The sequence below is a fragment of the Girardinichthys multiradiatus genome, chromosome 9 (assembly GCF_021462225.1).
Source record: "Girardinichthys multiradiatus isolate DD_20200921_A chromosome 9, DD_fGirMul_XY1, whole genome shotgun sequence".
Lineage (NCBI taxonomy): Eukaryota > Metazoa > Chordata > Actinopteri > Cyprinodontiformes > Goodeidae > Girardinichthys > Girardinichthys multiradiatus.
The window spans coordinates 17618677-17762568 of record NC_061802.1 but is presented as its reverse complement, the minus strand read 5'-3'; the positions used below and the strand labels follow the sequence as shown (position 1 = coordinate 17762568).

At 40.4% G+C, this 143892-nt stretch overlaps 5 protein-coding genes and 1 long non-coding RNA gene across 9 annotated transcripts; 4 read left to right on the top strand and 2 right to left on the bottom strand.

The window, feature by feature from the left end:
• The first annotated feature begins 23308 nt into the window (after nucleotides 1-23308).
• On the top strand, nucleotides 23309-46862 carry il12rb1 (interleukin 12 receptor subunit beta 1). Its single transcript, XM_047374083.1, has 15 exons — nucleotides 23309-23446; nucleotides 24040-24163; nucleotides 25792-25958; nucleotides 26050-26186; nucleotides 26286-26319; nucleotides 31037-31159; nucleotides 31554-31630; nucleotides 37222-37444; nucleotides 37539-37685; nucleotides 37827-37925; nucleotides 43346-43498; nucleotides 43597-43752; nucleotides 43895-43964; nucleotides 45334-45409; nucleotides 46237-46862. Exons 1-15 carry the CDS (start codon nucleotides 23317-23319, stop codon nucleotides 46519-46521), a joined length of 2001 nt encoding a protein of 666 aa, XP_047230039.1. The 5' UTR covers nucleotides 23309-23316; the 3' UTR covers nucleotides 46522-46862.
• Nucleotides 28459-36253, bottom strand: LOC124873441. 3 transcript variants are annotated; one of them, XR_007039529.1, is made up of 5 exons: nucleotides 35847-36253; nucleotides 29636-31153; nucleotides 29259-29517; nucleotides 28860-29182; nucleotides 28459-28790 (listed from the first exon to the last, which is right to left on the bottom strand). It is a non-coding gene; the product is annotated as an uncharacterized LOC124873441 (long non-coding RNA). The 3 variants fall into 3 exon arrangements; XR_007039530.1 differs by having other exon boundaries at nucleotides 28860-29517; nucleotides 29636-29767; nucleotides 30760-31153; XR_007039528.1 differs by having other exon boundaries at nucleotides 28860-29517.
• A 6675-nt stretch (nucleotides 46863-53537) lies between the features above and the next one.
• Nucleotides 53538-59204, top strand: klhl26 (kelch-like family member 26). Of its 2 annotated transcripts, XM_047375889.1 has the most exons (3): nucleotides 53539-53798; nucleotides 55235-55417; nucleotides 56066-59204. In XM_047375889.1, exons 1-3 carry the CDS (start codon nucleotides 53749-53751, stop codon nucleotides 57645-57647), a joined length of 1815 nt encoding a protein of 604 aa, XP_047231845.1. In that variant the 5' UTR covers nucleotides 53539-53748; the 3' UTR covers nucleotides 57648-59204. The 2 variants fall into 2 exon arrangements, with proteins under 2 accessions (XP_047231846.1, XP_047231845.1); XM_047375890.1 differs by lacking the exon at nucleotides 55235-55417 and having other exon boundaries at nucleotides 53538-53798.
• Nucleotides 59205-60037: 833 nt separating this feature from the next.
• Nucleotides 60038-80706, top strand: LOC124874394 (CREB-regulated transcription coactivator 1-like). The gene is made up of 13 exons (XM_047375744.1): nucleotides 60038-60213; nucleotides 63365-63481; nucleotides 63954-64079; nucleotides 66524-66585; nucleotides 66880-66974; nucleotides 67462-67547; nucleotides 67628-67671; nucleotides 68560-68783; nucleotides 69733-69884; nucleotides 70006-70236; nucleotides 73993-74079; nucleotides 74170-74344; nucleotides 76556-80706. The coding sequence occupies exons 1-13, from the start codon at nucleotides 60088-60090 to the stop codon at nucleotides 76765-76767; spliced, it is 1737 nt and encodes a 578-aa protein (XP_047231700.1). The 5' UTR covers nucleotides 60038-60087; the 3' UTR covers nucleotides 76768-80706.
• A 6618-nt stretch (nucleotides 80707-87324) lies between these two features.
• Nucleotides 87325-117743, top strand: rhpn1 (rhophilin, Rho GTPase binding protein 1). The gene is made up of 16 exons (XM_047375386.1): nucleotides 87325-87539; nucleotides 87693-87792; nucleotides 90269-90384; nucleotides 99929-100057; nucleotides 100745-100820; nucleotides 102117-102194; nucleotides 102386-102510; nucleotides 111362-111528; nucleotides 111949-112136; nucleotides 113170-113326; nucleotides 114118-114243; nucleotides 114349-114543; nucleotides 114624-114700; nucleotides 115705-115851; nucleotides 116968-117120; nucleotides 117204-117743. Exons 1-16 carry the CDS (start codon nucleotides 87520-87522, stop codon nucleotides 117411-117413), a joined length of 2064 nt encoding a protein of 687 aa, XP_047231342.1. The 5' UTR covers nucleotides 87325-87519; the 3' UTR covers nucleotides 117414-117743.
• A 5821-nt stretch (nucleotides 117744-123564) lies between these two features.
• atpaf1 (ATP synthase mitochondrial F1 complex assembly factor 1) lies at nucleotides 123565-136155 on the bottom strand. The gene is made up of 9 exons (XM_047375469.1): nucleotides 135916-136155; nucleotides 129604-129712; nucleotides 129452-129514; nucleotides 129244-129306; nucleotides 127603-127653; nucleotides 127371-127418; nucleotides 127111-127206; nucleotides 124140-124247; nucleotides 123565-124030 (listed from the first exon to the last, which is right to left on the bottom strand). The coding sequence occupies exons 1-9, from the start codon at nucleotides 136128-136130 to the stop codon at nucleotides 123827-123829; spliced, it is 957 nt and encodes a 318-aa protein (XP_047231425.1). The 5' UTR covers nucleotides 136131-136155; the 3' UTR covers nucleotides 123565-123826.
• Nucleotides 136156-143892: the final 7737 nt, after the last annotated feature.

The window sequence follows — 143892 nt, the reverse complement described above, 5'->3', positions numbered from 1 at the left end:
CCATTGGTAAAGATGTGTAAAAACTGGTTGTGCACATCTGCAGCAGCCCCGTTTTGGAAAGGTCGCTTTACTTTTGTCTTTTTGATAGATAGCCATGTGCTTTGATCAGATGGCATCTAGACTGGGCCTTGATGACAAACACTCCATGTGGATTGTGAAATAAAGAATAAACATGTAGAAAAGCACCTCATACCCACTGTTAATAATGATGGAGGATGTGTGGTGCTGTTGGCCTGTTTCTCTTCCAAATTCCCTGGGAAGCTTGTATGAGTATACAATATCATGAAATACGAAGACTTTCAGAATAAAAATTTGATGGGCTCTGCCAGAAAACTGAAAATGTGTCATCATTTGATATTTCAGTAAGATGATCCAAAACATGTGAAAAAAATCAACGTCAAAATGGTTCACTACACAAACTCAAATTCTTCTGTTGTCTTCTCAATATACAGACCTAAATCTATATGACCACCATATGCTAAGACGCTAATTATTACTAAATATTTCCTTGGTTTCAAAATTTAGCCCAGCAACCCACAAGTACAGTCATATACTTGAATGATAGATGAGACAAGATGTTCCCCAAAAATTTTAAAAAGTAAATACATAAAATGATAATAATAAAGAATGTGTGGAAACAACCACAATAAATTTAAAATCTAATCAACAAAATATGTTGCATAACAAACATGTCGTTTAAAACTTATAGCATTTAAAATAATAAAACCTGCTTGATCAAAATGCTAAAATTAAAACTGGACAAAGCAAAAACAGCAGTAGTTTTATGACAATAATCTGTTTCAGCCTGCAGGCAGCACCTCCCCCAATGCAGGTAGTCACAATTGTAATGGAAAAAACCCTCTAGCTAAAGCCAGGAAATGGGCGGGGTCAATGCCAGACTTGCATTACCAGCAGACTAAGGCTATTTTCAGAGGAAATGTGGCCCGAATCTGACTTTTTTAAATTCAGTTAAATTTAATTCAAAAATACTTTATCATTACCAAAGGGAAATCAAATGTTGTTGTAGCTCATATTATGCAGGTTTCTTCAAAGAGCCGTTGTAGATGCTGATAGCTGTGGGCATGAAGGATCTCCTGTAGCGGTCTGTCTTACAGCAGATCTGAAGAAGCCTCTGACTGAAGACAACAGTCTCATGAAGAGGATGCTCAGGGTTCTCCATAATGTTCTTCATTTTATGAATCCTTCTTTGCACAATGATCTCCAGAGGTTCCAGATGAGTCCCCAGAACAGAGCCAGCCTTCTTTATTAGATTGTTGCGCTTTTTTATGTCCCTGGAGCTGATGCTGCTTCCCCAGTAGATGATTACAGAAGAGATCACGCTCTCCACAACAGACTTATAGAAGATATGCAGCATCTTGCTGGAGACACTGAAGGTCCTAAGCTTCCTGAAGAAGTACAGTCTGCTCTGTCCATTCTTGTAGATGGCTTCGCAGTGGCATCTCCACTCCAGTCAGTTGTCCAGGTGAACACTGAGGTATTTATACTCCTCCACCACCTCCACTTCTTCTCCGTGATGGAAATCATATTTGACCTATTTCTGATTCCCTGCCCATATGTGACCAATATTTGACATTTCATGGCAGTCTGAATGACCCAGTTCCAATCTATTCAACTCCAAGAAAATTAATAATTGTGCCACTTTCAAATGTGGCAATAAATCAGATATGTATCCGATAGTTATCAAAGCATCAACAACTGACTTTTACGTCTTTGTCCTGGCTCCAACTGCGCATCCATACAGACTTCTCTACAGAAGCAGCAGTCACTGCTCTAGAAGGGCAATGTTAATAGTTGTGCTCTCTTTTTTCTTACCTTTCTCCACCTCGTTATGATGTGGTCATAATATTGTTGGCTACCGCTGCTCAACAACTTGGCAACATAGAGAGGCCGACATTATTACTTCCGCAAACAGTATGCTGCTGTGTGACGTTTACATCCTCCTTGTGTGCACGTTGGCTGCTTTGGGGTCGTGAACCAGTTAGACTGAAGTCTGATGGCGGTCACATTTAATTAGTAGCTTGAACAATCATGAAAACATGTCTTTTTGTGAAAAAAACATGTTTTCGCTTGGAACCTTTCCCCCTTCTGAATAAATGTATTGCAATTTAAATTCTATAAATTATTTAGATTTCTTTTTTTTGGAGTGAGATTATGCTACAACCACACATCTGGACCAGTGGTACCAAGTATGGAGAGTGCTGTATTTTACATGAAGAAGATTAATTTCCTTGCTACTTCACTTTGATGAAACAGCGGTAGTTTTGTTGTTTTCCTTTCAGAGCGAGGCTTAGACAAAAGTGTATTTGTGCCATGTTTAAATAAATCCAATCTCAGAAATGTCTCAGTGGTTTGCATTAGATTTGCATTAGATTGTTAATGTACCTAGGAACTCCCTTTTGCAGTCTGTCGCAAGACGTTTTACGGGACACAACCAATATGTGGAAGCAGTTGTTCTGGTCAGATGCAGCAAGGATTGACCAGCATGAACAACACTATGAGTGGTGGAAAAGTCAGACTACACGTAAACCTGAACCCACCATCACCACAGTAAAACATGCCTGTGGCAGTATCATGCTACGCTGAAGCATTTCTTCAGCAGGAAGGAGAAAGGTGGTCAAGGTTTATGCCCATGAACACTCTGTCCAATCTGACTGAGCTGGAAGTATTGTAAAAAGAAGAATGAGCAACAATGTCACTAGAGGTGCAAAGCTGATATAGACATTTCCCCCAAAGCCTGTCCTACATGGGGGCTGAGAACACATTTTACATTTTTATTTGATAAAATTGTTTTTGAAAACCATTTATTATTTGCATTTCACTCTGCATTTCACTATGCTGAAGTTTGTGGCTGTTATGTGACAGAAGGTGAAAATGTTCAAGTGGCTTGGACTGTTCTGCAAGACACTGTATATGAAGCCACAAATACAACGATTTCGGTGTAGAGAAGGACTATGCAACAATTTCTGTTTCTCAGAAACAAAACAGAGGTTTTTGTGTCTGTTCAGCTTTTTAGGAGGAAAACGTTAAGACATAGTAAACGTATTGGCAGTACTGCTTCTCAACCTACACGTGGAAATGAAGGCGCTTTGTTCTCTGATTGTGGTAATGCTGGATGCTGCTCTATGTACAGCAATACAAGCATACGATATGCCTGCACTTAGCACAAACAATAAAACGCCCACCTATGTTGTGTATCAAGGTTTTTTATAAAAAAACTGACTTTCACCATAACTGAGCTGCTGCATCTGCTCAACCAAGCAACATTAAAATCATAAATATGGGACACTTCCTCAGACAAGTAGTTTACTCATTGTGTAGGTCATAAATAGGAGGATAGGATGTCAAAGTTTTCATTTATATAGAGCATATTTCATTCTAGGTAATAAATTTAAATACATTCCCGTCGTAGTTGGGGCTGTTATTGGTTGCATGGAGAGATAATGTTTACATTTCTTTAGAATGATGTTGCGTATTGGGATTTATGACCACCTGGCGGTGTGCGAATGTCTCAGGGAGGGTTCTGTTCTGAAATGGATGTAGGGGATTATATTTCAACCAGGTCCATATAAAAAAAAAAGTACAGATCTGTGCATCGATCTGGAGAAATCCTAAAATGAATATCGGATTTCTCTCAAACTACAACCACAACCCCTTTTTACAAAGATTTAAGACTGTTCACTACCAGAACCCCTTTCTCATTTAATGGTTTTCTTTATGTTTCTGACTATTTACATTGTACGTAGATTCTCAATGAAGGCATCAAAACTGTGAATGAACACATATGCAATCATGTAGCAAACAAAAAAATTAAATATGTTATATTTTAAATCCTTAAAGTAGCCACCCTTTGCTGTAATGACAGAAATATTAACCTTTAGCCGTCTCTCAATGAACGTTTGGGAAACGTCTTTGGAAAGTCCTTTTAGGTGACCACCTCATAAATGCCAAGAGAGTGAAGAAGTCATCAAAGCTAAGGGTGTCTATTTTGTAATAATCTAAAATATAAAAATGTTTAGTTGTTTTACAGTTTTTGTTTACTACATAATTCCTTGTGTGTTTATTCACAGGTTTGTCATCTGTGGTGAAAATCTACAATTTAAATAGTCATGTAAATAAAGAGACCCATTAAGTGAGAAAGGCCTTCTAAAACTTAGTGTACATACATCTTATACATTTAATTTCTGACATCCCTAAGCATGGGATTTTAATTACCTTCAGACACTTTCAGATACCTAGACAGTATATCTCTTGTCACATTTGGTAACCCTCAACATATGATTCTGACTTGAAAATGTGTTGTGACATAGACGTATGTCTCCTAACAGTTTTGCATCTTTTTTCCATTTGGACAAACAATCCCTGTCCGAACGTTGGAGTCCAAATTGAAGTTTTGCATGCATTTCATTAATATTTGGTGGCATTGCCTTTAAACTGTGGGCATCCTTCTAGAAGTTTCTCACTATTGTTTGGTGGAGTTTTAGCCCATTCTTTCTGACAGAGAATACCTGAGTCAAGTTTTCCCACACGTCTAACACACCTTTTCAGCTTTGCCCACATATTTTTATTGAGTCTGAGATCATGGCTTTGTGATGGTTACTACAAAACACTGATTTTGTTTCCTTAAGACTTTGTCACTGTGATGGCCCTGTGGGTAACTAAGTGGTTTGAGATGTTGCAGGAATACTAAGTGGAAACACCTGAGTTGGTCCTTTGCCCCTTTATAAAAGCCAGGGTGCTGTACACCAGGGGAAAACGGGCTTATCCCTCCCCCCCCCCCAGCCATGGTTTCAGTTGGTTTAGCTTTGCGTTGGCTTGGTTTAGCTTGCTGAAGTTTGGTTTGCTTAATTTAACAATAAACATTTACATTCAACATTGTCTCTCATACACTTTGACATGACTGATTTTACTGACCCCATGCACTGAACTGTTGTTGGTTTTTGTTAATATATTTTAAATAAATATTTGTAAGTCATTCTCTGGTATCCTTTCACTTTTTTGTTATAACTCATGAGCCAGGGTGTGACATTACTAATGTGGCGGCACAATTAGGGTCATTATCCGTTTGGACAACCCTTTTGTACCCAACTTTAACTTCAACTTCCTGGCTGATGTCTTGTGAACAATTTTTCAATTTTCTTTCATTGTGATGCCAAATATTTTGTGAATGTGCACCAGTGCATGCTGCAGCAGAACAATCGTACAACTTGATACTATCACCCCTGTACTGGGGATGGTGCTGTAAAGCTAGCAAGCTATGCCCTTTTTCCTCTGAATGTAATGATGGTCATCATACCGAACACATCCATTTTCTTACATCAGACAAAAGGACTCGCCTCCAGTGAATAAGATCTTTGTTCCTGAGTGCATTTGCACACCTTAGTCAATCTTGTTATGTTGCTTTTAGAGTAATGGCTTGTTCTTTGAGTGGTCTTTCAGGCCATATTGGTAAAACACATCCTCAGAGTTGCCTCAAATGATCAGAAATGTTGTGAATTAATCAATCAGAGGCTTAAAAAGCCATGACATCATACAGGCTTTCCCAAATTGTTTAAAACTATAGTAATCTCAGTGTCCATCCATCCATCTATTGTCTTCCGCTTATCTGGGGTCGGGTCGCGGACACCTCCTCCAGCTCCTCCAGGGGGAGCACAAGGCGTTCCCAGGCTAGCCAAGAAACATAGTCCCTCCAGCGTGTCCTGGGTCTTCCTCTGGGCCTCCTCCCGGTGGGACGTGCCCAGGACACCTCACCAGGGAGGCTTGTATCTGGGATCTCGTTCTTTTGGTCATGACCCAAAGCTCATGACCATAGTTGAGGGTAGGAACATAGATCGACCGGTAAATCAAGAACTTCACTTTCTGACTCAGCTCTTTCTTCACCACGACAGACCGGTACATCGCCAATCCGTTTATCGATCTCCCGCTCCATTTTTCCCTTATTTGTGAACAACACCCCAAGATACTTTAACTCCTCCACTTGAGGCAGGACCTCTCCCCTGACCCGGAGGAGGCACTCTACCCTTTTCCGGTTCAAGACCATGGCCTCGGACTTGGAGGCACAGATTCTCATCCTGGTCGCTTCACACTCGGCTTCAAACTGCTCCAGTGAGAGCGGTGAACCGCTTCCTCTTGCTGAGACGCTGGATGGTGGACCAGAATCGCCTCAAAGCCGTACGGAAGTCTTTTTCCATGGCCTCTCCGAACTCCTCCCACACACGAGTTTTTGCCTCAGCAACCACCCGAGCCGCATGCCACTTGGACTGCCGGTACCCATTGGCTGCTTCTGGAGTCCCATAGGCCAAAAAGGCCTGATAGAACTCCTTCTTCAGCCTGACAGCATCCTATACCGCCGGAGTCCACCAGCGGGTTTAAGGACCCCACCGCGACAGGCACCAAGAACCTTGCGACCACAGCTCCGGTGAGGCGCCTCAGCAATGGAGGCGCAGAACATGGCCCATTCAGACTCAATGTCCGAGGTGGCAGTTGAAGCTCTGCCTCACGGGAGACTCTGCCAGGCGTTCCCCGCAGACCCTCATGATTCATTTGGGTCTGCCAGGTCTGACCGGCATCCGCCCCCACCATTGGAGCCAGCTCACCACCAGGTAGTGGTCAGTGAAAAGCTCCGCTCCCCTCTTCACCCGTGTGTCCAAGACATGCGGCCAGAGATCAGATGACACAACAACAAAGTCGATCATCGAACTGCGGCCTTGGGTGTCCTGGTGCCAAGAGCACATATGGACACCCTTATGCTTGAACATGGTGTTAGTTATGGACAATCCATGACGAGCACAGAAGTCTAATAACAAAACACCACTCAGGTTCAGAACGGGAGGGCCATTGCTCCAAACCACTCCCCTCCAGGTCTTACTGACATTGCTAACGTGAGCGTTCAAGTCCTCCAACAGAACAAGGGAGTCCCTCGGAGGGGTGCTCCTCAACACCCCCTCCAAGGACTCCAAAAAGGGTGGGTAGTCTGAACTGCTGCCTGGTGCATGAGCACAAACAACAGTCAGAACCCATCCCCCCACTCGTAGACGGAGAGAGGCTACCCTCTCATTCACCGGGGTGAACCCCAACGTACAGGCGTCGAGAAGGGGGGCAAAACGTGTGCCCACCCCAGTTCAGCGCCTCTCACCAGGGGCAACTCCAGAGTGGAAGAGTGTCCAACCTCTCTCAAGGAGACTGGTTCCAGAGCCAGAGCCATGCATCAAGGTGAGCTTGACTATTTCTAGCCGGAACCTCTCTACCTCACACACCAACTAAGGCTCCTTCCCCACCAGAGAGGTGACATTCCACGTCCCAAGAACCATCTTCTGCAGCCAAGGATCAGAGCGCCAAGATCTCCACCTTTGGCCGCCACCCATAACACATTGCACCCAACCCCTTTGACCCCTCCCACGGGTGGTGAGCCCATCAGAAGGGGGACCCATGTTTCCTCTTCGGGTTGTGCCCGGCTGGGCACAATGGCTGAAAACCACCAGGTGCTCGCCAGCGTGCCCCACCTCCAGGCCTGGCTCCAGATTGGGGCCCCAGTGATCCACGTCTGGGCGAGGGAACACTGTTTCCATTTGTGGCCATCATCATATGGGGTCTGTGGGCTGCGCTTTGTCTGATCCCTCACCTAGGACCTGTTTGCCTTGGGTAACCCTACCAGGAGCATAAAGCCCCTGACAACATAGCTCCTAGGATCATTGGGACACTCAAACCCCTCCACCACAGTAAGGTGGAAGCCCAGGGAGGGGTCATCTCTGTGTATGTAAACTAAACCAATTTGAAGACAATAATACAAATCTCTCTCTCTTGTTACTCAATTAGAAGGTGGAAATAATTTTAACTGACCCATAACAGTAAAAGCTTGATTTGATTTTAGACAGTGAAATAAAAAGGTTATGTGTCTTTTTTGTCTAAGTATCTGGTTTTAACTGTATTTATCATACGTAAAATACAGCAGGTTGATGAAGACAGTTTGTTACACGTAGCTTGTATGAGGTTAAACCTTCTGATACCAGAACCATCCAGTTCCTGTGCAGCGGATTCAGAAAGGGGCCGGACACATTTACTTTGCAATTTTAGACCTTAAAGATATTATAATCAAGCAATTGCAGAAGATTCGATAGCAGGATTTTACACCCTTTGTAGATCCTCATTAAATGAAACCTGAGCCTGACGCTCCAATTACCTCCCGCATGTCTCTCATCCCGACAAAAAATACAAAATAAATTCTCAGAGATATCTTGCGTTCAAAATGTTTACTTAATGAACCGAACATGTACAACAAAAATGAAAAATAAGGAAAAGCGACTTATCCACATGTTGTTAGTTAAACAAAAAGGAGAGAGGGAGGTCAAAAAACCGTTAGGCTTCACTCCCCATCTTTTCCGTTTGCCACCTCGACCTTCCTTCTTTCCCCTAGGCTCCACCCACATCATCTGACCAAATTAAGCATCTTACCAGCCTCATAACTAACAAACACCCTGCATAACACATAGTTTAGGCTCCTACACCCTTATTTAACTGAAGTGAGATCAGGATGACGGAGTCAAGGGCCAAAGGGGGTCTAGTTTGGGGCCCAGTGGATTTCGTCTCTTTTTTTTGCAGATGACCTGGTCCTGCTGGCCCCCTCTAGCCAAGACCTACACCATGTGCTGGGGCGGTTTGCAGTCAAGTCTGAAGCAGCTGGGATGAGGATCAGCTCCTCCAAGTCCGAGGCCTTGGTTCTCGACCGGAATAGGGTGACTGGCACTCTTCAGGTTAGAGGGAAGTTCCTGCCTCAAGTGGAGGAGTTGAAGTATCTTGGAGTTTTGTTCACGAGTGAGGGAGGAATGGATTAGTAGACTGCCAGACAGATCTGTCCGGCTGCCGCAGTAGCACTGTGCACTGTGCCGGTCCGTTGCGGAGAAGAGAGAGCTGAGCCGAAAAGCGAAGCTCTTGATTTACTGGTCGGTCTACGTTCCTACCCTCACCTATGGCCATGAACTTTGGGTCATGATTGAAAGAAGGAGATCCCGGATACAAGCGGCTGAAATGAGCTTCCTCTATAGGGTGGCCAGGCACTCCCTTAGAGATAGGGTGAGGAGCTCAGCCATCTGGGAGGAGCTTGGAATAGAGCCGCTGCTCTTCCACATCGAGAAGAGCCAGTTGAGGTGGCTCGGGCATCTATACTGGATGCCTTCTGGATGCGTCCCTCGGGAGGTGTTCCATGCACGTCCCACCAGGAGGAGGCCCAGAGAACGGCCCAGGACACGCTGGAAGGATTATGTTTCTCGGCCAGCCTGGGAACGCCTTGGGCTCCTCCTGGAGGAGCTGGAGGATGTGTCTGGGGAGAGGGAAGTCTGGGTGTCTCTACTGAGTCTGCTGCCCCCGCAATCCGGTCCTGGATAAAGCATAAGATGATGAGTGCGGGTATGAGATCAGGGTGGCATGGAGAACATTTTGGATTCCAGCCATCTATCCATTGTCTATACTTGCTTCTTCCATACAGGGAAGAACACATGTATACCGCTTATGTGATGTGAAAACAGATCTGCACATATTAATTGAATGGTTAGTGCCCTGAACAGGCAGTGACTGTTCTTCCATAACAGACACCATCAACCTGATGTCCCTGAATGGGCTGTTGAACCCAACCATATTTTTGTGTTGAAACCAGTAAATAACAATCGTGTTAAAATATGATAATCACTTCCTCCTCCTCTGCCCTGCAAGTGTGAAATTGATACGGATCCTGTTCTCACCTTCACATCAGCAGAAAGCTCAACAAGCTACGAGTCTAAAAATGGAAAGGTTTCAAAACTCAATAAAGGAAATCGCTCATTTTCTCCACATTTTATTCACCTATATGTTTCCTCCCCAGAGCACGTTCTCGTGAACTGAAACTATGACTGACTGATGACTCTTGCCGCACAAACCCTGCTTCTGGAGCATTTCTTTGTTTCCAGCCAAACCTGAGCATTGTTCTGTTTGAATGTTCTTGCTGTGCATAGATTAGTTAAACCCCAATAAGTTTACATTTCTTCAAGAAACTAAGGGATAAAAAAAAGTCCCAGGGTTAACAAAAACACCTCCTGTACAGGTGTTTTCTGGACAACTTTTTGCATTCTTTATTTGCAAACCTGTTTCACAGACACTGTCTGGCAAAATGAATATACCATTATACAAACATTTTTGTTTCTTATTCTAACCAATTTTTAGTTGTTTCACTTGGTTACAATTTGTTATTTATCTGTTGAGAGGTCCACTTCATGATCTTGCTTTAGGACAGCAACCTTAAATTGTTTTTTAATGATGGGAAATTATCAGCTGGGAAGACTGCAAACTGTCCAGCCAAGAAAAAAACCAAAACCATAACACTTCTGCAAACAGCTGCTCTGCAACTTTACCTTTGGTTTTTACCAATAAAAGGACTGGGGTATCATACAAAGGGTGCATATTTACGAAACAGTGTGTTTGCCCTTTTCCAAAAATAATGTCAGATTTATTAATAATGAAATAGGTGTGAAAATGTGTGCAAATCCTATGTGAATCTAATTGCTGATGCATGCTGTAGTTCTTGCCTTATTGACGACACTTAGAGACTACATGCTGGGAGACTAATGGTGTCGTTACATTCACTGACCTCTAGGGACTCTCTTACAAGACCAGAGTTTCTGCCTTTTCTTCTATTGTTTGTTTGCAGGTTTGCTGTCACACACTGATGCACAGCTGAAGTCACTTCCTTCTCATCAGTGGACTGCATAAAAGCTTCAGTCATCCAGTACCACAGCCTTTCCCACTGGGCATCTGTGATTTGTTTGACTGTGAAACTCAATTATGTGGTTAGATGTTCTTTAGGTGAACTGTTTTAATAAACTTATCTTGTTTTAGATGGGAAGTTGGTTTGGGGTTCTCTGCCATTTTCTTGCTTAATGCTGTTTTGTGATCAGACAGGGAGCTTAGGCATTGTACTTTTGTTTTGTTAGATGAGAATTGCTTTTATTTTTAGTCAGAAGGGGGTATTTCTGTTTTTTTCTTTTGGCCTTGGAGACCCTGAAGTGTATTGTTTCCTTGCTTCCTATTATTTAAGTTGTGTGAAACCCTAAACTTGTGAAAATAAATCACTTTTATGCTGAGCTGGGGTTTGTTCAGTAGTTTTAAGTCTATAGTTGCTAGATTTATTTCATGCATGTTGTGTCACATCCTGTGCCTCTGAGACATGCATTCTAGGGATTGTATTAAAACAATCATACACACTAGAGACACAAAAAATATATCTGTTAATGCAATTATTACTAATTATTATTGCAATTATTGACTATTAAATCAAGCACCAACGTATTTCAGAAAATACTGATAGCAACCATGGCTTTAGCCTAAGAGAATATTGTAAATAGCGCGGTACTGAGGATTTTCTGGCCCAAGATGTAGAATTGCTGATCTTTAGATTTCCAAGGGCAATCCAGAAGAAACTGTTCTAAGAGCTGTATTGAAGCATGACATGACGAGAAGCAGTGCACCACCCATACTTGACTCATCAGGATTTTTCAGCAACAGAGGCATTTCAGAGGGCACTTGGGGGGCCCAAAGACTACTAGGAGTGAGGTGACCTGGTTTAACACACAGGTCATTCTATTGAGCAGTATGTTTTGGAACAAAATATAGATTTGCACTGTTCATGTTGATTGGCTTCTTGGTGAGTGAATTACCATAAATTAATATTAATAACATTTAGAAATAATTTCTCTCAATATTAATTCCCATGAGCCTGTACCCTTTACTCCACAAACATCAACCTGTCTTCACGGCATTATAAGAAAGTGAATGAAATACGTGACGGCCTGTTTTTTGCTGGTTGAACTACAGTTTCAGAGTATTACACTGAGTGCCTCTACATTTACATTAGGCAGGTCAATAGACGTGTAAAGACGTGTAAAATTTGAAATTGCTCACTGTTTCCCAGGTTCCTTTCAGCATCCAATTCCCATAATAATGTATATAGGCCATTTAAAAAGTGTCTAATATTATCTTATTGATAATATAATAAATATCCCTCCCTTCTGATCAGGTCAAGCCATCTAGGATGAATCCTTTAATATGCATGATCCCAGTCGTCCTACGGAAGAAGCTCATTATATCCACAATCTTTTTTTGGTAATGATAGATATCTCTTGACCATAGATAATGGTCTGAACATGAATGGACCAAAACAGTGAAAGCACATGCCATACATGTGGGCTGCATACTGTGCCATTTAATGTATGTCAGACCACCTGTAGTTGAAAGCTCTGTTGAACTGTCAAATTAAATGGTAACATATTGCATCAAGCTATTAAATGTGTCATTGTATTGGGTTTCAACAAGATTTTCTGTTTTATCGCAACATTCAGCTACTTTTTACTACTTTCTTTATTACCACCTTGATGTTAATTGTACACTTCTCATCCATCAGTCATAATTTGAATCATAAATGTTCTTTCTTTACATGAGCTGCTTAGTTTTCACCATGCAGCACTGTAGTCTTGGGCTTATCTTTATGTTTGTTTTGCTTGGTTTTTTTTTTTTTGTATTATACATTTGACACCATTGTCTTTACTGTTTGCATTGCCTTTCATTTTCAGAATCTTGAGCCATTAAAGTAATTTTTCATCCTCCTCCCTCCCTCCAGGTTTTAATGACTTATTAAAATCAGTTAACTGGGTTTTTATTATGAGGCATTAACAACATCCGCCACTGTTGAAAGTTTTTTTTTCCTTTCTTTCCTTTTCAACCCAGTTCTTGATTCTTATCTCTCAACACATATTGTTTTTTTTTCACATTTTCCCTAGTTTTTGTGGAGCTAAGCAGTTGGTTTCATTTCACACGTCTGAAATGCGGCCCATGACCTGATTACGGAAAAATTAAGAAATGCAAATAAAAAAAAAAAGAGTACACTTAGGTTCATGTAAAAAGTGTGTTCTTTTAGATCAGAGATGTCCAGTCTTGCAGGTGTCCTGCAAATGTTACACATGTTTTGGCTTCAATACACCTGAATCAAATTATAACGTCATTAGCAGGACTCTTTAGAACCCAAGTGAATAAGGAGGTAATTAAGTCCTTTCATTCAGATGTGCTGGATTTAGGATACATTAACATTTTGTGGGACATTGGGCCTCCAGGACTGCTGTTTGACAACCCTGCTGTAAAAATTGACTCTATGCTGAGGAGGACACCAGTCCCCAATGGATGGTGGATGGTGGAGGAGCATAAAGTAAGGAAGATGAAAGCAGAGGTGAATTAAAAAATTAAGATCACATAACACCCCAAACAGAAATCTAGAAAAACAAAGTCCAAGACCCAAAGACGTGAGGTGAGAAACAAGAAGCTAAACAATTCTTTTTTTTTTTTATGGAACATGGAGGGAAGACGATGAAGAACAGATGAACCATTAGTGGCCGAAGAACCCAAAGGGGAACTTATATACTGGGAAGAACTAATCATTGGAACAAGAAACATATCAGACTAATTAGCAAAGTGGAAACAGTTGAGTGAGAAAACTGAGAACAGAGGGAATCAATGGCGTAACAATTGAACTGAATTGATATACCACTTTTCCAGACATAACAGCCATTAAAGCACTTTACACTGGAGCAATATTCACCCATCCATATATGGATCGGTGGGCAACCCGGAATTAGTTGCCTTATCTAGAGGCACATCAACATGTGATAGGAGGAAGCTGGAACTGAACTCAAAACTTTTGGGTTGACTCATTGTTGCCCCGATCAGTAACTAAACACAGAGGTGACAAACTAATAAACAGTGCACAAACAAAACAGACAGGATACTGAAAAGCTCAGAAAGAGAAAGAAAACAGGAAATAAAGATAACACAGATCAGAAAGGGCCAGACTAACCAAAATAAAAAAGATAAACTACTAACCTCAACCCTACCAAACTCAAAAACTAAAGACAACTCTAATAGCAAGAAACTTAACAGCACAAAATAATTAAAAAGTACAACACATGACACTCAGGGACTGGATTTTGACATCCCTGTGTCAGAGTTTGATAAATTCTTTGAAAACAAACCTTTCCACTTCTGTGCATCATTTTTAACACATCCCACCTAACCTTAAGATGTTACCCTGTGCATCGTATTTCTAGCTCAGACACCAAACACCAAATTGTGATGTTTGCTGGTCCTGATTCCCATAATGGTGCATGATGCCAAAAAAAGCACAGTGACTCTTAAAATGTACACACTCCCTGTTAAGATTCCAGCAGTTTGAGACAAAAAAATAAAAATAAATATATATATATATATATATATATGTTATGATTAAGTTTCCGACTTTTCCCAGATTATATGGGAGATATATCCTAAATTCTTATCCTGAGAAAATCTGTTTGGGAATTAAAAAAAATAGCTGCCATAACATGAGTTTGTATCCTTGAACTAGAAGTTATTTACGAAACATCTTTTGATTTTTGGAGCTCACACCTGCCATCTATCATGTTGGATCTTGTGAATTGGAAATAAAGTTAAGACAACCTAGAAGGATTTTTCTGACACTTATTTGCATGACGTTACAAAGGATCAAAGGGATCGTTAAGGACAAGAGCTTAACAAAATTTGGGCCCTTAGTGAGATAATTTTCCAAAATGGATGAAAACACAAAAACTGCTCATGGACTCTTCTAACAGGTTGACAGCAACATTAAAGGAACGGCAGGAAATTCCAACAACTGGTTCGGTTCTACTTATATCAGCAGTCTCTTGTCTTTTTTGTATGTCTGAACTAAGAAGAAGGATTGCATGAAGAAAGCATTTTCTTCCAAAAACATGAGCCCAGAGGTGATTCCTGACTATCTAAATCCTGGGGTGGAAAATAATATAGTGCAGTCCTATATGGAGCTAAATTGGGGCCGTAACGTTTGTTCAAAACAAAAACATTTGAACCTGAAAAATAAAAGTTTATTCAAAAGAAACAAAATTGAACCTGAAAAATTATTTCAAAGCTCCCAACCAAAAATGTGAAAACTTTTATGAACAAACTTTTATTTTTCAGGTGCCTTTTTTTTTTTCTTCTTTTGAACAAATTTTATGGCCCCAATTTATCTCCATAATTCCACACTAAGCACGTAAAATCTGTCTCCATTTGAACTGCAATTCCCAAACAATGCAGAGAAACAGCACTGTGTACGACCTAAGAGGCCATAACATAATCTGAATAATACATGCAAACCCTCATATGGACATTTGGACAGTTATGGTTGCCTCTCACAGGTCTATCTGTTAGAAAATCTGTATTTTCTTCTACCGTTACAAAATAAATAAATAAGTTTGTCTTGCAAGATTGACGAATTTGTAATTTTATTCACTTTGGTAGCTCATTTTGTTTTGGTTAACCTGAGATTTCTGCCTACTTGTTGCTCACATAAAAATAAAATATAAAAATTGAGGGAAAAATAGCTAAATGGAAGGTAATTCCATTTAGCTATTTTTCCCTCAATTTTTATGTTTTCTATTGTGGACACATCTGTATCTGCTGACCACTGCTGTTGCTTTTGCAACATAGAGTAATTCCTGTTTAATAAAACAAAAAACATGTATTTATTGTAGTAGGTGATCTAGCCCTTAAATTTTGATGTATTTGCTTGTGGTACATAAAACCATAAAACAGCTCTACTGTGTTCTGAGGTAAAGCTGAGACTCCCCTCTGTTGGCAGCAAAGGGCACAATTTATGAAGAAAAAAAAGCTCCAGAATTGAACTCACCACAAGGTGGCAGCATCTTGTCATTATTGAAAACGACTTTCCGGGATGAAGTTTTTGTGATAAAGTGACAACTGAGCAAATAGGTAGGTAACACATATATCACCAGAGCTTAGCCCTTGTTCCCAGACTATGTCTGTGCTAATCAATCAATCAATCAATCAATCAATCAATCAATCAATCAATCAAGTTTATTGGTATAACTTTTTATACAATGTGTTATACTAAATGAAATGCTTGACACCATTCCAAACATAGTAGTTAATTAATGCTAATCTCTTAGTGTTAATAAACACTGATCTCTCTTGACTTGTCCTTTTCATTAATTAAAAGGACAAGTTAATTAACAAGTTAAGAAAGATCAGGATATCCTTGGATTTTTTTATGCTTGGACAATGTTTAATTGATGAGGACACAATAAAGAATAAAAGTTAAATGTTATAACAAATATTTAAACTCTGTCTAGCAGGAAAAAACAAAATCAACTTGGGGAAAATACACATTTATAAACTAAGTAACACATTTGACAGGTCAGAGATAAACTTGTGAAGAAGTATAAAGCAGGATTACATTATGGACAAATATACAAGGTTGGGACATGTCTGTTCAAGCGTGAATCCAACTGCAGTTAGCCTTGTGAAATAACTAATGTGGAATACACATAGCTAGCAACAGCTTTTATCATTGCTCCTCTGTGTGTCTCCACCTTGGGACACTGTTCTGATCTGCTAGCGAGACTCCAACTAAAATCTTCTCCCAGATTCTCCAACATATTATCTCTTTGATAACAATCAAGCTGTAAGACACTAACTACTAATAACTACTCCAAAAATCTCCATTTAAACCATACAGTCCATTTGGGTTACTTTTATTTTAATGTTTTGTTATAGAAGTGAAATGCTTTCTACAAAAATAGAAAGATTTCATGCAAAACCTTCCAAACCCTTTTTTTACTTAAAAACTACAACAAAACAGCAGTAGAGGTTGCAAGCTGCTTTACTTTTCACTTTTCACGAAGTAGAAAATGCAGCTTGAAAACTGCTTGCTTGAAACTTTTTACCACCATCAGAATTTTGTCCAACTCAGTGATCCAGACATGTCCCTGCCACTTTAATCGCAATATTTTCAGTTTCACAGAAGCAGCACTAAAACTGTGGATTATTCGGTCAGTTAAATGGTTTTTATTTTTGTAAGCACCTTCATAAAACAAACTTGTTGAGTCACTGGGTGTGAAACTTCACAGCTGGGAAATGTGGAACAAAATGAGGATGCAATTTGGGGAAGAGTAACAGCGAGATGCCACTTTACACATGATAATTTGTGCTCATGTTAAGTCCCAGAAGCTTCTCAAACAGCTTCTGTCCGACCGGAAGCAAAAAGCTGGTAATATAGAATCAAGTTGTGGTCTACAAACCTCACAAAGAACAATAGACCTTTGCACTTTGTTATTAATCTATACAAAACATTCAGTTGCTTGAAGGGAATGTTTTTCTAAGTGGGGTTGTTCAGAGAGGCTTTGAGCAGTCAGTAGATAACTCTTTGAATGACACCACGTTTGACAACCAGGTAAATTTTAATGTTTAACAGATAGGCAGGGCAAGGTCAAGTCCTTGTTCTACGATCCATTAAAGGGATTGTTTCATGTGAAACACATCCAGTGATAAGCATCCTTAGCCAAAATATAAAATAAAAATTATTTTAAGTTTCAAGTTTTGCATTTGAACTCACATTTCTTCGGCATCAGGTCAAACTTAATGTGTCTTAGTTTGCAGCTGTAGCATCGTCTTCACACATAAAAGAAAAACTTTCAGTGAATCTGAAGGATGAATTCTTTCCACTGTCATAAATCAAAGAAACAATAGAAAAAAATGTGTAGTTTTCTCTCAGTTTATTTATTTAAGATTGACACATTCTCACAATCCTATGGTTATTTTCTCCACCATCAACTCTGTTCTGAGTACTCCTCCATCTACATGCCCTGAGAACTCTTTTAGAAAAGTTTTTTTATTAAGCTGCAGTCCTTTTTAAATACCAGAACATTCTTGAAATGTTTAAATCTGTTTTTAAAGCCATTCACAGCACTGAAACTACACCTTTAAAAGCTTTTGGGATCTTTTATCAGCTACAGATTCTGGAGATCCAGCTGTTCTCCTGCTTTTAGATCTGACAGCTGCCTTTGAAACAGTTGACCACAATATTTTGATCTGCCAGCTGGACTTAGAGTATGTGGTATCAAAGGCTCTGCAATGGACTGGTTCAAGTCTCATTTGTCTGACAGAAGTCTCCATGTAATCTGTTTTCCCCTCAGCTCCTCTCACATGTGGAGTTCCCCAGGGATCCATTCTTGGACCCGTTTTATTTTCTATTTACATGCTCCCTTATAGGCTCCACCTTTAGAAAGCATAGCATTTATTTCATTCATATGCAGATGATGATAGGTGACATATGATCTATTTTCAGTTGAAGTGTAATCACCCTTTTTTACTACAACCACAATTTGATTGTCTCACCGAGGAAAACGTTTGGATAACCTCAAATTTTCTAAACGTCAATGAAAATAAAACTGAAGTTATTATTTTTAGTCTCAGAGATTCTTCTCCCTCAGATCTAGGTAGTCTGGAGCAGTTTGTAAAATGTCATAAAAAATTTTGATTTTGATTTTATTTTTGAGAAACAGATTAGTTCTGTAGTACAAAGATCTTATTTTAAATGGAGACTTTATCTAAAGTGAAACTATTTTTAGAGGTGATTCACGTTTTCATTAGCCCTCAAATGGATTATTGTAACTCTGTGTGTTTGTGTTAACCAGGCTGGCCTCTCATGACTGCGGTTAGTTCAGAAGGCTGCAACTTGTCTTTTAACACAACTAAAAAAGCATGAACATATTTTTCCAGTGCTTGCTTCCCTTTATTGGCTCCCTGTTCGTTTTAGGATTGATTTTAAAGTTTTGTTGATTACCTATGAGGCCCATACAGGTCAATCAGACAATACAGTTATTTTTCTCTTTAAATCTAAAGGACTAGGAGTGTTCAAACTAATAATAAAACTGCTCAAACATTTATGAGCACTTTACAGGTCTCTTAAGAACCTAAGGAAAGTGGTTTTTGGATCTAAAATTCTAGGTTTTGATGCCTAGTGGGAAGGGGGGTGGGGGGGGGTATTTGAAAAAAACAACAGATCAGAACCAACTTTGCCATGTCAGCTTCCAGTTTTCTATCATTCTTATTATTAAACCTTCAGCCATGCACATTCTAAGCCCCTTTTCCTTTGCATGGACTTTTAGCCATTTCCAGGGATTTTAAAAGCCCTCCGCAAGTTTTGACACAGTTTAACCCAAGTGATTTCAATTTCACACTTTCCCAAATAAAATACCCCGGTATTGTTGAGGGGCATGGTTATGTGCTGAGCAACTATGATTGGTGGACCTCTCTTAAAGTTTTCTGACCTTTGCTCACCCACCAAATTTAAGGCTTGCACGTTATTATTTTCTACTTTATATGAGATTCATGTTTAACTACTTAAATGCACTAAAGGAAGAGGACGTACGATAGATGGACGGACAATGAGGTCCATGTCAATGTGGTACAATGCCACAAACAAGAAAGGCAATTGTGTGTTCTCCACCTTGTTTTGTGAATAAATGGCAGGATACGGGCTTCTCGGTCAGGCTTTGCTTGTTTGGCCTCTCGTTTTTTATTACCACCACCCACTGGACTGCAGGTGTGATGCAGTTTTCCTCACAATTTCCCCATACGTGATTAGGTTAATTAAAATAAATTTTCCACTGCCTTTCAGAGCTGTTGAAACAGAAAGCACTGTAATTACCTGGGATTCCTTTTATCTGGCTAAGAAAAATCTCAAGTATTCAAATCGCTGGGACTTTCTGTGGAAAAGGGGCTGTTGCCTTCCTTTTGATTAAAATCTTAACCCACAAAACATGACACTTTGTTCAGATGGGCTGTTTATTTTTCTCTGAACTAACTTTCTGTGTCTAAGCTTCCATCATTTCCATCTCTCTCTTGAATTAATGGAAAGTGGACTTTTCTGCTCCAACTGTAGTTCAGTCTGCCACAGCTTGCTCTACAACAGCAACTGGATTTCCTCCATACCTTTGCTGAACACGTCCAAGGTGAGGAGGAAAATAAAGAAAAACGATAAAAAATTCTTGCAGGAACCTTACACAAAATTAGACAAACAGCAAAAAGAATTTGTTTCAAATGAATCTCATGAGGGCAATCGGTCCTCTGACTTGGCCAGGCAGGACTTCTTGCTGTGTTCTCTTATTCTGTGATCATCTGAATCTCCCTGGATTCACCACAGCTCCTTGGTGGCAGGAGCTTCCAGGGGAGAAGACATCATGAGGGACCATTCAACCACATTCAACATTGATGTTCACCACAAATGTCAAAAAACTATAATTTTAGATGTTTCAATAATTATCTCATGACTAGAGCTCATATTCAAGGTTTCAAACGCAAAGATTATGCATAAATTCTAGATTATTTCAAAGCTTGCTAAATTTCTAGAAGAGCAAAAGGAAATCATCCATATGAGAAGTATTTTGACATGTATTGACCGGCATTCATGCATCTTTTTCAGTAACACTTGTTGAGAAACATAGATATCCTGGATCTGGGTCAGCAATTGCGTCATATAGGTTATGGCTGAACATGTGGTCTGTGAAAGATATCTTTTAAGAAATTTGGAGAACAATTGTTTTGGGGGATGTAACATGTTAGAAATCAATTTATTAACTGAAGAGAAAATCAGCATTTATTTCTCCAGACTGAGGTTGTTTGGTCAACTGTCTACTGCAGGCAAAGTACTGACTGCTCTCTCCACAAAACCGTATTTCTACTTCTAAAATTAAAACCATCTCTCAAAAGTTGTTTCTAAAGAACCAGAAACCTAATTAATATTTTATATTACATAACAATGCTTTTATGTGAAGAACTTTTGTAAGGGATTGCTTATTTTTGTAGAAATCGTCTATTGCCACACAGTCTAAAGTTTTGAGTTGCGGTCTGACACTTATTCATACATCCATTGTTTTACATTCGCTTTATCCTTACAAGAGTAAAGGGGCCAGTGCCTATCTCCAGAGGGCAAGAGGCAGGGGTTGCCAGACCATCCTAGGACATAGACACACAAAAGATAGTGTCCATGTATGCAGAGGAAGGACACGCAAAAACTGTAAGGAATTTAGAAAGAGGGTCTTTTTGCTTCAGTGCAGTAGTTCTACCGTGGAGCTCTACGTTACACAGAAAAATGCAAATAAAGAAATTAGAAGATAGTTTAGTGTGCGTCTTTAACATATGCTGAATGTTGCCTTAGTATGACAAGTTGAAAGCAGAAACCAAATCAAGAATGGTTGATGTTCGCTCCCTCTGAGTGACAAACGTTATGAGTAAACAGACTCTAGGTGCCGACTAGTCATATCAGAGTTGCTCAGGTGGTTTTGGCTTCTTAATATTCTCCACATTCATAAAACTGTTGCTCACTGGATTAATAAAAATCTGGGATGTACACAGCATCAAAAGCATAGAAACACCAGCAACATACATTGCTGAAGCATCAACATTGCAGTTTGATTCATTTCAAATTATGCCAATAAAATTATACACCATGTATCTATTACTTACTGCATGACACAAAGGACAATCATTAAGGAGTTCAGGTTTTCCTGAACAAATCATAGGTCTATTTGACAGTTCACTTGTATTATGGGTTCAAAATCAGTATCCTCTGTAGCATTATTAACAATAATAAGATCATCAAGGACAAAGATATCATGAAAATAGATGAAAAAAAACCAACCAAATCAAACATGGGAATAATCTTTGGATCCCTCTAATGATGATCGATTCTCTGTTTTATTTTTGATGGTTTTGATGGTTTTATAAACTCATCACTGTGACATGACAAGATGGCAGACAGTCAAACTGACATTTCGTATTAATAACTAAGAAGCAACAATAAGATGTTAACTTTATTAACTCTGCTCTCAACATTAAGCTAGCTGTTTTAACAAAAATATTGTTTTCAAAAGTATTGTACAGCTTCATGTTTACAGCTCAGTTTCTGCAAAAGTTTGCATTTCTGTCTCATATTCTAAGAAATGTAAGATGCTTTCTTTTTGCCTTTCATTGGTGCTTGTTGCACTGCAACACAATCCCTGCAAGAGAGTCTCCCTCTCACTCAGCAGTAAGACAGGATGCAGAGAAAAGGTGGTGGTCTGCACAATGCATCAGTATCAACAAAAGGAAGTGTCAATGGCAAACTGGGCTTCAGGCCACTGAAAGCCACTGCCTTGCATAAAATGATGATTAATATGATTTTTCTTAGTTTTCTCTTCAACCAAATCTCTACTTACTTTACATTTAATTTTTATCTCCAGACGGAGACATTTAGCACATTGATAACAGTGCTCTTTTATTTTCCAATAAACAAAAGTATTGTTTTTTTGGTTTATTTATTTGTTGTATTTTGTTACTGGTGTATTTGAACTCTTTTTCAAGGATTCTTGTATACTATTGTTGTACTATTACTGTATAATTGGAATTACAAAAAATTAACAGGAAGGTAACAGGAATTACAAAAAACCCATCATAGACCATTTGTCCTTTGTTTTGTTTTTTCAAATTTATACTTCAGACTGAGTAGAAGTGAGCATTTAAAGTTTCACAGCCAAGTATGTCAATAGTTTTATTGTTTAAAATTGCAGGCTTCTTTTTCTTTTTACAAAATGAACAACGTTACAAAATTATTAAAAATGTGTACACTAAAGATAATAATTTTTATGTAAACTATTTACTAAACACTAGGTAGCAATGACAAATTTCAATCACACTGTTAAAATGAAATCAAATGTATATATTGCAGGCTTTTAAAAGTACTGCTACGTGAACAAAAGTGCAATAACAGTTGGTTAAAGGAAAAGGCAGGTGCGTTCGCTGACACATGGACAACTTAGCTCCAGTCGTTAAACCACCAAGTTACCACATCATTGGCTACTTCAGTGGCCCCCACTGAAGTAGCCAATGGTATTCCAAGGGGGGGTTGAACCCCCTACCAAACAACCCTACCCCACCCCTGGTTGCCACTAATTCATGTATGTAAGAAGAAAAAATGACAAACTTGCCCCTGAAAGCATTACCTGATAAAGAGAATCAATTAATCAACTAGATGATTAACACAGCTGCTCAGGTTCTTACCCAAATTGAGAAAACCAAATATTTTTCCCCTCCTCATATAAACTCATTTAGGTGTGCAAGCAGCTCTCTGTTGACACATTACACTACATGTAGGTGTCAGTAATCTTTGCTGTAGTTTCCACAGTTACTGCACCTCCACTGGTTCTTTGATGGGAAGCATAACGAGAAAAAATATTGTAGGATGAGCAGAGAAAAAAATTTCAAAAAACTTCAAACAGTCGCTGCTGTGGCTGTCTGCAAGGAAGACAAACACAAGCTCCCCCCACCACTGACTCGTTGTGGTTTTGCTCTAACTCATATAGGCTGAGATGTGAAAATGTGACGTTTCTGGGAAACAAGACCCAGTTACTTGAACACATGTTGAGTTCATGGACTCTCCTACACTCAGTTATGATTGTCTTTCTACTTTACCTCATGGAAATTTTTCATCACTTGAGATCTCTACATGGATGTGTGACATTTCTGCTCATCACAACAATCAGCAAGGGTAAAGTCATCATTTTTATTGTCTTAAAAAGTCTTTTTCAAACTATTATCAACAACAAAATGATTGCTGGATTATAATCACTCGAAGGAAAGTGAAAATCATGTAAAATAAAACATCAGCCGCAGAACATTGGTTAGCTTATCGGCATAATGTGGTTTCCACTAGCAGGTGATATCCGCTCTGTGCTGTATGAGAGGCCTCGGTGAAGCAACAGTAATATAAGAAGATATTTAGCTTGTTGTCTGGCTGCTTAATGTTTAACTTTGCTGTCAGATATCTATTCAGATTAACTTCAAAACTAGTCTGGACAAGAAAAAAGATACGTTTTATCAGATATGTTATAATGCAAAACACTTCAAGTGGATCTGAAACAAAAAAGAAATGCAAGTTAGCAATTGAAACATAAATCTACAAAAAACTAAAACTCTACAGCTCTCAGGAGGAGTGTAAACAAGCACTTTTGCAATTTACCAAATACTTGAACTTAAAAGCTGTAAAAAACGATTAAAATTGAATAAAACTGATCTATTTTCTGTCCGTTTAATTATCCATCTGTCGACCTAATCAGATTTCTAAATCTGTTTTCTCCTAAGGGTCAGCATGTGAGGCTCCGTCCAGTCCTCAGTGCTTCCGACAAAATGAGGGCATGACTGTTTACATCTGTGAATGGGACTTCAGCACAAATGAAACTGATGTGGCATTCGACCTTTACTTTAAGTGAGTACCGCTCGGTGCTGAAGAGGCATATCTATACTCAGTCGGGCACTTTATGAAGATTTATGTCCGTATTTTGCCTGAATGCCTGAAAGAAATGTTGAACGTTGTGTAAATAAACTGCTCTCAGTTCCCTCTAAGAACTATAGGGTGGGGGAACAGGTCACCATTTCCTGTAGCATGAAAGTGAAGCTGAAACAAGGGAGTTTAAATGTCATCATGGGGATTTAACAAATAGAGACAAGCACTTGATTCACAAGCACTTCATATTCAACAAATCAATAATTGTTCATAGAACCAGTGGTTCCCTATAGAGTGAACTGGGGGGTCATAAAATCCCAGATGATAAAAGCAGCAGTAAAGAATGGATAAAAATCAACAGTAATGGGAACAACTTACTACATGCTTCTGTAAAATTTAAGATGAACTTAGGAAGGCTCTTTATGGTTAGATCAGCAGCACCTGTATAAAAGAAGGATTTTTCTCACTTTGATGGTCTATAGTATACTGCACTGTGTTAACACAATGCCATGTTGTGAAGGAGCAATTGTTGCTGCCTATCTATATAGGTAGTGATATAAAGCAATTTCTAAACAACCTGAAGTTCATTGTTCTACAGAGAAAACAATGATTCACAAGTAAAAAACATTTAAGACACCTAGAAATCCTTCCAGGAATGAATGTCCCTGCAAATGTACCACAAACTCAGATTCTGCAATGCAGCAGACTTAAGAGCTCCATCTCAGACTCTGCAGGCCTCAGTAAGAATGTTCTCGACAGGAAAAAGATACAAACAAGTATGTCTTACTTGCAGAGTTGCATCTGAATGCAAGACTTCAGGAACAATGTCTTCAGGGCAGATGACACAGAAGCAGAGATTTCATAAGATAATGCAAAACACCATGTTAGAAGAAAACCAAACACAGATATCAGCACAGAAACCTCTTACGAACTGTAGAGCACATTGTCAGAGCGTTGATGGTCTGCGCTCATTTATTCAACCATGAATCTTTCCAAATATTAAATTATTTAAAAGTAAGGTTGTCTGTCTAATAGCTTCAACTTGTGCCAGGTCATTGATTCTAAACACAGCATCAAGTCTGCCACAGAACAAATGATAAAGAAAACCATCAAATTATTGCAATAGCTCAGTCATTTTTTCTGTTTCCCATGACTGTAATGGTTTTTAAGTCTGGTCTTTGCAACTATAGTCCTTAATTGGTACAAATGTACTAATATTTTACGCAATTGCATAACTAACAATTTTAGGTTTTGACTTTTGGATGCTTCAGCCAGCAACAATCATGGCTATGACTCTTTGTACTTTCCTTCTTGGTCATAAACTAATTAGTCCGGGAACCACTAAGAGAACCAAACAAAGAACTGGAGATATGTTTGCTCACAGTGAGCATAGTTTGCACATATAGGACTGCATCATCAATTTATCACACAGCACCGTTTCTAAAGTACGGTGCTGATGAAAATTACAGTAAAATTATAAGGTTTGTAGAAATAAAACGTCAAAATGTTGCTTCAGTATGATAAGTTTTATTCAGTCTTTGCAATTACAAACATGGTTTCTTGTTTAGCTGATTTGATCATGTTTATGATATCTGCGTTTTTCTTGACAGCGACACTTTTGGCATTAAAACAAAATTTGGGAAAATTAAGGAGAACCGCACAGAGCTGAATGAGGAAGAACTGATAGTCGGTTTTAAAGTTGACATCTGGGTGGAGGCCCATGCTGGAAGCTCCATCTGCACCTCAAATATAACGTCTGGGATACTGAGTGACACAGGTACCGGATGCTGTTGCTTGTCTTTTTTAAGCTCTGAATGACACTCAGCCATATGTTTTCACAAAATGTTTGACTTTTTTTTTCTCTGCAGTTAAATATGAAGCACCACAAAATATAAATGTGTCCTGGTTGGGAAAAAACCTCAGCTTAAGTTGGCAGTCTGACTTTCCATCTTTAGCTGAGGTCTCTTTAAGGAAAGATGGGGACCAGACAGAATTATGGGAAAAAGTGAGATTTATTACTGTTTCTTTACAAAATCTTATATCTTTGCATTCCTATAAGCTGACCTGTTGATTAATGCTAATTTGTATTCACTTTGTCTTACAGAGAATAATGAATACCACCAATGAGGCTTCGATACGTGAGTGCACAAATATTCCTTCAGTTAGGCTTTCAAATTCTGTTTATGAATGGATATCTGCTTGTATTCTGGTTTCCCTTTCCTGCTCCAAAATCATGCAAAATGGGCAGCTCCACATTAAATTTTAAAATTGTCCACAGGTGTTTGGAGTTACAGGGCTGCACAGTGGTGCAGTTTGTGGCATTGTTCCCTGACTTCAATTATCAGCCTGGGGTCTCTCTGCATGTTTGTCTAGGTGTAGGTTCTCTCAGAGTTCTCCAGCTTCCTAGCACAGTCCAAAAACTTGACTGTTTTTGATTAGGGTTAATTTTCCTTGGGTATCAGTACATGAATGGTTATTTGCCTTGCGATGGAGTACCGACCTTTCCAGGGTGTACCCAGTCTGTCGGAAAATGGACAACCAGCATTCTGGTATTTTTCCTTTTTCTTCAATGTGGACAAGGTGTGCATCAGCACAATTATAGACGGGAAACTACTCGTACTCGTACTTGTAGTCTTCTGTTTATCCAGGAACGGGTCACGGGGACAGTTTAAGCAGAGACACCCAGACTTCTCTCATCACAGACACCTCCTCCAGCTCCACTAGGGGGAAGCCTGAGGCGTTCTCAGGCCAGTCAAGAGACATAGTCCCTCCAGTGAGTCCTGGGCCTTCCCCTGGGCCTCCTCCCGGTGGGACGCGTCTGGACACCTCCCTGTGGAGGCGTCCAGGAGGCTTTTTTAAAACAGACACCAGAGCCAGCTCAACTGACTCCACTCGATGTGAAAGAGCAGCGGCTCTACTCCAAGCTCCTCCCAGATGGCTGAGCTCCTCACCCTATCTCAAAGGGAGAGCCACCCAGCGGAGGAAACTCATTTCAGTTGTTTGTATGTGGGATGTTGTTCTTCTGGTCATGACCCAAAGTTCATATTCATAGGTGAGTGTAGGAACATAGACCGACTGGTAAATCGAGAGCTTTGCCTTTTGGCTCAGCTCTTTCTTTACCACAAAGGACTGGAAGCAGATCAAGCAACCAAGCCAAAAAGGAAAATTTGTGTGAAGCCCTACCAGTCAAAATCCTATTTAGCAACACTCAAAAAATCTCTAGAAACACAAAGCTATGCAAAAAATAACGTTACAAAATTAAAGAAAGCATACAATTCAGAGAAAACAGTTCAATACGAGTTCCTTATTAAAACCCTGCCTCTCTGCCAATGACCACTGGAGATAGGCACCGACCCCCCCGCACAGACAGGCAGGTATATATATATAAGGAACATGTTGGTTTTTCTGGGTGCTGGCCCAATATTAAATCCACTAAGTCACTCCTACCATCTTTTATAGGTGTGTCCTTTGTAATTCAATTTCACACAGCAGCATATTTTATCTAAACACCTACAACAGATCCCTTTGATATCATTCAAGAATGAAAATTGTTGTAATTTCTGCATTGTGATCCATGTCATTATTAGTTTCAATACTGGGCCTTTGTTGTTTTCAGTTGGTGTTGTTGATGTTCTGACCATATTCAGGGCATGGTTTTCGGTTCACATCTATGTTTCATGTTTTGTTTGCAGTGCTTGTGGGTAGGTTTCTTCTTTTGAACTTGTTTATGTTTGTGGCTGCAGGTATGAGGGTGTGGTAAGCTCTACATTTCAGTTGGCTTCAGTACCCTCATTTTGTTTTTTCAGTTCAGGTAGAGCAAACATTATCATTTCACCATGTAATGTGCATCTCTGAAACAGCTGATTGACCAATTAAATAGTAATTATGCAAATAAGCCTGCAATTGACAACCTTTGTTTACAAAAGTAGTATGTATTAGTGCTATGGGAAATTACTCTGTTGTACAATATATAAGTAAAACAGTCTCATTTGTTAAGCCATCTATTTATCAATCTGCTGTGAATTTCCCCCTCAAAGATCAATTATTGCCCTCACAAAAAAAACCAACGTTTTTCAGCACTATGATTTATTTTCAACCACAGATAAAATCATAATCTAAATACTAGGGAAAGTATAACAATGACCTGCAAATTGAATCAAAGTACAAATTTATCAGTCTAAACTAATACACATTTAAACAGATTAAAGTTATAAACTGAACAAATATAGGGACAAGAAAGAGCAAACAGACTACTTCTACTAACAAGAATGAGCAAATATTCAGGAATTTTATTAGAACTATTGATTGAGCCATTCATTTACAAGATTTTGTCTGATTTTCAACAAAACCTTGTATGAAGAAACCATGTATGAAAAGATTGCTTAAAAGTCTCTCTTTCACATTTTTTTTTTTCATATTAAATAACACTTCATGCCCATGGGAATGTCAGCTCTGGTTTTCCTGGTCTCGGGCTCACACCCAATAGTGTCATAATGTTTCGAACAGATTTGACCCACATGCAGAAAGCAATTCAGGAGACTGAGTTTAACGGTAATGAGTTTATTTACAATGTAATGAAATGTGCAGGGAACTGGAACCGGGATACCAACTGTAAAATAAACAGAACGGTAAGCAAGGAGTAACTCTGGATCTAAATTCTTAAATAATTCTGCCTTACGGGATTGATGGAGATCCGCCAGAGGGGGGGTGGAGAGACCAAGGGGTTGTTTACCCGTGAGACAGGAGATGGTGAATACTGGTGTGCCAGGATGTTTAGTAGATCCAAGAGTTTCTGACGTTGGTGCAGTGGATGGAGGAGGGTGGACAGGGTTCGTAGAAGGAGATCCAAGGAACGAAGGAATCAGGAGGCTGCCAGCCGGTGTGATCCAACGAAGTAATAAGAGGCTTGAGTCTTTGTTCATGGAGCTGGATAGCTTCTTTCCAGAAGATGGTAATCCAGGCAGGGTTCAATGCAGAAGGCAAAGTCAGGTTCAGGTAAACCTGCAAGGTAACAAATACAAAATTACCAAAAGTACAAGGCAAGTTCAAGACAAAGGTAATGTGGCTTGAGCTGTACCACTAAGGGCTACACTGTGGCAGTGAGTTGCTGGCAGCCTCCTCCTTAAATACTCCTCAGCAGGTAATTAGGGGGATAAAGAACACATGTCACCTCTCCTCCAGGTTCCACGCTATCTAGAGGCTAAGCACAGTAAACAGCACCAAACAAACAGACAAGGCACAGATCCTGACAAGTAGGCAGGATAGGTCTCCAACCCTTTTCCTCTACTTGTCGACGGAGTCTAGGCTCATTGTTTCCATGACTGGCCTGGGGGTCTCTAATGAAAGAGAACAGGGAACATGTATTTGTCCAACAGACTTGGATGTTTGGATGAAATGAGTCCCAGCTGGGACCCAGCCACATTATAAACAGCTGATAAATGAAAAGATAATTACCTGATGGTGGTCCATTTCCCAGCTGATAAGTCTCTTTGGAAGTTACACATGAGTTATTCTTATGATGGCTTTCAGAAACAAAAAAGGTTTCAGGGTCGCATCAGGAAAACTGTTTCAGGATTGATGCAGGCTCTGTTGATGACAACAAAGCAAAGGAATTTCACCTCATTTTTGAACAATTGATCACACAGGCAAACATGATGGCCTATCATCAAGAGCAGAACTCTTGCTCATCACAGCTGTTGTTGTGGTTCTTTGTTCCTTCTTGTCCTGACATGTCAGTGTGATGACAGCCAGATTTCAGTGATCATTGATGATATGTTCCTGCATGTGAGGTCCAGAAAGCAATACCTCTCTAGTGAATGCACAGGTGGATGTTAAAATGTTAGACACTTTTTAGATTATATATAATCAGTGGAAAGTAGGTTTGATAATGATGCAATCATTTGTTAGCACTATAATCCATCTTGCCACCGAACAAAGATAAAACATTTTTTTCAGGAAAGGCAGAACAGCCATGATATTATATCATATTATATCATATCATATAACAGACATGATATTCAAACCTTCAGGGTCTCTCTTGAAGTAAAACTGTAAAAATATGATCCATTTGAATCTGACTGATTAACAATATTGTTTTTGATGAGCAAAGTCAATTCAAGCAGTCATCAAAACCAGAGGATTTGAAAAAATACTAATGCCATGTTCTTTTATCTTTAACTTGATATGAAAAAGAGGCACCTGTAAATTACAGCATTAATTAAGTACAGAGCCATGCTTTTATGCCATTTCTATGATTTCTTTTAAAACAAGGAAACAAGCATCCTCCAAGAGTTTCCATGCTTTGTTCTTTTTCAAGACTTGCATGTCTGCACAATAAAAAGCAATGAAACTAATAGGTGTCCTCCAGCCCTCCGTTATATCTTTGGTGTGTAATTCGTCTTTCATCTGAAATGTAATGGTTATGCTGAGCACTCCTGTCACTAACAATCTGCAAGTAAATTTCAGATATCTGAAAGGCAAATGAGGAAACTGTAATGTAGGTCAGCACTGTTGTTTTGCAGCTTAAGGTCTCGGGTTCAAATTCTAGCATCTTTCAACATGGAGTTTGCATGTCCTACCTGTGCATGCGTGGGTTCTCCCAGGGTGCTCCGGGTTCCTCTTAGGTTAATTGGTCTCTCTAAATTGCCTGTAGGCATGAGTGTGTACAACGTTGTTTGTCCTGTGTGTCTCTTTGTTACCCTGTGGTGGACTGGCAACCTGTTCAGGGAGTACCCCGCCTCTTGTCTAATGACCAATGGAGATGGGTGCGAGCTTGCACGGATGATATAGATATAGACAATGGATGGATAGACCAAAAAGTTACAAATAATAATTTCTTTCATTTTATCTAAACAGAAAAGCTGGTCATTGTGAATCTTCAGAAGAAAACAGCTTATCAGGTTCAAATCCGACACCGGTCCAACCAAGCTAAAACCTCACTGTGGAGCAACTGGTCACCAGCTGTGATAGTTCCTGCAGGTAAACTTATGTAATTCCCTTTTTTCTTCTAAAACAACTGAAAACTTTAAAGATGCATCTAAACTTTCAAATGTTATGAAGTAAACGTGCTACAAAAATCATATATCTATTCTCATTAAAACAGCAGTGATTACATGTAGTTGCAACCAGTGTGAACTTTACTGTATAGTTATATAATGTATAAAATTACAATTAATCATTACTCCAACCTCAAAATGTCAGTGTTTACATTTTCTTCGTGAATGAAGGAAAGACAATGCATCTGTATTCGTCAAAGTAAATAAAACTGAGATAAAAGCAAAGTGTGCTTAAAAAATAAGATGTCTTTAATACCTCTTATTTGGTCTGAGTAAAGCAATAAATGTAAAAGTGTTTTGTATTTTTGAACCAACAGAACTTGAAGATCGTCCTAAAGTCAACAGCACAACAACAGTTTTAAATGACACTCGACAGGTGACGCTGACGTGGGAGGTAACTATGTTTAAGTGTCATTTACTGAAAATTTTATCACATAATAAAACATATTGAAACAACACTAAATTGCTTCAGGTCAGAATAACTGCAGAAAAATAAATCTGTGAATAAAAACAGAACATAAATATTATTAGAATAAATATTTTATAACTAAAGCTCGGGCCTGAAATACAGGTCACATGTGGAGTTGTTTTTTTTCTGGCACGAGCCAAGTAACTGAAACAGTTGATGTAATCAAACTGTGAGAAACACAACACACATTCCTCTGCAGGGCTTTCTTGCATTAGATGAGATATGCACACACTTAAACAGGAAACATCTGTTGGTAAAGACTAACAGATAAAGACTACACTCTGGTGGTGTGATTATTGGGCTCAGAGCACTTAATAATTACCATTACCGTATTTTTCGCACTATAAGGCGCTCTTAAAAACCATTAATTTTCTCAAAAAATGACAGTGCGCCTTGTAATCCGGAGCGCCTTATATATGGATCAATTGGTTAATTGGTTAATTCATACTGGTTGTACACGGCGCTCTGTCAAAATGTTTCAGTACGACTGGTAAACTACAAAGCCGCACCGCTTGCAGCATTACGGCTACCGTAGTCAGGGGCGTCGCCGAAGTAATAGCGGTAAACACCTGTACTGTGCTTACTCCTAGTCCAACACCACTTGTGTGTGTATAACGACCCCAAAATTGCACCTTTCAAGAGACACGCTTACGATGCTGAGTTCAAACTCGAGGCTGTCAGCTACGCAGTCGAACATGGGAATAGAGCAGCAGCGAGAGAATTCAACAGTTAACGCTACTATATTGAGAATGTACTAACGTTTGATTTAGTGCATCAAACTGTTTCTTTTACGTGTTTACTGAATCAGGGAAAAGTTCCCTTTCACGTTTTAACTAACGTTTGATTTCAACTTCAACTTCATAGACTCCAATGCATTCCTAACGTGCGGTTGGCTCTATTCAATAGAATTCTATGTAGAGGAGACCTTACCATGAGAGTGAATGGAGTTATCAGAACGCTGGTTTGTAGTGTATTAATAAAGTTTGACTGACTGACTTATCTGACTGTTTTGTTGACATTCTCTTTAGCACAGCTCCATCTAGTGGATGCATAACGCAACCCCAGTCAAACGTTTGACTGCAGTAGCTTCTATTCTATGCGCCTTATAATCCGGTGCGCCCTATATATGAAAAAAGTTCTAAAATAGGCCATTCATTGAAGGTGCGCCTTATAATCCGGTGCGCCTTATAGTGCGGAAAATACGGTAGTTCATTATCATTAATAATTTATAATTATTAACCAAAACCACACCAAATGCTGTCTCTTTATCTATATTAAAATTTAATAAACCTATTGTCCCTCTTACAACCAACAAATCATGCTCAACAACTTTCACCCAATTAAGCATGCACTACTCAACAAAAGGGATACATTAATGACCAAAAATAAGGAATACGTGCTGAGGGTAGATGGAGATCAAACCAGCAGTTTATGGACTGAATGGGAATGGATCAAAGCTTCGGATTGACTTGGAAAATGGAAAACACACTCAGTGGGAAAAAGCGAGTTCCCACATAGGCAGCGCCTTCAGGAGCGGCTTAGCTCTTTATCAGCATACAGTTATGAAACAGCCCTCAAGGCGGGAGCTCCGTGAATCACAAAGGGCCATAAACTGTGAAACAATGGAGATGAACATGAGACTCAGTTCGCAGCCTCAGTGTGTTCTAAAGTCCAATTTAAACTTCAAACTGGGTCAGCGCTCAGTTGATCAGAACACAGTACACACGCACCGACTTTCAACTTTGCTCAGCGCAGCAGTCCAAACAATATTCAAAAACAATCACCATTCAACTTAAACATTTCAAAATTTGCATGCAACGAATTAATACCTTGGAATAAGTAACTGTGATCCTGGATCACGTTAACTATGTGCCTTTCCCTGCCCAGACTAGTGACCAAAGAGGTCAAAATAGCAAACAAGTGGGCCTCCAAGGAAGGGTGAAGATATGACCAGCAAGTGTCACACGTCACTAAACACTCTTGGGTCACCTTCTCCTCTTTCGTCCAAAACGGGGAAAATATGATGCTCCGTTGGCAGTCAACTGAAACACATGGAGGTAACTTGTCTCCTTGGGGAAACCCCTTGGGTTTTCATCCTCGCTGCCGAATTGCCAAACGGTCTTCGATCGGGATATGGATCTTCTGATCTTCTTATATCAGACACATTTTCTAGCTTTTCAAGCTCTTCCGGGAATGGTCAATGTGGAGGAAAAGTTTATCTGTCTGCGAGCTTCTATTACTCCTGAGATTGCCTCCGAGCGTAGTATTGGCACACCACGGGTGGAAATGGCAGCTCAGCTTTCACTTTAGTGGGTTTTTATAGACTCTGGTGATGCGTTTTCAGTTAATGGCGGACTGGGTAGTCACATTTTCCTAAGCAGAGAGAGCTTAGGAAATCACATGCTTCAGAACCAATAATTAGCTTGGAGAATGAAGAAATGCAACAAATAAATTCACCCCAGCAATTAAAACGATCCCAACTACATGGTGTCTAGGGAACCAGCTACAGCTACAGGGGTTGGACAATGAAACTGAAACACCTGGTTTTAGACCACAATAATTTATTAGTATGGTGTAGGGCCTCCTTTTGCGGCCAATACAGCGTCAATTAGTCTTGGGAATGACATATACAAGTCCTGCACAGTGGTCAGAGGGATTTTAAGCCATTCTTCTTGCAGGATAGTGGCCAGGTCACTACGTGATACTGGTGGAGGAAAACGTTTCCTGACTTGCTCCTCCAAAACACCCCAAAGTGGCTCAATAATATTTAGATCTGGTGACTGTGCAGGGCATGGGAGATGTTCAACTTCACTTTCATGTTCATCAAACCAATCTTTCACCAGTCTTGCTGTGTGTATTGGTGCATTGTCATCCTGATACACGGCACTGCCTTCAGGATACAATGTTTGAACCATTGGATGCACATGGTCCTCAAGAATGGTTCGGTAGTCCTTGGCAGTGACGCGTCCATCTAGCACAAGTATTGGGCCAAGGGAATGCCATGATATGGCAGCCCAAACCATCACTGATCCACCCCCATGCTTCACTCTGGGCATGCAACAGTCTGGGTGGTACGCTTCTTTGGGGCTTCTCCACACCGTAACTCTCCCGGATGTGAGGAAAACAGTAAAGGTGGACTCATCAGAGTCACACATCACATTGTCCACAGCCCAATATTTGCACTCCTTGCACCATTGAAACTGACGTTTGGCATTGGCATAAGTGACCAAAGGTTTGGCTATAGCAGCCCAGCCGTGTATATTGACCCTGTGGAGCTCCTGACGGACAGTTCTGGTGGAAACAGGAGAGTTGAGGTGCACATTTAATTCTGCCGTGATTTGGGCAGCCATGGTTTAACGTTTTTTGGATACAATCCGGGTTAGCACCCGAACATCCCTTTCAGACAGCTTCCTCTTGCGTCCACAGTTAATCTTGTTGGATGTGGTTCGTCCTTCTTGGTGGTATGCTGACATTACCCTGGATACCGTGGCTCTTGATACATCACAAAGACTTGCTGTCTTGGTCACAGATGCGCCAGCAAGACTTGCACCAACAATTTGTCCTCTTTTGAACTCTGGTATGTCACCCATAATGTTGTGTGCATTTCAATATTTTGAACAAAACTGTGCTCTTACCCTGTTAATTGAACCTTCACACTCTGCTCTTACTGGTGCAATGTGCAATCAATGAAGACTGGCTACCAGGCTGGTCCAATTTAGCCATGAAACCTCCCACACTAAAATGACAGGTGTTTCAGTTTCATTGTCCAACCCCTGTAGCAAACGGGAGATAGTAGCCACTACCCCAATCAGCACTCCGGAGAAAAACATAAACATGGATAAAAGAATGAAACTGAAGCTATACTGAAAGCTATTAGCTCGTTAGGACAGAAAGTGGACGACCGCGTGGAAGAAGTTAGCATGTAGATGCAACAACACAGTGCTATGCTAGCGACTATTGCTAAGTCGGTCCAGCTCAACTCTGAGGAGCTCAAAGAGGGTAAGGAAAAAAGAAAAGTCATGGAAAAACAAGTGGAGTCTTTTGCTAAAGAGAACAAGCGCTTAAAGGAAGGAGTTATGAACAATGAAAGATATGAAAGACGGTGGTGCCTGCACATAAAAGGAAGAAAGGAAAAGCCTACCGAAAACATCCGAGCAGAAACTGTGGAGCTTCTGTGTAAAATTGCACCTGACCTGGCGACAAACATGAATGAAGAGGTCGACATCGTCCGCAGAGTGGGTCGAAGGTGGACCCGGCAAATCATCATTCTGTTTGTGAGACGAGCAGTGAGTTGACATCTGGAGAAGAACAAATACTTCTCCAGTTTGCAAAGAAGAAGGGATTTGCTTCTCTGAAGATTTGCCTCAAGAAGACTGGAAGGCGTGACAAGCAATGTTGCCAAAAATTTAAAAAGCAAGAGAAGAAGGCAAAGTTTCGGGCTTTAGGGGACGTTTTTGGTTTTATTGAAGGCAGACGCATTATGGGGTACATTTCCCCTGTGGCTTAAGATTCTGGAAGGTAGTGGACCGTTCTGTAGGGGACCTCATCCTCAAGGTTATTCCACCCTCCTAACTTTTTCTAAACTTGTTCATGTGTTCTATTTTTCATTTAAAGACTGAACTTTCCTTTATTTCTTTTAACACAAGGGGACTTAAAGACTCACTAAATGGAAGCACCAAAAAAATATTAATATTGGAGAATATTCGGGAGGGTCATCAGTCCTCCACCTTCTGTGGTCCGTTTCTGACCTGTGCAAGAAAAACACTGTGTACTTTTAGTATACCTTATCTACTAATACCTAAATTTTACCTGTTAGAACAAAATCTCTTTTTCTTAATTACTTATCAAAGTTACACATTTACTTTTTGAACCCAAATGATTTGCATGTCAAAGTTACATAACTTGACAAACAAAAGAAAAAGGACAGGTTGTGGACTGAAAATGAACAAAAGAAAAGCAGCCAGATACCAAGTACAATTTTAAAAAGACCAACAGAAAGACAAAAATAATAACTGAAGCTTGCACGTCCCTTCAGCTCCTTTTAAAAGCAAAAGTTTAAGAAATTAGCGATAACTCAATACTGTTGGACAGTAGTACATGCACCGAGGTCCCAACCTTTCACTCAGCACAAACTCAGATCTGTTTCCACTATGTATCCGCTTGTATTCTGAGTCATACAGCCTCACTTTGTTGTAGCAGACAGTTAGTGAATGGAGCAGTCATTAACACTGCATATTCTTCTCTAGTCTGGAAGCCTTGTTGCACCACTGTGTCATGTCAGTCTGTCTCTTTCATGCTGTGACTTATTTTTATTATGCAAGAAAATGCATGTGTGATTGAAGATTTTTAGTGAATTGTCTAATTCAAGTACTGTCAAGTAAAATATCAAAAATAATACTTAGTTGACCTTTTACACCGTTGCATGCACCTTTATTCTCTGTGTTTTTATGCAGCACTACTGTGCACTGGAAGATCCATTAGTTGCTGTATGTAACTTAAGCTGTTATCCTCCTCAGACTCATTCAGCAGCAGTCAGAGGTCTGACTTACACTGTGAACGTCACACAGTGTTCCCTAAAATGCCCCTGTAAGAGGAAGAGTCACAGCACCAGAGCAAACAGCTACACCGTTTATGTGTCACACTCAGCTGTCAACATCACTGTTATTGCCAGGAACGAAGCAGGGCACTCTCCTCCGGCAGTTGTGCACGTACCAGTTGCCTCTGCTGCAGATTTAAAAAGTAGGTCCATCAGTCTGTGCGCATGTTTTACGTCAGACCATGTTTATTTCCTCATGTCAACCACAAATGATTTTGTATCCTTCCTTGCTGGCAGCTTGTGACAAAACATTGCTGGATGAGAAATTAAAGACGAAAACGTGCCTCGAGTTTTACGAGCTCCAAGATGCTGATTTAATACCAGAAAGAGTGTGGTATATAACTGGAAAGAAAAGGAAAAAGGAAATAAAGAAAATAAAAGGAGGTAAGTTAGATATTAAGGTTTCTGCACTCTTTTACATCACAACTATCTGTGCGATTTTTCTGCCATTTTGCACCTCCTTGATGAAAATGATCAAATATGTCACCCCAGAAAGCTAAAGCACCTGCTTTGTTTCCATTAAAGACATGAAGAACTACACACGCTACCTTTACTTTGAACACAGATGTCATGATGGCAAACCACAGACGGTTAAAATGTGCCTCTACTATAAGAGACAGGGTGGTAAGTGTTTTCCATCAGCACTATAAACCTCAAAATCATGCAAGCAGAACATTTCACTGTCACGTTTGTTGCTCATATATGCTGTTATTTACCTCTAGAAATGATCACCTCTTTACCAGTGCATACTCCCATTTGTTACCCATGTAATTAAACTTCAAGTAGCAGTATATGTTCACTTGGTAGTTACGTTTTTATGCTTAAATAAGACAGTGGGGGGCAGATTGGGGCAGGCTGACTCTTATAAAATACAACAGATTGAACAAAACTTACTTTTAGCAACCTCTAGCTTGCAGATGTTTGTTGGAGACACATACCCACATTTCCTTACAGAAGAATTTAAGAAGATTATAGCAAAAAAGTATAGTAATTCACTGAACAAGCTGGTTAGGAGGGCCTGTCTTGGGCTGCCCATTGGACTCTGTGGAAGTGGTGAGTGAGAGTAGGATGTTAGCCAAGCACACATCTATCAGAGACATAACCACTCTCCCACTGCACCGGACTGTAGAGGAGCTGAGCAGCTCCTTCAGTGGCCGTCTGAGACACTCAGTTCAGGAAGGAGCGCTACAGCAGCTCCTTCATCCTCACTGCTGTCCAACTATTTAATTCTACCATATAAAACTGGTGCAACAACCTCTATATTTGTAGATACCTATCTTATTTTATCTTATCTTAAATTCTAAAATTAGGCACTAAACATCTCCAAGGTGGGTATAAACTGATGCATAGTCCACACAAAAAGTCTGCTACAAAGACCAAAACTGAAAAGGATGCACTGGTGAATCCCCAGCTAAAGGCAGAACTCAGATACTGGGGAATGACATCACATCCAACCTATAGATGGGATGAGAAATACTCAAAATAAAATACAGGTCCTTCTAAAACAATTAGCATATTGTGATAAAGTTCATTATTTTCCATAATGTCATGATGACAAATTTTACATTCATATATTTTAGATTCATTGCACACTAACTGAAATATTTCAGGTCTTTTATTGTCTTAATACGGATGATTTTGGCATACAGCTCATGAAAACCCAAAATTCCTATCTCACAAAATTAGCATATTATTAAAAGGGTCTCTAAACGAGCTATGAACCTAATCATCTGAATCAACGAGTTAACTCTAAACACCTGCAAAAGATTCCTGAGGCCTTTAAAACTCCCAGCCTGGTTTATCACTCAAAACCCCAATCATGGGTAAGACTGCCGACCTGACTGCTGTCCAGAAGGCCACTATTGACACCCTCAAGCAAGAGGGTAAGACACAGAAACAAATTTCTGAACGAACAGGCTGTTCCCAAAGTGCTGTATCAAGGCACCTCAGTGGGAAGTCTGTGGGAAGGAAAAAGTGTGGCAGAAAACGCTGCACAACGAGAAGAGGTGACCGGACCCTGAGGAAGATTGTGGAGAAGGGCCGATTCCAGACCTTGGGGGACCTGAGGAAGCAGTGGACTGAGTCTGGAGTAGAAACATCCAGAGCCACCGTGAACAGGCGTGTGCAGGAAATGGGCTACAGGTGCCGCATTCCCCAGGTCAAGCCACTTTTGAACCAGAAACAGCGGCAGAAGCGCCTGACCTGGGCTACAGAGAAGCAGCACTGGACTGTTGCTCAGTGGTCCAAAGTACTTTTTTCGGATGAAAGCAAATTCTGCATGTCATTCGGAAATCAAGGTGCCAGAGTCTGGAGGAAGACTGGGGAGAAGGAAATGCCAAAATGCCAGAAGTCCAGTGTCAAGTACCCACAGTCAGTGATGGTCTGGGGTGCCGTGTCAGCTGCTGGTGTTGGTCCACTGTGTTTTATCAAGGGCAGGGTCAATGCAGCTAGCTATCAGGAGAGTTTGGAGCACTTCATGCTTCCATCTGCTGAAAAGCTTTATGGAGATGAAGATTTCGTTTTTCAGCACGACCTGGCACTTGCTCACAGTGCCAAAACCACTGGTAAATGGTTTACTGACCATGGTATCACTGTGCTCAATTGGCCTGCCAACTCTCCTGACCTGAACCCCATAGAGAATCTGTGGGATATTGTGAAGAGAACGTTGAGAGACTCAAGACCCAACACTCTGGATGAGCTAAAGGCCGCTATCGAAGCATCCTGGGCCTCCATAAGACCTCAGCAGTGCCACAGGCTGATTGCCTCCATGCCACGCCGCATTGAAGCAGTCATTTCTGCAAAAGGATTCCCGACCAAGTATTGAGTGCATAACTGTACATGATTATTTGAAGGTTGACGTTTATTGTATTAAAAACACTTTTCTTTTATTGGTCGGATGAAATATGCTAATTTTGTGAGATAGGAATTTTGGGTTTTCATGAGCTGTATGCCAAAATCATCCGTATTAAGACAATAAAAGACCTGAAATATTTCAGTTAGTGTGCAATGAATCTAAAATATATGAATGTTCAATTTTCATCATGACATTATAGAAAATAATGAACTTTATCACAATATGCTAATTTTTTGAGAAGGACCTGTACAGAAAGCTTTATGAGAGATTTCCAGAACATGAAAGAAACTGTGCACACAATCATTATTTTAAATGGGAGATCCTGCAGCAGCCTGTCCTGACTTGTGTAATTGAAAACCAACAGCAAAAACTGACAGAAAAAACAGAAAAAAACAAATTAGTATTGAAGTGGTTATTGGTTGTGAGGCACAGACACACTCAATGAGCCAGACAATGCAATTGAGCTCTTCTCAAAGTCTTATAGCATCCAAAATGAGCATTTACAAAACATTAGACAGCACTGGCAACAGGGAAAAACAATTCAATGTAATTACATTTCACCTGATAGACAAAATTAATTAACTGAACCTTGTGCTCAATGTGTCCTAAACACTAGTCTAAGGGAAAAGCGGGTAATAACATTTTATTCCAATAGTTGATAAAACCACAGATGTGCCGTACCTGGAGCAAAATATACTGTTGCTGAGATACGTCAGTCAAACATCCCCTTAGGGTGGGTAGGAATAGATTAACTTTAATTTAAAGAACTTTCTAAGAAAAAAATCAAAATCAGAAGACAAAAATTACAACAATGGTCCAACAATTATTAAGTGAACATGGGCCAGTGCTCTGATAATGGAGCTATGAGAACATGGCAGGGGAAGGGCAACCTCGCATTGTGTCACCCATAGAGACACAAATGAACAGTTTGTTGCTGCAGCTGGCACTACCTTCTGATTTTGAGCCTTTGGTTCGAGCAGGGGTCTGCAACCCATGGCTCCAGAGCTGACGGTGGCTCTTTGGACCTTCCCAGTGGCTTTTAATAACTTTGGTGAAAAATGACAAAGATCCAACTAATGTTTTCAAATATAGAAAGAAAATGGAGGTATAAGTAGTTTTTCAGTTGTTTTCTATGGAATAACTGACTTGAATTTCTACAACAGAATGACACTAAATGTACCAGCAACATAGTTTTAGATCAAATTTTTTTGTCATTACGTTGGAAAGTATGTCCCACAAGTGGGTCATGGTGTAGAGGTAGAGCGCATTACCCATATATGGAGGCTTCAGTCCTCGATGCAGCTGTCCTGGGTTTGAGTCCTGATCCTGGAGACCTGGGCAGCATGTCTCCCCCTCTCTCCTGTCTGGTTACTTTCAAATAAAAATAAAGGCCATTAGTGCTGCAAAAAAACATAAAAATAGAAATAAAATGGTAGTTCTTTAAATCTCACAAATTTCCTATAGTAAATATTTATCAAAAACTATAAGATGTCTATTTTCAAATGGTCATGTAAAATTTGGGACTCTAAACGGGGTTTATTTAGCTGGACTGAGGGCAAAAATGGCTGCAGACCTTTGGGTTAGAAAAATTCAGAACAAGCAAACTGTGGTACTTGGGCTTTCTTTAGAGGAACTGTTCACCAGGTAAATATAAAGCTAGTTAATGAACTCATTATTATACATCTACATCAACATTAAACAAGAAGATGGTTGTATAGCACCATGTGTGTGAAAGATTAATGAGATATCATCTAATACTATGTTTTAAGCATGCGCCAGCCATATTGGATTTTAAGGTCTAGGTTGGTTAGGAACTTAGAACTCGGACTTCAGGAGATCCATCCATGTACCTGCTTTTCCTTGCGGGGTCGCAAGGGGGTTGGTGCCTATCTTCAGAGTATATTGGATAAGAGGCAGGGTACACCAGGGAAGGTTTCCAGACCACCAAAGGGCAACACAGACATTCAGAACAGAGAACCATGCATGCAATTTACAGTGATTAATAACATAATGACAGTCATATTTTAGGACTGTAAGAGGACGTTTGGAGCAGCCGCAGAAAAACCATGCAAGTGGAGCAGAAAGAACCCAGCACCTTCTCGCTGTGAGGAAACAGTGCTAACCTCTTCTCCACCGTGCAGGATGTTTCTGTTTGTCTTCCTAACTTGGAGTTTGGAGATTTCAACTTTTGGGTATAAACAGTAAAACAGATCATTTGGAGAACAATTTATTTTTCCCCATTATGCCTGCGATGGACTGGCGACCTGTCCAGTGTGTACCCCGCCTCTCGCCCATAGACCACTGGAGTTAGGCACCAGCTACCCCACAACCCTGTATGCAAGAAGCTGGTATAGAAAATGGATGGATGGATGGATGGATGAAAAAATGCAATAAACTGACAAAGTACAAGCCAAGTTGCATCAGTGTTTTTAAAATGCCTGCCAATATGATCGTATTTGGAAATCTTATTTACTTATGTGCTACCTATTATTAAAAAGTAGAGTACAATAGAGGGCACACCACATGTTTGCTTTTTGGTCTTTTTTTATCTGAACATCTAAAAAAAAATCACTGAATCAAGAAACCATTGACATCTTTTGTCAGAGGTTTTCATGATGCTCTCAACTCTGCATCTTTTATGTTTGCTAACATTGTTTCTGTGGTGGGAGATCATGTCACTGCTTTTCAGCAGAATTTCAGTCAGGACTCATTGCTTGCCTGCCAGTTTCAAATATCAGCTGTGCGTTGTTTTTTAAACCAATCTATGTTGTGTGTGAAAGGGTTTTGTGCTGAAAAATCTTACCTTATAGCTAAACACAGTGGGTTAAGAAAGTCTGCTGATTCCATCTTTACTTAGAGACAGTTGGAGCCCACAGTACAGGAGGCTAAAAGTTGACTGATATTTTATCATGTTTTACTGAAGTAGGAGTGTCCCTCTCATTGGCTTTTTTAATCCCAGATTTGGTTTTGTATTTCTGTAACACCTTAATTATTAGTTATGCTTAAAAATGTTTATGCAAATTTCATCTTAGGATTTTTACTATAAATGCTGCCCTCTATGACTTTTGTATAGTTAATATAAATCTGTTATGTAGCAATATGCTCATTTCTATCTTTTTGTTGCACTTCAACTGAATACCAGAGTTAGACTTATACTAAAGTCGACTGCGCGAATTTGTTTCAATTTCAGTGCCAAGCAGAGAGCCACAGAACCTCATAATTGTTTCTGACACGCACAACTCTGCTAATCTGTCCTGGAAAGAGATTCCGTATGCAGACCTCAATGGCGTCCTCACACACTACAAATTATGTACTGTAAAAAGTTTGCAGTCCGAACCACAAGGTTTGAAAGACCGTGTTTTCTCAAATTCTTTTTCGTTTATCTGCACTGTGGAAGAAAATCTAAAATATCTTTAGATGTATCTTGTCTCATTTGAACAGAGTGCGTCAACATATCAGCATCAGCGACGAAACACTGTCTGAAAGCTTTAATGCCGGGAACCACATACAACGTCAGCCTAGTCGGCGTGACACAAGCAGGAGAAGGGCCTGTAGCTATACAGGGTTTTACCACATTGCCAGAAAAGCCTTTCAATGGTATTAGGCCTGCACATTCATCTTATCTGTTTTTATATTCATACCTTAAAATTAAAAATAGTGATTTTCTGAACTATAACTTTATACATTTTGTCTTTGTAGCTTCATTCCTAACCCGCTTTTTTCTCCATGTCCTTATCAGTGTGGATAAGTTTTGGATTGCTGCTTGGGTTTTTCCCCTTCTCAATAGTTTGCACCATTATCTTAAAGAGGTTGGTGACTATTTATTTTGCAAACATATTTAGTCCAAAAAACAGCATCATTGTGCCTTACAAAGATTTTCCTGTTAACTTTTTGATGTTTTGTCACATTGAAATCACAAACTTGAGGTATTTCTACCTGTGGTATGTCTACCTGTTTGGTTAAACTAGTGACTAACTTTCTTTTTTACAAAACTAAAAGTGAATCCTGCTGGAAGGATTCAGTTCTTGACTTTGACTGGACCATAACACATTAATATACCAAACCATTTATTTGTAACTTGTTGTCCTGCTTGAAGGTGAACATCCCATCCCAGTTTCAAGTCTTCGGTAGTTTCTATCAGATTTTCTTACAGGATTGGCCTATATTTGGCATCATCATTAAGCTCCATCTGTTTAGCTCCATCTATTTACCCATGCTGCAGAAAAGCACTGCATTATACTGCCACTACCATGCTTTACCATGGGAATGGAGTGTTCCTGATGATGGGCAGTGTTAGTTTTAGGAGGACAGCCATGTATTTGTAGGTGTCATACATTTTCCATTTTCAGATAGTAGATTGAACAGACTTCTGTGAGATGTTGAAAGCTTGAGATATTGTCTTATGAACTAAACCTGCTTTAAGCGTCTCTAAAGCGTTCTCCCTGACCTGTCTGTTGTGCTCCTTAGTCTTCATAATGCTGTTTGTTCCCAAATGTTTCTTTAACAAACATCTGAGGCCTTCACAGAACTATTGGATTTATACTGAGAATAAATTACACTTAAGCAAATGCTGTTTAGGTTTCTTGTAAAGGCAGTTATTAAGGCATAAATAACCGTTGTGGGCCACACTTTTTCAGATTTTCTTTTTAACAGAAACGTTTGAAAATCATGTATGATTTTCCTTTCACTTCACAATTATGCACAACTTTGTTTTGGCCTATCACATAAAATGCCAATAAAATACATGTAAGCTTCTGGTTGTTTTGTGACAAAATGTGAAAAGTTCATGATGACTAAGTACTTTTGCAAGGCACTGTATATGGGCTGTTTTCTTACTTTCGTTTTACACTGCAACAATTTCTCTAACTTTGCGGCTTTTTAAAGCTATTATATATTGCTTGTTCTGTAATGAAACTCATTGATTAGTTAAAGTAGTTTGTCCTATGCTGTCATATTGTTAAATTAATATGAATCATTTCCAAGTCATTGTGTTATTTTGTCATTTTTAGCAGTATTTTCCCTAAAAACCACACAAATCGTGTTCATACATTAGCAGGAGGCATGAGTTGCATCTTGTTTCTGTTGGAATCTAATCATATATCTGTGTGCCATTTGCCAGTTGAGGTTGCAAAAGCTGCTTTTATGTAAACGTTTTTTGTTTTGTCTTCTGATTTTTAGAATCAAAAGTAAGGTCTTTCCACCTGTGCCAAAACCTGTTATACCAGACTTCAGTTGTCGTCAACCAGAGAGCGAGGTAAGAGGCTGTTTTTAACTGAATCTATTTATCATAATTTCATATGATATCTAAGACTTTGCATCTGATGAAAAGTCATCTTTGGCACAGATTTAGAATGAGAAACTGCAGGTGAGGTAAATTTACACCTGGGACATTCATAACTTTTTCTGCTTTTCGTCCAGTAAAGCATTTGTTTTATATTTGTAGCATAACTGGTTCTAATAGGGCATGAATTCAAGTTAAACCAAAGGAAAGTCCCTGACGAGCATGTAGAAAGGTGATGTGAAAGACCCTCAAACTTTTAATTTTCCCACAAAGCAGAACTGTGATTATAGTGGTGGACCAAATCAATTACAGTTGAAGTAAATACATGAGAGCAGTTGGTCAGTGAATGGATTTTATGTTTATGACAAGCAGGGATTTACTGTTTGTCTCAAAAACAACATTTGTTGAACCTTTTTTTTTTATCAGTACAGTATAAATACATTAGTCTTCTAAATGTATAGAAATGTGATTCACGTCAGTGAAAGCTATATAGTGGAGATATGCAATTTATATTAAAATCTTTTTTATAGATTTAAGTTAGAATGAGTGCTATTCATTTGTTGTCGAATATAAAAGAGCAGTCATCTCTGTTGCCTCCCAGGATCAGGATTTATAACTTGTTCAAACCATCCAAAACAAAAAATAAATGTGTGACTGTATGAAAGTTACTGAATGTGATTTACTGCCACTTCTCTCACCTTTGAAACCCATGATCGGAACTTGACAGCAACCTCAGAAGTTGCAGTTGTTCTGTGCCCCAGAACACTGACCCTGTTCTCTGCTGATGTGACCCAAAACAGGAGATGTATGAGAGAAAAGAGGAAGTACACAAGCTCACGCTGCACCAGCCCATTTCAGAGATGGCCACTGTCTTTAAAGGGGAATGGGATGATGGGATCGAGCGGAAGGTGGAGACAAACGGGAGCTGCTTAGAACGATCTGACGACGAGAGCTCGAGTCTCGCTTCAGCAGATGTTACTCGGAGAAAAGCAGATCTGAAGGACCTGGAACAGGTGGAAACTGAGCTGGCCATGCTGATATACAGGAACGGTTTGGTGTTTGATGTCAAGTCAGAATCATTATGAATCACTGACTGTTTAACTGCCTCAACAGCACAAAGCTGTACAAGCACTGGGACTTAGTTCCTGTTAAGTGCTTACCTCTGTAAATAAAACGATGTATGCAAATGTGCACTTTTTATTTAAATCACTTGTGTTTTTCTTTTTTGTCTGCTTTGTGTGTATTTGCTGGAAGTCATTCATGTTCAACTAATTATATAAATTCAATAAGGGGTCATTACTGTACAGGAAAGCAGAAGAATTAACTACTGTTTCATATTTGCACAATGTCAGTTAATACAGTGCCACTTTGGCATTTATCATGTTTTGTTGCCTCACAACATGGAATTAAAATGGATTGTTTGAAAGTTTGCACCATTTCATTTATAGAACATGTCTACAACTTTGAGGATGTATTTATTTTTGTGAAGCCAATAAATAAATATGACAAGGTTACAAAACTTCAAAGGCCATAACTGTTTACATCCCCAAAGTCAATACTTTGTAGAGCCACATTTTGCAGCAATTACAGCTGCCAGCGGCTTTGGATAAGTCTCTATGAGCTTACCACTGCGATTTTTGCCCATATCTCAAGGCAAAACTGCTCCAGCTACTTCATGTTAGATGGTTTTTGCTTATAAACAGCAATCTTCAAGTCTAGCCACAGATTCTCAATTGGATTGAGGTCTGGACGTTGACATTTTAGTCACAGGATGGAACGTAACAAAAAAGGTAAAAAAAAAAAAAAAAAAAGTGAAAACTTTTGCAAGGTAACTTATTTTAAAATTTTGCACAAGGAGGAAGGAAAATCCTGGGCTCAAATGCAGTCTTAGTAACTATTTCATAACATTCTTTAATTTACTGCTTATTCTAAGGATGCTGACAAATATGAATATTCAGTATCTGATTGTTTCCTTTTATGATTTAATTTTAAAGATCATACAGTAATTATTACAACTATCATAGCCTCGAGATGCATCTCTGCAACTATAATGTCTTTAGACCTTACATACCAAAATCAGTCCCACAATGTAAATTTGATATTCAGCAGTAATATGCAACGGACGTTTACTCTGACTGTTAACACACTGGCTTGTTGTTGGTCATTATTGTAAAATTACACACGACAGATCAAAACTAAAAATGCATCTGATGAATCAGGAATTCAAAATTTAAACACCAGCATGTTTCGAAGAAGCTACACGACAGGAAGTGGTCACAACAAAAGAAAACATCTTGACCTTAAAACAGAGGTGAAAAAAATACAGATTACTCATCACAAGAGGCACATCTGTCGGCTTTTGATCTGTCTAGTTCAGACTAGAATATGTCCTGTTTATTTGCACACACACATAAAAAGCGCTGACATCCTACATAAAACATTTTCCATCGCAATGCATATGAATAAAAACATTTTTTCGAATTGGTTTCTCTTATTTCTTGGCCTAAAAGACTGAAACCAGCAGGGGCCATTTTCTGCTGTAACCCAAAAATTTACAGGGTTTATCTTTCACCACATCGAGATAAAGGCTTCCCAGTTTTGACCACAGGCAGGACGCCAGTATCGGATAAAGAATGTGTGGTTAATATTGTATGCATGGTGTTTTGTCTGCATGTGTTTAATAGTAAAAATTAAAGCTTCAGTAATTTTTAAAAGACATTTTAAAATTTCTGTCCAAAATTTTATTACTCCCAGGTAAATTTGTTTAAAAACGACAAAAGTAGTGAAATTACTCAGCTGTTATTATCTTTGCATTATTTTTAAACAATGAATTATGTTCCGATTACAATTTTCTTTTCTTTTATATCCCCCATTCCCATTGTGTTTATGCCAACTGTTTTGTTCCAGGTAAAGGTTTTAATATCTAAAAGACATGTGTTGTCCAGTGTTACTGTTTTTTTCAAGTGGTTATTTTGATAACCTGTACCATAAATATACTAATAACAGCCCCTAAAGGCTAGAGAATGGATGGCAACAGAGCCTACACCACCGAAAACCTACAAGAAGTTTGAGAAAGATGACAAAGGAGAATCACATTTTTTTTGTTTAAATTTGAATGAGAAGATTAAGCTAAATGTATCAAAGCAGGCTGGAAACATGGAGGGTCTGCCCTTAGAACTACTCAACACAAAGCACCTTCAGCAACTGGACCTGTGGTAGACATTACAGCAGACGCCAACAAGTCATATTTATCCCCAAAGAGACCAGAGCTGGGTGGTTGATGGCACAATAAGTTGTATCATTTTAAAAAATACTAAAAATGATATGTGGTTTTCAACGTTTTTAACAAAAAAATACATATTTGTATCCAACACCTTTACTCTGATTCCCTAAATAAAATCCTGCTATGAAGCACGTCCCTTTTCCCTGTTTGTTTGCATGCCATAAAATTATTGAACATTCATTTAGGATCTGTCATTTTTTGCACTGGCTGTAGTTCACATAAATTAATAATAAGTATAAGCAGTTTCTATCCCTAACTGCATGTATTATACCTTGTGTAAATGTGGGCAAACTGTAAGTTTTTGAAATGTGATCAGGTTGTTTTTTACCAGGCCACAGCAGATTTATCCTGGGGCCCAGTAACATGGGTCTGATGACATATGGTCAGGAACGCTCTTGACTTGGTAGATGCAAGCATTATTATTCTGAAAAATAATTTCATCAACCTACTTTGGAAAGATGGAACAAGGAAAGCCTCTAGAATTGTCCACCTTCAGATGACGGGTCATCTCTGGGGAGTCTGCCAATGGATCTTTAGGAGGTGAAGTGATGGCGGCGGCGTCAGCTGGAAGAAGTAGCAATCGCAAGAATGCGGGAAATTCAAATGTCAATATTATCTTCATATTCCGGTGGTTGACCCCTGTTCCGTCAGTGGGTCAGGGGTAGGTAGTTGGGGGGGATATGATTGATATTGATGTGGATGAGGAAGTTCATTCGGGTCAACAGAATGGGCAAAGGAATGTTGACAGGCAGGCTAAGTGCAACAAGCGGGTAAGAAATGAAAGTGAATCTGATAGTGAAGCTGACTGACCTTCTCAAAAGGAAAAATTGAAAGCAGATAAACTGATTGTTATTTTGAGATTCAAGGAAAAGATACAGGCCAATGTTAAAAAGATGAATCCCTTTACTTTGACAACAGAACTGGCAAATAAGTTAGCAGATGTAATGTCTGCTAAAGTTCTTAGTGATGGAAACCTACTTGTTCATTGTGCAAATGAAGATCAGCTCAAAAAAGCATTTAACATGAGAGAGTTGGGAAAATTTAAAGTTGATAGCTCAGGGCAGGTGGGGGTTCAGAAAGGTGGTAGAAGTAAGGGAGTTATCACAGGGGTGCCTGTCAGTGTGGGAATGGAGGAACTTAAGAAACACCTTAAAGGAGGAAAAGTGACCAATCTAGTTAGAATGACTTCCACCAAGGATGGTGTAAAAAGGGATAGAATTTCAGAAAAAAATGTTGCCTAAGAAAGTATTTCTGGTGTTCATGAGTTATCCAGTCAGAGCTTATGTACCTAAGCCACTGAGATGTTACAACTGCCAGCGCTTTGGTCATATAGCAAAAAACTGTACTCATAAGAGAAGATGTGCCAGATGTGGTGGGGACCATAATTATGGAGAGTGTGGGTCAGGAGTACAACCTAAGTGTTGTAGCTGTGGAGTAGTGTGGGATTTGCCGGTTGTGAGATTATGGAAAAGGAAAGGCAGGTGAAAAAAATTAGGGTTGAGAGGAAAATCTCTTATGCAGAGGCAGTGAGAGTGACAAGAGAGGACAATGTGATGAATAGGCAGGGTGCATTAAATATGCCAATACCTCAACCTCAAAGAAGGAATGATATTCTCGTTGATAAAGTTTCATTAGTGACATTTATTGCTAAGGTAATAAATAGTACTGCAGAAATCAAATCAAAAAATGAGAAAATACAAAGGCAGCAGTTAAACATCTTGGTGTAACAGGACTGACATAGGAAGAGGTGAGGGAGAATCTCACTAATCAGTCTAGTCAAGATTCATTATGATTTTTCTCATTATGGTGCTTATTCTTCAGTGGAATTCTAGGAGTTTACTGGCCTATAGCCAGGAGTTTAAGCATTTCATTAAAGAATTCTCAGTTTTGCCTGATGTTATTTGTGTCACGGAAACTTGGTTTAAACCGTCTCTTGATTTTCAGATTTATGGATATTCGGTTATTAGAAATGATAGGGAAAGTGGCGTTGGAGGCGGATGAGCTACGTTTGTCAAACAAGATATTCCTTACAGGATTTTAGGTAAGGGAGATAATCAGGAATATATAGTAATAGAAATCTGGAACAACAAAGTGTCAATTGTAATCATAAACTACTATAATCCATGTAACTAGTTAGAGCTACAGAACCTTCTTTGTATCCAAGGACAAAACAACAGCAGATTGGTTTGGTGTGGAGATTTTAATGCCCATAGTACAGCTTGGGGGATTTTGCATACTAATTGTAATGGCAATTGTTCAAGATAGGGAGGGATACTCCGGTGGGAGAAGTCTGGGGAATGATAAACAGGATGGGAGGAGACAGGCGGAAATGGGACTATCCTGTTTTAAGATCGGAACAGGGGGTAGCAATCTCTGATTGTGAGAAAGCAAAGATCATGGCCAAAAACTTTGCTAAGGTTCATAGCTTTGATAACCTGTCAGAAGAAGCAAAAATGAGAAAGGAACAAACATTAGCTCGATATCAAGAAGTCCTAATTAATAAGGTAATAACAGACCATCAATTAGATTCATTGTTTACAATGGAGGAAATGAACAGGGCACTTAGAAGATTAAAACCAACATCTCCTGGAAAGGATCGGATCAGCTATTTAAGGTTAAAGAACATGAGTAATGAAGCACTCACAAAGATGCTGGCTTTGTATAATAGAATTTTGATTGAGAGTAAGCTTCCAGCTACATGTAAAGAGGCAGTAATTGTGCCAATAAGGAAACCAGGAAAAGATCCATCTAAACTAAATAACTATCGTCCAATAGCATTTACCTCAAATTTGTGCAAAATAATGGAACGGATGATCATAGAAAGGCTATCAAATGAGCTTGAAAGATGAGGAGTGTTAGCCAGTTTCCAGAATGGGTTCAGGAAGGCACGGAATACTACAGATTCCATTATTAGACTAGAGAATAAAATCAGGAAAGCCCAGGTAAACAAGGAAACTGTAAGGCATATGATATGATGTGGAGGGAAGTCCTTTTAATTAAATTGCACAGGTTGATGGTTGGTGCCACGGTTTTTAATTGGGTCAAAACTTTCTTTTTCGTAGACAGACTCAGGTTCAAATCAATTCAGCTTTGTCTAGCAAATACACAGTTGATATTGGTGCTCCACAGGGAAGCTGCATTAGTCCTTTGCTCTTCATTGTCATAATCAATGATATTTTTTCTGCTGTTCCAGGGGATATTGGTCGGTTTCTTTTTGCAGATGACGGTGTACTATGGAAGAGAGGGAGAAACATTGAACATATATTAAATAAGGTCCAAGAAGCTATAAATGATGTGGTTGAATGGGGGAATGACTGGGGGTTAGGTTTTCAGTTGACAAAACTAAAGTAGTCTTTATTGAATGAAAACTTGAATGAAAACTTCAAACTACAGTTATATGGAGAGGAAGTGGAGAATGTTGGATCATTCAAGTATTTGGGTGTGATATTTGATGCATGCTTGACATGGAGAGATCATATTGGCAGGATTGAGGGAAAATGCAAAAAAGTAATAAATGTCATGAGGTCATTGGCAGGAAGGGGGTGGGAAGCAAGTTGCCTTGCCCTAAAAAGAATATACCAAGTTATGATTAAGTTAGTATTAGATTATGGGTGTGTAGCATACACAGCAGCTTCTTATCTCTTAAAACAATTAGATGTGATCCAAGGACAGGCGTTGAGAGTGTGTTGTGGTGCTTTTAAAACTTCCCCAGTGAATGCTTTGCAGGTGGAGATTGGAGTAATGCCATTAAAGTCGAGGAGAAAACAGATCATGGCAAACTATTGGGTTTATCTCAGCAGTCATGGCAAAACTCACCCCACTAAACAAGTGCTTGAAAACTGCCGGGAGTATGGAAAGTGTCAGATGGATCACTTTGGGAAGGTGGGGAACCGATTGGCTAAGGAATGTGAAATAGATGGTCTACAGATTTGTCCTGCGGTGGCGTAACCAGATGTGCCCCCCTGGTTAATGATATGCCCTTTGGTTGATTGGTACCTCTTAGACAAAAAGAGAGAAAGGGAAAGAAAAGAAAATCTTGTTATCTCCTTTAACCATTATGTGGAAAGCAAATATTCTGATTATGTTCACATTTTCGCAGATGGAACCAAGAATCCAGAGACAGGATTGACATGTTTTGGGTTGTCAGTTCCAGCAAGGAGAATTGAGATTAATAGATGCACTCAAGATGGGTTGGGGGTTTATACTGTGGAGATGGTGGCAATCTTGGTGGCATTACAATGGGTAGAGCTTGCAAAGTTAAACAAGGTGTTAATATGCTCAGACTCAACCTCTGTCCTCTTAAGTATTAGATCATTCCATTCAAACAGTAGACAGGATATTCTCTATGATATACTTGTTGTTATTCTCTAACAACAAGTTAGAGGGGGTTAGTTCAGTTTCTGTGGGTGCCATTCACAGCAGGATAGCAGAATCCAGAGGGCAGGGAGGGTATAGGAAAGAAGTATCTGTTATGACAAGAATGAAGATAGGACATTGTTCACTAAATAGTACACTATACATAATAGGGAAACATGGGATAGGGAGATGTGAAGGTTGCCAGGAAGAAGAGACAGTTGAACATGTGGTTTTAAGGTTACAGTGTATATATGGAGATTTTGAGGGAAAAACGGAAGGAACTAGGAGTAAAAAAAAATCACTTTGAAAAGTATTTTGGGTTTGGGAAGTAGAGCACAATTTCGGGTATCGGTGTCCTTTTTAAAAGATACAGGGATCTATTGGAGGGTTTAGGTAGTGGCTGACCCATACTCTGGAACAGTAGGTGGCGGTAATGGCCCATTAAGTTGGTCGCCAACCGCCGTAAAACTTTAAGAAGAAGAAGAAGGGTCATCATCTTTGCGTTTTCAGCGCAGGACCTCAGACAGGCAACACTCCAACGACTGCCAGAAGTCGCCGAAGACTATTTTTACGCACTGAAAAAAACAAAACAATAATGAATAATCCAGTAGTGCCGATGACTTCCCCATAACATTCCTGAAAATGCTCTATGCGTGTTGGTATGTGCTAGAAGATGGCGGAGTCAGACGGTGGCGATTTTACTCCGAAACATTCAGAGAACAGGTGAGTGAACTTCGGTTGATGGTGTTTTACGTCAGCGGGGATATTCTGGTGTCATGGTGTCTCCCCGCGGCTGCTGAACCGACTGTGCACCGAAGCGACTCGCGGTGCGGCATCTTCAGGTTAGGAAACACCGAGGCGTTGCTGAGGCCTCCAGGCACTGCGTTGGTTTTATAAGAGGATCTAATTCCTTGTTTAAGCAGGTGAAATTAAACACGTTTATATTGATAAAGCCGTATAAAAGAGAGTTTACAGTTTGTTGACGGCTACTATTAATAGTCAGTTTAAGAATGCAGGCATCAAAGTATAAAAAAGCAAACCATGAATGAAGTCGGTTATCTTTTTAGAGAATTTTATCTATCACAGGCTAATGGTGGTCCATGCCAAAAAAACTAACTCTAATTGGAAGTAAGTTTTTAAAATCATTTTGCAGTCGATTTTACCTTAAATAGGCTTGAAATATTTTTATATTCTACACACGCTACCGCAGCATCAAAAAGGGTGTTCAAATATGCAAATAAAGCAGTATATAAGTGTAAATTTTGCACAAATGATAAATTTGTAATAAATCTATTTCCTTTATAATAGGAAAGTATGGATGGACAAAAATAAATTAAGTTGCTGTTATTAGTCCAACGTAAATGAAGTTCTTTTGAATATTATTACCTTAATTTTATAATGTAATTATTATTTTGTTATTATATCACTTATTCTTTTCTACATTTTTATTTGCAGTACAAGACATGGATCATTTTTAATCGGTTTAGGTGGCCTGGAGTCAAAAAAGTAAATCCTAAAGGTGAAAACTCAGGTGTAGTGATAAAGAAAGCAGTCTATCTAAACAATGATTGATGTTTTTAATCCAAAAAGAACAAATTAAGACTTTTGCTTATGGATCTTTTTAAAGTTAGGAAAACGCTGTGTAGATGTTTTCCTTAGGTCTTGTGTGTGATAGATGCATTTCATATGTTTTTAAAAAGTTCTTTCAAACAACATGGAGCAGTTCTGTTTTTGTACTATTAGATGTTGTTTTTCCAAGCAACTGCTGGAGCAACCTTTCCAAATTCCAAAAGATGTACAATTGTTACGCTTCCTTGCTGATAAATTGTAGTATGTGCAGGTCTAAAGTGGCGAAAAAGATAAATAGCTTTCTCTTCACAGTGTCTTTGTCTTCGCACGTACAAATGCATTCTCACTAATGCAAAAGCACTACGCTAAATGCTTTCCCCTCTGGTTGGCTGATAAATTACATTAAATTTCCATTGGACTGTCACTAGATACTACATATCCACACACTGACTTGTTTTCATCAGGAGATAACAGCTTCTAGATGTAACAATTCAGCTGAAATTCATGTTAGGAAAGTATTAGATTTGCATTTGAAAAAGGGGGGTGCATCCTAGATCATTGATTATTACAAAGCATATTTCTCTTTGCAGTATGGCTAACAAGAATAGCACCCTGTGCTGTACTTTCTCCGCCCCGAGCCACAGTGCCATTCTCCTCCAGGGCTTGTCGGTTTTGCGGGCTCAGGGTCAGCTCCTGGATGTCGTGCTGGCAGTCAATGAGGAGCACTTCCAGGTCCATAAAGCAGTGCTGGCCGCCTGTAGTGATTACTTCAGGTTAGTCTGGAGCTCATACTTTCACCAAGTCCATTTGGATTTTCAGTCTGAAGCACTTAGCAAAACATAGGCTGGAAATAATAATGACCTGTGAAGTAGTGTTTGTTTTCAATATATTGTAAGTTAAAAGGTTAAGTGAGTGTTGATGGTGGGTGAAAACTTCCCATAGGGACATGTTAAGAGCTCTACAAAAATATTCCTACCTTTTGAACGTTTTTATCTGTCACAACCAGAAAATGTTTGGTATTTTACCCAGATTTCATGTGAAAATTTGGGCTGATTCCGATATCTGGTATTGATATTGCTGTTATGGCCGATCACCGATATTTACTCTCACAAATGCAACATGGCTAACCCCCTCCCCTTCCACAAATGGCAACAAGATGATAACTTGGTCTGTCACATAAAATCTCAATAAAATAGAGTTAGTGGTTGTAACATGAGAGTAGGGGAAAAAGTCCAACAGGTATGAATACTTTGTAAGGCTCGTTTGGCAATTAAGCCAGAAGATATCCCAGTATTCTTACTTTTCACTCATTAGCTATTTACACTACACCTTAAATTCAGAAAGATCTAGAAAAAAAAACTTTTTCAAACAGAAGTACACCTGTAAATAACGTGATTTGTTGTACTCTTCTTAAATTTCAGAGCGATGTTTACAGGAGGCATGAGGGAGTCAAACCAAGACACCATTGAGCTGAAGGGTTTATCAGCCCGAGGGCTGAAACATATCATTGACTTTGCCTACAGTTCAGATGTAACATTAGACCTGGACTGTATTCAGGACGTCCTGGGAGCTGCCGTGTTTCTCCAGATGGTTCCCGTAGTGGAGCTCTGCGAGGAGTTCCTCAAGTCCGCGATGAGCGTCGAGACGTGCCTGCACATCGGGCAGATGGCCACCACGTTCAGTTTGTCTTCCCTTAAAGAGTCCGTGGATGCCTTCACCTTTCGTCATTTCCTCCAGATTGCAGAGGAGGAGGACTTTCTGCACATTCCCATGGAGCGCCTCATCTTCTTCCTGCAGAGCAACAAGCTGAAGAATTGCAAAGAGATCGACCTCTTCCACACCGCCATCAGGTGGCTCCAGCATGACGAGTCCCGCCAGGCTCAGGCCAGCAGCGTCCTCTGCCACGTCCGCTTTCCGCTCATGCGCTCCTTGGAGTTAGTAGACAGTGTTCAGACGGTGGGCATCATGGTTGATGATGTGCTGTGCCGCCAATATCTCCTTGAGGCCTTCAATTACCAGATCCTTCCCTTCCGACAGCATGAAATGCAGTCCTCGCGGACACTCATTCGCTCTGACGTTTTGTCCCTCATCACCTTTGGCGGGACTCCCTACACTGACAACGACCGCACAGTGAGCACCAAGGCTTACTACCTTCCTGACGCTGCCTCTCGCCAGTTCAAAGAGTTGACAGAGATGGAGACGGGTTGCAGCCACTCTTGCGTCGCAGTGCTTGACAACTTTGTGTATGTCGTCGGTGGGCAGCACTTACAGTTTCGCAGCGGGGAGGGGGCCGTGGACAACTGTTTCCGCTACAACCCACATCTGAACCAGTGGCTGCGCATCCAGTCCCTGCAGGAGGCCCGCATCCAGTTTCAGCTCAGTGTTCTGCAGGGACAACTGTACGCCACTGGAGGACGCAATCGATCTGGGAGTCTGTCTTCTGTCGAGTGTTACTGCCCAAAAAACAACCAGTGGTCTTACGTGGAACCATTAAAACGCAGAATTTGGGGCCATGCTGGGACATCTTGCCGAGAAAAGCTGTACATCTCAGGTGGTTACGGCGTCTCATTGGACGACAAGAAAACGCTTCACTGCTACGACCCCGCAGCAGACCAGTGGGACTTCAGAGCCCCCATGAATGAACCCAGAGTGCTGCATGCCATGATCAGCACCCAGCACCGTGTTTATGCTCTGGGTGGTCGAATGGACCATGTGGACCGCTGTTTCGATGTTCTTGCAGTTGAGTATTACAGTCCGCAAAGTGACCAGTGGACCACCGTCAGTCCGATGAGAGCAGGGCAGTCTGAGGCGGGCTGCTGCCTGCTGGACACAAAGGTTTACATCATAGGTGGTTATAACTGGCATCTGAACAATGTCACAAGCATTGTTCAAGTGTACAACACAGAGACAGATGAGTGGGAACGGGATTTGCACTTTCCAGAATCGTTCGCTGGCATTGCCTGTACTCCGATTATACTTCCACAGAACACCACACAACACTAAACACCTCATCTACAACTGTGAAGACCTTGTTCTTTATGCTCATTCTACTGCCTGATGAATTGAGTGTTTGTATTCCTAGCTGACAGAAACCCATTACCTTTTTTGTATGAACATCTTTAAGGATTGTTATTTTTGACTTTTATAGTTATGTTTGCTTATCTAGTTTTTAGATAAGGTATTCCAAAGGTAAGTCATAATTATGGCAGAGTTCCAACACAGTCTGTGAAAGTCTGGAATTTGATTTCTGTATTATCCGGCTCTATTTGGAAGTATGAAGATGATAATGGTAAAATCTTTGGATTTTTCCTCCCTTTCTCACTTGTGTCCGTTATTGCTTCCTTTATATCCAGCTTCCTTTCTTCCATGCTTCTTTCCTTTTTGTTCTGCATCCATTCATTCCCTGTGTTCTTCCTTTCGTTTTTTCCCTCTAAGTCCTTCATTCTTCCCTCTTTTCTGTGTGACCTACCTCCATTTTGTTCTTTCTTCCTTCCTTCCTTCCTGTGTTTTTCTGATACAACATGTAAACCCTGCTTACAGTAAGTCATTGCTATGAATTGATGATGAATGTTTGCATTTTATATTTTTAATGGCGATAAGACTAAAAACGTTTGGAATTTTTTATGTGAAATAATGTGTAGGAACCCTGTTCTTGAATGCTTGACCATTTATTAAATGTATCATCACAGGCCAGTTAACTGGTAAGGCATTCCCTAAGTTATAGCAGTTTCTCATATGAAAATATTATTTTAGTTTGTAATAGTGATCCAGTTACCAATGAAGGGCTCAAGTTACAAGAGGCACAAATAGATGGTTAGATGTTCTTTACAAAATCAGCATTTAAATTTGTTGGACATTTTGATTGTACTGACGTATTTTTTTTGTTTATTTTGCGGCCCAGGTAACAATTTATCCTTAGGTCTGTTGCTATAGAGAAATCCTAATCAACATGCTACATATCAGCACTAAATACCTGCATAAAAATGAAGATTTGGATGTGTTAAAGTTTTAGGATTTTACTTTTTATAGGAATGTCTTTCTGATTTCTAATGTGTTTCCTGAGCTGAAACTATAATGTTTAATTTCTTTTTCTCAGCTATAATCAAACAACTGCAGACCTCTTACGGCAGCTACATTAATAATGTATTTGTGTCTAATACAATGTTTTGCATGGATCTTTTGTTTACTTTCTTAACACTGTTTGTTTCAAGCCCACAAATTCAAAAGTTTACATCAATTTTTGTAGTTACAATTTGTCTGCATCCTTTGCACTTTTTAAAGCTGTATTCACCAGATGTGTTGAGACTTGATAAGTTTATTTAACTTTTAGAAGCAAGCCTCTTGTTTTTCCTTCTGAACTTGGCCAACTCCATGATAGCGAGGTTGTTTTCTCCTATCTGCCTGCCTTTGTGTGTCTTGTTCTACCTGTAACAATCAAAGCACATTATATTGTCATAGTGCAATACAGTGGAAACTGATGTACTCCAAGGGGAATGTATGCATTTCTGTACCTTTTATGTGAATCCTGTATTAAAGGTGTATAGTGTTTTAAAAATGTAAGCTTTTTGTGTCTGTTTTGGTTTTATGAATAAGTTCCAGCAGATCACCTGGCTTAAAATTTTTAAAACCATCGGGAAACCCAAAGGGAAATTAAATTAAATACAAGTCAGAAAGATGTGTGTAATGGTGTTTTAGTATTTGAAGCTATACTTTTCTACTACACTTAGCATCTTGCATGTTGGACACAATATTCTGGTCTCAAACGCCAGTGACCCTTTCTCCACATTTTTTCGTGTCTCCTACATGGTTTGTGGTGAATGGGGCTTGTTATGACTTTCATCATGCCGCTCTTCCATACAGGCCAGACTTATAGAGTGTGTCACAAATAGTTTTCCTGTCAATAAATTCTCCCAGCTTAGTTGTTCACCTTGACCTCTGCAGTGTTTCTAGGTCTTCATGCCAGATTATTTGGATTTGAATTTGTAGTACGTTTGAAGACCACGCATAATTTTCCGTCCTCCTCATGATGATGTGCTACTTTACATTACTCTATCACAAAATTCCAATATGCTACAATCAAACTTTGTGATTGTAACATGACAAAATGTATATAACAAGATTTTGCACAAATGTATTTTTTATATTTCAGTCGGCTTGCACTTGGTCACGTTTCTGGGTTTTAATTTTATTTTCTTTGTGTGCATATCCATGTTTATTTTTTTTCTTCCTTTATGTTACTATTTATAACAAACATCTAGGGCACACAATTCCCCCTGTGGCGAGTCTTATTTTATCTCAACCTCGGCCTGCATCTCAGACACTGCAGGCAGCTGAAGCAGAGAGCGGTAACATCAATAGATGCGTCGACCGTGCGTCGTGACGACGGGACAAGGCCCTTGCGTCGTGCGTAGCGTAACATTCCATTGAGAAGAAGAGGGGAAAGATGGCGTCCTCTAACAATCCGCGCAAATTTAGCGAAAAAATTGCTTTGCATAATCAGAAGCAGGCGGAGGAGACCGCCGCGTTTGAAGAAGTGATGAAGGACCTGAACATCACCAGAGCCGCTCGGGTAAGACCCCCCCTCCCACACACACAAACACACACATCGGCTGGTCCCAGTTTGTTGCATCGCTGTTTTTGGCAGTTAACGAACACTGCGGTGATATGTTTGAGCGACTGTTGTCTATTTGGGTATGGTCCATATTTTCGTTCAGCTGTATCAGTCTGCTATAATTAAACGACACTTTCATGTCTGTTGACACACGCTACACATTTTCTTTTATCGATAAAACGTGTGTTTAGTGCCCCGTTAATTAGCTCGGCTAGCACTTTGAGTGTAACGTGCACCTGTTCCCTCTGTATGGTTGGAGCTGTGAGTGCACGCGCCTCGTTTGCTTTCAGATGTACACATCCCCGCGTGATAACATGCTAAGGTTGTTGGCAGGTAAATTAAACTGGAGCAAATGCGAGTGGGATCTCTGACAGGGCTAAAGGCTGCCTTAGCTAGCCAATCATACTCACTGGACGTGGGTTCCCTCCCGCCCCCACGTCCACGGTTTCCACCGTGGCACGTTTGATTCAAACAGAAATACAATTTAAGCCAAAGTAAACATTCTTAATGTAATGTTCCATGTTTTTTTTTTGGCCTATACCTGTATGTACTAGTTATTCCAGATTGGTTGAAATTCAGCAACGGACTAAAAAAACTACCTGATGATAATATAATAATAATGTTGTAGAAGGGTTTCTCAATCCTGGTCCTCAGGGCCAACTGTCCTGCATGTTTTAGGTGTTTCTCTTCTGCTGCACACCTGACTCCAGCTCTTGGTGGGATGTTGAGGAGGAAATTTAATCATTGCAATCAGGTACGCTGGAGCGAAGAAATACCTAAAACATGAAGCACAGTGGGTCCTGAGGAGCAGGATTGAGAAACATTGGTTTACATCTCAGAATGATGTTGGGCCCATTGAGTGTGTGAGTGGTATAAAGACTCCACACAATGATAAAAATAACAAGAACATTTTATTTTGATCCAACTCATTAAGACATTTTACATTTGAAATTAAAGGATGTGCATGTCAGTGTCCATTCTTTGCTGTTTTTTGGCCTCAAAATCTACTAGTACTGACAAAAATGAATAAAATCTTATTGAGTATGTCAAAACTTTGCACTTTTGCAGTCTGTTTTCCAAGCCCTGATGTATATTCTCAGATTTGTTCGTTTTTGTCCCCGATGGCTTGATTTGAATTGTTTTTAATTGTATTAAATATCTGCTATTGTAACAGCATTTAAGTGTGCACACATATTTTTTATTTATAGTGTTTTTTCTTCTTGTTTTCATGACATTGTGAGTATACATGTCTTGTGAAATACTAGCAGTCTGTAAAAATAAAGAAGTAGATAAAGGTCAGGAAATATAATTCATTTTCTGTTGGATTTAAAACTATTACCACCATCAAAAACCTGCTGGTGTTTTTCTTTTTGTACAATAGCTTTTGCTTGTTGTGGTTAATTGTTGATCTAAAGCAAATTTTATCCAATTGAGTTTGTATTTGTTAAAGTGTGTGAGAGCTGTTGTGTAATCAACAAATAGGTTCAGCAAAAACTATGGCCCATTTTTTACGGGCTTCTAACAATAAAAAAAAAAACAGCTTGTTGAAAACCGACAATCATAAATCTGGATGTACGATGAATTCAAGATGTTAGATTTTTGTGTAAGAAATGTTGCGTCTATTCACTGCTCTTGGTCCGCACTGTGGGTAAAAGTATGATGCTTGCTTTTCAGTCCTGGGATAAAGAATTATGCAACTACAAATGAGACCTCTGTAGAAAGTGACTTCAGTTTTCTCCAAAGAGTAGTGTGCTCGGAAATCATTTTGAATTCAAAGCTGTGCTTACAAAGGCTATCGTGCTATACTATATTATATTATTTATATTTAAGCAGTTTACAAGCAGGGTATTCACTCACGTTTCCATTAAGTTAACTTCTGATATGTCTTGTTTTTGAGTCCAGCTAGGCATCCGCTATTTTAAATACAAAGAACTGAAATTTTGGCCTGAATTTAATGTTTGCAGTATTCTTTAGTAGATCACACAGATGTGTTGAGATCAACAGTTAATAAACTAGCAAGGGGAGCCATGCCAGTGTTTGCCACACTTAGGGCCATGTCAGAACTGTGATGCACAAAACAATGATATAGGTGTATAACCTTTTTAAGCCATGATATTTTGTTGCAAACCTTAACATTTAGTACATCCGAAATGTGAGCATTCTTTTGTTTCAGATTTTCCATTTGGTTGTTGAAGTTTAGGATTATTAAAGATGCATGAATACATTAAGATTAGATTCAATTTGAACAGAGAGGCAGCATTAAGACCTTAATTTAAACCAGTTGGATTTCCATTATCACTACTCCCATCCTCTGGAGTGGGTTTCAGCAACAGAATGCCTTCAAAATAAGGATTATCTAAGGAGATAAAAAGGCTTACTGTCCCTTTTATCAAAAGAGGGAGGCAGGGACCATGGTAAAAAGTGCTGAAGACATCCAGCATGAGCAGCCAGTTTGTTTCTCTCTGCTGCAAGCCACCGAATGATGAGGGTTAATCATCCAAGAAGCTCCACCACCATATATTAAATGAATAAACTGACTCATTTCTTCAAGCCACAGTAATGTCAGGAAGTGTTTGGGATAAATTTCCTGTTTGCTGGAAATGAAGCACACTTATTATAATGCGTGTGTCTAGCCCTAAGACGTATTGATAATTACTAGGAGGGAAACACCTCAGTTTGATGCTCTCTGCCTGACTTCCTTGTGTTGTTCAGATTTTCTTTCACTGCATTACATCTGATCATCTGAATTTTTCTGGGTGTACAAGATGTCAGTGTTTTGTTGTTGCTTTAATAGCATACATACATATGACTGTTATATTCAAATAGTAAATACACCACTGCGATAACAAGCTATTAGTCCAGTGTCACTCAAATCAGCTAGTTTTGTTTTCAGTTCATGTGGTCTGCTCGCCGGTTGTTCATGACAAAGCCACGTTTGCCTGTTTCATCTTGTTCCATTTTTTTTTTTTTTAGTTTAAAAAAACCAAACCTCATTAATCTTGCATATAATCACTCTAGACTTCACGCATCACCCATTTTTAGCATCTCTTTTGTTTGTGAATCAGATCAGTCATTCACTCATGCTTTCATGCAATTTTACTTTGCACAGTTGCAGTTACAGAAGACCCAGTATTTGCAACTAGGGCAGAATCGTGGACAGTACTATGGAGGCTCACTACCCAATGTCAATCAGATTGGGAATGGCAACATTGACCTGCCTTTTCAGGTGAGCCCTTAGCCTCTCTCAGCAATGGTTTTGTTCTAGATCAGTGTACCCTTGTCAGCTGTTGGTGAATGTTGGACACATACAGGTTTCAGCTGTTTTTCAGATTTGTTGAAAAGTTATTTTTCTACAGACAATCCACTTCACAGAGTCTGCTGGCTTTTTTCTGGCTGCGACAGCTGTAAGATTATTTTCTGGTTAGAGCTGCATTGTCCACCAGGTTTGATCATACCTCAAAAGTTAAAGGAGAAGAGCTTGTCTATAAGTTTTTTTTTTTCTTTCCCAGTATTGAGAGTTGGTTCCTAAATTTTAAAATATACCATTGCTTGTCATGGCTTTCCATCTTTAATTACATTTGCCAACTTGACTTAACCCATCTTGAAGTGAACATATTTAGCCCCATTTATTCCAATGCAAAGATTTGTTCTGTTTATATGTATTCTTTTCATCTCATTTACCTGGTTGTCCACCTTAGAACTCTGTGCTGGACACCAGTCGGACAAGCAGGCACCATGGACTTGTGGACCGCGTTTACCGCGATCGAAACCGCATCACATCACCTCATCGTCGCCCACTGTCGGTTGACAAACACGGTCGCCAAATATCCTTTTTCTTGAATCGTCACATGTGCCGACCAGCTTTAGAGCTTACGTTGGTGATAAATCTGTCTCTGCTTTTAGGCCTGTCTCATTTATCCATGATGTGAAATATGAGTCAAGATCAATATTTATTTTTAAATCTCTTCTCAATTTTAATTTCTCAAGTCAAGTAAAGGAAAATTGGTTGATAGAACATGTTTGGGTAGGTTTTCATAACCCTTTACAGGTACATCTGAAATCATTTCAATTTAAAATGTCAATTAAACTTATTAATTCAAGAAGTGTAAATCATATTATGTATATTACACACAGCAATATATTTCAACCCTTTATTTTATCTTTTTTTGTATTATCATGGCTTGGAGCTAATGAAAACCCAAAGTTCAGGTTCTCAGAAAATTTAAATATTACATGAGACCAGAAAAAAAAACATTATTTGAATACAGAAAGATCGTCATGACAAAATTCTGAGCTAACAGCCATTGACACTTTCCACAAGGAGGACAAGCCACAAAACTTTGTGCCTAAAAAAAGCTGGCTGTTTAGTGCTTTATCCAAGCATATTATTGGAAAGTTCAGTGGAAGGAAAAAAATGGGGTAAAAAAAAGTGTGGCCGGAGTCATATTTTGTCCCTAATCCACCTCTGGAGGTAACGATACACCCGTAATCACTATGAATTGTAAGGGATAAAATGGAATTTTATTGGAACAGGTGTGGCATAGTACAAAGCAAAGACAGCAGCAGCACCTGTACAGGATGAAGACATTGTATCATCCTCCTTTCCAGCACAAGATAATAAAATGCTTTGATATAAAGCACTGAATGTGTCTGGACAGCTTGAACGAGGATTGCAAGAAAGTACACCGATTGTATGGCAGCCTGGTTCTGTCAGTCTGCCCAGGGGCAGTTATAGCTACAATCTAGCTTACCACTGTCAGTGTGTGAATGTGTGAAAGCGCTATACCAGTGCAGGCCATTTACCATTCATTAGGGTACTATGATCGGAAAAAGGCTACAGTCCCTAATTATTTGAGGAGCCATGTCATCTGCCTATCACATATTCTGATTTTATTTACCGTATTTTCTGCACTATAAGGCGCACTTAAAAACAATTGATTTTCTCAAATAATGACAGTGCGCCTTGTAATCCGGAGCGCCTTATATATGGATCAATTGGTTAATTGGTTGATCCATACTGGTTGTACACGGCGCTCTGTCAAAATGTTTCAGTACGACTGGTAAACTACAAAGCCGCACCGCTTGCAGCATTACGGCTACCGTAGTCAGGGGCGTCGCCGAAGTAATAGCGGTAAACACCTGTACTGTGCTTACTCCTAGTCCAACACCACTTGTGTGTGTATAACGACCCCAAAATTGCACCTTTCAAGAGACACTCTTACGATGCTGAGTTCAAACTCAAGGCTGTCAGCTACGCAGTCGAACATGGGAATAGAGCAGCAGCGAGAGAATTCAACAGTTAACGCTACTATATTGTGAATGTACTAACGTTTGATTTAGTGCATCAAACTGTTTCTTTTACGTGTTTACTGAATCAGGGAAAAGTTCCCTTTCACGTTTTAACTAACGTTTGATTTCAACTTCAACTTCATAGACTCCAATGCATTCCTAACGTGTGGTTGGCTCTATTCAATAGAATTCTATGTAGAGGAGACCTTACCATGAGAGTGAATGGAGTTATCAGAACGCTGGTTTGTAGTGTATTAATAAAGTTTGACTGACTGACTTATCTGACTGTTTTGTTGACATTCTCTTTAGCACAGCTCCATCTAGTGGATGCATAACGCAACCCCAGTCAAACGTTTGACTGCAGTAGCTTCTATTCTATGCGCCTTATAATCCGGTGCGCCCTATATATGAAAAAAGTTCTAAAATAGGCCATTCATTGAAGGTGCGCCTTATAATCCGGTGCGCCTTATAGTGCGGAAAATACGGTACTTTATTTATGAGACGCCAAGCCCAACAATGCAGATGACCTGAAGCCTACTATTAAAGTAACCTGGGCTTCCTTAACAGCAGTATCGCAGGCTTATCGCCTCCATGCTACACTACATTAATGCAGTAATTCATGCAAATGAAGCCCTGTTCAACTATTGAGTGTATACAATGTTTAGTATATTGACAGTGCATTGACAGAATCCTCTTATATGAAGTCTGGGGTAAATGAATATTTTTTTTAAAACATGCACTCAACAACCATCTGTTGAATTATGCATACCAGTGCAGCATGTTGGTATGGTGCACTTAACAGAATTATCCTTACAAATATTTTCCACTGTTAGTTTAGAAATATTTACATAGGTCTTGTCCAGGGTTATTTATTCTGCATCTGGTTTTAGATGCGTTGGCACAAAAGGATGGACTAAAGCTTATGTGTGATTAATTCTTTTTTTCCACTTCTCATAATTATTAACCTTGACTAGATTACATTGACAGCTGCCCTTACAGCTCGGTTTACCTCTCCCCACCGCCGGACACCAGCTGGAGAAGGTAAGCCTCTTCGCTTGATCATTTCAAGAAAAGAAAAAAAAAAACATAGTTAAGTACCCAGTCAGAAAATGTTCTCTTCCAAAAATTAAATTTGATATATTTATGCTTTTTAGTTAGTTCATAAATTCAAGCTAATCACAAGGGTGGTCCATAGATTGAGCAACATGATGCCAAATAAAGTTTAGTTACTTGGTCTGTGACCCCTGATGAAAATCCTGTTTAACAGCTGGCCCTCTGCCAGTGTTGTAATTTGGCTGGGATTCTGCTGACGTCTCATCTTTCTAACACACACAGGACAAATTCAGATTCTGCCTTACACCAGAGCGCCATGAATCCGAAGCCCCAGGAGGTGTTTTCAGGGGGATCGCAGGAGCTCCAGCCTAAACGAGGTGAGGAGGGATCCAGCTACAAAGACAGAAGCTTTCATTTATTCATGTGCAAAGTGTAATCCAAGGTGCAAACCTCGGAAGACACAGAGAGTTTGGGTCAGAGAGGCAGATCTATACTCAAAGCGAAATATTTATAATGCAAATGGAAGTGTTTCAGTTTGATGGTCCTTTTACTCAGCTGGCTGTAGAAATTTCTGAATGAAGCTGATTCAGGACAACCTATAGAGCAAAATCAATTATTAACCGACTCTTCATTGATCCTGTCTTTTTATGTGTAAAGCTCTAATACAGTGAAGCTAAGCTTAGCTGGCCTCCCTGCAGCATACGGTGGTCACCTCTACTATTTTTAGTCATGTGGGGATCTAGTGCACGGCACTACTACTTTCTTTATGTCAGCTTCGGATATCAATGACTAATTTCCTTCAGAAAGGCTTTGCATGTTTTTGATATTGTCAAAACAAAAAAAATGATCTTGTGTCTTGTTTAGTGCTGCTGCTTACGGTGCCTGGGACAGAAAATTCAGAGTCAAATGCAGACAACGATGCACAGAAACAGCTGTGGAATGACAAGAAGGTACCAGTGGGACAGTGAGTGGCTGCAAAGGGTACTCCTGCAGTGCATTAGTCATGGCTCATGTTTTGTTTTTGCCTTAGGATGATGCATCCCAGCCTAATACATGTGATGTCCCAGGAATCAAGTGAGTATTATTATTATTTTAGGTGAAAGGCCAATAAAAGGAGCCTATTCAGTGTGGCTGAACTTCAGCTATTTTGCAAAGAAAAACTGACAAAAAGTCAGTTTTGTCAAACTTTATCTTACATTTCACAATTGTGCACTACTTTGTGTTGGTTTATTAAATAAAATCCTGGTAAAATTTGTAGTTGTAATGTGTCACAATGTGAAAAAGTTCAGTGGGTGTGATTATATAAAAAGCCAAATATTGACATCAAAACTGTATGTGATGTTTTCTGGTCATGTGACTAGAGAATACTTCTCCTTGTTTGGAAAACAGTCAGGACCTGCTGTGCTGCATTTGCTTTTTATTTTCTTTCTTGTATTTAATTGCATACATTTCCATTCTTGCTCTTTTTCAGACTCACCTCTACGTCTTTTGTAACTTTAATTGAAAAAAATGTCAAATTCAGTCTTTCAATGATCATTATTGACTTTATAAATGGAAGTAGATTTCTAATTGGATACCATTTTGGTGAATATAATGAAGCTATAGAATAACTGTATAATTGTAACTTCTGAAATGTTTTTCCACATCAGACGTTTTTCTCGCATTATTAAAATTTTAGGTTGGATTGAATATAAGACAAACCTTTCTAGGGTTGTAATGTTTTAGAAATTACCAAGAGGTTAAGATTTGTTGTAATCTGAGGATTTTGTTTTCATGTTTGTGATCTTTAATACTTGTACATAATTTCTAAATGTCAGAGCAGCAACAAAGTTGATGCACACATCAGCAGGTAAAATTATTAAAGCAAGTTATCCAAAGAAATGTAAAATTTTGAATTGTCCTTTTTTTCTGTTTCATATAACTAATGGGTTAATCTTTTATTTTATTTTTTTGTATTTAAAGTATATTCCCATCACCAGACCAGGAGTTAAGCCCTTCTGTGGTCCCAGCTGCACACAACACTGGGGGTTCCCTGCCGGATCTCACTAACATCCAGTTCCCTCCTCCGCTCTCCACCCCTCTTGACCCTGAGGACACCATGTCCTTCCCCTCGGTCAGCTCAGGCAACAGCACGGGCAGCCTGACCACCAACCTCACCCATCTGGGCATCAGTGCTGCAAGTCATGGTAAGGGCTCCAAAGGTGTGGGGATGGAGAATGACCACCAAAACAAAAGAAAAACATAACAAAAAACATCCAAATTGAGAAAGCAATATCTAGTATCTCAAGCTACATTTTAAAAGGACCTCTTTGTCGACCCTCTTTATCAAAATAATTTTACTGTAAGCGCAAAATGTTTTAAAGGGCAAGTTTTATTTACAATAAAAGGTAATTGACCTTTATTCTGAGAAAGAGTCAAAATAGAATCCAGCTGATTTTAGAACAGGTTTTGTTGTGTGTCAATTATGACACGTAATTGTGTTAACAGAAAATGTTAAACTTAGCCTACTGTTAGATGCTGCTGGTATTACTCTTCTTTGGTAAAATAAAACTTGTTGCGTTGGAATAAGTCCACTGTGGGGGGCTGCTGGCTGCCTCTCATTTCATTCTAAAGTCTCATCCTCTCAGAGGTAATGAGTATTTTGACCAGACAACAGTAATTACTCACTACATCTTGTAACTTAATCTGAGTCATGGTATATCCTCTGCTGCTGCAAGGTCACCAGCAGGCTGTGTATTTGCAGTCAAATTCTGCTTTGTAATTTGTTTCCTACATGTTTGTACATTTACTATCCTCTTTGCTTTGCAAAGCAACAAAATAAACCTGGCATCCTGGCTCATTACCAGTGGAACATGCGTAATGGCAGGGAACTGCACCATAAATGTTCCGTTGGAAGCTAATTTCTCAAATAGCTGCAATGAATCAGATGAGAGCTTCCCTACACGAATATTCTGGCAATGTTAGTTTCAGCATTCCTAGATTTAATTAAATTGTCTGGAGGCATATGTTTACATGGAGTTGAGGTTGTAGACTATTAGAATAAGAATATATATTTTTAAATACTTATAAAGAAGTGAAGTAACAATGCCAGTTATGATTTCTTATATCTGTTATCTATGACTCTTTTGTTGCCAGGCATCACCACACCCTCTCAGCCTTCCATGACGGTGACGGCCCAGCGCAGGCAGCTACCTGTGGTGCCACTCACTCTCACCTCTGACCTCCACCTCCAACAGTCTCCACAGCAGCTCTCACCCACGGTCTCTTCACCTGTTAATATTGCACAGGTAAATATCTGTTGCAAAGACCCAAACTGATGTCAGGCTTCATTGTGTTTTTTGGGGCTTTTTTTCTTCATACTGCTTGAGGTGAAACACTGTAGTGTGTGTGTGCATGCTTTTTTTTTAGGCTTTGCAAACGGAGACATTAACTCTGGAACAACAGCTTTCCCAATACCCCCTGTTCAACCAGCTGACACCTGAGGCCCAGGTTCAGCTACTCAGTGACCTCCAGAAACAGACGGTCCTTCCACAGGGCATCCAGCTCATCGCTTTGCCAACTCCAGCCTCGTCTGGGACAGCCACTGCAAACAGCCCCTCCCCAGACAGCCAGACCACCGCCAGCATGAGCATCGGCTCGGTAAGAAAAGCAGAATTCAGTTAGGAAAGTGAAAGCAGTGTCACGAATTTAAAGAACCGTTTCCTGTCAATTCCGTTATTACTGTTTTGTTTGTTTTCCTTGTACTTTCTATTACTTTCAAGTCAATATTTAAAGTATTTTAAACATGTGACACAAGTCATTTTTATCTAGACTTGCTGCTATTGTGTATGTAGACAAAATGACCTCCCCCAAAAAAAAAATCTCACTTCGTATCTGGAGGTTGATGATAAAATTCTTTGTTCTGTTTATTTTACAGTCAGAGCCAAAGGTTTGGACAGTGACACAAATGTTGTTTTGTGGCTTTGATGTTTTTACATTTCTTTTTTAGATGTTTTATGGTTGGCTGAAAAACAATAATGAACATGTAATTTTTAAAGACTTTTAATTAGTAGATACATAGCATTTTCTTCATAACTTCTCAAATTTATTCTGGCATCTTGGACATCCACTTCACTGCTAAATGAAGATTTTCTGCTTCAGTAGGATTTTTAAGCCCTTTCATCATCTCCTTTGCTTTGTGAAACTGTTGTCCATCATGCTTGAAAATACTATATAGGATTGTCGGAAGAACTTGCTCTTGGAGGCTGTTTTTAACCTATTTATGTATGGCAGTACTCACTTCCTAGGATGAGTCCATTTAATTGGAGAAGGTCCTCTTTCAACAGTCTTCTACTAACTGCAGAACTTCACTCTCTCTCCTTGATACCTTTTCTTAGACACAAGTATCTTTTCTGCCCTTCTTATCATAAGATTCTGCCCGATAGATCTCTTTCTGCATGCAAATACTCTCTCACCCACCAGCTGCCGATGTTAAACCAAGCTATGCACTGGTGGCAACTGGATCCTGTGGAAGGCTTGATCAGAAGAAACAGTCCCAACACTCAGTGAAACCTCAGAAAGCCTTCTTCGCTATTGGACCTCTTGCCTTGAAGTTTTTGACGATCCAGATAACTTTGTGTTGTGAAGTTTCTTTGCCAGAGTTTTCCTGTGTACATGTGAGGCCAGTTTGATTCAAAATGATCATGGCTGTTGTTGGACCATTTGTACGCCACTATGCCTTCCGGCATCATCGGCCAATTTGTACCCCAAGATAGTCTGCCACTACAACTCCCACCATCCATCACGGCTGATAGGAAGGGAGCGTCGCAGCTCTGATGTCACAGTGGACTATATAGTGATCTGAGGTCTCTTTAATCCTCGCTTTCATGCTGGAAACCAGACCAGCATCTGAGGCGCATCATTCTGGAGAACAAAATCCCACGTGGACTTTCATTCATTCTCCCATTGGCCAGAAACTAAGCAAATTAAAGCTCACAAGAGTAAGAAGGCTTGTAAGCTTCACTTTACCGATCGAAGACGTGAATTCAACACGTGACAAAAACCCCTCGGAGGTTTCAAGGAGATGGAATTGCCATCCTTTTTTTTTGTTCCAGTCGACTGGTCCGTCATATTGTTTCTTTTTGCCAAAGGAGGCCAAGGACGATGCCGACCGCTTCTTGGAGATAATTGCGTACGCGCAGCAACTCCCCTTTTCTCTCTCTCCCTTCAGAAGACTACAACCAAGTAATCCCGTTTTGTTTTTATTTTTAATGGAAAGAGCTTGGGCAGGATAGAGTAGGATTTTCGGGCGATTTAGAATCGCCACTTATAGTCCAATGAAGGATATGTGCATGCCATGCGTTATTGAATTTTGATTATTTCTGGACTCTGAAGATGCCGAGCTTCGCAAGTTGTGTTTTACTGTGTGAAAACCTGAGCACAGATGCACTGTAAAATTGAACTGCTATAGTAACCTCATGGTGAAACTCAACCATTTTTCTTTGTCTTCACCTTCGTGTTTTTACTGGTTGCCGCCAAACGTTTTATAACCCTTTGTGTGCGCTGAGCTTAAAACTTTGGGGGTTTTATGACTGCTTGTGTTCCACTGAGCTACAGTTCGTTCAGCACCATATTTCTCTTGTATTTTGCCATAACTGCTGGTTTGATTTCATATACACTCAATGCTGTTTTATTTTGTTTAGTTAGATATTTTACCCCTTTTATATAGAACTTTGCATGTTTGATTAGGTGACGATTATTGAATCGGAATAGTTATCAATTATTACTGTAAATTTAACAATTGTAATTATTAAGGGCTTTGAGCCACAATTACAACACCAGAGGACATCTCTGAGTTTGATTAATAAATGAGGATTTTTGGTTAAGAAATGAATTTTTCTCAAATTATGATTTAAAATTATAATTCTTGATAAATATTAATTAATCAATCATCATAATTCTTAAACTGTGGGCTTTTCTTTTGAAGTAACCATGAAGTTGATAATACAGTAAATATTAGATTTTGCTATAAAGTAAGCATTCATCATATCACTTCTCACTATAATAATAATAATAATAATAAATAATAATGCCAAAATGAACTGAAGCTGCAACATTTGAAAAAACATGGCATATGTGTCACTGCCAAACTTTGGGCCTTGCCTGTAATCGTTTTGATCTCATTGCTAAAGATGTGTGTTTGTGACGGACATGAAGCTTAGTGCTAGCTAACCCTCTTCCCTCCAACAGTACCGCAATCAGACTGGGTCACCAGCCACTCAGTCTCCAACCTCCCCAGTCTCCAATCAAGGCTTCTCCCCCGGAGGTTCGCCTCAAGTAAGGGCCCACCCACTGAGCTAGCTGCTGTCTGGGGAACGGCTTTGCTTCTGGGGGAAAGCTAACTCTTCATAGCCAGGCTGCTTTTCATTCTGTGTTCTATGCACCACTCATGGTGTCAGCAGCTGCGTAACTCATTTCCTCATCACCACTGTCACAGTTCATTGTGTGCATGACAACATGTTGGTTCTCTCAGTCTGCGCCACACATGACTGAGATGGGATGCTCCCTGGATAGTAAATGGTTTTCTGTAGAAGGTGCCATTGATGTTACAAAGTGTTTTTTACAATTAAGAGGAAGAATTTTAAAATCGAGTATTGCTAAATGTTTGTATTCTTTTCTGTGCAAAACGACACATTCTGTAATTTCTTTATTTTACAATTGTGAGTAGATCAGTACAATAACAAAATGGGATTTGTCTTTAAACCATGCTGTTGATCTAGGCACAGGAATGATAATATTTACAACTTGCATCAGAGCAGCATTTATAGTGCCACTGCAACAGAATTATGTTACAAGTAGCTGTCCCATATATTTATATTGCAGTTTATGTATGTCAGTTCAGATCTAAAATACTCCCATTCTGGACATTCATGGGCTGTGTCCTCTTTAATACACTATTGGCTAAGATAATACAGTCTCAAATTGTTAAACAGGGACTCTACCACCTCAGAAAGCCACTCCTACACTGCTGACAAATGAGCTCTTTGCACTTTTCTGCCTATCTCAGTCCATTTTGACCTCTCCGTCATGCTGCCTCTTACCTCCTCACCTTCTGTTTCTGAGCATTTCTGCTGCTGTTATGTTTTCTTTTTAAAATGGGGGGGTTTATTTTCATCATGTTTATTTCACCAAATATTCTATTTAGTGAGCAGAACTGTGATTCTTCACCAACGGGCCTGCTACATCTATATTTACTGCTCTGGTGGACAGCTGTGTGACTTCGTCTTGCTTGGTTTTCTTTGTTACTCCATCACTGAACTATTTTCTTATTTATCTGGGTGGTTTTGTTTGTTTAATAACCACCTGTATTCCATTTTGTTATGATGTTTCATCCATATTTCCTTTTTCCCTCCACAGCACATTCCTGTGGTGGGCAGTATATTTGGCGACTCCTTCTATGATCAGCAGCTGGCATTGAGGCAGACCAATGCACTCTCTCACCAGGTAACCCAAACTACCAACAACCGAAGACAGAGGTTTTTGTCCTCACCTTGTGTCTGTCTCTGCTCTGCCTCAAAAATCTTTGCTTTTCAGCTCGAGCAGTTCAACATGATTGAAAGTCCCATCAGCTCATCCAGCCTTTTCAGCCAATGCTCCACCCTCAACTACACACAAGCAGCCATGATGGGCCTCACTGGGAGCAGCCTACAGGACTCCCAGCAGCTCAACTATAGTAGCCATGGCAACATCCCCAACATCATCCTAACAGGTAGCAGCCCTACTATCCATCCATCCATTGTCGTTAGCTCATCCAAAGCAGAGGTAACGGGTCCAGATGGAAAACCCAGACATCCCTCTTACCAGCTCATTCTGGCGCATCTGAAGGTGATTTCAGGCCAAAAGAGATAAATACAGTTAAAACCAGATATTTACATTTACTGTAAAATAATACACACAACCATTTTTCCCACTGTCTAATATTAAATCAGACTAAGCTTTACCTGTTTGAGGTCAGTTAGGCTTTCCAAAATTATTTCTATTTGCTACATACCAGAAAGATGAGATTTTTTTAAAAACTTTCTTCAAATTAAGAAGTATGTCCTTAGTAATTTGTAGAATTGCCTTTCACACTATATGATTTGGATCAAATGCTTTTGGTATCCTTCTACAAACTTCTCGCAGCAGTTTGCTGGAATTTTGGCCCATTCCTTCAGACAGAATGCTTGTAACTGAGTCAACGTACAGTGGGGGAAAAAAGTATTTCATACACTGCTGATTTTGCAGGTTTTCCCACTTGCAAACCATGTAGAAGTCTTTAATTTTTTTCGTAGGTACACTTCAACTGTGAGTGACGGAATCTAAAAGAAAAATCCAGGAAATCACATTGTGTTATTTTTAAGTAATTTAATTAGCATTTTAATCCAAACATGGAATAAAATCCTGCAGCGCACGCAAGGTCCCCCTGCTCAAACCAGCGCATGTCCAGGCCCGTCTGAAGTTTGCCCAGTGACCATCTGGATGATCCAGAGGAGGAATGGGAGAAGGTCATGTGGTCTCATGAGACAAAAATAGAGTTTATTAGTTTAAACTCCATCCGTGGATGAGGCCATTTATTGGGAGATCCTAGCCAACAACCTCCTTCCCTCAGTAAGGGCATGGAAGATGGGTTGTGGCTGAGTCTTCCAGCATGACAACGAACTGAAGCACACAGCCAGGGAAACTAAGGAGTGGCTCCGTAAGAAGCATCTCAAGGTCCTGGAGTGACCCAGCCAGTCTAGAGACCTGAAACCAGTTGAAAATCTTTGGAGGGATGGAGCTGAAAGTCCGTATTGCCCAGCGACAGCCCCGAAACCTGAAAGACCTGGAGAAGATCTGTATGGAGGAGTGATTCAAAATCCCTGCTGCAGTGTGTGCAAACCTCGTCAAGAACTACAGGAAACGCCTGATATCTGGAATTGCAAACAAAGGTTTCTGTGCCAAATAATATGTTTTCTGATGTATCAAATACTTATGTCATGCAATCAGATGCAAATTAATTCTTTAAAAATCACACAATGTGGATTTTTGTTCTAGACTCTGTCACTCACAGTTGAAGAGTACCTAATGATAAAAATTAAAGACTTTTACATGCTTTGCAAGTACCTGCAAAACCAGCAGTGCGTCAAATGCTTGTTCTTCCCGTTGTCCGTCTTTAGCTCTGCACAAACATTTTCTAAGGGATTGAGTTTTTTGACGGCTCCCCCAAAACATTGATTTTGTTGCCCTTAAGCAAATGTTGCGGTAGATTTGTGGAATGTTCTTTTCTCTTGATGCTATTTTATGAAGTGTACCAGTCCCACCTGAAGCGAAACACGTCCGCAACATAATGCTGCCTCCTCCGTACTTTACAGCTGGGATGGAGTTTTCAGGCTGTCAATCTTCCCTCTTTTTTTCTACATATGTAAAAGTTATGGCAAAACCCTGATTTCTTTTTTTGTGAAGTTACATAAGGAAGCAGTGGGTTTGATTTGTTGCTAAAAATACATTCGTAAGTGTAACTTGCATGTTGCCAGGACATCATAATCTTGATTTTTCCAAGGTAAAGGTATGATAAAATATGAAGCGTTCTCTATCTGTCATTATTTTGGCACTTAGCAAAGACACCTAAAGTAGTGAGAAGGCACATCCTAACTGACCCAAAACAGGAACGGTTTAAGTATGATTTAATGCCAGTAAGAGAAAAAAGTTGTTTTTTTATTCAGCGAATGTTAATACCTAGTTTCCACTGTATCTAAGAAGTTCCTCCTCCAGCAAGACAAAAAATAAGTAAAACAGATGTATTTCAAATGAGAGAAACGAGTTTGAACTGGAAATAAGCAAATATCTGCCTCAGTTTAGTCGTAAGTGTATCTCCATCCAGAATAAAAACCGTAACACGCGGTGGCTCTAAATATGTGTAGTTAAATGGCTGGTTTATGTTAAAGCTGTCTGTGTTTCTCAGTCACAGGCGAGTCTCCCCCCAGCCTCTCTAAAGAGCTGACCAACTCTCTGGCGGGCGTTGGTGACGTCAGCTTCGATGCCGACTCCCAATTCCCCCTGGACGAGCTAAAGATCGACCCTCTCACCCTGGATGGACTGCACATGCTCAACGATCCCGACATGGTGCTCGCCGATCCCGCCACTGAGGACACGTTCAGGATGGACAGGCTGTAGCGTGACCGTTACTTTTGAGCAAAGAGGGGAAAACAAAAACACTAATGTGAGTGAAGAGAAACAAAGGGCAGGATGAGCCCTCTCCCTCATTGCATGGCCGTCCGGCTGTATGACTCTTTGAAAGATGCGCCATCCAAAAAAAAAAAAATTAAACAACAGGGAAAAAGTCGTCCATTGGCTTGCAACTGGAATGGCCTCGCTGTTGTTTTGAATAAGATTGGTTGCTCGGCGCTTTTGCTAGCCTACTCTTGTTTACAGCGCTTTATTACATGCCACATATATTTAAAAATGCACATTACAGCAGTTTTTTTTTTTTCATATCCACTTTTGTTTTGCTCATAGCAGGAAGCTGCTAAGTTACTGGGTAAAATAATTGGTTTGGCTATGTCTAAAAGGAGGGAAAGAACCAACATAGCCGGTTTACTCACTACCCCTCAATGAAACGAGTTATCCTACCATAGCATGATGACTTTCTTTTTGACACTTAAAGCTTTATTTTTGACAACCAAATGCTATTTTCATCTTTTATGAAATGATTTTATGTGTATTTATGTTTTATTTATTTATTTATTTGGTCAAAGGTTTGCTATTTCATAACTTAAATTTGATGCCAAAATGTATGTAGGCAGAGTGTAAAATTCCACTAATGTAATTAATTACAAACATATTTGTGATTTTTCTTTTTTTTTAAGCTTCTACTTGGTTAACAAAGGAGTGCAAAACCTCCCCATAGTTGCTCTTTTGGTTTTAGGTGTACCACTATCTAACACTGATGTGCTGTAGTCCAACAAGCAAATCCAGAAATACGTTTTTAGCATCACTTCAGGTCGACTTTACTAGGATTACCACCAAAGGCACAAGTGCAACGAAATTCATTCTCAACAAGTAAAAAGCCAACGTATACACTGTATTGCCAAAAGTATTTTTGTAGCCATCTAAATCATCGCATTCAGTTGTTCTAATCACTTCCGTGGCCACAGATATATAAAATCCAGGGCCTAGGCATGCAGGCTGCTTCTGCAGACCTCTGTGAAAGAATGGGTTGCTCTCAAGAGCTCAGTGAATACCGGAGTGGTACTGTGATAGGATATCACCTGCACAGTAAGTCTAGCTGTGGCATTTCCTCACCACTAAATATTCCACAGTCAACTGTTCGTGGAAGCAACTCAGACAGACGTGGTGGGCCACAAACGTTCGGCATGGTAAAGGCTATAGATCCCCAAACTTCATGTTGCCTTCAGATTAACTCCATAATGGTGCGTAGAGAGCTTCATGGAATGGGTTTCCATGGCTGAGCAGCTGCATCCAAGCCTTATGTCACCAAGTGTAATGCGTAGTGTCAGAAGCAGCGGTGTAAAGCATGCCTCCACTGGGGACAGCACAAAGCAAGGTCCATAAAGACGTGGATTAGCAGTTTTGGTGTGGAAGAACATGGCTGGCCGACACAGGGTTCTGACCTCAACCTTTATGATGAATTGGAGTGGAGGCTGTGGATCAGACCTTTTCATCCAACAACGGTATCTTCATAAAGGGACTTCTGGAGGAATGTTCAAAGAACCTCGTGGAAAGCCTTCGCAGAAGAGTTCAAGCTGTTCTAGGCAGGCTGACATATTGACCCATATTGGCCATGTGAATTAACGATGGGATGTCACTCAGGTTTATGTGTGCATCTCTGGGGCAGATGAGGAATACTTCTGGCAATATAGTGTATATTTGCATATATTTAAGCTGAAGGGTTCACTTGTAAAAGAACACATTTGCTTTCTAACCAGAGAAAATTAAAATCTCAATATTTTTCCGTCACTGTGAAATCACCTGATTTTGCCTTACAGTAACATTCTACTGTTCTACTTCAGTGTTTTATGTGACAGCATATTTTCCTAACTTAATATGACCTTTTCTTGTATTTGAGACAAACTTTGGTCAGTGGTCCTTGTGGTTATGTAAAGTTTAACAAATCGATGTACTGTATTTTTTTGTAGCTGTACACTTTATAACCAAATTGTCTTTTGTCTGTTTTTTTTATTAGCGGGGCTAAAACAAAACAGGAAAAAACCGATGTCAAAGAAGTGATTCAATGAGTGCAATTATGGGGAGGCTTTTTGCTCCTTTACAGGGGGTCTCTTACAAAAACGCAGCTGAAGATAGATTCAAAGAGATGATTCACAAGTCAAGTGAAGTGTTGTTTCAAGATGCAACCTTAGATTTTATGAACATTTATTGTCGAATGTTTATATCCTCTGTTTAGACGAGGTGCATAAAAGCTAGCTAAAGATCTCTTTAAGAAAGTGTAATTCTGTAAAATGTGCAATGTTTCAAAAACACTCATCTGCCTTGTTTATTCAGCTTCAAAAACAACCATTTCACGAATCCTTCAAGCCAAAACTGTTCACATTGTCGTCCACAATGAGTTCAGATCTTTGTTGCCAAAATGTTTCCAGTTGCACTGCTGACGCTCACAATGGTACCTTCACATTCAGTGCCAGTGGGTCCGCCTCAGCCTTTTTGTCAGAGGTTCCCTGAAAGGCTTCTGTAGATTTTGGGGATCATGCTCCGCTGCAAATGTATTCAGATTTTTACTGACTGTCTAAACACCCGAGATGGGAATTACAGTTGGACAGGTGGTGTGGTTTTAAGCGTTCGTTGAGTCTTGTAAAAAGCTCCATCAGTGGTTTTGTTTGCCTTGAACGCACCCTGACTCCTATGCAAATGAGATGACGTTTAATAAAAACAAACTATGGAACTTAAAGGAAAAATCCAACTTTTTCCACATGCTCAGCTGGATTTATTCTTCTGAGAGTTAATCATGGAGGTGTTTTTGCTGATTATACATGCATGGACCTCCTTTGAAAGACATGTCATTACTGGCTGCTTTTTTTTTTTATAGAGGCTTTCACCGAAAACTTTATTTGGTCCAATTTTAGCTAAAAATCGAATGGTTGTACTTTATAAAATATGGCGAAAAAACATTCATTTAGATGCCGGAGCACAGGACAGGAGTGTTTTGGTGGCGGTATGACAATCAAGAACTAAAATTGTATTTTGAATTGTTGGCTAAAGTAAAAGATTTCTATGCTGAAGCATAAATCCAGCTTTAAATGGATGCTTGATGTTGCCTTCTTTATTTTCTAAATGCTTATTGCATTGCTGCAAATTCCTTTTTTTTTTTGTGGACAATAGGGCTGCTCAAATGATTATATCAATATGAGTCTGAAAACACTGCATTTGTTGCAAAAGATTTAGCTTCAGTTTCCCTTTTATTCTTTTTCTGAATTTTATGTTTTCCATCATAGTCTATCCTTTTTCACCTAAAACGGTTGATAGAAAAGTATCCCATATTTCAGAAATGTCTTAAATCTTAGCGAGGAGAACAGCTAATCGTGACCAACCACCGATGCACAGGCAGCTGCAGCGACCGATATGGTCTCTGTCATGTTCTCTGATTGGGAACATCGGTGTAGTTTTACAGTGGATTGCTTCATCTGCGTCTTCTGCTGTCAGAGAAAGCGGAACGTAATAAGAATAATCTTTTGTGTCGATGTCATGTTTTTTGTCATCTTTCGAAGCCCAAATTGAAATGCTAATTTGGTTAATTGCACATCCCCAGGGGATAGACCGCTTCTCTCTGTTCAGGAAGCTGATATCCAAATTTAGCCACCAGTGGTTGTTTAAGATTGGTGACTGACTCTATAAATGATGTTGGATTTTTTCTTTAAGCCCAAACAATGTGTGCAGATGTCTTGTTTCCAAAGGTTTCCGAACATAAGACTTTGCTGTTGTGATGCAAGTGATTGGAGCCGCCCCTCCCCCATCCCTCATCCTGCTGAAGTCATTCAAATGGACTCTGTACATAAAGCTGCATGACTAAACCGACGGTCCAGACCTCTAAACGAAGGCCTTCTATAGCTCTGCAGGTTTGATTTGTGTAACATAACGCTACCACGAAGTCTAAAGGGATGCATGTATGGGTTTCTCCTGTGCAACAGTGAACTCCTGTTACGTGACTCTGTTACCTCCATCTCTGTACAATGCTACTTCACAGGTGATAAAAGAATGTAATTTCCGTGGCAGTGTCGTGGTTTTGGCCCAGTGAGCCGATGTTTGGTTCCGTCACAGCAGGTCAAGGCTTCCTCTCCATCCACCCCACCCCATGAAGAAACTTGACTGTGGCTCTCTTCAAACTGTAGCATCTCTGCATACAATGGAAGCCAGTCGATTGTAAAAGACACCTTCTGTCAAATCGGAGGCCCTGCCCTGTAAATGTTCCAGATTGGCACGCGCTCTGATTGTTTGCATTTGTGGACCTTTGAATCATCTACGTTATGCAGTCAGCTGCATGACATGATAGACACATTGAGCAGATTCTTGTCCCTTGCTATGTACTGGATCTTAATCCTGCTATCCTAAAGTGGAGCTTGCTTTAAGACAAGTTTATTTGTTTTCTGATGTTGCCCACCATGTTTGGTTCTGGGCTGGATAAAGTGAACTGTTTCTGTTACTGTACAATGTTTTAGTCCACTAGTTGCTTCGCACTTTAACTGTGACTGCCTGATGTTTGAGCTGGGACTGTTCGGCCCGATGTTAATGCTGACTGTTTCACAGCAGTGATATTTTACTGTAAAAGAAAAGATAGATTCTTTATTTTCTTTTGGGAACTACACTTTGGCTGGTCCTGTGTTTTTTTGTTTTTTTTTTAAGCTGTTGAAACTTTTAGAAGATGCAAAATCAGAAAGGGCTTATTCCGGTGCAGCTTACATTATTGTTGGAACTGAAGGAAGTGCATCTTTTTATGTTCCCCAGTTTATAAAAGAATCTGATAAAGAATATGTGTTAAGGAACATGCTATGAATTCACATTTGGATAGAACATGAAGGGCAACTGAAATTGTTCCCCATCTTTGCATTATTTCTGTTGAAGATGATCTTGGATTGCACCCACATTTTTAGGACCTTCTCTGGCCTTTTCAAGGTTCCTACACAATCTAAAAATATGGCAACAGAAAACGGAATAGAAAAATGTCCATATTTACACACTTAAACTGTTTTTTTTAATTTTTGAAATCAGGCCATTCATCCCCCTGTATCTGTCATCCAGCTATTCTATGTCCTGTAGGGCCACACTATATTACAATGTTTGTGTGAACGTCTACTGCAGTGAGCGTCCATCCAACAAGCTGAATATCTTGCGACATCTGAGGTTCTTACAACTGGAAAATATTTGCCAGGCAACTATTACATCCAAAATGATCCTTTCCAATATTAATATTGTTCACTTTACATTGCCATGATATATTTGAGGTTATATTGTGTAGCCCAATGTCCATTCACTTATCTATCAATTTGTTATCCATATATCCATTCATTATCTATCTCCTTTAGTCCTGAAATTTCACCCCCCAAAACAACCCTGTCTTTTACCGTGTATATCTGACGCAGGAAATGGGGGTCAAACCTCCAGGGATGGTGTCTTCCCTTAAAACATTTGATGTCTTGATGTTGCACATTGTTCCAAATTATTATGAATATTTTTACACTTTTTTAGTTCAAACTGGATGAATTTAATTCTCTCATCGCATCTGTGTTAATGAGGTTTGACCAGAATATGGAGCTGGGGAACATGGGAGAATGGAAACGTAGAAGTGCTCTATGTGTACCTCTGTTTTTACATTTCAGTACTACAACCTCTGAGTAAGTTTGAGTGGGTTCCAGTTTTTACTGGGGCTTTGTCTTGCTTTTGCAATCTCAAAACCATTAAACTCAAAACAGTTTGCCTTTGTAACTACCTTAACTGTTACTCACTGTACTGTATGCTGCTTCACAAGGCTTCACATGAGGAGCTCAGACTGTAAAGTAACAGTTGCTCAGTTTGTCCCAAATCTGGACATAATAAACTTTTTGGGGGGATGAGGGGGTAAGTTCATACCAGAGATGCTGGTTTTGGATTGGTTATCAGCCACACTAGGACTTGATGTCAGATTTGGCAGCTTGTTAACTTTTTATTTAGGACGTACAAAGAGTCTCTTCTGAGAGTAAAACCAAGATGTGAGGTGAAGTTCAGAGTTTTTCCCTGAACAGTGAAAGTTTTCTTTATTTCCTTACCTCCGAACATCTACCCTAACCTTAACATCTTTAATTTTAATTTGGACTCCTGCTCGTTTTAGTCTGAGACACTAAACAACTTGCATTATCCCTCAGCACAACAACCAGGTTGTCTTTAAACATAATTAGATTATTTATTTGTGTCTAAGATTTGCTGCTCAGTCAGAAAATTGTGTCCCTTTTAATAATGGGGTTACTTTCATTGAAACCTATATGACAGGCTTTAGAACTACAGTTTATGTTCCACTTTAAGCTTATCGTGAGAATATTATATCACTGTTGTCCTGTAAGTTGTGGTGAGACCTGTCAGTATTTATTTGTCGCCATGTGATTCTCTTTTATGTGACAATTTGTTTTTCTAAAGCTGAAAGAAAACCCTTGATTAAATTGAATGTGAAGGACAGATTTTTCTCTGTACATAGTCTTGATTTTTCAGAAAACAGATTTGGGGGTAAAAAAAAAAAAAAATATCCCATTTCATTTCTCAACATCACAGCGTGTTGCTGTAGACATGCATGATGGTTCAGTCCTGTTGTAAAAGTGTTTTTGCCATTGTTTCTATTTTGTAACCTGTAAAAGCAAATTTAAAAGATTATTTTGGATATGTGCATGCTTGTGAAATGTTCAGAAACTTGATTTCCACTAAAATCTGTTGAGTTTGGACCAAAAAAAAGGTCATGTCTGTTACTTAAAACTAAAAACATTTAGAGGTACCTAGCTTTTAGAGTTAAAGATGACCTTGTTCATCAAAATAACTCAAAAAATGCTAAAGATGTAGCTGTATTTAAATTTTTAAGCAAGCTTTCTTGTTCAATTATATTTTATGCATCCAAAGTAAAACTGAAGCTTGTCAGTGCCTCTGATGATAAACAGTCACTGAAAGTCTGTGGGGGAAAAACAAATAATTGGTTATCGGAAAGTAAATATAATTTTGATGAATAATGATTAGAAATGAAGGCATAAGTATAATAGTTGCCGTAGGCAGGAATAACCCCCTGAACTGGTATTTGCAGTAAAGTTAGGTTGTGTCTGACTCAAAGCAATGCCCCTTTAACATACTGCGCAGTGGATGTGCATCAACTACCTTTATTTTTAACCCCTGTGAGCAGTTGTTTTATTTTGTTGTTAAAAATATATCTAAAACACCAAAATCACAGATATGAAGAAAACAAATTAACAGCTAAACATTCTTGCTTGGTAAAACGTACATAAATGTATGTAAAGATATAGAAGAAAATTGTGATTACTGCCACATTTTTCTTTTTTTTTTTTTGGATCAGATTGAGGAAAACTAAAATGGGGCTACCATGTAATTAGTATTTTAGCAAATACCTGCGAAAGTTTGATGCCCCTGAGCCTCCAGGTTAACGGAGGCGCTTGCAGGTCTAAATGAGCTGTTGCAGCTGGGTGATTAACATTACAGATGGCCCCAACAAAAAATCTATCAGCTAAAGCAATGGTTAGAGGACTGCTTTAAGAGAGTAAGTGATGTGACAAAGAATGTTAGTTTTTCTTAGCTGTGTCTAAAGATTTTGAACAAGCCCGTGCAAAACTGTTCGGGTACAAAAAGGGAAACATCTATGTTTAGCAAGCAAGGCACCAAACCGTCTGGACAGAAAACTGCACAGCATAAGAAATGAATGAGACATGGGCAGAATAAAACGACAATGTTTATGAGCAAACTGTAATCAAGTTTATGTAGAGAAAAGCCAAACCTTAACCATCATACACCTTAACAGGTGAAAGCAGGGTCAAAGTGGGCTGAAAAGAAGAAGATGGATGCTAGAATTTCAGCTTAGTGCCACATCAATAAAACCATAAAAAATGGCCGTCTGAAAGGAAAACAAGCACATTTCCATTTTGATATGGGGCTGCATGTCAGATAAAGATGCAGGGCAGATCTATCTCTACAGTAAATCCACAGGTGGACGATGAAATTTCAGACTGTCAGCTGAAACTAGGTTTAGTGATGAAAGAAATCTCTCGGGATGATGCTGCAACTTACAGAACAAATGACAGACAGACAAAAAGCTGTGGTGGGGCACCATTCAAATACACACTGAAGAATGCATGATGCACCAAATAACCTAGTCCTGCTGCAACAAATACTTAAAATAAACAAAAGTAATTTATGGCTAAAGAACCAGCAATATGTTACTGGTTTTACTAATTAATTTGAGGTCTAAATCACAAGCTTTTAAGTGTTTTTCATACAACCTAAGTTTTTGTGAAGCTTCGCATTTAAAGCTGAAATAGGCAGTTTCCTTAAAAGTCTGGCTCAAATGTTTTTGTACATGCACAGTTGAAACCAGACATATAATTTATATAAACTACATAAAAAACACAACACCTTCTTTTTTATGCTGCCATTTAAAACAACCTAAACTTTTCCTGTTCACCAACAGTTTGGATAATCAAAGTTATTCCACTTTGCCATACACTAAAATAATCAGATTTATTAAAACTTTCTTCAAAGTCAGAAGTTAACATATATTTCCTTAGTATATGGCAGAATTGTCTTTCAAACCGTGTGACTTGGGACAGATGTTTCGGGTATCTTTCTACAAGCTTCTCACAGCAGTTGCCGGAGTTTTGGCCCATTCCTCCTGACAGAACCAATGTAAATGAGTCAGGTTTGTTGGCCGGCTTCCTCACACAGACCTGTTCAGCTCTGCTCACAATTTTCTATGGGACTGAGATCAGACCTTGGGATGGCCACTCCATAGCATTGATTTTGTTGTCTTCCAGCCACTTTGTAACTAATTTGGTGGTATGCATAGGGTTAGGGTCCATTTGGAAGACCCATTTGTTTCCAAGCTTTGACTTTTGAACTGATGTCTTGAGATGCTGCTTTAATATTTCTAGATAATGTTCTTTCCCCATGATGCCATCTAACACTAAATTACCACCCCTGTACTTCACAGTTAGGATAGTGTTCTAAGGCTTGCAAGGATCCGCCTTTTACCTCCAAATGTAACAATGCTATTACGGCCAAAACACATAGTTTCAAGTGTGTGTCCCTGTGTGCATTTGCAAACTATATTCTGCCTTTTTATGTTGCTTTTGGACAAAAGGCGTCTTCCTCAATGAATGGGCTTGCAGCCCGTGGTAGTGTATGACTCATTTTAAAGTGGACAATTACCAGCTTTAGCCAGCATCCTAACATAGTCTTTTTGTTTTGTTCTTGCATTGACAAACATATTTTAAACCATTAGTTCTTCTGATTTCTCCATGTCTTGCAAGAAGTAGGGGTGTTTTTGATGCTTCCTTAAAATACATCCACCTGTGTGCCTCCAATTAATTCATATGGTGTAAATGATCCCATCAGAAGCTTACAAAACCATGACATGATCATCTAGGCTTTACCAAATTGTTTAAAAGCCTGGAAATCCTAAATGTATGCAAAATTGTCCTCTAAAGAAAGCAAGAAAAATCTATTGAAAAAGTGACCTCTCTTCTTATTCTGGCATTTAGCAAATTCAAAGAATTTTGATAATCCTAACTCATCTTAAACAGGAAAGGTTCAGTCTGATTTACTGTCAGACAATGTAAAATCTAATTAGATAGAAATTAGATTTGAAATTTTCTTGCATTTAATGTTTTAGTCTTTGCCCCAAAGAGCAAGTTTAAAAATTGCAGTTTTTTTGTTATGTCTCTTTCTTATATTTATACAAAAAATGCTGCAGGAAGGATTAAGTCACTCCTAATAAAATCTAGTAAAAAGGATGAGAATAGTCAGTCCAGTCTTTTATTTTTGTTGTGATTTATCTTTTACACTTTTCCAAAGAGTGGCGCCTCAATAGATTGAGTAAGAGGGAGATAATGCTGCCACCAGGCGGCAAAATCAAGAAATGCACAAATCGTGAGCCAAGGTGAAAAACAGGTGTGTTGTGCTTTGGAAACAGGGATTTAAAATGAGCAGTAAATTCACTCATACTGTTTAGTTTTGATTGGAGGTTTTACAAAATAATATCAGACGAGTGTACTTTTTGCTTCAATTATATGATTGCTGTTAAACTTGGCCACACTGCAGATGAATAGTGTACAAATGAACCGGTCAGTCTGCAAATAAATCCTCAACAACTAATTAGGATGTCCGATCCAAAAAACATTATAGTCCTACCAAAAGAAACTTATTGACTGGAAGCAAAGGACTGCCAGTATTCTTTGAACTGTTTCTATGTGCTGGCTCCTTGTTGTTACCTTTTAGGAGCCAGTAGTACACAAGCCACTGCCCCCGTCGTAACCATAACAACGCCCTGAGAAGTAGGAGGTGGGACGGAGGGGGGGGAGGGGGTACGCCTCAACAAACTTGTGATTGGTCCGATAAAGCAGCCGCTCTTATCCTTACCTTTTATTAATTGGTCCAGTCGACTGTCACATTAAAATGTCGCTTCGTGATTGGCTACATTCCTTATCCTTGACCCGCCCTCGGTGAGTAATCTCTTTCAGTACTCCGTCTGAAAACAACGAGAAGGCTTTATCAAGAGAGAAAAAAAAGTGTTCAGCTTGGGTTGTTTTCAAAAGATAAAGATTCATCTGGCTTTGGTCTATTTTTTTGTTAGTTTTGGTGCGTTGCCGCTTGTACAAAGATGGCGATGAAACTGTAAGGGATGTAGGGGCGGTTAAAGCCACCGGGTTTTGTTGGGTTACGATGGAGGGACCTGCCACAAGGCAAGTGGTTACCGTTAGCTCTTAGTTTTGGCTTAGGTGATCAAAACTTGTTTTTTTTCTGTTAGTATAGATCGAATATGAAGCGCGCACTGCTGTACAATGTGTATATGTCAATAATGATTGCAATAAATCCAATATCGCTACTCTTCACAGAGAGTTTGAGTTGTCTCTGTCAGACGGTGCGTCGGACAACGACGACAACTTGCCGATGACGCTGCCAACAGACAACAGCCAAAGCGGGAGCATCCGCAAGGTGAGACAGTTTCTAACCAACACTTTTCATTAGGATGCTGTCAACTTTAAGCTTTTAGTTTTTCTATGTTTTACTTAGTGTCCGCCTTCAGTCCAGGTCCATCCCAATAAACTAAAAAGAAGGGCAAAATACAAAAAGTCTCTGGTTGTGTTCTGTAACCAAGCATACTAAAGGAAAGTTGAGTGGAAGGAAAATGTGTGGTTGGAAGAAGGTGGACAAGCAGCTGAGCTGCGGCCTTTAGAGGATTGTGAAACAAAGCTAATTCAAGAAGAGATTTAGAAGGCTTGAACAGTAGCTGTAGTCAGTGCTTCAAAAGTCAACCACAAACATATCCAGGGCATGGGGTACAACTGCCATATTCTATGTGTTAAGACACTTCTGAATCAGAGGCAAGGAGAAAAAGGACTGGACTGCTGCTCAGTAAAGTCCCAGAGGCTAGAAAAAGAGGGGAGAGAAAAACAATCCAAGTAGCTCGAGGTCCAGTGTGAAGTTTCCAATGTTAGTGATGATTTGGGGCACTATGTCATTTGCTGCTGTTGGTCCATTGTGTTTTATCAAGTCCAAACTCAGCAGGCTTCTACTAGGAAGTTTTAGAATATTCCATGCTTCCCTCACACAACAGACAACACTATCAAATCTGAGGAAGATGTGTAGTGCCCAATTAAACCAAATCGAATGTTTTTAGACAATAGTTGGCATTCAAAGTAGGCCATGGGCACTCCGGATAGAAAGAAAAGGCTACTGGCCAGCCCTTTTTTGACATGCTACACAAAAACACACACACATTTGTTGAAACTTAGGCATATCCAGGTGTTTGGGTAAAATAAGTTAAACTTGAGAGGATTTTTCTTTGCCTTAAATATCTCTTGCTTTAAAGTTAGATCCATCAATCATGAAATTAAATCCAAATCTCAGAACAAAAGGTTTTTAATTTTAATCAGCTAATCCTCGTACTCGTACTCGTCGTCTTCCACTTTATCCGGGACCGGGTCGCGGGGGCAGCAGACTCAACAGAGACGCCCAGACGTCCCTCTCTCCAGACACTTCCTCCAGTTCCTCCAGGGGGAGCCCAAGGCGTTCCCAGGCCAGCCGAGAGACATAGTCCCTCCAGCGTGTCCTGGGCCGTCCCCTGGGCCTCCTCCTGGTGGGACGTGCCTGGAACACCTCCCAAGGAAGGCGTCCAGGAGGCATCCAGTTGAGGTGCCCGAGCCACCTCAACTGGCTCCTCTCGATGTGGAGGAGCAGCGGCTCTACTCCGAGCCCCTCCTGGATGGCTGAGCTCCTCACCCTATCTCTAAGGTAGTGCCCGGCCACCCTACAGCCAGCCTAAGCATCCGGGGATCGGGCCGCTGAGGTCTCCACCTTCGTCTGCCACCCAATCCTCTTTGCACCGGTCCCTCACGGTTCCCCCTGCAGGTGGTGGGCCCACTGGGGGATGACCTCGCGTCTCTCGTTCGGGCTTGGCCCGGCCGGGTCCCGCGAGGAGCAACCCGGCCACCAGGCGCTCTCCGACGAGTCCCGACCCCAGGCCTGGCTCCAGGGTGGGACCCCGGCTCCGCCGTACCGGGCGACGTCACGTGCCTCAATATTTTTTTCTTCATGAGGGATTCTTCAGCTAATCCTTTAATTGTATAAATCATGTGAAGGCATGTTTAAAACAGCTGCCCTGTTGCACCATTTAGCTGTCCTTTAGTCTTATACGGTCTCATTTTCCTTCACAATTAAGTGAAACTGAGCATTTTGGGGTGCATGCAATGATGATTCATCAGCGTCACCTCTTTTAGATGTTTTGTGCTCTGTTGTCGGGAAGCCTCTGTCCCGATGGCTCCCTGATGGTTGAGGGGAGGTTGGAGCTCAGCCAGATTCCTAATCCACACATACACTTTGAGGATTACTTGATGTGCTCAAGTTAAACAAACACTTTCACTGGGCGAGAATGAAAGAGTTCATCAAAATGAAATGCAGATAATTTACAAGTTCCCTGCTAGCAGGAGGCAAAAGGTTGTTAGAAAAAACTATGTGGAGAAGCACAGCCTGTTTACACTCCAGTCCAGACCCCTCCATCTGTCTTATGTGATCTTTTTTTAGAGGAGATATTAAATAATAGGCTGTGGGAAAGTTTTTGCAAAATACCAGAAGGAAAAGGATTTCAGAGAACATTTAATCATCTGGTTGATACTGGGTGCTGACGTGACCATGTCCCCTTTGGGTGAGACGCTTCTCTGCATGTTTTTAGAAAAGGAAGATTTGCTGTATTGTTGTGCTTGATATGAGCTCCTATTTGTTTCTGTTTTTATCACTAATCCTAAACCTGCTTCTTGAAACTATGGAAGAACTGATGAAGGGAAAAATAGTTATAGTAATAGTTTCTGAATTAATCTTAACTCTAACATCAACGTAGTAAAAGCACAATCTGCTGATGTAAGAATCAGAAAGTGATCTTGCCTCCTCCTCTGGTTTAATGTTTCCCCTGTAGGGGTGTGATCCCTTCGCTCAGACTCAGCGCAGTAAACTGCAACATCGACGAGCTCGCATCAACCAGCAGATCAACAAGGAGCTGCGCATGAGAGCGGGAGCGGAGAATCTTTTTAGGTAAGCAACATAAACTCATTACAGTGCTGCTTCTCTGTGTACTGTACTGTCCTCCAGCAAGGCCAAAATTAGACAAAACCAACAGGAGTATGGAAGATAAGAGTATTTTTGTTGGAATTGCAGACCACTTGTGCATTCCCGTAGTGCTCTTTTTCATTTGCGTTCTTTTACCACGACTTACTTGGCGAATCGTAACAAAAATATACTATTTTATACATATACAGTGCCCTTTACTTTTTAAAATTTGTAATAAACGTGTTAGCTTTAAATAATTCATAACACATTTAATCACAACAAGGGAATTAATATTAGATAAGTGCAAGTGAATTCAGCTCAAAACGGTGCAACAGATACATGGCGCACCCGCTCCTTCGTAAGTCATGTTACGTAAGATACAATTCATATAGAGGAAGTAAAGTCCCATTTCCACTAAAACGGTGTGACTGTAAAGACTTTGCAAAGTTAAATGGCCTATATGCAAAGCTCTGTATCACAAAGAGTAAAAGTCTTTGTAATTTCTTTAACAGACATAAAAATGTGTTAATTTTCTCAGGGGTCCAGCCAGTAGATACAGGGGAAGCAAACAATACAAAATGTCACAATATCTTTTCTTGTTTATTCACTGCATCAATACTAAGAACTTCCACAATTTTAGGCCTATTAAAACACCAACCAATGGTATGTACTTTGATATACCTTTTTGAGTTTTTTATTAATTAGATCAAAGATAGGAATACATGTATTGCTACTTAAATTGGGTTCATCTTGTAAGTTCTTCCTTTTTTATTGGAGTCAGAGCTGCTACTACTATCAAAAACCGTGCAGCACATTGCCACATGTTTCCCCCTATTTGTGTTAAAGTCCTTGGAAAAACAAAATTAGAATCAACAGGCCAGACCTCCAAGAACACTGGAAATCTGTATCGGCCAAGAAAAGCCTACATTTCTAATTAGTACCTGTCCAATTCTAATCCATCTAAATTGATCATATTTTAATTGAATAATCTTTTTGAAATCAAAGTAATTTGCAAAAAGACGTTCATACCTGCATAATCAGTGATTCAGGGCTGAAAGAAAATTTATAAGGTAAGGTAAGTTTATTTATATAGCGCTTTTCAGCAACGAGACACTCAGAGCGCTGTACATACAATTACAATACAATCACAAAGCAAATAAACACAGATACAGACACAGAAAAACAAATCAAATGATAAAATCAAACAACAGAGGTAATTAAAAAAAGTAAAATAAAATAAAGAGAATAGAATGACGGATAAGAAAATGAAAGGAAAATTGGACTGAAAACGCAACTAATCATGCCTAGATGGCACAGTCAAAGGCCACTCTAAATAAATAAGTTTTTAATCTTGATTTAAAGCAACTTAGGGTTTCGGCACTTTTACAGTTTTCTGGCAGTTTATTCCAGATTAGTGGAGCATAAGAACTAAAAGCTGCTTCTCCATGTTTGGTTCTGGTTCTGGGTATGCAGAGTAGATTTGAGCGAGATGACCTGAGAGGTCTGGGTGGTTGATACACTGACAACAAGTCTGTAATGTATTTTGGTGCTAAGCCATTCAGTGATTTATAGACTAACAGAAGTATTTTAAAGTCTATTCTCTGAGCTACAGGGAGCCAGTGTAGGGACTTTAGAACCGAGTGATGTGCTCCACTTTCTTAGTTCTAGTGAGGACGCGGGCAGCGGCTTTCTGGATCAACTGCAGCTGTCTGATCGACTTTTTAGGCAGACTTGTGAAGACACCGTTGCAGTAATCAATTCTACTAAAGATGAACGCATGAATTAGTTTTTCAAGGTCCTGCTGAGACATTAGTCCTTTAATCCTGGAGATGTTCTTTAGGTGACAGATGTGTTGAACTTGTTACTGTCTTTATGTGTATCTGAAGGTTCAGGTCTGAGTCCATCACTACACCCAGGTTTCGAGCCTGACTGGTGGTTTCTAGCTGTATTAACTGAAGCTGTGTGCTAACTTTTATAGATATATAGATTTATATTATAAATTTAATAAATGTATATGGTTTCTTGTGTTCAAAACCCAATTCCAGCTCATCCAGACATATCAGATTAAATGTGAACAAGCGACATTTGAATCCTGGGTATATTTGCACATTTAAAAAATCGATTACTTACAATGGTTGCTAGAAATCTAGGATTATTACTCATTAAGGATTTCCTTTAGATCAGCCCCATTGGTAAAAATTCTATTAGGAAACGTTTCTGAGGACTCCTGAGTGTAGGCTGTGCTTTGGTAACCTATCGATCTGTCATATTTGACCAGTCAAAAGGTCACCAGTTTTTTTTATGAAACACACACATGCTATCACTACCTGGTATTATGCAGCTCTTCGTGTTCCCTGTGCATCAATTTGCATGTTGTTTCTGTAGGACCATGTTTTGTCTCCCTGCTTCTCTCCTGAGCATGTCATATTTATCATATTAACAGCACATATTTGACAGAATCACCATCACTATATTTTTCCTAAAGTTTCCAATGAGTTATGTTATAAAAGAGCCACAGAACAGAAATAAGAAGCAGCCTCTCAAAGAATAGTCTTATAATCATTCATTTAACTTGTCTGTAGTTGGTTGTTGTTGTCTTATTTCTGTTCTGTTTTTTATCTAAAGACTGTTTGTCCTGAAAATATTCATATATGTGGACTTGGATGTAACCTTTCTTGAGGTTCCTTTGAGAATAGCTACAGAATATAATGGCCTTTGTGCAACAGTCGCTTAATATACACATGTAGGGGGCTGAGGCTGCTCCCTTTCTCATAAAGACTCAACTTCTGAGGAGGAGGAGGAGAAGGAACAGCTTAATTAAAGCAAGGGGCTACTCTCTGCCTCCTGACTCATGTTGTGTCTGAATCTAATGGGATCAACAAAGAAAGTGTCCCTAATTTAAAACTCGTGCTTTTCTGGGAACTTAGTTGGCTGCAGTAAGTTGTTATTCACCAATGTTTTCTTTTTCTATGGATAGCAGGTGTGCTTCTCAGATGATAAATCTCTGTATTCTCAGTCAGTCAGTCATTTTCTACCACTTATTCCATAGTGGGTCACGGGGGAGCTGGTGCCTATCTCCAGCAATCTATGGGCGAGAGGCAGGGTACACCCTGGACAGATCGCCAGTCCATCGCAGGGCAACACACAAACAACCACGCACACACTCATTCATACACCTAAGGTCAATTTAGAGTTACCAATTAACCTAACAGGCATGTCTTTGGACTGTGGGAGGAAGCCGGAGTAACCGGTGAGAACCCACGCATGCACGGGGAGAACATGCAAACTCCATGCAGAAAGACCCCAGGCCGGGAATCGAACCCAGGACCTTCTTACTGCAAGGCAACAGTGCTACCAACTGCGCCATCGTGTATTCTTTGGTTTGTAAATCCACAGAAAAGTAGAATGTTTTCTTTTGGTTGTGGTTGCATTCAAAATGCATCCCTCTTCACAATAACACCTTTATAGTAAAGTCAACATTGCATTTTATCTGAAACAGCCTAAATGTACACAGCAGTATCTTTCTGTATCACTCAAAATCTACCAATCCCCCAGGTTATACACATACAAGTCAACTTGAACAATTACAGCATATCTTGTTTATGAGACAGAATATAGATCCTTAACATGTTTATTTACTTTTGCACACCTCAAAACATAAAAGCACAAAACAGACTTACAAAAGTCATAACAGCCGTGTCCAACTTGATGTTTGTGATCTGATGCACTGCTAGAAGTTTTACATTGTTAAATCATTCATTCGTTTGCTGTAGAGGAGCGTTGAGTAGCCTTTCTGTGGTGAAAAGATCATATATTAGAAGCAGAGGTGACGTCACACCGTGTGAGAGAGAGGAGTCAAGGTGGTGCATTCTGCCATGAAACAGGATTTCACTGTTATTTTAGCAAACACAGCCTGATTATAAGGCTGATCATTTAAACTACTATTAGCTCTATCTTATTTTAACTGTAAGTATAGTTATCTGCTTGAAGAGTGAGTAGATCCTACCTTAGCTCAGAGTTTTCCAAAGCACTGCTAACATTTCCAGTTCTGGCATGCAAAGGTCTAAAATGGGAAAGAATAAAACCGTACCACTCTGGTGTACTCCATTTAGCCTTCCTGTTATCTGCTCAACTCCCACTTTCTGTAAACTTGCTTCCGTAGAAAATGCAGTTATTTTGTTAATTAGCTCAACATTTGTGTTGTCTTTGGCTTCATTTTTTAGCAATACGCTGATCGTTAGAACAGCTAATTAAGACATTCTACACTGATTGCTGTTTGTGATTTGACCGTTAATCAGTTTTACAATGTTTTTTTTATTTTTATCTTAAATGTGTATTTCATTGAAACCTTCATAGTCGAATCTTATTCTGACTTCATTTCGATGGTTAACTGTTGTTTTAAATATGATTGCAACCCACAGCAGGAAAAGCTAAAGCCAAACAAGGGATTACTGTCAATGTTGTTCCCGGTCATTTAATCGATCCATTTATCAGAACTAGCAGTTGTTTTAAACAGATTCCAACTGTTTTGCTAAACTTGATGACTCAGTTTGGTGCAGATAATAATAAAAGCACTCCTACGCCTTCTTCTGGGACGCTTGGTCACAGAGACAAAGAGGACCCCCACACAACCCGTCGGGCTGTAATCAGCCGGCTTTGTGTCCGCCTCCCGTCATGTTCCCATGCAGAGATTCCTAGTGAGTTTCACTGAGCTCATCCCCCCACTCATTTATCTGTCAACCTCCCCCTTCTTAGTTTGTTAGTGTGTTGGGTTACTCTACATGGGGAACAAACTGCTTTAATTTTTACTTTTCTCAGGTCTGAATCTGTGGTGGAACTGGTTTGTTTTTAGAAGTGCTGGCATGTGGGAGGTGTTAAGTGATTTTTGATGTTCAATACACAGAGAAGGGGATTAGTAATATAGCGAGGTTTCAGACTTCCTCTTTAAACTTCAGGATGTTTTGTGTTTCTTGATGAGTTAGTTGTTTTTTTTTTTGTTGTTTTTACCTGATGTGCGTGCAAGTGGGCGTAAATGAAGGGCATATTTGGCAGCCTGTTTAAGCTGACTAATCAGATTGCCTTTGGCGTGAGACTATAGGTGTATGCTTGTGTGCATGTTGAGACTTGGGAAGGGAGTGACCAACAAAGTGACTGGTAAAGGTTAGGAGCTATACTAACCCTTCTGGGTCCTTTTACATTATTTTCTTTGCTTCTTTTGAATTTGAACTGTGCAAAACTGTAACTTTGTGCAAAGTGCATAACATTGGTCAGGTTGTGTGTTTTAGGATGAATTTACATTTTTAGTTATTTGCTTTTTTTTAAGTCTGTCATATCATATCAGCAACCTGTGTAGCTTCTGCAATTTTTATTACGTTGACTGTCCTTAAAAATACATTAAAATCTTTAATATAGTCCCTTTGCTATTTGAGTTCTGTTTTAATTTCCTTTACAATTTCTTGTGTGAAAATCAAGGAAACTTTCAAACTTATTTTTGGGGGATGCATGAGTCATTTAGAAATTGATGAAAATAAGCGACTATGTGTATTAAAAAGTACTGCTGCCTTCAACTTTGGTAATCTGAACAGCCTTTACTGTTGTTTGTCTTGTCGGTGAAGTGATGCATTTACTGTCTACAGCTAAAATTAGAAAGTAGTGACTTTTGCTTTGGTCTTAGTGTGTCCTTTTATACAGAAAAAGGAGAAAATATGTTGGGTTTTTTTTTAGCTGGTGGATTACATGGGGAAGCTAATGAAGTCAGACAATGCTGACAAGAAAAGGCCCTGTGATCAAAGTGTTGTGAAATTGTCCAGTGTCAGCTCCTTACACACTGGTTAATTTATCTACAAACTGCACATTTTAAATACATATCCTCCTAATATAGTGATGAGAGTTTTCTATTTTGCGTTTTTGTTTGTTTTGTCCAATTCCATCTTATGTGATTATTCAACCATTGAGTTTTAGAAATGGTTTTAATAACAAGTATTTTCCCAAACCATTTCTGTGCCAAACTGAATGATTACTCAGACTTCCTGGAACAGCAGTGTGAGCTGGCTTTGCTCTGTGCCAAGTCTGTGTTTATTGGAAATTGGAGTCTTTGATAGACTAAAAGAGACAGTAGAGGACAGAGTAGAAGGTGAAGGTGGAGCTACATGTGCAACAGTCATAAGCTCTGAACCTCTGGGGACTAAGGGAATTTTTTTTAAATGATTTTTTACTTAATTCCTATATTTTATCACAATACGCATCCAAATTTTCAGCACTGTCAAAGTTTAATCGTGACATTGGGTTAGAGCAAAGAGGCAATAAATGATGTTGGTCAAAGCCTGAAAAGGTTTTATGGGTTTTATCAAATATTGCATATTCTTTAAAATTGCACCTTTACTCATCTGGATGAATTGTTTTGATGCTTAAAGTGGGTTCAAGTTTTAGCTTTAAAAGCATAAAATATTTTCCAAATAGTAAATAAATAATCTCCCAAAATTCAGTATATTCATAAATATTAGTTCAAGAGTAAGCTAAAAAGGACTGAATAATGACTACATGTTATTTTGCAAACTAACCATTTATTGGAAAACAAAAAGACACTATTTATTATTAACATTTATTTGACTTGATATTTCAACAGAATCAGATGAAGAGCCCCAGACAGCAACAAATTACACCTGAGTGATGAGCCGTATGTTGTTTTTTTTGTGTTTTTTTTTTAAACTACGTATCACATTTTGGGGCTCTCCAATTTTACAGATACATAACATAAAATAACTCACACAGTCTATTCACCTTTTATTGAAGCAGAAACCATAAAGCATTCACCACAGTCACACACGATTCTATGTAAAAAAAAAATACACAAACTTACTGGTCTTCAAATCGATCAATTCTGTTGCGCCTCTTAAGTCTGAGACCATAGGCTCCCTCTGGGTTTTCTTTGCCCCTGTGGGGGGGGGGAGTTTATATATCTTGGTGTTTTGTTCACAAGTGATGGTAGGATGGCATCACTTGATGGCAGAAGACAGACAAATGGTTTGTGGCTTCATCTGCAGTAATGCGAGAACTGCTCAGGTCTGTTGTGGTGAAGAAAGAGCTGAGCTAAAGAAGCTAAGCTTGCGATTTACCGATTTGTTCCAATCTTCACCTCTGATCATGAGATATGGATCATGACCAAAAGAACAGAATCCTGGAGACAGGTGTCCATAGGGTGAATGGACTCAACTTTAGAGATAGGGTAAAAGACTCAGTCATCAAGGGGGAGCTTGAAGTTAACCTGTTCCTCATCTGCATAGAAGCAACAAATTGCTGCATGGAAAGTAGTCAGTTGAGATATCTGACCCTGGATGCTTCCCGTTGGAGGATGTCCAGACCCAGGGGAAAACCCAAAACACCCTGGAAGGATTATATACCGCTCCAGGCTGAGAACTCCTTGGGATCCCCCAGAATGAGCTGGAGAGTGTCACCTGGGGAGACTTCACCCCACAACCCTATCGCAGATACACAGAAATGGACAGACAGATGGATTCACAGACACTCTTCATCCAATCTGACTGAGTTACAATTATTTTGCAAAGTAGAATGGGCAAACCTCTCAGTCTTTAGAAGTACAAAGCTGATAGAGACAAACCCCAAAAGACTTGCAGCAGTAATTGCTGCACGGTGTGCACTATTATTAGGCAAGTGAACATTCTGACTATATACAGGTCCTTCTCAAAATATTAGCATATTGTGATAAAGTTCATTATTTTCCATAATATAATTATGAAAATTTAACATTCATGTATTTTAGATTCATTGCACACTAACTGAAATATTTCAGGTCTTTTATTGTCTTAATACGGATGATTTTGGCATACAGCTCATGAAAACCCAAAATTCCTATCTCACAAAATTAGCATATTTCATCCGACCAATAAAACAAAAGTGTTTTTAATACAAAAAACGTCAACCTTCAAATAATCATGTACAGTTATGCACTCAATACTTGGTCGGGAATCCTTTTGCAGAAATGACTGCTTCAATGCGGCGTGGCATGGAGGCAATCAGCCTGTGGCACTGCTGAGGTCTTATGGAGGCCCAGGATGCTTCGATAGCGGCCTTTAGCTCATCCAGAGTGTTGGGTCTTGAGTCTCTCAACGTTCTCTTCACAATATCCCACAGATTCTCTATGGGGTTCAGGTCAGGAGAACTGGCAGGCCAATTGAGCACAGTGATACCATGGTCAGTAAACCATTTACCAGTGGTTTTGGCACTGTGAGCAGGTGCCAGGTCGTGCTGAAAAATGAAATCTTCATCTCCATAAAGCTTTTCAGCAGATGGAAGCATGAAGTGCTCCAAAATCTCCTGATAGCTAGCTGCATTGACCCTGCCCTTGATAAAACACAGTGGACCAACACCAGCAGCTGACACAGCACCCAGACCATCACTGACTGTGGGTACTTGACACTGGACTTCTGGCATTTTGGCATTTCCTTCTCCCCAGTCTTCCTCCAGACTCTGGCACCTTGATTTCTGAATGACATGCAGAATTTGCTTTCATCCGAAAAAGTACTTTGGACCACTGAGCAACAGTCCAGTGCTGCTTCTCTGTAGCCCAGGTCAGGCGCTTCTGCCGCTGTTTCTGGTTCAAAAGTGGCTTGACCTGGGGAATGCGACACCTGTAGCCCATTTCCTGCACATGCCTGTGCACGGTGGCTCTGGATGTTTCTACTCCAGACTCAGTCCACTGCTTCCGCAGGTCCCCCAAGGTCTGGAATCGGCCCTTCTCCACAATCTTCCTCAGGGTCCGGTCACCTCTTCTCGTTGTGCAGCGTTTTCTGCCACACCTTTTCCTTCCCACAGACTTGCCACTGAGGTGCCTTGATACAGCACTCTGGGAACAGCCTATTCGTTCAGAAATTTCTTTCTGTGTCTTATCTTCTTGCTTGAGGGTGTCAATAGTGGCCTTCTGGACAGCAATCAGGTCGGCAGTCTTACCCATGATTGGGGTTTTGAGTGATGAACCAGGCTGGGAGTTTTAAAGGCCTCAGGAATCTTTTGCAGGTGTTTAGAGTTAACTCGTTGATTCAGATGATTAGGTTCATAGCTCGTTTAGAGACCCTTTTAATGATATGCTAATTTTGTGAGATAGGAATTTTGGGTTTTCATGAGCTGTATGCCAAAATCATCTGTATTAAGACAATAAAAGACCTGAAATATTTCAGTTAGTGTGCAATGAATCTAAAATATATGAATGTTAAATTTTCATCATGACATTATGGAAAATAATGAACTTTATCACAATATGCTAATATTTTGAGAAGGACCTGTACTCATATACATGCATAATTTCCAACCCCAAGCTGTATAAACATGAAAATGCTTACTGGATTTAAGCAGGTGATGTGTATTTAAGTAATGATGCAGGATGTGGCCTAAGGAGATCAACACACTACATCAAAGTGTACATAATTTTTAGGCAGCTTCTGTTGTGTTATGAATCCTTCTGCAAGGGATTGAAAAAGGGCTTTCTGTTAATAATTGTTTTTTATTTTTTTAGAGCAACAACCAACAACAAGGTGAAGGAGACTGTGGCTCTGGAGCTCAGCTTTGTCAACTCCAACCTGCAGCTGCTCAAGGAAGAGCTGGAAGAGCTTAACAGCAACATGGAGATCTACCAGACAGAAAGGTAGTCACACAGACACAAATCATGGTCTATTCAGAGTTTGTCGCAGGCATTCTAGGCCACACTCATTAAACTAATTCTAATTGGTGAAAACAAGCGGCTGTTATATTTCTGTGGCAATGCTCTGCTTAGATTATTTGTCTTCTGTCCAATGTTATATGTATTATGGTTTTTGCTTTAAAACTTGAGAGTAATATATTTCTTCCTTAGAAAAGCTTTTAAGGCAAGTCTATTTGTACTGCACATTTCAGTAGGAAGACAATGCCAAGGGCTTTAAATGCTTTAAGTCTAGTTTAGAATGCACTGACGGTTGGGTGTTTAATAATTATGGCAGGTCCCACAGCTATAGAGATGCAAATGTTGTCTGTCATTAGGTTTTATTCTCCCACCACAGTCCAAGGTCAGTCCCCTCCTTTGCATCATTAATGACCCCATCCCATGCATGTATGCTTTGTTTGCAGTCGCAGATAATGGTAGGGGTTTACCTGGGGGGTTCAACGGGCTGTGAGGCTTAATAATTGGCTTTAACTGTGCTTGTTAGCAGGATCAATCAGAGAGTAGAGCCCCCCTGCTGGGTTTTAAGATGAACAGATGGCAGTGCGGACTTGTCCTGTGTTTGAAATCTGCTTAGTGAACATTGGTGCTTACGTATGACTAAGACTCACAACGTGTATTTATGTCCATCTACAGTGATGCCATCAGTGTTCCCATGATTCCCCTTGGCCTGAAAGAAACCAAAGAAGTGGACTTTACTGTTCCTATCCAGGTGAGGGCTAGTAGCCTTATCATCATTAAACCTTTTTGTTCATGAAATAAACATTAAGCCCTAGAAACGTAATATTTTTGTAATAATGGCTCAATTTGACTAATTATGGACTGAATGTTCCAACCAGCTGATTGGATGAAGCTTTTTTTCCAGTCATGAGCGAATGTCACACAATTGGATTATACAAGCGGGACCTTAGGAAACTGCTCTGGAAATTTAAGTGTTCATAGTAATCTTAACTATGTAAAATCTACTAATGCCTGTCAATACAGGCCACTGATTGATCCAAAGCTCTCATCTGAAGTCCTTTCAGCCAATCAGCAGATCTCAAAGGAAAAACATAAAGCCTGGTGAGATGAACCCTCGATCAGACCCTCTGCAGATCTTCCATATCTTAAAGAAATCCATGTTCTTTGCAAGTTAACCAGTTTCTAACCAAGTTAAAGTGGTTCATCTAGATCCAAGACCTGCTTACAAAGCTAAAGATTAGAAGCAACGTAAAGGAACCTGATCAACATCAGTTTAAAAAAATATGGAGGTTTAGTTTCCAGTCTGCAAAATTTCTAATAATAAACGTACCTTAATAACAAAGACCTTGTAATATTTCTGCCGTTAAAAGATAAAGTATTATGTGTTGATAAAGCTGCTTAAATACTGCCCATTGCAGCAGGTATTGCATTACAGATTCATTTGCAATATAATTTAATAAATGGATATTTTACCTGAAACGGGTGCTGAAAATTAATTCAGTAATGCGGTTAAAAAAAGTAAAACCTCAGATATTAAATTGATTACACATTGACTGATGTATTTGAATCCTTTCTTGCTGTTGATTTTAATGATTTTGTCTTACAGCTAATGAAAAAACTAAATTCAGTTTCTTGGAAAATTTTAATATTAAATAAAACCAGGAAAAGGATTTTTAATCCAGAAATATCCAATGTGTCTGTACTCTTGAAGGGGCTCACAATCTTTTCAAGGCTGCAGTGATGCATGTTGCTTGTGCACCGTTTTACACCACATGTTTTCCTTCCCTTTAATTTTCTGTTAACGTGCTTAGATATAGCTCTCTGATATGATATGTACATTTATACCTATACAGTTATACAGAGTTTAATTTCTGAATTGTTTTACTCTAATAAAAATCAGTTTCAGCTTTAATTACTTTTATTTTAACGTCTCTTTTTAAGGATAGCTGAAATTTTTGTGGCACGGAATCCTCTTTGGTTTGTCAATGTTTTATGTGTTTGTCCACACATAAAACAATTTTTTCTTTGTTTCTTTCTCCTCTTGTAGGATTTCATTTGCGAGCACTACAGAGAGGACAGCAGTCTATACGACAAAGAGATCAAAGAGCTGATTGAGCTCAGACAGGTTCATAAAAGCACCGTCACAGTTTTATACACAGCAGACCTCCATGAGGTTTGGTATTAGATCTGCTTGCATGAAGTTGATTTAAAAAAAAAAAAAGAACAAGTATCTCCTGCAATGATGGAAACCTTGGCATTAGCAGAGATTTTGAATATCCATTACAATGAGTTTTTTTGTTGTTGTTTGTTGGTCAGGCGATGCGTACGCCCAGCCGTAACCAGGCTGGACTAGATCTACTGATGGAGTACTACAATCAGCTGTACTATTTGGATCAGCGCTTCTACTCTGCACACAAGAACCTAGGCGTTCACTTTCACTGGTATGATATGTACACTAATTAAAAAACTGCGGGAATTCATCCTCACTTATACTTTGCCTTTTATTCTATTTAGAGACCACCTTTAAATAGGTTATATTGTACAGTTTATGCAGTGCTTTAAAAAGTATTTACACCTTTTCCACATTTTGTTACACTACAACCACAAACTTCATTGTATTCTATTGGGATTTTTTTGTGAGACCAACATGAAGTAGGGTAATTGTAAAGTAAAAGGGAGAAGATTCATGGTTTTGATTTTGTTTACCAAATGAAATATGTAAAACATATGTGTGACACCCATTTGTGTTCAATGTAATGCCTCAATTCTTTGTAAAACGAGGGTTACGTATCCAACTACGGTTCTATGAATCCCGGATGACGGAGGGCGGTGCTGAAAGCACTGAATGTTCCCTTTGCGCATGCGCAGTTCGAGTAATTATTCCAACAGAGTCACACCGGATGACCACAGAGGTTATATATGCCTACGTCATCCGAGGCTCTGTTCCTACAGAATCTTCTGGCGGAAGCAAGGATTCTGAGTGACAGAGAATCTCTGGCGGTCATCAAGGAATCAAAGAACCGTAGTTACTTACGTAACCCTCGTTCTATTTCATCCATACTGACCGCCAGAGGGCGGTGCTGAAAGCACTGAATGACTAATACCAACCATGTCACGAGGAATCCTGAGTACGTACCTCACGCGGAGCCTCGCAAAAGAACCTGGCCCAGGGGATGAGGGGCGGCCACATTAACATTGTAGAACCTGGCAAACGTGCTTGGGGAAGTCCATGATGCAGCAGCAAATATGGCCTCCAGTGGAACCCCTCTCATAGCTGCCCAGGAAGCAGAGATGCTCCTGGTAGAGTGGGCCTTCACACAGACCGGCAGCGGACGGCGTCCTGCACTGTAGGCGTAGCAGATGACATTCACAATCCAGTGGGAAAGACGTTGTCTAGAAAGAGGACAACCCAGCCTGGGACCACCATAGAACTGCAAAAGCTGGTCTGAGCGTCTCACAGCTTCAGTGGCCGCAACGTATGCCTCCAGCGCCCGTACTGGGGACAATAACTCAGACTCATCCGCCGTTGCACGTGACTGAGGCCAAAACCGAGCCAGCCTCAATGGCTGGTTACAGTGCTGTTGGACCACTTGTTTACTGAATATTTGACCATTTGCACATTGCTGGACGCTACCAGGCCTTCTGGTGTTTTCGGCCATTTTGTATCCCAGGACAGATCGTTACTACAAATCCCAGCGGCCACTGCGCTGATAGGACGAAGGCGTCGCAGCTCTGAGGCCACCACCAACTATATAAGACCCTATGAGTCGGCCCACCATTTGCTTAACGTTGGAGACCGGACCAACATCTGAAGCATCTCATTCTGGAGAAGAGGTCCCACGTGGATTTCATTTATTCTTCTCGTTGGGCAACGGAAAAGAAAAATTCATGAAAGAGGTTTCTGGAATAAGAAGGCCAGAAATTTCACTTTGCCGATCGAAGACATGAGTTTAACACGTAACAGAAGAAAAAAACCCTCACAGTGGTTTCAAGGAGATGGATCGCCACCTTGTTTTGTTCCAGTCGATTGCTGACGGTCAGATCATATTTTTCCTTTTCGCCAAGGAAGCCAAAGGATGGAGATTGACCACTTTCTTGGAGTTTAACTGTGGACGCGCAGAAACTCTTCACCCCCCTTTTCTCTCTCACTCACTGCCCCAGAAGGAAGACTTCAGTCAGTCAGTCAGTTTCTACCGCTTATTCCATAGTGGGTCACGGGGGAGCTGGTGCCTATCTCCAGTAGTCTATGGGCAAGAGGCGGGGTACACCCTGGACAGGTTACCAGTCCATCGCAGGCAATTGAGAGTTACCAATTAACCTAGCAGGCATGTCTTTGGATTGTGGGAGGAAGCCGGCGAACCCGGTGAGAACATGCAAACTCCATGCAGGAAGACCCCAGGCCGGGAATTGAACCCAGGACCTTCTTGCTGCAAGGCAACAGTGCTACCAAATTCCCACCGGGGGATGTTTTATGGCTCACCGTAACTAAGCTACACTTTCTGGCGGGCCTCTTCCCAAAACTCTGTTCAACACCATATTCCTTTGTCATATTATCACCTTTGCCATAACTGCTGGTTTGATTCCATACACACCCACTGCTGTTTTGTTTTATTTTGTTTAGTGAGATATTTTTTTTTCCTTCTGTGTAGAACTTTGCATGTTTGATTAGGTGAGGATTATTGAAGCGGAGTAGCGAGGGAGATCAGGCTGTTGATTTAATAAATATTCACATAGATAAAGAGAAGTCGTTTGCGTTTTATTTTGTGCAAGAAGGATTTGTCAGTCAAAATAAGGTTAAAGTTCCCCATGTTTCGGCAGAAATGGTTAATTAAACAGTGACATCTCTGGTAATAGTTATCAATTATTACTGAGTATTTAACAGTTGTAATTATCAAAGGCGTTGAGAGGAAGACATCTCTGGTTTCGATTCATAAATGAGGATTTTTGGTTAAGAAAAAAAAAATTTATATTTATTTTTAATTATAATTATTGATAAATATTAATTAATCAATAATCATAGTCCCAACAGTGCGAACTGGACAACACCTTAGGCACAAACGCAGTGTTAGGCCACAAGGCAACACCATAATCATCTGGACCCCCTCGGAGACATGAGGGACAGCAAGAGCATGCAGCTCTCCAACCCTCTCAGCCGAAACAATAGCTAACAAAAAGGCAGTCTTGTATGAGAGCTACTTGAGGTCCACCTGCACCAAAGGCTCGAAAGGGGAGCAGCACAAAGCTTCGAGAACTAAGGGCAGATCCCAAATGGGCACTCTCCGTACCAGCGGCGGGTGCAACCTACGCGCACCGCGCAGAAAAAGAGAGACCATATCATGGCTCCCCACCGTTCGGTCGTCAACAGATGCACGATGACATGAAATTGCTGTGACATATACCTTGAGGGTCGAAGGAGAGCAGCCCTTATGAAGCAGAGACTGGAGGAACTCCAGAATAGTGGGCACCGGACAGGAAACTGTATTTTCATTGCGGACAGAACACTACTAAGAAAAAAGACACCATCTGTTGTCATACTGCTGACAAGTGGAGGGTGCCCTAGCACTCAATATGGTGCGCCTGACAGGGTCTGAACACCCAGTCAGGCTCCCAGTGTCCATGCCCACAGCTGGAGACGTTGAGGGTCGGGGTACCATATCCGTCCCCACAACTGAGACAGCAGATCCCTCCTGGTTGGAAGACACCATGGGGTGCCGAGACACAGACTCCGAAGCAGCGGGAACCACGGCTGTGCTGGCCATAACGGAGCCGCCAGCAACAACCTGTGGCCCTCTCTGAGAACCTTCCGTAGAGTAGGCCAAATCAGCGAGAGGGGCTGAAAAGCGTACAGGAGAACCCAAGGCCAGGGATGAGTTAGCGCATCTTGGCCCAGTGCGACCTGATTGCTCTCCCCTGGTAATTACATCACTTGTAGGGTGTAGGGACAGATGAAGAGAGGCCCACTCCAGAAGATCCTTGGACACTTCTAGAAGGCGCCGATCGGCGGGCCAATCATTTACCACATCAACCATCAGGTTGATGTGGTAAACGACAGAGGTGTTGCCTGTTCGAACTAGCATAAACCGTCCCTCTAGGTGGGGCACAACACGAGTGACTGAAGTCAGTTTGCCTAGCAGCTGCAGGAAGGTGATGTAGGGAAAAGTCCTGCCCGGCATGAACTGACTGACCAACTGGAGTATGTCGGCCACCCTGAGAACAGATGGACGAGCCCTCATAGTAGTCGAGTCCAAAAGCATCCCAAGAAAAGTGGTCGTCTGGGGCGGAACCAGGCAACTCTTCACCAAGTTGACTTTGAGGCCCCATTGCGACACATGAGCAAGAAGGCGGCTCGTATCTTGAGAGGCACCTGCCCGAGAGGGGGCACAAAGGAGCCAGTCGTCCAGGTATGTAAGAATTCTGACTCCGGAGGCCTGCAGAGGACAGAGGGCTGCTTTCACACACTGAGTGAACACCCTTGGGGAAAGGGAGAGGCCGAAAGGGAGCACCCGGAATTGCCAAAGCAAACCTGAGAAAACGGCGATGTTCTGCCGCAATAGGCACATGAAAGTAGGTGTCCGTCAGATCTGTTGACATAAACCAGTCTCCTTTCGTAACAGCCTGAAGAACTTCTGACGTCATAAGCATGTGGAAGGGAAGCACCCTCAGGAAATGATCGAGTCCCCTCAGATCTAAAATTGGCAAATGACAAAGTGCATCGAATAGTAGCCTCTGGGTTGCTGCAGTAGGTCTACAGCCTCGATTGCACAATTTGCCAGGAGGGTGGAAAGCTCCTGGTTCAGTGCTTGGGATTTCACCGGGTTGGGGATAACAGTCATTTTGACCCGGCATGAAAAGGGGGGCTGTCGTCGGAACTGTAGCCTGTAACCGTGGGTCAATGTGGCAACCACCCACGGATCTACAGTATGGGGGGGACCAGGATCCTGGGTCTGTCTAACTGAGCAACGGACTGGCTGACGAAAGTCCCTGCCAGGTCTCTGCTGCACCTCTCGGGGATAGAAACCCCCAGATCTATCGCCATGCCAAGGTGGCGGCCGAGCACTGGGGCTTATGGAAGGAAGGCTCGAGCGCTGAAGAAGAGGGGGGGCATACTCCTGCGGAGGCCAGAAAGCTGCTGGCTAGTGTATCGCGGCTGAACAGTTCGCTCCAGCGCCTCCACAGCTGCGGATCCGAACAACTCCACTGGCACGACTGGGACACCCCTGAGGGTCCGACGGCATGCTTCGGTCAGAGAAGATTGCACCAGCCAGAACTGTCGACAACTTTGGACGAGAAAAGACATGACACAGCCAAGCTCTCCGGTCATCAACGCAAAGTCCTGCAATGCTGCGTCGCTAAACCCAACTGCCGCAGTTGCACCACCACCATCCTGAAGGGATGCAGAGAGAGGGCAAACATGAGATGTGCCATGGAATTGCCAAAGCGGCCAGCATGCGCTCCTGCATTGTATGCTTTACACCGGAGGTCATCCTGAGTTGAGTACATGGGCATCGGACATCAGGATGCAGGGCTTCTTCTGGTGACACAATCAGTGAAGCAACAGCGGGTTCAACTGCTGGCATACGGTCCAGGCCTGCCTTGACTGACTCGTGCATGGCAGCCAACACTCGGCCGTCTGTGGAGAGACGTGACAATGCTCTTAGGTCCCGCCAACAGGTGTGCAACTCCCTCAGGTACTCCTCTGACGGAGGGACAGAAAAGGGAGTAGGAGCCCGTCCATGCCTGAAAATGGCACTTCCGGAAGCAGACTCCTCTCCTAGCGGGAGTTCCAACTGCAGTTGCCTCAAGGTCATACACGTGACTTCCCACATAGAACTGTCACTGGGCTCACCAACTGCACTTTGCAAAGAAAATGAGCCAGTCTCAGAGGCTTGGGAGGACTGTGCCTCCTCCTCATCTCTAAATTGAGAGGCCGACGCGGCCAGAGACAAAACATCCTCCTCCACAGACAAATCTGGCATGGGTGGGGAAGACAGCCCAGCGGTTGGAAGTGAGGCATCAGAATGCAACAACGACTTCATCTCTGCTAACTCCTTCGACAACTTCTCAACCCTTGTGGCCAGGCCCTGGTCAGACTTGGCTCGCTTCCTCCTAGAGGGGGGCACAGATACTGTGGTCTCACCACGGCGCTTTGAACGCCTAAGGGGGGCCATCTGCCCAGAGGGCAGGAGGTCAGCATCATCCTGAGGGCACAACTAGACCAACCTAGCCACCCTCAACGCACGGGGAATGACAATAGAATTCATGCAGGGGTTCTCATACAGCGCCTCCACCAGGTGATCACGTCCAAGGCAGGTAGGGCACAGGTCATGGCCATCGTCTGCCTGAAGAACAGCCCCACATTCCATGCAGTAGTGGGAGCCTCCCATGTCCAAGATTGAAAACAAGGCTCACCCCAATTCAGATGGGAAAATAAATACGCTAAAATCGGGAGAGGGGGCGCTAATGCTGCCGTCCCCAATTATAGCAGAGCAGGCAAACGAAAAGAGACCAAGGGTCTGCAATTGAGAGTGGGAGTCGCAAACGCCACCGTCACCACTATAGCAGAGCAGGCAAACCAAAAGAGGCCAGGCACAACTAAGAAAAGCCGACACCCCACTGTCAATTACACTTGGAGAGGGGGCGAACACAGCTGCTGTCACCAGTTGTAAAAAACAAACAAAAAACAAAACTAAAAACAGCTCAACACTGTAAGCCGAACAGACCACATGGTCGATTACACTGGGAGAGGGGGCGAACTCCGCTGCCGTCACCAGGTATAAAAAACAAAACTAAAAGCAGCTTACGGTGGTAAGCTGAACAGACCACATGGTCGATTACACTGAGAGAGGGGGCGAACACTGCTGCCGTCACCAAGTATAAAAATCAAACAATCCTAAGGAAGGCTTAATGCCGTGAGCCGAAACGGACCACACAGTGAAGCACACTAGGAGAGGGGGCGAACACCGCTGCCGTCACCAGATATAGAGCCAAATTAACAGCAGCCTAGCTGAAATAACACCACAGACACAGTAACAAGAAGCCGTGAGCTGGGAGAGGGGGCACGAATACTGCCGTCACCAACAAACGGCAAACTTACCTGCAGAAATCCTTCACTAAGATCAACCCGTTGCAGCCCTAGGAGGGCGAAAATACTGCATCTCCAGCCAGAAAGCGACAGGGCATCCAGGCAACAGGGAAGCAAGTTCATGCGAACAGCATGCAAGAAGAAATAAGTAACAGAGCTTCGGATGACGTAGGCATATATAGCCTCTGTGGTTATCCGGTGTGTCACAGGTATGACTGTTGGTATAAATACTCGAACTGCGCATGCACGAAGGGGACATTCATTGCTTTCGGCACCGCCCTCTGGCGGTCAGTAGGGATGAAATAGAACCGGGTTTTCTGCAATTACAGCTGAAGGTCTTTAGGGCTATGCCTCTAACAGCATTTCTACCCATTCGTCTTTGCAAAATACCTCAATCTCAGTCAGATTTAATGGAGAGAATCATTTAAACATACATTTTTAAGTCTGGCCACTGATTTTCTGGTGGATTTAGTTCTGGACTTTGCACCATTCTAACACATTAAAAGTCTTTCATTGTTTTGTAACTCTGATCATAGCACCAATAAACAGATACTTTGTTAGTGCTAACTTCGAACCGGGTCAGTTGAAAGAACCCTTTTAGTCAGGACGCGGGGAACCAATTAAAACATTATGAGCACCATGTTTATTTTTGTGTTCAGTCTTCCTCATTTAAGACACAAACAGTTAAAACTTCAACATTGATAAATCATTAGATTAGCATCAAATTAACACAAACTGTCATTTCTGTCATTGTCTCGTTCTTTGAAATCACCTGTCACACAGCTTAACCAGGTCAATGCGCTGCATAGAGCGGCGCTCGGAACCAATATTTTCCTCTGAGTCCATGTATGGCGTAACCGACCCAGTGCTTAGTCACTGTCTGTCTCTTAATATCACCAGATAATTAAATAAATCACACTTTTAAAAGCTGCGATTATCTCCCATTTTCCAGCACTCTTGGTGCTGATGAGAAGCACGGCTTGTTTAAACTAGGACTCCCAGAATTCTGATACTACTAGACCTCCCACTGGCAATCAATTTGACGGGTGACATTCTGCCCAATGGAATGCGAGATTAGTGATGATGTCATTGACTAAATGGTTCTAGTACGCTATATTAACCCGTTATGGATATGTAGACCTAATGATGCTGGTCTTAAAATATAATTTTATCAAAGCCTGCAATATATGCTATTATTATTTAAAGTCTAAGATTGTACTGAAAATTAAACTGTAAATTGAATAAAAAAAAACTACACAACTTCAAAGTTTGAAGTTATAATTTTTAATTATTTACATAAATTGATTGACTTGGACAATAAATGCAATAATCATTTACATTTGAGAACAATGAATAGTTGTAAACTGAACAATAATAATGAACATATTAAAAATCTAAACATTCAACAAGTGGAACAACAAAACAAAAATATTTACAAGATGAGAAAACCGATCAAATACTTTATTTGCTTGTCACAAGCACATCCTCTGTACATTTCCCGCACACCACCTTTTCCCATTTGTGACAGACATCATGTGAGCCGTTTTTTGTACAGTGTAGACGCACCTGACACTGTCTTTTTTGCCTCACAAAAGACGGCTCTTCCGTGGCGGAGGGTTTGCTAACCAGCAGCTCTTTGAAGCGCATGTGGTTGACATGGAACTGTTTTGCCAGTTCTAGGATAAAATCCCTGCGTGAGATGGTCATATTCAAACAATTCACTGCCGTGGGAGTTCTAGTGTTAAAACAGCATCAGTAAATTCAGTTGGTGATATTAGGGCATCTTTTTGTATGGATACTAAGATAAATGAAATGATTTGGGGAGGATCAAACGTTTATCGAATGACCCGCTAGATGGCAAAACAGCTGTTTTTACACTGAGATGAAATTGTTTACTAATCAGTTGACTAATTGGTTGCACTGGATTTTATTTAGTGTTATCAAAGTAAAGAAATACACTTACGGCACACTTTTCTGATTTTGTTTGTAAAAAATAAAATGTTTATAAAACCATATATATAATAGATAACGATGCAAGTTATTTTTTTCTCTTATTTTCATCAGACTGTTGATGAAAATAAGAGAGACGATTACCATCGTCACAATCAGTAATTTATTTCCTGCCAGAAATGTACACACACTCATCAATCCATGTGACTTACTTTTTACCCTACAAAGGTAAAATTCGTTCCTCCTAACTCATCCCTCAGGTACGACTCTCTGACAGGGGTCCCATCGTCTCAGCGTGCGCTGGCATTTGAGAAGGGAAGCGTGCTGTTCAACATCGGAGCTCTGTTCACGCAGATCGGAGCGCGGCAGGACCGCTCCGCCACAGCCGGCATCGACAAGGCGATAGATGCTTTTCAGAGAGCTGCAGGTGCTGACAGAAAACACAGCTACAAAAACACCTCATAATTCATACGATTTAGTTTTATTGGGATTCATTAGATAAAGTCTAAACGCATCAATGAAGCTGCTCAGAGTAAACATGAACTAGCCTGAACAGCATTTTATTTTTCTCATAAACCTTAGATCGAATTTTATTTTATAGCCTAAACTGTTTACTATGCTATTATATGCTGTCAATAATTATCAGAATATTTTTTTCTGTAAAGATGTTCACAAATTTTTCAGGACACTGTCAATGAAACATTAGACATCCGTGTTGTTAAATATTCTCTTAAAGCACAAATCATGACAGATTAAAATCTGAATATTGTGCCTGTTTTTCCACTGCTGTGTAAAAGTTTAATCTGATGTTTCACAGTCTAAGATTCTGCTTGCGTTTTCCATTTAGGTGCATTTAATTACCTTAAAGAGAACTTCTCCAATGCTCCAAGTCTTGACATGAGCGCTCCGTCCCTCAGCATGCTGGTCCGCCTGATGGTCGCTCAGGTGCAGGAGTGTGTGTTTGAACGCATCACAATCACCACGCAGGACACTAAGTTTACCTCCCAACTCCAGCTGGCACAAGAAGCTGCGCAGGTGAGTTAACTTGTGTTTTTTTTGTTTTAATGAATCAGAACTAGAGAAGTACCAAACACGCTTTCACCGGTTTTCTGATTTCTAATTTCTTTCCAAGGGTTATAACAGACACAAACACATGTACGTAAACTTTAGTTCAATAATTAAATGTAAGCAAACATGAAATAAAAGATGATTGAGGTAGTAGTTTTATATCTAACACAAAATGTTGCATCAAAGCACATGTTCCTAACCTTTGCCTAATTTTTACTGAACTCAAAGAGAGAACATGCTGTTTGGCAAAGGCATTTACAGACAGGAAAAAAGTTGGATTTTTATGTCTTTGACTGGGCAGAACTGCTCAGGGGAAAATTGGTTCATTTCAATTATTGGAAAGCTGACAATTTAATAAAAACAGTTTACAATCTATTTTCCTTAACAACAGACTCAAGTTTAGAAAATGTCTCATGCTACGGCTCTTAAAGGAGGAAACGGGAATCATTTTTAAATATAATAACAGATTTTGGTCTAAAATAATTTGAAAAGGCAATCAATGTCCTACTCTTGCAGAAGCTACATGACCCTAAACTGTGAAGCTGACTAACTGCTTCTTTAAGACTGATTTACTCTCACACTAGTAAGGACCTTTCTACTTGCAATGAATGCATATAATAATGCTTTCCTTGAGCATAAATACGCTCTGGTATTTCAATCGATGGTTGCTGGAGCAGTTTTTGTGCTTAATCATATTCAGGTGGTTTATTTATGGATGCGCATCCTCCTCAAACTTCTGGATCATTCTGGTTTAAATTTTTTTTGCTGTTGGTGTTTTAAGTTTATTGATAGGAGTGAAAAGATACTCCTTGGTACATCTCTATTTGCGACTCAGTTTACTGACCAGTTTTACCTGTGAACTGACCACACCTCACTCCTAAAACAAATGATTACATTTTCTAATCTCTTTTCTCTGTGTATCTTTTGAATATTTTAGTAATTTTCCTATGTCCTCTGTAAGTGTTGTATGTTGTAACACACACAGTTTCATGTTGTCCAGGTGTCAGATGTTTACTCGCTGGTGCACCAGACGATGACGCAGCCTCTGATGAAGGATTATGTGCCTTTTTCATGGGCCTCCATGGTTCAGGTCAAATCTGAACACTTCCGTGCTCTCTCACACTATTACGCTGCTGCTGCACTTTGTGACCACACATGTAAGAGAAATATTTTGTTTTCCGCCTCGGCCACATTCAGTTTTACTCTGAGGAGTTTATTAATGTTTAAAGAGAAAGAACAGAACAAAATTACAATATATGTTCATCAAAATAAGTGTATTCAGGTGGAATTAAAGCCTTTGACATTATTAATGTTTAAATGTTTTTTTTTTTTGGGTAGTTATTGTGAAATAAGTAATATTGACAGTTAATATCTTACCTGTTGTAGATAGAGTTGAAATCACATATTTATATACATTGTGTGGAAAGACACATAACCTTTTCTGTCGCTCTCTGACATTGAATCAGACCGAACCTTTCACAATTTTGGTTGGTTAGAATAAACAAAATTATTTCTATTAGCCAAACGTCAGAAAAATGAGATGACATAATTGAATATTTTTTTGAGTGTTTGGTAGAATGGCCTTTCAGAAAGTATCAGAGTTGGGTCAAAGGTTTTTGGGTACCCGTCTGCAAGCTAGTTTGCAGGAATTTTGTCCCATTCCTCCCGACAGAACTTCTGTAACTGAGTCAGTGTTGTAGGCCATCTTGTTCACACACAGCTTTTGACCACAATTTTTCTATGGAACTGAGATCAAGGCTTTGTGATGGCCACTACAGTCCTCCACAGAAATAAATATTATAAAGAATGAAATGGACTCTTAGTTATAACATTATGACAGTAGATTTGATTTACCAGAGATGCCTCAACTTCTTTCTGTGAATTTAGTTAAATTACATTGTGATGTCTTTCTTCTGAACCTAACTTGTTGAAATGTTTCCTCCTGTAGCATCGTCTGACGGGGAGGAGTGCAAAGAGGAGGCAGAGAAGACCTTCCTCAGGTTTTATGTCAACATTGCTTCAGGGCAAACTCTCAGCGAGATTCTACAGGTTCCTGAAAAAAGACGAAAGCTCGGTGAGTCCATATTTCAAGAAGCTGCTCTCAGAAGGTATTACATCTCTGCCAACATGGACTTAGGGCAGACTTTTAAAATTAAAAATGTTTTGTGCGAATATTAAGGTAAAGCCCACCTTCGGCGCGCAGTTATGAGGCATGAGGAAGCCATGCGTGTCCACAGTCTATGTAAGATCCTGAGGAAGATGGACATCCTGCAGGATGTGCTCTGTCAAACACACAAACACTCATTGGAGAAATACTTGGAGCTGGACCGGGAAGACGACTTTGATGAAACAGCAGAAGCCCCAGAGATACAAGGTAAGAACACCTTAAAGGTTGGGTTGCATTTAATCTATGTGTAAATGACTGTAAGTGACTGTGGCTTCTTGTGTTGGCAGCTCATACTCAGCAGAAACCAGACATCAGTCCACCAAGCTTCTCTGCAGTCCAGGTTACTGACATCTTTCAAAGACTGGTGAGGAGAAGGCAGTTTGGCGAGCCGGTTTTAGACATGGGATACATTTTTTTAATCTCTTGAAAGTTAACTCATTCAGTTGTTTAATGTGTCTCTATGCTTTCTTTGATTTATATCAAGGAAAATTGTAAGTGCCAGTTTGTGGCAAGCAGCTGCTATTGAGTAATAGTTGTCATACAAGTGTTAAATAATTTGCATTAGATCAAACTTGCAGAGTGTTGCTGCTGTGGTTGGTTTTTGCTTCATCATGCATACAGCTATCTTTGATTTTTCAACCGATAGACACACTGTGCAGAGCATACATATATAAGAATGTTGTTGATCCTTAACTTGTTTTTATTCCTGGTTCTCCTTGTTGAGGGCAAAGATATCAATCAGGACAAGGGTGCAAAATGTTCTGCAACACTATATACCTGTATACTGTACCATGGTCAGGGAGGCTCCAAGGAGGCCATCAACAGCACTGAAGGAGTTGTAGGTCATCAAAGTTGTTGGTTGTGTTCTACTTGTGACAACAATCTGCTGTTTTCTCCATATGTCTGGACTAAGAAGTAGGCCTGGCTAAAATCTTTTAAAACCTTGTTGGAGAATGTGTTGTAAACTGAAGGAACCAAACTGGATGTTTTGGGACACTTTTCAGAAAGAACAAGGAGATTAAAGAACAGCTGAACCAGAACAAACTGAAGGTTTTAAAATGGCCTAGTTTGACTTTTGAACTAAATCTGACCGAAAGACTGCAGAGTCACCAGAAGACGGTTATTTACAATAGATCTACTCAAAGTCTGATATTTGTGGGATGCTTCAAGGACACACACTTTTTAAACCAGGGTTTTTCATATTTGTTAACATATTTTTCAGTTGACCTGTACATGATAAATGCAACATTTATCACATCACAAAAAAAAGATCTTTTACCATGGGTATGAAGTCTTTAGAGACATTGTATTTATTTATATAGAAAAAATTAAAAATCCTGACAGACAGAACTGTTCCTGGTGTTGCAGGGCCCCTTGTCAGTGTTCGGTGCGAGGGCACGTTGGGGACCCACACGTGTGATCTGCCTGCAGAAAAGAGAAAGTGGGATGGGTCTCACACTCCGAGGGGACTCCCCTGTCCTGGTTGCTGGAGTGGTGCCTGGAGGTTGTGCAGAGGTGAGACTAACAGCATGCATGGAGGACAGTTCTATGTAAAAACATGATGAATCTTCTTGAAATGATTGACATAAATGAAATGTGTTAATGTCAAGTCTAAGTAAAGACGTAGTGAGGGTGGTGAAAATGCTGTAAAACGTATGCACCAATCAGAATTTTGGCCCGGATTTTTGATATCTAGTTTTTGTAAAGTTTTGATCAGCAGATTTTAGATTTAGACAATTATGCTTTCTTTTTATAACTCAGATTTAACAACACCATTTAAAATGATATTTTCCAGCCTTTCTGCTGTGGGCGGTTTGTAGAGTTTCTATATTAGAAGCAGAGGCAATGTCAGGCTGAGCAGCTGATGTAAAACAGGGTTTTACATCTTACATTAGCGAGTAGCACAATCAGTATTACTAACACAGCAGTCTGTGTGTATATTGTAGAAAATCAGAATGTCAGTCTTCATTTCAGTATCATTGTCCGCAATATTACAATTGTAAAGGACTGTTTGATTGCAGCATTTATTTCACTAGAATATGTCAGGTGCCATGCATTAAAACCCTGCATTCCAATGACACGTTTTCACCCTCCTTTAGGCAAGCCAAGGTTATTTGTAAAGCACATTTCAGTAACAAGACAATTCAAAATGCTTTACATGAATTAACAAAATGATTTACTTCCACAGCTGATAAAAATCTTAATCGCCAAGATCTGAAAGCTCAGGGACAGTCCGAAAGCCATTATGACAATGGAAAAAATGTGGGTTAATCATAATCCATAGAGTTATCACTCACTCTCAGCCTGAATGAACCGCAAACACGTCTCAACATATCACAGAAAATGCGATTCCCTTTTTAATCTAACTTTGCTGTGGTTCCTCTGACTCATTTTTAAATAATATAACTGACACTAAATAACTTTTCATTCAATAACAACTTCCACATCTAAGAGTGTTATTTCCATGACCTTGTTCAGTTTTTTTTGCATTTTGCTAAAAGCTCGGTCATTAGCCAAGTTCTTTGTGCATCTTTAGTAAAAAGCGAACATTTGTTACAGAAAATTTAAAAAATAAATGTTCTGATTTACAAATTATGTGGACTTTTATCCCTTTTTTGTTTTGCTGTTCAGGAGGCAGGACTAAGGGAGGGAGACTACATTGTAGCAGTGGATGGACAGGACTGTAAGTGGGCCAAACATGGGGAGGTAGTCCACATGCTGAAGAGCTGCAGCGACAGAGAGGTAGAGATCAGTGTTGTGACGTTACACTCACATGACACACAGGTAAATATGACGTTTTTGTGTGTTGGGATTGACAGCGGCTGCAGATCTGAGAGATGTGCAATAAATCGTTTTTGTCCTTGCAGGTGGAGAGAAAAGCCGGCATGCTGTCCCACTGCAGCGACAAAGAAAACGCTCGCCAACGTTTGCTGGGTGGGGCCAAGGGGCAGAGCTCCGCCTCCTTGTTGAACTGGAACAGGAAGAAAAAGAGGGACGGCAGCGGTGTCGCCAAGAAACTGGGAAGCACTTTTAGTTTGTCATTTGGAAACATTCGTGACACTGAGGCCATGTACTGAGATGGGACTGTGGAGAAATCACTCAGGGACCCAGAGCAGCAGAGAAGGTACGGTGTGCAGCAGTGTTCGGTGCTGAGCAAAGAAGCTCAAGCTGTGATGGGGAAGGTGCGTGGAAGGGCAAATCTTTCTGGAGGTCTGGTCTATCAGACTATTTTTAAGTCAAAATGTGAGTTTATTTGTCAAATACTACCTGTGGAAACACAAATACCTGGTAAAAAAAACCAAAACTGTGACCTACAGGGGTTGGACAATGAAACTGAAACATCTGTCATTTTAGTGTGGGAAGTTTCATGGCTAAATTGGACCAGCCTGGTAGCCAGTCTTCATTGATTGCACATTGCATCAGTAAGAGCAGAGTGTGAAGGTTCAATTAGCAGGGTAAGAGCACAGTTTTGCTCAAAATATTGAAATGCACACAACATTATGGGTGACATACCAGAGTTCAAAAGAGGACAAATTGTTGGTGCACGTCTTGCTGGCGCATCTGTGACCAAGACAACAAGTCTTTGTGATGTATCAAGAGCCACGGTATCCAGGGTAATGTCAGCATACCACAAAGAAGGACGAACCACATCCAACAGGATTAACTGTGGACGCAAGAGGAAGCTGTCTGAAAGGGATGTTCGGGTGCTAACCCGGATTGTATCCAAAAAACATAAAACCACGGCTGCCCAAATCACGGCAGAATTAAATGTGCACCTCAACTCTCCTGTTTCCACCAGAACTGTCCGTCGGGAGCTCCACAGGGTCTATATACACGGCCGGGCTGCTATAGCCAAACCTTTGGTCACTCATGCCAATGCCAAACGTTGGTTTCAATGGTGCAAGGAGCGCAAATCTTGGGGTGTGGACAATGTGAAACATGTATTGTTCTCTGATGAGTCCACCTTTACTGTTTTCCCCACATCCAGGAGAGTTACGGTGTGGAGAAGCCCCAAAGAAGCGTACCACCCAGACTGTTGCATGCCCAGAGTGAAGCATGGGGGTGGATCAGTGATGGTTTGGGCTGCCATATCATGGCATTCCCTTGGCCCAATAGTTGTGCTAGATGGGCGCGTCACTGCCCAGGACTACCGAACCATTCTTGAGGACCATGTGCGTCCAATGGTTCAAACATTGTATCCTGAAGGCGGTGCCGTGTTTCAGGATGACAATGCACCAATACACACAGCAAGACTGGTGAAAGATTGGTTTGATGAACATGAAAGTGAAGTTGAACATCTCCCATGGCCTGCACAGTCACCAGATCTAAATATTATTGAGCCACTTTGGGGTGTTTTGGAGGAGCGAGTCAGGAAACGTTTTCCTCCACCAGTATCACGTAGTGACCTGGCCACTATCCTGCAAGAAGAATGGCTTAAAATCCCTCTGACCTCTGTGCAGGACTTGTATATGTCATTCCCAAGACGAATTGACGCTGTATTGGCCGCAAAGGGAGGCCCTACACCATACTTATAAATTATTGTGGTCTAAAACCAGGTGTTTCAGTTTCATTGTCCAACCCCTGTAATGTATTGACAAAGTCAACTCTAAGGAGAATATGGCTTTGTTTTTACATAAATATATTTTTAAAAAATTGGTTTGTACCAACAGATAAAATACTGATGTTCTATACAGTAAATGTACTATACCTACAAAATAAAAAATATATTAAAATGATAAGAAAAGTAATGAGACCTGAGGACAAGGATAACACTGAGTGTTTGAGCTAAGAAGTGAGAGCTGGGTCTAAAGAAAGGTTTATTTTGGCACGACAGTGGTTCTCATGCTTCGAACCTCCTGGCAGGGATTATGTTGAATTTTAGATTTAAATTATGCTGAAAAAGCTGAAGAGTTGTATAGTAATTTGATCACCAAGGAGCAGGAAGTCAAAATAAATTTCAGTTTTTTAGAGATCTAACAAACTAGCATACTAACATGGAAATTTAAAAGCACTGTGTGGTGAGCAGAGTCTCTGTAATTTATCAGGGCTGAATGGGCGATTGTGACAAAAACTTCAATGCGAAACAATAATTCTGTCAGCCTTCATGCAAATTTTTGTTAGCATTCTGTTATTTTTGTCCATCACTGTCATGGGGAAGTCCCTCCAATTACACCCAACAGAATAGCCTACATTATACACTGCCTGGCCAAAAAAAAAAAAAGTCGCCACCTGGATTTAACTAAGGAAATAGGTACGAGCCTCCCATTGGATAATTACTTCATGGGCGATTATGTTTCAGCTGGCAACAAGCTATTTAACCCCAACTGGTGCAATGAGTTGCTCCTCATTTCTTAAACAACCATGTCGAAAGACACATGGTCGTAGAAAAGATGTCCGTCTGTTTCAGAAGGTTCAGAGATTGCAGAAACTACCAAAATTGGGTTAAGAACAACGCATTATTAAAAACTGGAAGAATTGTGGGGACCCATCGATGTGGCCGGAAAAAAATCCTGAATGATCGTGATCTGTGATCACTTAAACGTTTGATGAAATCAAAACAATCAATTAAACAACAGTAGAACTCCAGGGTATGTTTAATAGTGAAAATAAGACCTTTTCCACACGCACAATGTGAAGGGAATTCAAGGGATTGGGACTGAACAGCTGTGTAGCCTTAAGAAAACCACTAATCAGTGAGGCTAACCGGAAAAAATGGCTTAAATTTGCTAAGGAGCATAAAGATTGGATTCTGGAGCAATGGAAGAAGGTCATATGGTTTGAGTCCAGATTGACCCTGTTCCAGAGTCATGGGCCCATCAGGGTAAGAAGAGAGGCAGGTGAAGTGATGCACCCATCATGCCTAGTGCCTACTGTAGGGGGCAGTGCTATGATCTGGGGTTGCTGCAGGTGGTCAGGTCTGGGTTGAGCAACAATATGAGTTCAAAGAATGAGTTCAGCTCACTACCTGAATATACTGAATGACCACCATCAATGAAGTTTTCCTTCTCTGATGGCACGGGCATATTCCAAGATGACAATGCCAGGATTCATCGGGCTGAATTGTGAAAGAATGGTTCAGGGAGCGTGAAACATCGTTCTCACACATGGACTGGCCACCACAGAGGGCAGACCTTAACCTCATTGAGAATCTGTGCTGGAGAAGGCTTTGCGCAGCAGTCAGACTCTCCCATCATCAATGCAAGATCTTGGTGAAAGATTAATGCAACACTGGGTGGAAATAAATCTTGTGCAGAAGCTTATCGAAACAATGCCACAGCGAATGCATGCCGTAATCAAAGCTAAAGACGGTCCATCAAAATATTAGAGTATGTGACATTTTATTTTATTTTTTTTTTATGGCGACTTTTTTTTTTGGCCAGGTAGTGCATAAGCGAGCCATTCAGTGTTTTTTTTTCCATATAACTCTGGTTTACTCGTGGAGATTCACATTAATTTCAGTAACACGGCTGTCAGTCAGACCGTAGCTGAAGGTAAATATTGACGGAAAATATTCAAGAGTAATATTTAGAGAGAGCAGTTATTGATTTAATGCAATTTGCAGGAACCAGCAGATGTTTAGTACTGACAGAGAACCAGTCTAAATATTTTAGATTCTAAACTAGAAGTGATCAAATATAGTCTAGACTACTGATAAAAGACAGAAATAACCCTTTAGGTTTTCACAGAATGCAAAGCTGTCATTCAGACCATTGTCCTGTGACTGGACATAAAAAAGGCAATGACAAAAACTTGTTCAGACGCAAAGGACTGTTAAGCTTTTTATTAATACAATCACCATGATGTCACTCTTTTTGATTAATCTGCCACATCATGCTTTGTGATGAGCAGTTTAGCCAATAGTACACAAACACATGCATGCTCACACAGCTTCACAGGTGCCATGCATGCATGTTTTTAAGGAAACATGCATAACGGGTTGTCCACTAATAACACAGGTCAAAGTTTTAGACTGAGACCAGTTTGTACTTTGACATAAATGAATAATACGTGGAAATCCACTGTGCACAGAACCAGTTAAAGGGGAAACCATTTGTATAATACTTCAGTCTCAAGTTGGTCATGCTCTAAAACAGAATGCAGCTTATTTATATATAATATTGTGCAGCCACAGACATTTTGGCTGACCTGCAGAAACGTCTCGGTTTGGATGTCTTTAGGGCCTGAAGCTCAGCTCTGTCACCGTAATAATGAAGTGTTTCATTTATTTTCTTTAGATAATCAGCACTTAGACATCTTTAAAGCACTGTGAGAAATATTTTGTTAATAATGTGGCTTTTATGTTGCAACGATGAACTCGTGCTGAGGCTGTGTGTTCAATAAAAAATAATGCTGGGGAATTTGTCTGGTCAAGTATTTCATGTCTGATTATTCCAATGTCCGCAGTGGTTTTTTTTGTTTTATTATTGTCTGAAATACTCTGTGTGTATATTTCTGTGTGTATATTTGAGTCAAGCAACGGTTTTCTGTTTTGCAGCTTGCCAGTTTTTTTTTTTTTTTAGCTGAGGATGTTGTTGGGAAAAAGTTTTTCATTGTGTGATTGGTAAATGTATTTCACATTATGGCTTGTTTCAGGTAGACCTCTTCAGCCATGATGTGTCATTTAGCTTCAATGTTTTCAATGTTGGAGGGAAGATTAGCATTGTTTGTATATCGTTTTCTTTAGTTTTAGTTTTATAAAAACAGAAATGTTTTAACCGTTTGAAAACAAAAGCCTCTGGTTTGCTTCATAATAAAAACTAAAAAAAAACTTTTCATCAGCAACTTTATTTCATAGTGTTTTGTCCTGTTTGGTTTTAGACACATGAATGTTTTGTCTTTTGTTTTTAATCTGGTATTTGTAGTATTTTTATGAATGAAGCCTGCCATGATAAATTGAATTCATGTTTGTCTGATTACCTGACAATCCCTAATAATTAGGGGTCTGCACTGTTTTTGATGTACAAATGCAATAACATTGGTAAATAAACACAAATTATTCACTTGTGAGAAAAATGACCCCAATAAATGTTCAGTTTTTTTATATTAATGAAAGTGATTTAATTACAGATGAAACTCAAAAATGAACCTTGTTTAACTCATTAAACAAGATATTAACAAAATGTTGTGTTAGGACACCCTACTCCTGACTGCTAGTGTTACTACTTTTAGCTTCAGTTAGATGTGACTTGTAGCTTCTTCCAGTCCCCGAAATCAACCTGAGGAATGTTTACCCAACTGCTCACCTTCAGCTGAGATGTTTGAGGGTTTTTTTCATGGACAGTCATTTTCATGTCAGCCTACAGCATCTCAGTGAGACCAAACGCTGGGCTTTCACGCAGCTATTCCAGGACTTTCCATTTCTTTAATGCCAGCCAGTCCTTGGACTTACTGATATGTTTTGGGTCATTGTCATGTTGTAATTCATGATGTTCATAAAGTCATGATGATTAGCTGGCACAGCTGGTCCACCTGCAACAAAGCACCCCCACACCATGACACTTCCACATCCATGCTCCACAGTAGGTCTCGTGCTTTTCATGCAATGCTTTGGTTTGTGCCAAATATTTCCTCAGTTCTGGTTTCCAAATGCTTCAGTTTTAAGCTCCTCTGTTCAAAGAACATTATTCCAGTGGTCCTGGTTCTTGTTTATGTTCTCTCTGGCAAACTTCAGTCTGGCCTTCATGGGGAAACGTTTCCTCCCTGCGCATCTTCTATGAAAGTTAAACTTGTGATTTTAGAGGCATACGCTTTCACATAGCCTCCTATAGGTCCTGTTACTAGTTTAGGTGTTTTGAAGGCTTCTTTTAGGCTTTGAATGTCATCCACTCACTGGCCCTTTCCTTATACATGGTAATAACAATTTCAAACTCTTCTAAAACCTTGATGTCTGTTCTTCAGCTTTTATTAAAAACACAGGGCCTGAGTCAAAGAGAGGACCTAAGACTTGAGAGAGATTGTAGAAAAAGGATTATTCAAAAATCCCCGGATACCTCTCCTAAAGGAGCTGTGAGGTTTTCAATAAACACATAATTGTCCCTTTAATTATGGTTGCAGGCCTTTTTCTGTCATATAAATATGTATGAATATTGAACATTATTTTATTGATGGTTTGAGGAACAGGAGTTCTGGCCTTATTTAAAATGATTCAGATCACAATTCAATAAAGTTTCCCTGCAGCTATGTTGAAGACATACATGTCTACACATTGCAAGCCAAAAACAAGAATAATCACTGTTAAGAGCTTTTTTATTAAATATCAAATGCAGGATTTCATGCTTAGCTTGGGTGCTAAAAACGTTTCTTGGGTCCAGTCAGAAAAGAGGGAGATGCGATTCCATTTATTTCTCCACAATATTTCCTAACTCATTAAATGTTGCTTCATAAGATACAGTTCCTGCTTCTTCTAGGTAATTCTCTCCGATTGTGAATTTGGATCCACGTGGAAAGTGCTGAAGGAAAGAAAAAGCTTCAGTCTGCGTCAGATAATTAGTCACTGGCCATCTCCAGTTAATCTGGAGCCTCCCGGGGTGCCTGCAGACCCAAGCCCGCTCTGTTCCAGCTCTGCTATCACCGACATGTGTTTAAAGTCTTCAGGGTGGTGGTTGAACGTCTCCACCAATCGATACGTCTCCTGCCTCTGCGTGCCGTAGAACAGCTGCACCTGATTGGCCAAGCACTGAGCCTGGTGGACAGTCTGAGAAACAAGAGAGATGTTTTAAATGTCCCTGAAATATCAATCCTTGTTCAGTTCAGGCAGAGTACAAGAACGTCAGGCAAAAACAATCTTTTAAAAACAGGCTTACAATGAACTTGGGATCCATCTCGGCTGTCATGAGAACGATGCCCTTCTCCTCCTTCAGGTCCAGGTAGTGGTAGAGGACCAGCTGACTCGGAGCGTTCTCGCCGTGCGTCTGGATGCAGACAGAGAGGAGAGCGCTGCTGCTAACACCATCACCTGCACTTTGAATGCTCTCAAATATTCATTATTATGCATATTTGCTGATTTTCGATTTAAGTAGAAAGGTTTTACATAAAAAAAAATTTACTGGGTACTATGAAAATGTTTTAACAGGCTGCAAAACAAGTAAAGCCATGATGTCAATTCCAGAGACAGAAAATTAAGTCTATAATATGAAAGGACACCTAAAACACATTCATTGTGTTTTAGGTGTGTTATTATCCTTTAGGTGTGACTCCGTTGTAAGGAAATAGCCCAGATATAATGCACCACCTCATTTTAGCTTCACAGCTTAAAACCATCAGACTGATGGGTCGGACGAGTAGCAAGGCTCATTTTAGCAAATATTTAAAGATGTTTATTCTGACAAATCCAAACTAAAACAATGACTGACCACTAAAGATGTGGAATCCGTCCCGTTTGAGGATGCTCAGCCTGTTTTTTTATTTGTAGCAAAAAATAAATAAAATCCCACATAAGAAACATTAAAGAGTTGGCCATTCTGTTTTTGTAAAATATACCTAAGAAATTGCAAAAATTAATGAGTTTTTTTTTTTAGATCAAGAAAAGAAAACAAAAGAGAATCGGGAATAAAGAAATTTACAAATATATGCATGCTTGTCATGCACTATTTCCCAACCTAAATTTCCACCTGGTTTAAGATCTAGACTGTTTAACAGCCGTGTCATTGATCTGCCTTTGCCTAAAAAAAGTATCTTCCTTCTGAAAAAGATGCCTCTTCACACAGAATGACCTCATCACCAGTAAACCTGCTTTGGGTTGATGGAAGGAGCAAATGTTCAGCTGCATCAAAACTGGAAATCGGCTCGTTTTCTTCAGGCGGCCATCTCTGGATGTTTTATTAGCCCGACGCCAAACACATCAGCATCACCTCCTCAGCCAGTTCAGATTTAGGAGTCATATTCAGTCACATGACTGCTTCTCTTTGAGCCACTGGAACCATGTTTTCTTCTGTTTAGGTGTTAATGATGGTTCTAGTTTAAGTTAATTTTCTTAAGCACATTTTCTACAGTTCACTCCCAACGACTGGCTCCTGTTTCTGCCCATTTATCTCTAATGTATTATGTTTCGCAGTTTCTATTTTTTTCTTCTGTTCACGGCCCGTGTTCACAAGTAATCCTAAGACTAAAAGTAGCTCCTAGTGACGTCATTCTGAGAAAAATCTTAAAATGTCTTGAATTCTAAGATTTTTCTTAGAATTTTCCCTCGGTAAGATAAAAGTTACTCACGAAGCATCTTAGGCCTTAAGAGAGCTCCTGATGTGAGGAAATGTTAGGAGTAGTGAGGAGGACTTTTATTGAGGCTACGAGTGTTTTAAGCAGCGAAGATGGTGGAAAGACAGAGAGAAAGGAGAGATATTCTCCAAACAATGAACAGTAAATTAATAAAACACTACCGGCTTGTTTGCGCCGGGATCCACCCTCTTAATAGTCAATATCCATCATACAGTTATTAATATAGAGATAAGATAACCTTTATCAACCCCTTAGGGGGAAATTAAATAGTTTCAGCGGCAGGACAGATTAAAGGTGCACCTCTAGTAAGGTAATATTAGGATAAATAAATTATAGAAAAAATAATAAATAACCAAGAATAAAAAGTGAAAAGAATTACAAACAATATCGTACAGAATTATTTAAATATTTACAGACTGTAAAATACTTTCAAAAAATACACTCGGAAAAACTTGAAAAAATATACATAATTAAAAAATCTAGACAAGATACCGTCCAATAATCTAAGCACTATAAACGTAGAAGATGTAAATGAGGTGAATAAGTGCTGTATTGTACATGATGTCAGCAGTCTAGGCCTAAATGGTCATCTACAACGATCCCCGTCTGTAGAGAAGTTCTCTGGTGTTCTGCTATCTCCTCTCTAGCTTCTGAAAGCAGCAGGAACCAGAGCTGCTCACATTCCAGGCTGGTGCTGAAAGCAGGGGGAACGACGCATTGATCTGCCCGGGAACACCCAGCAGGCTCTGCTCCTCGGTTCAGTTCAGTTTCTCCATCTTTTGTTTTCCGTTTTGTTTTGGTCGTTTTACCAAACTAAACCTCATTATACAATAAGGCAATCACAGTAAAATGCTGGATTTTTATATTAATATCGAATTAATTAATAGGAAATAGATGCAGTAAAAAAAAAGACCAGCATGGCGAGTACACATAATAATAAGCAAATCAAAATAATGATCAGCATTTAAATAAGCTACATTCAAACATGTTGTTGCTGTCTGACAGTTAATTAATTCTTGCTAAGTTATCCTCATGGTTTACACATTTTGTCCTTGCCAGGAATGTTTAGGCTAAGATAGGAGCTCTCTGAGAGGACTCAGATATTCTTTGTAAATATGGGCCCTTATGTCTTCCTAGGTCAATCAGGATGTTTCCCTTTTACAACCTGAACATTTTGTATGGATTTTCCAAATTTTGGACCAAGCTGAGGAGAAACCAACATCTTTCTCTGCACTCTACGGTGTTTTACGTCCTTGAAATAATCTTTTGGCAAACATAGCATCTTGTTGGGGCTGTTTCCTTTTAATCAGTCCTCTGCAGCAAGCTCTGAGAGTGTTCCCTTTAACTGCAGACCCATTTGCAAAATTAGGCTTGTGCATCAAATTACAGAGAGAACCCAGAATGTTTATCTGTTAAATAAAAAGTTTTGTTATATCTGATATTTTTCACTGCAGTAAATTATGCGGTGAAGCTAACGGTATGTAACAGTGTCTGTCAGGAGGTGGTGCCATCAAATGAGTTGATTAGGAGGACGGAAAGTGCAAACACAAAGCGGTCTACCTGGATGTTTATAAGTGAGGAGAAGTGCAGCTCGTGTCTGGACCACTGACCCACGAAGAACTCGTATCCCTCCTTCTGAGGCAGAGCGAAAAGGAACTGGGGAGAGCACACAGACAGGTCGGCGTGGAACACCATGACAGGAACATAATTACTAACAAAAAATCTAAAATGATTTCTGCTTCTGCACTTCACATACAAACAGCCTAACTCTGACTTGGCAGTGAAACTGAACTGTTGCTTTGTTTCAGCAGGGATCTTACCATGGGGCAGGACTTAGATCTGCCTAAAATCACCTCATAGATCTGGGACTGGAAGCAGGACACAAGACAGCCATTAGATCAGCCATTCATCCACAAACACTTATTAAAATGGAAAACATGTAGCTTGTTGGTAAGTTGTTAAACTGCAGATGAGGCACACTTGGTTATATTCAGACAGTTAAAACACGGGTCACATAAAAGGCTTGTTGGGATTCATCAGTAATGAACTCACCGGGATGGCGGCGCTGATCGTGTCTTTGGTGGAATAATACTGCATCCAAAGCTGGGAAGAGTATATGATAAATGTTCAATCTACATCTATAGTGCAGCTAAAAAAAAATAAAAACCCCTAGAGGGCGCAATAGAGTGAAGGTAAAGCTAAGGGTTTGCACAGCAGGCTAAGGTCAACACAAGGTTTAAAACTATAACAGCGATGGTCATTTTTTTATTATCATTTAGGCTATTTAACAAAATTTAACACAGTTACAGAACAGTTCAGAAATACTGGCACTGAGGTTTACCCAGAGGGTATTTAAACCCAACAAAATGTGTTTATTAAGGTTTGCAAAAGGTCAAACTTATTAAAGGCTCAACTCTACACTCACAACTTAAAATAGCCCAAAACAAGCTTTAAACAGAAATGAATGATTGAATAAATGAATATTCCCTTCTGTGACCTATTGGTCAGACATTACAACAGATACAAATCTCTAATGTAGAAAACACAGTAGGCAACAAGTAGCTGCTACCACGCGGCTCAACAATTCATTTAAATCAATATTTGCAGCGCATGTACTGTGAAAAACAACCTGACCAGAACCTGAGCTAGACTCAAGATTCTCCAAAAACAGTTGTAGTTAGTATCTTTTATCAAGTATCAAAGTTTCATAAAAACAGAACCTGCATTAAGTGCATAAGACACAAACTTTTGCACAAACACTTGGGAGGTGGATTGGAAATGTAAGAGCAGCCTTTACTTGTAGATTTTAAAGAGTTGATGGCAGGTAATTAGAATAATTAGACTACAAGGAAGGACTTAGAGACACAGAATCCTAATTTTATTGTTTTTAATTCAGATTATATGGATAAGAGTTTTTTGGACCAGAGCATCTAAAAAGGAAACTGCTTCTGTCGCTACTTCTGGACATTAATTTGACCTGTACTATTAAAGGCAGCGGGTTTTCTTGATTTCTCTGTTTGTAAACAGGGTGTCTGCCTTTCAGCAGGTGAGAATCCTGATAAAGATCTGCCTCCCACTCATCTTTCAAAACCTCTTAATGCCACCAGTAAACCTGCAGTCTGAAAGCAAAGCTCGCTGTTGGGAACCAACACAAGAATCAGATGTTTATTATAAGATGGAGCTTGATTACTCAGATCTGGCTGGTGTGAGTTAGATTGAGCTTTCTTTCTAATTATTCTGCTATAGAGTCACTGCTACAGTTACTGGAGGACATAGAGACAACTTTTTTTTTGTAATCACTGTCGCCATGGCCTTTCTTTTTTTTTTTATTCCCATAGAACGTACACCTGACTGAGTGTTTCAGTCGAGTTAGACAGGTTCTCATCCTAAATCTGGGTCTGCTGGAGGTCTTTTCCTGCTAAAAGGGCACTGCTCCTCTCCGCTATCGCCTTGTGCTTGATCAGATTGAGAGTTGACAGCAGACAGCTTTTTACTTTGTGGAGTCGTCTGACAAACCAAATGTGACCTTAATTTAAATGAACTTAAATTAACTTGGCCTGATTTGGACAGTTGGTACCCTGAGATAATGTTTGTTTTGAATTCACCCCATCCACATTAACTGAATGAAACTAACCTTGGTCTGTTGTAGTCTGAGTTGTTTTTTTAACCAGAAAGATCATAGACCCGACTCACCTGTGCGATCTCCTTGCCCGTCTTGTCCTTTATCATCTCCAGATTGAGGATGGAACCCAACGTCTGGAGGAGATCAGTATTACGCAAACATCATCATATTGAATCATTATTTTAGTAATTTTGTAAAGGCCCCAAATTAAAACTCTTTTCAGCTATGCTGAAAATATCCCAGATGTGATCCTCGTCTTGGTTTCTTCGTCCAGCTCACCTTGTTCTTTGTAAAACCTCCAGACGCTCCATCCCCAGCAGCCATCTTATCTCTTTGTTCAAACTAAAAAGGAAAAAAAAAAAAACGAATAATTTCCTTTTTGTGAACAAAAACGGCCAATTCCTGAACATGAAGTTCAGCTGAAACGCCACCTCCTGCTCCATGACATGGACAAACTCCGCCTGCTTCGAGTGTCCGAGGACATCCTTCTTGGTTTCATGCCGCTTCTCCAGTCGCTCCTTGTACTCCTGTGGTTTCGCACTAAAAGCAAACAGAAAAATAATCACTATTCACTTCTCAACACCCTCCTTCGGTCAAATACTTTTCATATTTTACTGCCAACAATGCACATTTAGTTTTTAGTTATTTCCTCACAACATTTCCCAAAGAACATTTAAGCCACTTTTTTCTTAAATCAATCTAATTTCAAAGTATGTATTATTTAGAGCTGCAACAAGAAATCAACTTGACCATTGTTGGTTGAGTCTCAGCTTGATTAACCCTGTCTGGTGCCCATTCAGTTGGAAACACAACAATCCAATCTTTTTTTAAGCAGTGAACACACCATGCCTATGCACCGGTAGCTCACAACAATACCTGTCTTCTGTGTGAAAAGCGAAAAGTAGAGCTAAATCCATTTCCAGTATTAGGGAGGTGCTTACATTACAGCCAGAGGAAGAACAGATATATAAAAAGCTTTAGGAGGAAACTGTGTTTCAAATGTCTGTGGCTGATTCGAAATGTAGGAGCAACGTTCAGCAGATAAAAGGAAGGTTAATTATATTATATAACTACAATACAGACCAAAGGTTTGGACACACCTTCTCATTCAAAGAGTTGTCTTTATTTTCATGACTATGAATGTTGTAGCTTCACACTGAAGGCATCAAAACTATGAATTAAAACATGTGGAATTATATACTGAACAAAAAAGTGTGAAACAACTGAAAATATGTCTTATATTCTAGGTTCTTCAAAGTAGCCACCTTTTGCTTTGATTACTGCTACACACACTCTTGGCATTCTGCTGATGAGCTTCAAGATGCCCCTGGTAGGGTCTCCCATGGCAAACAGGCTCTAGGTGACGGGTCAGACAAAGAGCGGTTCGAGAATCCCTCATGATGACTACAGAATTGAGGCACGTGACGTCGCCCGGTACGGCGGAGCCGGGGTCCCACCCTGGAGAACAGGCCTGGGGTCGGGACTCGTCGGAGAGCGCCTGGTGGCCAGGTTGCTCCTCGCGGGACCCGGCCGGGCCAAGCCCGAACGAGAGACGCGAGACCATCCCCCTGTGGGCCCACCACCTGCAGGGGGAACCGTGAGGGACCGGTGCAAAGAGGATTGGGCGGCGGACGAAGGTGGAGACCTCGGCGGCCCGATCCCCTTAGGCTGGCTTTAGGGACGTGGAATGTCACCATGCTGGGGGGGAAGGAGCCTGAGCTGGTGCGGGAGGTCGAGAGATATTGACTAGAAATAGTCGAGCTCGCCTCCACGCACAGCGTGGGCTCTGGAACCCATCTCCTTGAGAGGGGCTGGACTCTCTTCTACTCTGGAGTGGCCCGCGGGGAGAGGCGGCGGGCTGAGGTGGGTTTGCTTGTTGCCCCCCAGCTCAGCCGTCTCGTGTTGGGGTTTACCCCAGTGGATGAGAGGGTCGCACAGTGGATGAGAGGGTCGCATTCCTGCGCCTTCGGGTTGGGGAGAGGTCTCTGACTATCATTTCGGCCTACGGGCCGAGTGGTAGTGCAGAGTACCCGGCCTTCTTGGCGTCCCTGTTGGGGGTGCTGGATAGTGCCCCTCCTGGGGACTCCATTATTCTGCTGGGGGACTTCAACGCCCAAGTGGGAAACGACAGTGACACCTGGAGAGGCGTGATCGGAAGGAATGGCCTCCCCGATCTGAATCCGAGCGGTGTTTTGTTATTAGACTTTTGTGCTAGCCACGGATTGTCCATAATGAACACCATGTTCAAACATACGGGTGTCCATCAGTGCATTTGGCACCAGGATACCCTAGGCAGGAGGTCAATGATCGACTTTGTTGTCGTATCAGAAGACCTTCGGCCGCATGTTTTGGACACTCGGGTGAAGAGAGGGGCTGAGCTGTCCACTGATCAACACCTGATGGTGAGTTGGATCCGCTGGAGGAGGAGAAAGCCGGACAGACTTGGCAGGCCCAAGCGCATAGTGAGGGTCTGCTGGGAACGTCTGGCAGAGCCCTCGGCCAGGGATGTATTCAACTCTCACCTCCGGGAGAGCTTTGACCAGATCCCGGGGGATGTTGGAGACATAGAGTCCGAGTGGACCATGTTCTCCACATCTATTGTCGATGCTGCTGCCCGTAGCTGCGGCCGTAAGGTCTGCGGTGCCTGTCGCGGCGGCAATCCCCGAACCCGGTGGTGGACACCGGCAGTAAGGGATGCTGTCAAGCTAAAGAAGGAGTCCTATCGGCTGTGGTTGGCTTGTGGGACTCCTGAGGCGGCTGACGTGTACGTAAAGCCAAGCGTGCTGCGGCCCGGGCTGTGGCAGAGGCAAAAACTCGGACCTGGGAGGAGTTTGGTGAGGCCATGGAGAAGGACTACCGGTTGGCCCCGAAGCGATTCTGGCAAACCGTCCGGCGCCTCAGGAGGGGGAAGCAGTGCTTCGCCAACACTGTTTACAGTGGGGTTGGGGAGCTCCTGACCTCGACTGGGGACATTATTGGGTGGTGGCAGGAGTACTTCGAGGATCTCCTCAATCCTGCCATCACGCATTCCCTGGTGGAAACAGAGGCTGGGGACTCGGGGTTGGACTCTTTCATCACCCAGGCTGAAGTCACCGAGGTGGTTAAAAAGCTCCGCGGTGGCAAGGCTTCGGGGTTGGATGAGATCCGCCCTGAGTACCTCAAGTCTTTGGATGTTGTGGGGCTGTCATGGTTGACACGCCTCTTCAACATTGCATGGCGGTCGGGGACAGTGTCTTTGGATTGGCAGACTGGGGTGGTGGTCCCCCTTCATAAGAAGGGTGACTGGAGGGTGTGTTCCAACTACAGGGGGATCACACTCCTCAGCCTCCCTGGTAAGGCCTACGCCAGGGTATTGGAGAGGAGAGTCCGGCCGATAGTCGAACCCCGGCTTCAGGAGGAGCAGTGTGGTTTTCGTCCCGGCCGTGGGACACTGGACCAGCTCTATACCCTCAACAGGGTACTCGAGGGTTCATGGGAGTTTGCCCAACTGTGTTTTGTGGACCTGGAGAAAGCATTTGACTATGTCCCTCATGATGCCCTGTGGGAGGTGCTCCAGGAGTATGGAATCGGTGGCTCTTTACTAGGGCCATCCGGTCTCTGTACAAGCGGAGCGGGAGTTTGGTTCGAATTGCCGGCACTAAGTCGGACCTGCATGTTGGACTCCGGCAGGGCTGCCCTTTGTCACCGGTCCTGTTCATAACTTTTATGGACAGGATTTCTAGGGGCAGCCAAGGGCCGGAGGGGGTGTGGTTTGGGGACCAGAGGATTTCGTCTCTTCTTTTTGCAGATGACGTGGTCGTGCTGGCCCCATCTAGCCAAGACCTACAGCATGCACTGGGGCGGTTCGCAGCAGAGTATGAAGCGGCTGGGATGAAGATCAGCTCCTCCAAGTCCGAGGCCATGGTTCTCGACCGGAAAAAGGTGGCTTGTCCTCTTCAGGTTGGAGGGGAGTTCCTGCCTCAAATGGAGGAGTTTAAGTTTCTCGGGGTCTTGTTCACGAGTGAGGGAAGAATGGAGCGGGAGATCGACAGACGGATCGGTGCGGCTGCCACAGTAATGGGGGCGCTGTGCCGGTCCGTTGTGGTGAAGAGAGAGCTGAGCCGAAAAGCGAAACTCTCGATTTACCGGTTAGTCTACGTTCCTACCCTCACCTATGGCCATGAACTTTGGGTCATGACCGAAAGAACGAGATCCCGGATACAAGCGGCTGAAATGAGCGTCCTCCGTAGGGTGGCCGGGCACTCTCTTAGAGATAGGGTGAGGAGCTCGGCCATCCGGGAGGGGCTCGGAGTAGAGCCACTGCTTCTCCACATTGAGAGGAGCCAGTTGAGGTGGCTCGGGCATCTATACCGGATGCCTCCTGGACGCCTTCCTCGGGAGGTGTTCCAGGCACGTCCCACCGGGAGGAAGCCCAGGACACGGCCCAGGACACGCTGGAGGGACTATGTCTCTCGGCTGGCCTGGGAACGCCTTGGGCTCCCCCCGGAAAAGCTGGAAGAGGTGTCTGGGGAGAGGGACGTCTGGGCGTCTCTGCTGAGTCTGCTGCCTACTCTCTGCGGTCCAGCTCACCCCAAACCATCTCGATTGGGTTCCGGTCCGGTGACTGTGGAGGCCAGGTCATCTGGCGCAGCACCCCATCACTCTCCTTCTCGGTCAAATAGCCCTTACACAGCCTGGAGGTGTGTTTGGGATCATTGTCCTGTTGAAAAATAAATGATGGTCAAACTAAACGCAAACCGGATGGAATAGCATGCCGCTGCAAGATGCTGTGGTAGCCATGCTGGTTCAGTGTGCCTTCAATTTTGAATAAATCCCCAACAGTGTCACCAGCAAAGCACCCCCACACCATCACACCTCCTCCTCCATGCTTCACGGTGGGAACCAGGCATGTAGAGTCCATCTGTTCATCTCTTCTGTGCCGCACAAAGACACGGTGGTTGGAACCAAAGATCTCAAACTTGGACTCATCAGACCAAAGCACAGATTTCCACTGGTCTAATGTCCATTCCTTGTGTTCTTTAGCCCAAACAAGTCTCTTCTGCTTGTTGCCTGTCCTCAGCCTGGTTTCCTAGCAGCTATTTTACCATGAAGGCCTGATTCACACAATCTCCTCTTAACAGTTGTTCTAGAGATGTGTCTGCTGCTAGAACTTTGTGTGGCATTGACCTGTTCTCTAATCTGAGCTGCTGTTAACCTGCGATTTCTGAGGCTGGTGACTCGGATGAACTTATCGTCCGCAGCAGAGGTGACTCTTGGTCTTCCTTTCCTAGAGCGGTCCTCATGTGAGCCAGTTTCTTTGTAGCGCTTGATGGTTTTTGCGACTGCACTTGGGGACACTTTCAAAGTTTTCACAATTGTTCGGACTGACTGACCTTCATTTCTTAATGATGGCCACTTGTTTTTCTTTACTTAGCTGCTTTTTTGTTGCCATAATACAAATTCTAACAGTCTCTTCAGTAGGACTATCAGCTGTGTACTGTATTCACCTCCTGCACAACACAACTGATGGTCCCAATCCCATTTATAAGGCTTGAAATCCCACTTATTAAACCTGACAGGGCACACCTGTGAAATGAAAACCATTTCAGGTGACTACCTCTTGAAACTCATCAACAGAATGCCAAGAGTGTGCGTAGCAGTAATCAAAGCAAAAGGTGGCTACTTTGAAGAACCTAGAATATAAGACATATTTTCAGTTGTTTCACACTTTTTTGTTCAGTATATAGTTCCACATGTGTTAATTCATAGTTTTGATGCCTTCAGTGTGAAGCTACAATATTCATAGTCATGAAAATAAAGAAAACTATTTGAATGAGAAGGTGTGTTCAAACCTTTGGTCTGTACAGTATGTTTGACCCATTTCCAAATCCAGCCTGTTATTGAACTGGCTGGATTTGGAAATGCTGGCAACCTTTTGGAAATTTAAGCGTTAGGGTAAGGATCTACATTCTCTGCTGCAGAGGTCCTCTAACACGAAGTAAGCACATCACATTTAACCTCTCAGCTGAAGAAAAAGCTTTTTCCTGGTCCCTTCCAGACTATAGACCAGCAAAATAACTTCTTATTCTGTGAAAGCGGCAAACTGAGATGCCAAAATATGAGAAGCATATGACCTCATCTCTGTTATAATCAAAATGTTTTGTGTAATATAGCCTTTCTATACTTGCTAGTTTCTCTTCTATGAATAATCTCATTTTGTTTTATTTAGAAATTCAGGTTTCAAACAATCCATGATTAGTCATAACTAAACATGGATTAATGTATTCAACCTAGAGTTTGTATTCGATTTCATGTTTTAGAAAAAAAAATTTTATGAAAATACAGCCAGAGTTATGAGATTTATTTACATTTACTAAGGGGTCTCTGACTTCAAATGAAATTAATCAATTTCACTTTAATGTTTTTAAAGTAAGCATCTAAAATGGTAGATTTTTTTATTGTTTCCACTGAGGTAATATTCGGTACAAGGTTCAAGCTTTCTGCTGAATTTGCCTGAAATTTAAAATGAACTTTTTCTATACAGAATAACAGCAACATTTGACTACTTTTTGTGACCTAAGGGTTAAAAACATTTACCAGCTTAGTACAGCGCGTAATTATAGGCCGAATTTTTGATTTGACAGTAAGTGTTTCAGTCACACTTTCCATGGCACCACGCAGTGCTGTCTGTGCTGTAAAGCATCTGATAACCTTTAAAATAGCACACTCTGTAACAGGGTTTCGGACGCTGCTAGCTCGCTGACCTGCGCAGCTTCTTGATCTTCTCTTGGTACTTGCTGTAGAACGGATTCTCCTCCAGCTCCGGTTCCTTCCGTACAGAGAAGGCCCGGTACTGCTCTCGGACCAGTCCGGGGATCAGCGTCCTGGTGCCCGCGGCTCTGACCGCTAACATGCCCCGGTACAAACATGACAACTGGATCAACGCTGCCGACATCTTTCCATCGCCGGCGTCCCACATCTATGATGTTCCGACCGGGTATGAGGCGATGCGTGTTCTTTGGTTCCGAAGACTCAGAAGCTACCAGAAGTGGTTTTGTTTCAGTTTATACTGTTGAACTGAGAACCAGTAGTTTTTGTAACGGTAAAAAAAAAATATCTATCTATCTATCTATCTATCTATCTATCTATCTATCTATCTATCTATCTATCTATCTATCTATCTATCTATCTATCTATCTATCTATCTATCTATCTATCTATCTATCTATCTATCAGTATGTTAATAAAATAAAAGTGGTTGCTTTAACTTACTTTTGCACTTAAGTAAATAAATAAATGATATGATATATGAAATTAAATGATATGATGGTAGGCACTTCAATGGCAATGTTGTAGGTGTCTGTCTGCATTTTCCGGTAAGTTGGAAAAGAGAAATAAACAAAGAACAACTAAGTGGAGGTGTCTCGCTCTTTTTCAACAGCTTCTCTATCATACAGCACTAGATGTTTTTACTACAAGCTTTCTGTCCGCCTCTATTTGATTCCCTAACATCTGAGTCAGATGTTGATTCTGGAAGTTAAATTCAAATTTATCAGTTTTTATCCAGGCATACATTTGTAGTCCTATAATCCTTCTTGGCAGGATGGTATGTGCATCTTTGCATATGTTGGGTTGTACTTTTTGATTGTAACTAAAATTAATATTGATACCTTTGACATACAGTTTCCAATAGAAAAATAAAGTACCTTTTAACCGTTGACCTTAAAATGATCTTTGTGACTCTTTTCATCAACAAAAGTGAGAAGCAACTTTACGAACAGTAAGCCACACCCTACAGCCACTTTGCTAGTCCATCAGAAAAAGTCCACAGCATTAATATGAAATAAACGTAATAATAATAATAATTTAAAAAATAACTGCTTACAAGACTGTTTTCCTGTGAAACCACTACCAGCTCATTACCACTTTGGTGCTAAGATTGACCAACATCAATTTATAAATAAATGGAAACAATAATTAGCTCTTTTTGTATTGACCAACATAAAAGATGTATATTATTCTGCACTGATCAACTTTTCTGTTTTTTAAACTGTTTTTATAAACACTTTGAGTGTGCAACAACTCCTTAATATGGAAGGAAATATTATGTACTTACAGAGGTTGGACAATGAAACTGAAACACCTGTCATTTTAGTGTGGGAGGTTTCATGGACCAGCCTGGTAGCCAGTCTTCATTGATTGCACATTGCACCAGTAAGAACAGAGTGTGAAGGTTCAATTAGCAGGGTAAGAGCACAGTTTTGCTCAAAATATTGAAATGCACACAACATTATGGGTGACATACCAGAGTTCAAAAGAAGACAAATTGTTGGTGCACGTCTTGCTGGCGCATCTGTGACCAAGACAGCAAGTCTTTGTGATGTATCAAGAGCCACGGTATCCAGGGTAATGTCAGCATACCACCAAGAAGGACAAACCACATCCAACAGGATTAACTGTGGACGCAAGAGGAAGCTGTGTGAAAGGGATGTTCGGGTGCTAACCCGGATTGTATCCAAAAAACATAAAACCACGGCTGCCCAAATCACGGCAGAATTAAACGTGCACCTCAACCCTCCTGTTTCCACCAGAACTGTCCGTCGGGAGCTCCACAGGGTCAATATACACGGCTGGGCTGCTATAGCCAAACCTTTGGTTACTCATGCCAATGCCAAACGTCGATTTCAATGGTGCAAGGAGCACAAATCTTGGGCTGTGGACAATGTGAAACATGTATTGTTGTGCACCAATACACACAGCAAGACTGGTGAAAGATTGGTTTGATGAACATGAAAGTGAAGTTGAACATCTCCCATGGCCTGCACAGTCACCAGATCTAAATATTATTGAGCCACTTTGGGGTGTTTTGAAGGAGCGAGTCAGGAAACGTTTTCCTCCACCAGTATCACGTAGTGACCTGGCTACTATCCTGCAAGAAGAATGGCTTAAAATCCCTCTGACCACTGTGCAGGACTTGTATATGTTATTCCCAAGATGAATTGACGCTGGATTGGCCACAAGAGGAGGCCCTACACCATACTAATAAATTATTGTGGTCTAAAACCAGGTGTTTCAGTTTCATTGTCCAACCCATGTATGTGCGTTTGTATAACAGTAAAACGTTGGAGACTGACGGAGAAACTGTCTGGATGTTGCTATGACACATTTTAACCTATAGAGGTCAGTACAGACTTTGTTTTGCACCTGTTTGAACCCTCACCTCCCATCTCTGCTTTGATCATCTGTTAGTTAAAACCCTCATCTCTGCTGATCATTGCGCTTCAGACATAATCAATTGCAGCTCTCGTGTTGTCCTCACAGCATACAAACACACACTCATCTCCCTGCGTGTGTTTGTGTGTGTGTTCACAGGTGCTGTAAATTGCATGTGCATTTCCCCGATGATGGTCTGAGTGCTTCAGTATTTTACTCTCCACAATAATTTCTTCGGGTTCTTCTGATCAATAAACAAAGCAGCCGGGAACAATGCTTCTGGAGGCGAGCAGACGACAACAATAATGTTTGTGTGTATGTGTTTATCATGAGTGTGTCAGCTGCTCGTCACTGCACCACTTGGTTGACTTTTTACTTTACATTTTGATTGTTTTTAATGCGCATGACTTTGGTCAAAACAGTTGTTTCTAATGGGATTTTATGAATAAAGGATTTTGTAAATATGTCCTTTGCAGTTGGATGGTATAACTTACTGTGCAGTAATGTGGAAAGAGAAAAGGGGATTTGATGATCAGGCACAACATGACCCAGTGATTTATTAAGGCATTTTATAAGTTTCAGTCATTATGTAGACTGAAACATTTAGCAAACTTGCTAAAAAGCAAAGTCCATTAGAAGCGAGACAAACAGTTTCCACTGTCCTCAAGTGTTGAGATGCTGCACCTGTCTTCATCAAAACCTGCTGCACCTCAGTGTGTCTGCAGTATGAAATAAAATTTCCATTTTTAATAGAAGCATTCACATGTAGCCCAAAATGGAAGAGACCAACAATTGTAAAATGACAACAGTGTGACCATATGTACAACAAACACAAACAGTAGAATAAAGTAAAATCTGAAAAGGCTGTGTCTCAAAATAAACACTCAAATCTACAGCTCCGAGATCCTGTTCAGGGCCTAATATGGATTAATTGAGTTCATCAGAACATCAGCATATTTACACACACCTCTGATTTTTGGCTGGCAAGCCTGTCAGATCACCTTCTGGTTCTGAACCTCTTAACGAAGCACACTGAAGTGTTTGCCGGACTTTTTTCTATGTGTCTGCTCAGGTAGACAGTTCAAGAAACTGGAGAAGAAGCCGCCCAACAGCATCACAGATCCTCCCCCATACATAACAGAGGGTGTTTTTCTATATAACCCCTGTTTGATATCCGACCCACTTGGAGTTGCTGTTACCGAAAAGCTCAGTCTTACCCTCATCTGACCAAAGCACAGATTTCCAGTTAAAGTCCCAGAACAACTTCTCCAATGCGCCTGACATACCTTCCAAACAGCCAGTGAGCATGTAGAAAGAGTCTAGTGGCTGTTTTGAAGACCTGGTCAGCCCAGCATGCCACTCTTTACCTCAGATCTCTAACATTGATATTTGGATACTTCTGTTTACACTATTTACCCTACTCCTTTGTTTTGTCAAGATAAACTTGGGTCCTTTGTCACATTTCCAATTATCCTGATTGTGCTCTGACTGTGGATATCGGCAAGTTTAACCAAGTGAATATTTTCTGGTAACCATTTCTTTATTTATAAAGACGAACACATTTGCTTTACCTGAAAGGCTTGTTCTATTGCTTTTCACATTGTGAAGAGGGGTTAAAAGACATGAGCCAAATCATATTTGTACACTAGAACACCATGGATTAAAAATTAAAAAATTCAAGACACCCAAACAAGTTAGATGTAAATTATACATATGAAGAAGCTTCGCTTAAATGTATTACAAATTTTTAGGAGTGGCAATGAAAAATCAAAACGTTAATGCAGGATTTCCCCCACCTAGTAAATGTGTTCAAATAGACGATTAAAACAAAAACCAGTGTGTTTATGGTACTGCAATAAGATGCTTGTTTACTTTATGGCTTCTTACAAATCTTTAACAAGGGTGCTAATAATTATGCAGCGAACTCTTTGTTGGATAAACATCTTGTTATAAAGTGCAGACCATAACCTTAATACGTCTTGCTGAGATATTTTTTTCTTTATTTAGTTTGTTTTGCAGTATAATTCTGTAAAAGATTTGTACAATTTTTTTATTTTTTATTTTCATTTAAATACATAATTATCCTCTGTGCCGTTAAGCTCTAAATTCTTCTTTAAATCTCTGCTGTCCTTCCTCTCTTCATTCTGACCCCCTGTCCCTCCTCCTCTTCCTCTCTTCATTCTCTCGCTCTCTTTGTTATGATGGTGGGGGTGGTGTGGGGGGGGGGGGGGGGGGGGGGGGGGGGACTGTGTGGAGGATGTATATTTCATGCGCAGCTCTGGAGGCTTTTACCATTAATTATAGAGAAACACTAAGCTCTCCATTTGCCGGACAGATGTTATTTTTTACTTAAGGAGAGAAAGGGGACTGTTCCATAATTCAGAGGTAATCCCGCTCACCGGAGAACAAATAAATAAATGAATAAATAAATAAAGCGAAAGCAAAAACCACAAACATTTGGTACAGTGCAGCTGCTTGCTCAGATGTGTAACACAGCAGCTGAAATACAAATTTTCCTTCGCAGCCTTCAGCCTCTAAGTGCTTTTTGTGTAATAAATATGGAACAGCTTTCATTTTTTATTCAGTCTCCTGAAGTATTTCCCCAAATCACACACTTTGTAGCTTTGGAACAATGAGCATGTAAAACCTACACAGAAAAGGCAACGCTCAGAGATCAGACAATCATCATCCAAACACCCAAAGACTGATTTGTTGACAGACTGCTATTTTTAAGAACTGTTGATAATTAAAAAAACTCACCTCTCTTACCTCTCTAGTGTATTTATTAAGCAGAATTGTTTAGTATCTAACGCAGAATCTGGTTCTGCAAAGATGGACTTTATTTATTTATTTTTTACATATTTTGTGACATTTTGCACAATGGAAAATGATTTACAGCTTACTGGAAATATAAAATAATAGCTTCAAGGGCAATCACTTTTAAAATCTGTCAAAACACCTCATTTTATTATTATTTATTTTAAATATATTCGACCAGGAACAAAACATAAAACAATGTTACACTTGATAATCACAACACCGACATAAAATCCATATCAGATATCAAATTTTGAGACTGATTTAAAATATCAACAGGAGGCAGAAAATGATCTCAATAACATCTGCCAAAACTTATCAGACAAACATATTTGGTTGCATTTTGGTCATTTATGTGGAGAATAAGAAAAAAAACTTTCAGGTTTTAGCCATTAGTCAGACTTTTTAAGTGAAGAAGAAAGGATAGTTAGCATATTACTTATATTACATTAAAAATATTTTATTTTTATCCATACTTTGATGTGTTTACCTTTACCACTTAAAACATAAATTCAGTTTTATTCTGTATGGCCCTAATTATATTTGCTTGTTTTTGAAACTAAAGGAAATGCTAGAAAAACAAATGTTAAAGAAGACCATCAATGGGAAAACATGACCCATGTATACAGATGATATGGCTTCACGGGCTTCACGGGACTGTTATAATAAAACTCACAAGCAGGACATTAATAATTTAGCCAGTTTTTAACCAGCTAACTGTGGATGCTGTGTGCAGACTCAGGGCAGAGTGTGAAACTCCGACCGTTATGTCTAAAAATGCTTTGCACGACAAAATCCAGAATTTGTGCTGCAGGTTTTTTGATGCAGGGAGTAGTTTTAAATCTAACCAAAAATGAAAAAATTACCATGTAGTATAAACGATTATGTCTAACCTTTGTTTGGTTTTTATTAAACTCTCACAAAAGCACATCAAAGTATATGCTATTGGTTGATGCATTTATAGACTGAAAATTGTGGGAGTTCTCAGTTTTGGTGCATTTAATAACCAAAAAAAATAAATAAATAAATAAAAAATCTGACCTTCTGATGCAACAATCCTAGCTGTTCAGGGAAAAAATTGTCAGTTTTTGATCTCTGACAGATTGATTGTAGCATCTGTAGTGGCAACTAAATATATTGTTGTTCACTGTCATTATAATGCATCATAGCCACCGAGAAGCTTTAGAATTAGACGGAATTTAATCAAAAACTATTTAATAAACTGCTACTTGAGAGAGTCTGAGCATCCAGTTTTCCAACACATTTCCAACAACATATCTGCAATTTCTCTGTAGAGGGATGAACACTTTCATTTGTTTAAAGAAGTAGAAAGTGAACACAGGAGCTTTGAATGGGATTGCTTTGCTTCTGGATGAAAAAAAAAAAAAGGATCTTGCTGCATATCAGCTGGAGATCTGGGATGTTTTGGGGTGGAGGTGAGGGTTAATTTCAAGTCTTGGGGTTTTCTGGGGTCTTGGGACCACTCAGTCCCCCTCCCTCTGGCAAACTAAAATCGTACCCCTGGGCCAGTGGATGACCCCCATCACCTCCTGCAAGCACACACACACACACACACACACACACACACACACACACACACACACACACACACACACACACACACCACACACACCACACACACACACACACACACACACACACACACACACACACACACACACACACACACACACACACCACACACACCACACACACACACACACACACACACACACACACTCAAGAAAAGGGCAGCACTTGGCAAAGGAATCCCATGGTTTTAGAGAGGGATCCCATTAAAAGTGCATGAGTGTGTCTGTCTAGGAATCAAGACAGCCGCTCCGCCGCGGTGCTGATAGCTCTATGTGTGTTTGTGTGTGTTTTATTTATTCATGTACACATTTATTAGAGCTTCTTGTGGTGGGCATCACTCACTTTCTGCGCTAGGAGCCAATGAAAGCAGTGTGTGCTTGCTATCTTCATGTCAGCAATCGTAGGTCTTCATTTGATCATTAACAGGGACCTCTGACCCCTGGAACAAATGCTGAAAACAACACACTTTGCACTACTTTAACCTAAATACAGGAAATAAATGACAAAAGCAGGACAAAGATTGTGTTGTTGGATGGAAACTTTAGCACCTAATTTTCATGTTGAATTTCATATCAGATTCCCAAGACCTGTTTGGCTTCTTTTATGGGTCAGATCTTAGACATAACACTTTGGATGTTAAAAAAAGAAGTGGGGAAATTAAGAAAACATGCTGAAAAAGAGATAAAAAATCTGGTGGGCCTTTATTTCAAAATCTGACATTTTATGAGATTAAGATTAAAAACCTAAGAGGTGAAGTTAAAGTCACAGAAGAAAAGAGAATTCACAGTAATTGTATATTAGATCTGAGAAACCAAAACAATTAAGCATTATGATGCATTACTGAAAATGTCTAAAGTGGCTTTTAAATATAAAAACCACACAATAACTAAATAGAAAAAGATGCATACTTACATTTAGTAGACCTCGTAAATTTGTTGTGGTCGCCGGAAAAATTTCCCCGTGCCCGTGGCTCCACAGCTGCTGTGGACAGAGTGGATGTGGTCCTCCGCAGAGCTCAGAGCGCGGACTGCGGCAGGCTGCGAATCCGCCTCTGGCCAGCAAGCGGCGCTACTCGCACACGGACCCGGCGGATCTCCGAGGCCACACAGAGGCCAGAG

Coding starts and splice junctions, on each gene's coding strand:
- il12rb1 (XM_047374083.1), top strand. CDS start 23,317: ATGTTGAGTTCATGGACTCTCCTACACTCAGTTATGATTGTCTTTCTA. Junction 25,959..26,049: donor TGGGATACTGAGTGACACAG/GTACCGGATGCT, acceptor TTTTCTCTGCAG/TTAAATATGAAGCACCACAA. Junction 37,686..37,826: donor AATAAAGAAAATAAAAGGAG/GTAAGTTAGATA, acceptor TTTCCATTAAAG/ACATGAAGAACTACACACGC.
- klhl26 (XM_047375889.1), top strand. CDS start 53,749: ATGGCGGAGTCAGACGGTGGCGATTTTACTCCGAAACATTCAGAGAAC. Junction 53,799..55,234: donor CCGAAACATTCAGAGAACAG/GTGAGTGAACTT, acceptor TTCTCTTTGCAG/TATGGCTAACAAGAATAGCA. Junction 55,418..56,065: donor GCCTGTAGTGATTACTTCAG/GTTAGTCTGGAG, acceptor CTTAAATTTCAG/AGCGATGTTTACAGGAGGCA.
- LOC124874394 (XM_047375744.1), top strand. CDS start 60,088: ATGGCGTCCTCTAACAATCCGCGCAAATTTAGCGAAAAAATTGCTTTG. Junction 70,237..73,992: donor CCAGCATGAGCATCGGCTCG/GTAAGAAAAGCA, acceptor TTCCCTCCACAG/CACATTCCTGTGGTGGGCAG. Junction 74,080..74,169: donor CCAATGCACTCTCTCACCAG/GTAACCCAAACT, acceptor TTTGCTTTTCAG/CTCGAGCAGTTCAACATGAT.
- rhpn1 (XM_047375386.1), top strand. CDS start 87,520: ATGGAGGGACCTGCCACAAG. Junction 100,821..102,116: donor ACTTTACTGTTCCTATCCAG/GTGAGGGCTAGT, acceptor CTCCTCTTGTAG/GATTTCATTTGCGAGCACTA. Junction 113,327..114,117: donor TGCACTTTGTGACCACACAT/GTAAGAGAAATA, acceptor TTCCTCCTGTAG/CATCGTCTGACGGGGAGGAG.
- atpaf1 (XM_047375469.1), bottom strand. CDS start 136,130: ATGTGGGACGCCGGCGATGGAAAGATGTCGGCAGCGTTGATCCAGTTG. Junction 127,207..127,370: donor GATCTAAGTCCTGCCCCATG/GTAAGATCCCTG, acceptor TGCTCTCCCCAG/TTCCTTTTCGCTCTGCCTCA. Junction 124,031..124,139: donor AGATGGATCCCAAGTTCATT/GTAAGCCTGTTT, acceptor CTTGTTTCTCAG/ACTGTCCACCAGGCTCAGTG.